This window comes from Telmatherina bonti, assembly GCF_933228915.1.
Source record: "Telmatherina bonti genome assembly, chromosome: 6".
In the NCBI taxonomy this organism is placed as follows: Eukaryota; Metazoa; Chordata; class Actinopteri; order Atheriniformes; family Telmatherinidae; genus Telmatherina; species Telmatherina bonti.
Genome location: NC_136624.1, coordinates 10,107,247 through 10,251,425, shown reverse-complemented (window position 1 = coordinate 10,251,425; position 144,179 = coordinate 10,107,247). Strand labels below are relative to the sequence as shown.

The following is a 144,179-nucleotide window of genomic DNA, read 5'->3' as shown; positions in this document are numbered from 1 at the left end:
GTGTGTGTGTGTGTGTGTGTGTGTGTGTGTGTGTGTGTGTGTGTGTGTGTGTGTGTGAGATCCCTGCAGATCCTCCACTGCAGGGATGAAAGGTTGACTCAGTGATCTAACATCAGATGCGGTATCCTGCATGGAATCATACGACGTTCCCTCCTGAACTGAACAATAAAGTTATGCAGTTATGTTTATTCCATCTGTTGCATCCTTGTAAGACTTAAAAGAAAACAAAATGATGTAAAACCGTCTTGTCACACAGAGATGTGGCCTTTTGTAGCTGAGCTGGACTACACTGTGTTTACACCACAATGCTGAGAGTGCAGAGTTCTGACCTCTCTTTGACATGATGGACAAAACTGGGTTCTGTTTAGAAAAGTGCAAAGATTTGACAACAGCCTCGGGTTCTGTCAGTGTAAACTGGAATAGGAATCTTTGCGTGACGGTGAGGTCTTTCACATTATCTTGCACATGCACACTGACACCCTGCTTAACTCGTGAAAAGCATAACAATGGCGGATGTCTGTGTCATGTTTGGGCTGATGCACCTGTTTAATTTGTTAGCTCTGCTGGAGCAAAACCTGCTATGGGCAGATAATTTATGCCATCAGCAAAGGCGTATAGGTTACTTGCGCCAGATAACCAGTGGTTGGCTAGTTTCTACCATTGTGTACGGTTTCCTGACCTTCAGAGGTTGCGGTGCACACCTGGGTGTGTCTTTACGAAATTTCACTGCCCACTATAGGCCTGGAAGGCACACCATATTTCTGGTCCTACTTGTGGTGTTCCTTGGATGCAGATGGTTGTAATTTTGCTGTTCTGTAAATGCTTTTGTGTGTGTGTGAGTGTGTGTAAACGTTGTAGTGCAAACAAGGCCTTGTTCTTTTAGTTTTCTGCATTTTTTTTGCAACAAAAGCTTACAGAAGTCCAGATCAGATAGATGGGGTGACGTGAATCTTCCAGGAAAAGTCCATTACTGTCACAATAAAAGCAATTTGTGAATTTGAGTTATTTTTGTTTTAACCCTGGCCTGTAGAAGCCCAACATTCACCTCCAGTCCATCCGTCATCTATACCTGCTTATTCTAATGCAGAGTCTATCCCAGCAGATACACAGGTCAAGAGGCAAACTGCCACTCACTCTCACTAGGGAGAATTTATGAACACGAAATCCACCCAGTAAGCATGTTCTGGAGTGTGGGATATCTGGAGCGATTCCACGCATACACAGGGAGAACATGGAAACTTCACTAGCAAAGGGTTTGAACCAAGCTGCGACCTCTGGCGGTTAAAAGTGAAGCCTATGAGGAAGTGCCAAAAAAGGCAGTCCATCCACTAGGGGCTGCAAAACAGAGTGAATCCCCATAGACTCCAATGTTAAAAAGACCAACTTCACAGCAGAAATAAACATGTTTACAGCCTGGTACAAAAGACAATTTGAGGTTTAATAGGTCAGGTTTACCTTCATGACAACTGTGTTTTTTTTTTTCTTCATGATTATTTGACATAATCCTTTTGATTGACAAGTACCTGAAGGTACAAGAAGGCAGAATGTAGCACAACTGCTCTTTTTTTAGCTGGTTAACAGTGTGACCTAGGTTTAGTCTGCTTACCTCCGTTAGCTAGTTAGCTCCCGTTAGCTCCAGGTTAGCTCATAGCTACTGTCAGGTGGAGTTTGATAGATGTTGACCCCCACACTCACAGCACCCCTCTCAACTCTATCTCTTTGCCCATTTTTGTATTTTTCAGGAGATGCGGCACACATAGTGCTGCCAAGATGGTGACGGTGGGAACCGCCTAGTGAGCTTCAGTTCAGAAACTTGTGGGTGACATCACAGAAGCTCCGTCAATCTTCTATATACAGTCTATGGTTTGAACTTGCAACGTTTTTCGCATAGACTCCATATGAAAAATGGACAGAACCTTCTTTCTAACTCGCCTCTTTAAAAGTAATTTAATCTTGAAGTTCATCATATTTAAAGGGCGTGTCCTTTTGATTGACAGGTACCCAATCTCCCGCTTCAAGTCAGAAGAACTTAGAACAACTGCGGTTTTCAGCTGGTTAACAACGAGACTTAGCATTAGCCCACTTACCTCCTGGAGAGCTGGTTAGCTCTCGTTATCTCCGGGTTAGCTCAGTTAGCTCTTAGCTACAGGCAGCTCAGAGTTCGCACGATGTCAATCATCCACCATGATGCTCACACCCCCCCTCTCAGCTCCAACCTCTCAGTTCCTACCATCGCCATCTTGGCAGAAGCAAGATGGTGATGGTAGAAACTGCCCACCGAGCTTCAATTCAGCTCTTCAGAAACCTATGGGTGACGTCACGGAGGCTACGTCCATCTATATATACACAGTCTATGGTTTTTCGCTGGGAAGCAACAGTGTTAACCATCACACCACTGCCAGCACATCTAATTGGCGAAGAACGAAGCAACGTCAATGCGTGTGTCCAACTCTGCGAGCGAAAAGTGGTGATTTTCAGACCTTGGAAGCATTTCAGTGCTAAGCCTCGTGGAGATGAGCACAAAGGAGCTAAATGTCAGTGAATGTTTCCAAAGTCAGGATGTCGAAGCTGCTTGTCTGCCACTAATCTAATCCTTTGCTGAAGCAAGAAGCTGCTGGTTGTTGGTCGAAAGTATCAAGCCATGGAGGAGGAGAAGATGATGTCTCCATCTCTCCAACTGAGATCCACATATTTGTAGTCAGTGGTGAGATCCTGATATGTTGACATCCACTTCCTAACCAGTTCATCTGTGTTCTTTGCTGCTTAAATCAGTTTCATACATGGAGTTCAACAGGTTTCTGTCCATATCAGGTCATCAGTTGTTGCAGTTGTTAGAGGACAGTGTGATAGTTGATGAAAGACATCATCCAGCAAGGAAACTCCTTAAGGTCTGATACCTAACATGGGACTCAAACCCATGACCCTGAGATTTCAAGCATCATGTTTTACCGACAGAGCTAGCTGGTCCAGGTTATCGGGAAGAAACATGACAAAGTTGAGCAGAATTTTCCCAGAACAGGAAGTTTATTAATTCTTAATATATTTACAAGTATTTTTCTTATTATGATACTTATTATACTTGACAGTAGGGCTGTGACGAAATGCTTTTGTCCTGATTCGATTTGATTCCGAATTTTTGGGTGCCGATTTGATTTAAATTGCGATTCTCACAATTCTTTGATATTGCGGATTTTTGTAGATTAAAAACAACAAAAAAAATGTATAAAAGGTTGTTTTTCTCGTCATTTTTCTTGATTTCAGTTTGGAAAAAACAACACAGTAGCCAGATCATCATTCTGCTGCCAAAATGCCCAAGAACACAAGTAAAAAGATCAATAAAAATGACAAATGATTTATACTGCATTATTTTTATTCATTTATGCATTATGTTTTGTGGACAGACTTACCACTGCAGGGAGTTCATACTGACATCAGGATGTTGCATTTTAGAGTTGACTTAAAGTTAGGCTCCAACGCAACAACAGCTGCTTGTGTTTCTGTTCTTAATGCACACAAACTGTCAGTGTCCACATTGAATGAAGGTACTGTTGCTCATCTACACCATGTCCACTGGCCTTGGCTATAAGCACTGATACGCCACAGTACACATACAAAACACACACAATGCACATTTACATGCAGAATGCAAACATACACAATGTCGACAGTCCTGTGTGTGTCAGGCTGGCGCCAACCACCAGGTTCAGAGTTCTTCCTGAACTTTACATTTTCAGACTTTATTGAATTGTCATTGAATTGTTATTCTTGTCATTTTTAATCATCTGTTGGCAGGGCCGGATTAAAAGTGCACAGGCCCCTGGGCCCAGAGTGTTCCAGGGCCCCGTTTCCCACCTCAACATGGTGAAAATTGTGAATGATACACTGTGAAACGACATTTCTAACATCTCTCAGCCAGTGGTACCAATAACAATACAGTAGACACTGTGGTGTAACTATCTGTGGCTTTTATGTACATTTTGTTTTATGTCCAAACTGCTGGTGTATACTGCGATGGACTGGCATCAGGGTGTACCCTGCCTGTCGCCCAAAGCCAGCTGGGATAGGCTCCAGCTTCCCCGCGACCCTGAATTGGAATAAGCGGTTCAGAAAATGAATGAATGAATGATGGTGTATACCCTACATGGGCCCTGAGAGGCTGTGGGCCCCTTGGCCTGTGCCCATAATGCCCACTGGATAATCCGGCCGTGTCTGTTGGTCAGAGAGCTTCTGAGAAGAAGAGAAGAGGTAGAAGCTGCTTGTTTTCTCTTGTCTCTGGCAGACATGTTGGAACAGCTTTTAAAGGGAAGAAGCTATTGACATGAGTGGAGTGGAGAATATAAGAAGGGGGCACTCAGACCCCAATAAGTTGTCCGCATTTAGAGAATAAACTCGAAAGCAAACCTTCTCTGAAGTTTCAGGTTTACTTTGGCTCATGCATCGAAGCACTCCACACTAAACTGGTTACCACTGAGCTTGATCACCGAATCTTTGAAATGGAATTTTGAGGAATTTTTGCCGGAAATGACGAAAAGCCATACTTCCAATTGGTAAACCTTGCGATTAGAAATGGCTGCACTCAGGACAAGGTATCATTATTAAAATATTGTATAAACCACACATATTGACAAGATTTTTCATGAACAAGCCTGCAGTAAAATCCTAATTATGGATGACAACTTACTGCTAGAAACTTAACAGACACAATATATATTCTGATCACTGTCACGAAATTGGCACGGTGCACATTTTAACAATGTGTTTGTGATTTTTACTTTTATAGGACATTTGCATATTCTCACAAACTGGCTATTTTAGAGGTGTACATTTTTCCCAAACTGGTGTTGGTGGGATGCTAATCACCTTGTAAGGATGCTACCTATTCTTAATAAATAATAATAACCAGTTTAAAACTTGATTAATTAAAATGTTTTTTAAACATAAAAAGGAAAAAAAAACCCTAAGAATTCTAGTTGCTTTTATCAATAAATTACAGTTGATATCTTCTATGTTATCTTCATATTTACCTAATTCAACTTGTGGGCGAGACTGGAACCTCTGGTTTTGACATCTGGGACGTATGTTTGACTCTTCTGGTCTCAGCTGTTTTCCTGATGGTTGATCTTCTGGTTGGAGGGTGTGTGTTGGGTGGTGTATCATAGAAGGGTTGTATAGATGGTGGGCATTTGTGTCCACTGACTTTCATAGCAGCTTTTTTTTGTTTAACCAGTCTTTGTGTAGAGACAGTAATTGAGTCGTAACCTAAAGAAGTTCAGGCTAAACTCAGATAATCTTTTCCATCTCAGAACAGATCTTAGCTGAACTTTCAACACCAACAGAACCAGAGCAACATGGATTTCTCCACACATGGGAGCACGTCTGGGCTTCACTCTCTCCTATGGAAGCTCCTGATTTCCTTTCTGCGGCTCAGCAGATGGGAAGCAGATCCCCTCCCTCGCTCTCTCTGTCACTCTATTTGGCTCGCCCCATAGGGAGAAGCCTTTTGATACCCATACTGCCCCTCCGATCTCCATCTCCTCCCATCACCTCAAGGCTCGCTCCTCATTGTTTCTATTGTTCTGGTTTAAAAGTGGGTTAAGAAAGACAGCGGTGTGGGACAGAAGGGACAGAGGGATGAGAGGGAAGGGGGGAAGAGAGGGAAGGGGGCAGTGATCTGGAGAAGCAGATAAAACAACCAGAATGGTGTGAAGAGGTGTTGGATTATATGAATCCACCACAGAGAGATGGTGGGGGCGATTAACACCAAACACTCTTGGTGAAGGATAAGCTGAGATTTTCCACATTTACATGGGAGTTTTAATCCCTCTTTAATTCTGAATAAAAGTTAATTCAGCTTTAAAATGATGAAAAATTACCATGTAAACACATAATTCCTAATGCAAAAGTCTGTTTGTAATTAAACTTAATGCGATGGTTTATTCGCATTTTAATACCGAGCTATTTAATTCCTCGGTCATGTAAACCTTCATTCCGCTCTAAGTTAATTCTGGTCGTTCTGAGCATGCTCGTTACCTTGTCCTGTCCCGATGACGCGCGTTGTTTTGCCTCCCGTGTTCGGTGGTCTATCTTTCTTCTCCTTCTCAGATGCTGCAGAAAGTGAAGTAGTATGCTCGTGTTGAGCTGCTACTTCACATTTAGAATAAAAATAGCGGCAAAACTGGTGCTTATTATGTAGTTTTTACAAGTTACAACTGAAAAAACGAGAAGCAGGGAGCTAACTTTGTTTATTTCCGGTATACGTCATACGTCACGTGCACCCTCTGTCCAATCAGAACCCTTCCCAACCCGCCGCTCTAAAGAGGAATTAAGTGAAGATGTGTTTTATGTAAATCTCCATTTGGAATTATTATTTCCTTGGAAAATTGTAGGAGAATACGTTAATTCTAAATTATTTAATTCCGAATTATTAATCCGAATAAAAAAACATCATGTATCTGTGGTTTTTGTGAAGAGTAGAAGAGGAAGAAGTGATTTGTTTAGACATCAGTGAAAAGACATCAGGAGGAGGTTTGTGTTGGCGGATGATCATGTCAGAGGAGCTAAAATGAAAGAATTTGGTCCTGATAGGAGGGATATGATTAATGTCACCATTTTTGGTTTCTTGGTAATGAGCTTCATTTATAATGGTTAATCTGTGGAACTAATACTTTATTTTCCTTGTGTCCTTGAGGGCCACTATCCTGCATGTTTTTGTTGTTTCCCTGCTTCAACACACCTGATTCATATCCAGTTGCTTCTTGTCAATGTTTTCACAATGACCTATGAATTCCAGTCAGGTGTATTGAAGCAGGCAAACAACAAACGTCCAGGATAGTGGACCTTGAGGACCGGAGTTTGACACATGGGATTTAGAAAACAGACACAGGATTTGAATGCCCATTTCATACATTAAACTTTTTTGTTTTGAATTTTGCTTGCAAGTTCAGCTGATCTGCTGTTGTGATTCAGACGTGATCTTTAATATGAAGTGAAGCTTTACGATTGATTAATCATAGCGCATACAACTGTTATTAATTGTGAAATTACATAATAATGCCATCCCTATCTGACACCATCTTGGAGAAAACTCCGATAACAGTTGGGATGATGATGCGAGCTTTGTGACGTGGTGCATGATCCTGCCGGAAGCCTACATCAGAACATTTGTCACACTGTGGTCATGAAGGGATGGACATGATCAGCAGCAATACTCAGGTAAAGTGGTGTTCAAACCATGCCATGTTGGTACCAAGGGGTCAAGAAAATATCCCCCACACCATTACACCAGCAGCAGTCTGAAGCATTGATCCAAGTCAGGATGGATCCATGTTTTCATGATGCTTCCAGCAGATTCTGATCCTACCATGTGAATGTGGAACTGAACTGGAGACTCATCAGACCAGTTTCTCCATCTTCTATTGTCCAGTTCTGGTGAGTCTGTGTGAATTGTAGCCTCAGTTTCCTGTTCTTAGCTGACAGGAGGGAACCCGGTGTGGTCTTCTGCTGCTGGAGACCATCTGCTTCCAGGCTGGACGTGTTGTGTGTTCAGAGATGATGTTCTGCATATCTTGGTTGGAACCAGTGCTTATTTAACTTCCAGTTGCCTTTCTATCATCTCCAACCAGTCTGTTCATTTTCCTCTGACACCAACCAGACATTCTGGTCCAGACAGCTGCTGCTTACTGGATATTTTCTCTTCTTCAGACCTTCTCTGGAAACTCTAGAGACCATGTTTATATGACTACGTGTGTCAAGTTGCTCTCATGTGTTCTGCTGATAAGATATTTGTGTTAACAGCAGATGCACAGGTGTTTCTGACAAAGTGAATGATTAGTGAACATCAGGGCTGCCAAGATTAGTCGATTAGTCATGATTATGTCGTCTATCAAAAAAGTCAGTAACTCATTGAGTAACTGATTTCATTGTTTATTTTTTTAAGCTTTGTTTTTCTCTCCAAACTGCTGCTGTATTTTCCACTGCCTTGTCTGCCTTTCTATACTTTACACACATTCACAGTTGTAGCTAGGTTGGTCATCTGTCCCCAAATCCCAGAATGCATCTGTGATGTGTTTGGAGTAAACCAATCAGAGCTCTTAGATCTAAAGACTCAGGTCAACTAGTCCAGATTAGAGTCTAGGCTAAACATGGAGAGGCAGTATTAGCTGTAATGCAGCAAATATGTGGAACAAACTGCCAGTGGAAATTAAACTCTCACCACACGTAGACACTTTAAATCCAGGTTAAAAACATTTATTTTCTCATAGAGCTTGGGCTGGGCGATATGATGATATATATCGTTTGGACAATAGAGAATGTCTATCATTTCATATGAGGCTCTCACAGTCCCGACAACAGACTCCGACACAACTAACTCATTTTATCACCTGCGCAGGAATCAGGACAAATAATACAGAATAAAGAATAGAATCAATGAGCAAAAGCTGCAAAAGCAGCGTCAAGTGGAGGCGAAAGTTCATAATAAACTCCAGACGTAAACGCTGGAACAGGCATTTACCCGTGAAACGTCATACGGCCATAGTTCCTGCAGATGGAAGGAGATCATTGCTGCCGTTGCCAAGCACATCTGACACTTAACTGATGACTGACACAACATTACACAAACAATTTTATATCATTATGTATATCGTTATGGGGATATAAAATGAGCTATATCAGGATATGAGGCTTTAGTCACATCGCTCAGCCCCACATAGACCATATGCATGAAATATGCGTGCTGACTTGTAACTGATCTTGTGTTTTAATATTTCAATTTAATTTATTATTTTATTGTGATTTTTGTCACATGTTGTTGTCTTTAATGCTTCTTTACACCATCTGTAATGCTTTAAATGTTTTATGTAAAGCTCTTTGAATTTTGTTCTGTTTTAGTCATTTTGCAGATGCTTTTATCCAAAGCGACTTACACATGATAAGTAATTAATTAACCATAGCAATTAACCTAACATGCATGTCTCGTGGGTTAGAGGAAGCTCGAGTATCCAGAGAGAACCCACGCATACATGGGAAGAAAACCCCTCGCCCCGCTGAGGCTCCAACTGGCAACCTTCTTGCTGTGAGGCCATAGTGCTAACCGTAGTGCTAACCACAACACCACTATGCTGTCTTGTCTTGTACATGAAAGGTGCTCCTAAAATAAACTTGCCTTGCCCATGATGTGTCCAGAAATGTTACGGCAAACAAAATCATGCTGAGGCAGAAGTCAAGCTTGAGCGTTTGGGAGCATTTAGTAGAAATTCAAGTGAAGTACATGTGCAATGCAAAAAACTGTAAGGTAGAACTTGCCTTCCATGCCGGTACAACAGCGATGCATTAGCAGCTTAAAAGTAAGCATGTTGCAGCTGATTCAATTTCTGATGAATAGGGAGATTTCTCTGTAAGTGTTGCACCCTTAGAATGAACAATAGTCCGGCACTTCGTCCTTTGTCTTTATTTTATTATTTTTTCACGTTTTCATGTCACAGATGTACACACACGTCGGTCCTCTATGAAAAACACAGTGTAGATTTTAAATTAAATTTGGATTAAGTTTTTTAGTGTGCAAAAGATTAAAAAGTGAAACACTTACACGTCTGGAAGCCTTAGCTGGCAACTACAGCCCAGCAATTCTCATCTGAGAACGCTGTGGGCCTCGTATTTAAAGAAAGCTAGGAAGTCGCACACGGGCTTACCCAGTGACTTCCGCTCGCTTCACAATAAAAGCAGCGCGTTCGATAAATTGCAATATATCTATATAATATGTACTGTGATCAGAGATATACATAGTAAAAAGCATAGGGGCTGACAACATAAGCTAACTGGCTAGTTAGCTGCTAACATGAATGTCAGCTGAGCTACTCATTTGTAACGTTATGTGATGGCGTATTCATTACCCCTGTGTTTGCTGTAATGTTATAACAGTGACGTCATGTTTGAATTGGAAATCTGACAATTCTGTAATGTTTCATAATGCTACCTTAGCGTTAAAAAAATGCATTCCTTTTCAAAGTACAGCTTTGTTACCAAGCCAACAACATGCACACAAATGAATGAATTATCAACTCTATTGTCTTTTTTTTCAATAAAATAGCACATAATACTTAGAGATACCACTTCAAGCGGGAAGCTAATGACGGTAATGTAAGAGCAGCGGTAAGCAACAATTTACATATGATCTGATTATTTGACTAATCGCTAAAATAATAGGTAAATTGTCAATTATAGAAATAAACATTTGTGACAGTCCTAGTGTATATATTAGTTATACATTTAATTATGGTTGCATTTGGTTCCAGAGAAGATGGGTCAGAAATCTGGTTCACACTCACCTACATCTTTGTACCAGATGTTAATTTATTTATAGGATGAGAAGTAAATTCTGTCCAGGTCACAGTAGCTTGGACAGCTGTAGGCACCAGATGCAGTTCATGCACATGTTAACATGTCAGAAGCTGGCCATGTAGGAGCATGAGTCAGATTTTCCACATGGTTCAGACATTTCTGGGACAAACATGTTGTATGCAGTACAACCTGGTCCCCACCTCTGCTTTCACTGTCACTATGATGCATATGAACCACTAACCCCACAGAGCTGAGTCCTCATTAACCCAGTTTGTTGTTGGCGCTGAATGCCTTTTTCACTACAAACATGGGTTTCTGGCCTTGATTCCCTTTAATTGGTATTCATGTGTGTATGAACAGCATGCAGACATGCAGACATTTCAGCCTGAAATGGCCCATAATTAGAGTCAGTGGGATTTCTGGTGAGAAACTGCAGTTCACTGATTGGTCCAATAGTCTGGTTAGCAGCTGCTCTCATTGATGTCTAGGTTTTACAGAAAAGGGATGTTCATAGTATAGCTAGAAAAAGCATATGGTGGTTCTGCATCGGTTGTAATGAAGAGTTTGGACCAGGTGGACTGTAAGAAGCTTCTCATTGGCATCACTTACAATTCTCTGATTGGAGGCCTGCAACAAAAATCAGACATTCATACAATTAGCATACGGCTGCACTGCTGATTAAGAGAAGTCTCTCCTAACACCTGTACTGCACATACATGCACTACATTCAAACCAGTAAACATGTGGCCATCTGTTTGCATGTAAGCCCTACAGAGCCTGTTCTGTCACTCCAACACACTTACCAATGATTCATTGTTGGTATTTTGCCCAAGGACACCACTAACCTTCTAATTACGGGACAACCTGCTCTACCTCCTGAGCCACAGCTGCCCTCATGTCCAAAATGAGCTTATTTATGCCTTCTGTGAGAAAACCTGGCAACAATGTTCTCATTTCACCTCACTCGTCTGGTGTTTGTATGAAATATGCTGCTATCCAACACCACAGCCTTCCTCCGACAAACAGAAGTGCCAAGACCTGCATGGAGGCCAAACAATAACTGAGGTCTTAATCTCACCCGAAGCTTCGTGTATAATCACTGAAGTGGTTGTTCAACAGCGTGAAGAAGCATTTGAGCTTGTTTGGAGAGGAGTTGAAGCTCTCAGCAGCTCATCTGATGACTAATCTGTTCGCATCGTCCATCAGTGGAGGGGCTTCATCAGTCACAGGGGACCCAAGTGTGTGTGTGTGTGCATGTGTGTGAGTACTCCTATGTGTGTTCATGGTGTCATTATCTATTCATATGTGCAGAGGGAGTGTATCAGTGCTGTGAGTGACAGACGCTGAGCCCAGCCCCAGGCAGTTAGCTGTCACAACAATCTGTCTGAATGGACTCCGGGTTACATGCTTAAAAATCTTCCTCCCTTCATTTTATCTTCTTCATTACAGGAAGTTCATTCACAGGTTTTCCCCTCAAAATCAGGGATCTCCTCATCCGGTCCTCGCAGGTCCTTCAGGTATTCAGTGTTTCCCCACTGCAACATGCCTGAGTAAAATAAAATAGATTTGCTACAGCTTGTTGTCAAGTTTTGCACAATTCTGTTGATAAATCAGGCGTGTTGCTGCAGGGACACATGCAGTACCTGCAGGACACCAACCTTTGAGGACCAGATCTGGAGATGCCTACACTGTGGAGGAAGAGAAAGAAAACTGTCTGATTTGTAACTTGCCACTGCTGTTTTTTTAAAATCTGACTTAAAACTTTAGTTTTCACATCTCATTACCTGCAGGGTTCTGGATGCCGTCAGAGTAAGTAAGTGGTTCCTGAGGACACATACCAGCTGTTTTTCATAAAAACTTCACAGATTATGTCTTAAAAAACACCAATGTCTAAATGTCCTGCTCCACAGATGGAGCTGCCATCATATATAGCAGGCTGAATTTAGATCAACCAGTTACAGAATGGACAACATTGAGGGTATATTCACGTCAGGATAGTCAGCAAGAGCATCCTGCAGCATTATTCTGCACTGAGACTGAAATGAATCAGACCTTTTTTTTTTTTTTTAAAAGAAAACTTGTTTTATACTCCATCAGAGAATATGCAGCACAGGGATGCTAGGACCACCAGGATGCATCCGATCCTAGTTGTCTGGTTGATCAGATTTCCATCAGAACCAGTGGTGTAGTCCAGGGTATACGCAGGTATACGGAGTATAGCCACTTCTTTTTCAGTCAGAGTTGAGTGTACCCACTTCTAAACCCCCTGTGATGCTGCTTTTACAATAAAAAACATCCCTACACATGTACCTACGTCGCCCAGCAGCTCAGATAAGGTTACCAGTATGCTACACTGGTACAGTTAGCCATTAGCTGCGTTAACGTCAGCCTAAACATAGACATAATACAGAGAAATATGTCTATGAGGCTGTCTCTCTCCAGTCTGTGTGACAGTACTGGTTTAGTTATTCCATAACTCTTCCTTCCTGAAACCAAAGAGCAGAAATGATGTGACGATGAGCAGATATACTGATGGGTTTATGTAGAGTAGTCCTACATGTCACGGTTTCTGAAACTACGTTTCCTGGGCTACTTTTATTCAATTTTTTTTATAAAGGGCAAAAAGTTTAGAGTACACCCACTTCTTGAGGGACCATTACACCACTGATACAAACTTTGACCAAATTCTTCCGTGAGCTATTTCTCCCGTCCAGAACTGTCTATTATCTGACATGTGTGTATGTTTTGATTGTGTCTACACACGTGGTGCGGGTAAAGATTGTGCCCTGAATCCACAATGCACTTCCTGCATTTGGTCCGCTTGAAGCAGAGCGAGAACTGCGTTTGTAGGAAGTGGACTTTCCGAGTACACAGACTGAGATTCAAATCTAAAAATGCTGATGTAAATGTGCCTTAAAACTCCACCTGGATTAAAACCAGCAACCTCCCTGCTGAGAAGAGACAGAGCAGACCACCACACCACCCTGCAGACCTTCAGGGATTTTACTTTCTTTGACTTGCATCATTTTCCAGAAGTCTTAAAATGGAATAAAGGAGAAAAAACAGAATTTATTGATCCAGTTTCACCGTATGTTAAATACCACTACCTGACTAAGATACCATTTCGTTCTTCTAATGTACTTACGCTAATGGAAAATGTGTGGAATGAATGGCAGAAAGAAGGGACTATAGAGGTGAGAAGAGGACACAAAGGAAATGAAAGAGTTATGCAGGACTAGAGGAAGAAGTTTCCCTTCTGTTCCTGAGCTTATCACACACCAATTATCCCCTGGACCTTGTTATCTTGATGCGCTGCATTAAGCTAGTCCAGACCATCCGCTACTTTAATTGGACAGTCTTTGGTGCATGGCGGATGAACGGTCAATCATCTAAAAGGTCGTACTCCTGAGCTAAATGGAAATATACAACTGTATCTGGTTGAGTGCTGATTGGGATGTTAAAAAACACAGACATGGATCCAAGACAAGCTGGGGAAAAGCATCCATGCAGAAAGGCTGTGGTAGTCAGCTGTAACCCTGCTGAAGTTCAGGGCCATCATGCTGAAGGTCAGTGGACCAGGAAACAAAGTGGCTCTGCGATAAAAAGGCTTGACTGTGTAATAACAGAGCAGCACTTTGCAGTAACGGATCTGTCTGCCGTGATTCTAACCTCTGAGAGGGCAGGTCTAATGGAGTGTTTCAAGTCTTATCGTCCACTCAGATATTAACCATCATAATTCACTTCAGTTCAGCTTTATTTGTATTTTATGTGTAGCGATGTCCTGTCAGCGCACTTTACAGACAAACCGAATCATAACAATAGACTAAATAAGGAAAACCAACAGACTGCCTTAGATAGATGGATAGCTATCTAGCTATCTAGCTAGCTATCTAGATAGCTAGCTAGCTATCTAGATAGCTAGCTAGATAGCTAGATAGCTAGCTAGCTAGATAGCTAGATAGATAGGTATTTATTTGTTTATTGATTTATTTATTTATTTCAGACAAAATAACACAATTTAATCAACAGGTTAAAAAAGTAGCAATTATTATAGCGTCCGAAAAGGAGCAGGCTGAAGCAATGCTTATGTATTCCTGCCCCCCTCTACAATTATAATCTTTTCTTCATTGCAGTTGTTTAAATAATCCCTTAAATAGTCAGTTTTCTTTTTCTCTTTTTTTATGGAAAAGAAATAAACAAATGCAAAAAAAGAAAATAAATAAATATAGACATGTACACATACATAGTCATGCACATCTGCATATATATATACATACATACATACATACACATATACATATGCACATACACTCACAGGCACAAAGCAATGACATATTTACCTTTATAAGTGATCATATACCTCTCTATATATTTATACTTTCTCAGAAATCTGAGAATTGAGTTTTGACTTCATGCTAATCCCCCATCCTGAGCTGCATGAGGCCACAGTAAAGAAAAACAAATCGAGTCTCCATTTCACCTCCACATTCAGACGGTAGTTTCAGAATTTGGTGGAAAAATCATCACAGCACAACATCACTGTAGAACCGTATAATTTGGAGTTCGAATACTATATTATTAACAACTTTAACCTTTTCTTGGTGTCCCTGACTGTTGGTGCGCAGTGTGATGCATGTGGTGATAGCATATCACGTTTTAGGTAAGTGTGAGAGACTGCACTGTTGTCTGACTCCTCCCTTGATGTTCTGTAAAAGGATTCATGACTAATGTCCTGGTGTCAAGCCGAGGGGTGACATGACAGTGTAATCTGAAGTCGGTGGAGTGTGACGGGTCAGACCTAAATGCCAACAGGAGTCAAGGATATTAAAGCATACAATTACTTCAACATGTGACCTTCAGTACACACACACACACACATGTCCAGGCCGTGGTGACAGGTTAACAGTGTGCGATGGATGACGTTAAGTCCTGACACAATGATCCTCCTCTCACTCGGCTCCTATCTGCTGTTCGTCTTCGTTCATTTGTGGAAACATGAAAATATTCCACAACAGAGACACGTTGTCTGAAACTGGTGCAGAAAAATCTCCATAATGCTCAGAGAATATTTCCACCAGGAGTTACATGATGGGACAAAATTACCTCCGCCTGGAGCTCACTTTTACTGGAAAGAAGATGAAACTGAGTGGACATGAAAGCTGTCTCTGAGCGTCGGGTCCTCACTGGTTCAGTTAACACGAGCAAATATAACCTGAGCTGAGGGTCTCCTGCATTCAGAAGGTCAGCTGATCCCCTCCACAGTATTATCACTGCCACTGTCTGTCCCTGAATGTCTCATCCTGTTTCTGATTGTCTCGTTCGGTCCCTGAATGTCTCATCCTGTTTCTGATTGTCTCGTTCTGTTCCTGAATGTCTCATTCTGTCCAAAATGTCTCATTCTGTCTCTGATTGTCTCGTTCTGTCCCTGAATGTCTCATTCTGTCCAAAATGTCTCATTCTGTCTCTGATTGTCTCGTTCTGTCCCTGAATGTCTCATTCTGTCCAAAATGTCTCATTCTGTCTCTGATTGTCTCTTTCTGTCCCTGAATGTGTCATCCTGTTTCTGATTGTCTCGTTCGGTCCCTGAATGTCTCATCCTGTTTCTGATTGTCTCGTTCTGTTCCTGAATGTCTCATTCTGTCCAAAATGTCTCATTCTGTCTCTGATTGTCTCGTTCTGTCCCTGAATGTCTCATTCTGTCCAAAATGTCTCATTCTGTCTCTGATTGTCTCGTTCTGTCCCTGAATGTCTCATTCTGTCCAAAATGTCTCATTCTGTCTCTGATTGTCTCTTTCTGTCCCTGAATGTGTCATCCTGTTTCTGATTGTCTCGTTCGGTCCCTGAATGTCTCATCCTGTTTCTGATTGTCTCGTTCTGTTCCTGAATGTCTCATTCTGTCCAAAATGTCTCATTCTGTCTCTGATTGTCTCGTTCTGTCCCTGAATGTCTCATTCTGTCCAAAATGTCTCATTCTGTCTCTGATTGTCTCGTTCTGTCCCTGAATGTCTCATTCTGTCCAAAATGTCTCATTCTGTCTCTGATTGTCTCGTTCTGTCCCTGAATGTCTCATTCTGTCCAAAATGTCTCATTCTGTCTCTGAATGTCTCGTTCTGTCCCTGAATGTCTCATTCTGTCCAGAATGCCACGTTCTGGCCATGAATGTCTCGTCCTGACTCTGATTGTCTCTTTCTGTCCCTGAATGTCTCATCCTGTTTCTGATTGTCTCGTTCTGTCCCTGAATGTTTCATTCCGTCCAAAATGTCTCATTCTGTCTCTGATAGTCTTATTCTGTCCAGAATAACTCATTCTGGCCATGAATGTCTCATCCTGTCCAGAATGCCTCATTTAGTCCCTGAATGTCTCATCCTGTTTCTGATTGTCTCGTTCTGTTCCTGAATGTCTCATCCTGTTTCTGATTGTCTCGTTCTGTTCCTGAATGTCTCATTCTGTCCAAAATGTCTCATTCTGTTTCTGATTGTCTCGTTCGGTCCCTGAATGTCTCATCCTGTCCAGAATGCCTCGTTCTGTCCCTGAATGTCTCATCCTGTTTCTGATTGTCTCGTTCTGTTCCTGAATGTTTCATTTCATCCAAAATGTCTCATTCTGTCTCTGATTGTCTCGTTCTGTTCCTGAATGTCTCATTCTGTCCAAAATGTCTCATTCTGTTTCTGATTGTCTCGTTCGGTCCCTGAATGTCTCATCCTGTCCAGAATGCCTCATTTAGTCTCTGAATGTCTCATCTTATCTCTCATTGTCTCGTTCTGTCCCTGAATGTCTCATCCTGTTTCTGATTGTCTCGTTCTGTTCCTGAATGTCTCATTCTGTCCAAAATGTCTCATTCTGTTTCTGATTGTCTCGTTCGGTCCCTGAATGTCTCATCCTGTCCAGAATGCCTCATTTAGTCTCTGAATGTCTCATCTTATCTCTCATTGTCTCGTTCTGTCCCTGAATGTCTCATCCTGTTTCTGATTGTCTCGTTCTGTTCCTGAATGTTTCATTTCGTCCAAAATGTCTCATTCTGTCTCTGATTGTCTCGTTCTGCCCCTGAATGTCTCATCCTGTCCAGAATGCCACGTTCTGGCCATGAATGTCTCGTCCTGACTCTGATTGTCTCTTTCTGTCCCTGTATGTCTTGTTATGTTTCAGAATGTCTCATTTAGTCCCTGAATGTCTCATTCAGTGTCTGATTGCCTTGTTATGTCCCTGAACATCTTGACTTGTACTTAAATGATTAGTTATGTCCCTAAATGTCTCATCCTGTCCTTAAATTATTTATGTCATGTCTCCTAATGTCTCATCCTGTCCTTGAATTTCTCTTTCTGTCCCTGAATGTTTCATTATGTCCTTGAATGTCGCGTTATGTCCCTAAATGCCTTGTTCTGTCCCTGAATATCTGGCCCTGAATGTCTCACTATATTCTTGAATGTCTCCTATCCCAGTTTGTCTTGTTATGTCCCATTTGACTTCTAATTAAACCAATTGAAGAACATACTGGATTAATTTCATTCAGCTGGACTGATGATCTGAGTTATTTCCCCCCAGACAACAAGTGCAGCGGAAACTCTGATTGGCCAGTAGTTTTAGGCATCTACCATCCTATTGGCTGCTGGACAGAAAAGTTCCTGTGGAGTCCTGGTATTGATCTGATGGATGTAAAACCGGATCACTGACCTGAGCTCCTCTCAATCAAACAGCATTACTGGCCAAACCCACAGAGAGAATATCTTGCTCTGTTTTCCTGAGTGAACATGGAGCTCCTCCACCCTAAATCCCACGCAGACTAAGAACATCCACATGTGCTGGTGTAACATGATGATCCTGGTGTATCGTGGTGGAAGTGGGAGCAGTTTGTAGATCTGCTGGATTCTGGCTGCTTTGTTTCCAGTCTAGAGCATACATGTCTGCAGACCTGCTGGATGTCCATCAACTGGGATCAGTGGGAAGGTTTCTGCATCACCAGCAGATGGATGTGTTCAGTGTGTGGCTGATGTTGTGTTTAAAGTTAAATTGGGGCTTTGAGGCGTTACTAACTGGAGAATGCCTGTCAGTAACGCCCTAACCCTAACCCTCACTGGGTTAGGGTTAGACTGACCTGATCTCAGCTCTTCTTGCTGGCATCAGACTGTTGACGTGCACATGAGAAGTATTTATAAATGATGTTAGACCAGGAGTCATGTGGAAGACAGTCAGGCTGTAGTAACCCTGGCAGATAAACACACTCTCCCACCATGTGGAGGACTCAAACCCGTCTCATGATAAATGTGTTGGTGGATGGAAGGAAACTTCACCGACTGTTTCGCCATCTCTTGCTCCGTTCAGTCTTGCTGGAGCAGATGATGAGTTTGTGAGGAGGTGTGTGTCTGTCCGCCTCAGGCATGTGTTTCACACAATAACAAGCATGGCTGGAGGTGTTTCCTGGTGTGGGGGAGGTGTGAGCTCGTAATTAAAATCTTGATATAAGTCGTCAAACATGCAGGTATCTCCACATTCATCACCAGTTGATTTTTCCTTTCATTCTTCATCTGTCCAACAAATATTTTGACCATTTTTCCTTCCAGAAGGAGTTTGTCTGAAGTCTTAGTTTGGACTTGTCCATCAGGCAAACGGGATCAAACTGTCGACCTTCTGCACGGTAAAACCTAACACTGGTTTTAATAGAGTATATTAACGTCTGCGTTTTCCTGCGTTTATCTGTCAGTTTACTCAAAACCTATTGGATGCATTTACATTGCTTTTTTTTTTTTTTTTAACCTACTAAAATGGAAATTAAAGTTTTAACTTTCTGATTTTGTGACATAAAAGGAATTTATTGCAAATAAAAAAAAAAACAGCACCTAAAGCTGGAAGTTTTATTTCACAATCTCCTCGACCAACATCATCCCTTTAGTAAAATACAATAAATAGTATCATGTTACAATAGTCAACTTTATTTCTGACTGATCGCTCCTCAAGCTGCTCCGTCTCTCTGGAGGAGAGACATTTCAGTTTTCATCTGGATTAAAACAGCAAACTTTCAGGCTAATTAATTATTTATGATAAAAACAACTCTTGACTCTTTAGTTTCATACATGTAACTTAGATGCAGGCTTAAGAAACGGGGTGTAAATCTCAACCTTAAAACATCACATTTCAGCTGAATTTAAACTTAATAAAATGGATTAATTTTCCATAAATGATCAGTGGTGCTTGGAGTGTATTGTGTGGGACTGTGTCACACATTGGTGTGTGAAATCTGTTGATTTCCTTATATAGGCTATTATGAATTGGCTTTTTTTTAATGTTTTTGTTTTCCTGTCTGTAAAGGATCTTAAGATGGCATTGCTGTGATTTTATGCTATATAAATGAAGTTGAATTGAATTGAATTGAATTGAAATCCTGGGTAAAAAACGCGAGGCAGAGGAATAAACTCATGTCACGCCCCTTACACAAACTAAAATGTCTCAAAATTTCTCTTTTTTACCTTTAATTATTAATTTGTTTGTTTATCTATTTATGTTTTTATTGTTTCTCTCTGTTATTATTTAATTAAGCTGAGATACTTGGGAGGAATAAAATGTAAAATGAATCCCATGTCTCCTTGCTGCTCTATGCCTCTAAATCTGCTGGTGCAAGGAAACCAGAAGGAAACCAGTTTACAGCTAAACAGACAGGGAAACCTGTTCTGGTCTCCATATTAACCTTGTATCAACAATAGTCCACCTGTCACCATGGTTTCACTGCTTTCCATTCACTGGTTTGCCCTGTGTGTAAAACCAGTTATCCAGGCAGGTGCAGTGTAAAAGAGCGGTTGTTGACATTATTTTAGCTAAAACCACATTAACACCAAGTTACTGCTGCAAAGCAACAACTATACTTCATCCCTTCCTGTAAGCAATGTGGACTAAAAACCATCATGTTGGTTGGAATTGCTTAAAAGACTGGATTTATCATCATCAGTTTGTTTAGACATGTCTTTAACCGTTTACTGGGCAAACAAGGTCAAATCTGTCTGGGCTTTATCCACCAATCAACAGACGTACATAAAACAGCATCTATAGAGCTTTGTACCAACCAAGGTAGTGGCAGTAGACTATTTTTTATCCCCCCTTGTTCCCCCTTTCCTCAGACAGAGATGCCTCAGAACAGCTTCCTTTCATCACACATGGTAAATTTCCAAGGAAAGTCCGCTTACTTGTGCTCGATCTCATTTCCACTGCAACAATGAATCTTTTTTTATCTAAACTGTCATTTCAGCATCGAATATCTGTTGCTTTTATACGGAGCTTCATCAGAGCAGCCTAATGGCTTCACCTCCTCAGTCTCTTCAGTGACTGTCTAGAATGAGGATGTTGATGAGACAAATGATGACAAACGGTGAGAATCTGAGAGCCGTCTCAGATCAGACTGACGTTATTTCCCAGCAGTCAGTTCATCCACCAGTCTGTCCTGCAGATCTTCTGATAAGCAGAGAGAAACAAGCCACAAGCCACTACTAACTTAGTCAAATACTAACTATTGACTGTTTTGAATACAATGGATTCATACTTATGTGGCGTTTCTATAAGGTCAGCTATGGTGTGGAGGCTTGACCCCTTCCAGACCCAACATGCACGCCTGCTTTCAACCCTGCAGCTCACACCATCTTTTGTTGCCATGGATACACATGTTAATGGCAGCAGAAAAAAGTAAAATGTAAAATGGAAACCAATTGAGTAGCACAGTCTACAAACCAGTGTGAAAATGGTTTTAAAAGTGAGCGGGATAATTGACTAAAACAACAGTCAGGCTACATAAATGAAGAGTCTCATCGGACCCGCTACGAACTGCCGCCACCTGACAGCTCCCCGTAAACACCTGGAGCTTAATGTTTGTTACGACACGGTCAGAAGAGATGTATAAATAAAGTTGATAAAAACATTGACAATATTTCAGTAAAGAGAAGATGAAACGCTCTCTTTCCATTGGTTTGAAGACGCTGCCTGACCTGGAAACCGAGCTGGAAAACATAAATATTCCCAGATATGATCCAATTTGATATCCTGGATGTTCCCTGAGAGGAAACCAATTATTCTAAAGGAATTCTTCATTTTCTTCTTGCAGACATCCATTTACTTTCATTTATAAGTTTCCAATAAAACAGCTACTTCTTCAGCCCCGAGCATCTGCAGCGCCACCTTCTGGCAGAACGATGAGCTCTGAACTGTTTCCTGCACAACCAGCCAATGGGAACAGTTCTTCTTCGAGGATTACCTTAAAAGGGGAGCGATTATGGTATTTGGAGTTTTCTGAGCTTTCTACTATTGTTACAGTGTTGAATCCTCATCAGACATGTGAACGACACTGTTTTTTTTATCACCTAAACGCATGTTTGAGTTTGAGTTTAAGTTCCAGCACGCTCTGCGTTCGGTTTCCATGGCGACAAAAAACGCGTTGTTTTAGAGTTTTTTCTACTTCGAAATCCTTGTGACGTTCCGGGGGGATAAGGCTCGGTGATTGGTTACCTTCTACTGGTTAACAAGGGCATGTACAGATACATCAGGCGGGTGGAAAACGTGGGATAAAGTTCTTTCCAACGATGGCTGGTGAGTTTACCAAAGAGAGACATCCTGCTGCATTCGTTGCTGTGGGTTGCTGTTTTCCACTTCGTTTTCAGGGTCTGATTCAGGTTCCAACATGTAGGGCTGTATGCTATGTGTTGGCATTGTATTTTGTTTTTTTATTGAGTTCATATGAGCCTAATCCTTCTGTTTATGAGATGTTACAATGACGGCGAAAGCAGCTGCGGTGCGCTCCCGATGTAGTGCAGTGGCGGGAGGCGGGGCTTAATGTGGAAGAGTCTCAATCCACTCGTTTTGCCTACAGGCTGATCTGACAGCCTACGGAAAGGGTCGGTCCGAAGTAAATAAAGCCATTTGTAACAATACCGACAGAAATAAAAATAAATTAGCCTGAAATGCACATAATAGTTCCACTTTAACACTTCTGATGAAGTTTTTTTTAAATTTCTTAAGGATGCAGTGAGTTTAAGAGCCGTCACCACTCTGGCTGTTTCAGCCAACATAGCTGACTTGACCAAAAGCAGAGGAAAACACAGATTGGTTGCTTAGCAACCGAAGCAGAGCGATAACACGCTGAGAGCGTGTGCAACTAACAGCAGCATGCGATGTGTTAGTTATCACAGGTTTCTTCTCCCTCTAATCCCAGAAACATTTACTAGTGTAACGGACCAGTAGCAGTCATTAACGCACGCTCAGGATGCATGGAGCATGTGTGAACTCGTGCATGCCTCCATGTGGAAGTGTGTGGGAGGGTGAGTGTGTTATTGATTGGAGCAGATGCTCCTCATGGCCTCTGTGTCACAGATGGCTGGACAAGTTGTCTTCTCTTGTTCTTGTGTAGTCTTGGCACATCATTAGACATGCAGGGGCTTGTACGTGTTGATTGTGCATGTTTGTGTGCATGGTTGTGTGTGTGTGTGTGTGTGTGTGTGAGACTCGTGTAGGTACTGCTGACCAGCTGCTTCTGGAAGCCATTGTTTCACCAGACGTCAGGGCTACATGTCTGTGTGTGCTCAAAGGGAAAGAAGCCTACAGCTGGGATAGTTTTGTAACTTGTATCTGCAGTTTTGTTACAATAACAGCAAGCGCAGGTACAAATCAAGCTTAGAAGTACACATTAAACGTAAAAAGCCAGAAAATAAGTCAGAAAGTACAAAAACATTTCACAAACTCTAAGCGTTTGTCCAACATATTTGTAATGTTGGACGAATATGTCTTTCCAAATGGGTCAAATTGACTTGTTTTCTGATTTCTACCTTCAGACTTAGTGTATTAATCTTATTTGTACTCAATTTGTTGCCATACTTGTATTGCCATAATCAAAAGAGAAAAAAAAACGGTCAAAAAATTTACTTTCCGATCTGAACTCCTATGTCAAGTTTTTCATGTCGTAGTCGTAGCTACTTTCATATAACTAGAAGTGAGTATTGTTACATCTGTGTGTATGTATATAATGGGGGGGGAGGGGTGTGTTTAAGTTCTGAATGCATGACCCATGCCTCCGCTTGGCCCTCGTGGCATCGCTAACTCATTAACTGTAGAGAAAGGAGAAGAGAGCTCACCTCCTGGTGCTTGACACAAAGACATGCGTCTGAAACGTGGGGGTGGGTCTGTGCATGCGAGACTGTGGGTCCAGCAGCTCTTCAACACTTGTTCCCTGCTTGTAAAGTCAGATGAAGGATGTTGCGCGCCAAGCTTATTGTCCAATCTCTAACCCCCCCCCCCCCCCCCGAAAGAATACTTATCTCTTTGTAGGCATGAGATCAGGATGTGTTGAAAACCTTTTAGAGCCTCAAATATTCTTACTACTAGTTATAATTAGTTATTATTTGAGTCTGACTTTATCAGAATAAACTTTTAGACATTTTGATTGTCAGAAGAAAGAGGAAACACTTCTGCATGATTATTGGGCCCATTATTGATCCAGATTATCAATTTGGTTGGAGGCATCAATGCAAATCGATGTTTTGTCAGTTTCTTTGCAGGCTGAATGTCCTAGTCGAAAGGCAGAAGTCCTATTTTATCTGTCATGCTTGCTCAGCTCCTCGTTGGTTTGACATGTTGGTTGAGGAAGAAGAACCTCGACATTAACTCTCTGTCACTCATTTGTACATCAACCTCCTGTCAGAGCACAGATCTGTATCTGTTGCTGCTACTGGGCTTCTGTGTGGAGATGTGCATGGGGGGAGAACAGCATTACTGTAGTCATAGCAACAGTTACTGATGTGTCTTGTTTACCTCCAGACAGCTGCTCCCTCACCACTCCCTGTCTCTCCACTGTCTCCTTTCACTCCAGCTTTGTTTCATTAGAGATGATCGTCATTACAAATTATTTGATAAAGTCATTTTAGTGTTACAGGGATGATTCTGGGAACACACCACACTTTACTACTGGCTTATAACAGGTTTACAACATGTCACTAGTCAATAAGACTAACGTTATTGTCCCAAAGGGAAATTTGTCTTGGACATCGGTACATCAGGTTGTAATCCTTTTTTAAAAGTACAGAAACAATAATGACAAATGTTAAACATGTTTGACGTTCACATAAGGGTTATAAACACTTGCTGTGTATGGAGACACAACAAACACAGGCGCTAGTTTAGCTCAAAGCTGCAACGGGTGTAGAAAACCATAGACTGTATATAAAAAGTATATAAAAAGATGGACGGTGCCTCCGTGATGTCATCCATAGATTTCTGAAGAGCTGAATTGAAGTGGGTGGTTCCTACCATCGCCATCTTGGCAGCGTCATGCATGTCGTCTCGGCCGGAAAATACAAATATGGGCAAAGAGGTGGAGCTGAGAGGGGGGCTGTGAGCGTCATGATGGATGATTGACATCGAGCGAACTCCGAGCTTTCTGTGGCTAAGAGCTAACCGAGCTAACCCGGAGCTAACAGGAGCTAACCAACTAATGGACGTAAGTCATGTTGCTAACCAGCTAAAAACCGCGTTTGTTCTACGTTCTTTTTACTTGAAGCAGGAGATCGGGTACCTGTCAATCAAAAGGACACGCCCCTAATTATGTTGAATTTCGAGATTAAATTACTTTTAAACGGGCGAGTTAGAAAAAATTCACTCCCCCCACAGTTGTCATGAAGGTAAACCTGACCTATTAAACCTAAAATTGATTTTTGTACCAGGTCGTAAACATGTTTATTTCTGCTGTAAAGTTGGTCTTTTTAACATGGGAGTCTATGGGGATTCGCTCTGTTTTGCAGCCCCTAGTGGATGAAGGGGGAACTGTAGTTTTATGCACTTCTGCGTAGGCTTCACTTTTTACCGCCGGAGGTTGCCGCTTGAATAAAACAAGGAAAAAACCAACAAACCAAAAATCAACTTGCAAATATAAGCTTAATTTAAATTAGGTGATAAAAAAACGAAAAAAAACAAAACAAAACAAAAATATTCACTGAACTTTAAAGGACTTTAGTTTTGTGAATATTATTATTCATTCATTTTCTGAACCACTTAGTCTGATTAAGGGTTGTGGGGAAGCTGGAGCCTTTCCCAGCAATCATTGGGCGAAAAGCGGGGTACACCTGGACAGGTCACCAGTCCATCAATGGACCAACACAGAGAGACAAACAACACTCACTCCTAGGGACAGTTTAGAGCAACCAATTAACATGTCTTTGGACGGTGGGAGGAAGCCAGAGTACCCAGAGAGATCCCACGCATACACGGGTAGAACATGCAACGGCCACTGTTCAAGCTCCCCCAACTGAGAATCAAATCAGTGACCTTCTTGAGGCCAGTGCTAACCACTACAACAAAACTCTAAGAGTTATGGATGGATTTTGATGAAATTTTCAGAAAATCTTAGAAATGGAATAAGTGATTTTATTTTTGGGGTGATCTGGATGCCTAGATCCAGGATTTTCTTTTTTTTTTTAAAAAAAAAGAAAAAAAAGAAAACGTCTACTACATTTACTATGTGGACAATTTCACCATTAAAGCTTCAAATGAAGAAATATGTGTCTCAATGACTTGGAGGTGAGGACCAAAGCACAGGAAAAAGAGCCAGGCATGCAGAATCAAGATGTTTTATTCCAGGAACTGAACTGAAGTGAAGAGAACTCAGGAGCCTAACGGAGGTAAACACAAGTTTACTACACACACAATGTACCAGCACTGGGAACGGAAACCAAGGGGTATAAATGCAGGGAAACAAAACAAGACAATTAAATAATGAGTTCAAGTGAATCTTATGAACAGGAACAAAGGCTAAACAAGAAACAAGACACAAGGGAACTGAACTGGGAAGACTACAAACTAGAACAGGAAACCATAGTGAAAGATACAAAACACATCATGAGAACATACCCACAATTATTGGCAAGTAAAAATAATACCGTGGCTTGGTGGTTAGTTAGTTAAAAAGTGTAATGGAAGAGAGCAGGAAGGACTGTTTCAAAAGTGTGTTTTATGACTAATATATCGTCTCCGAGAAGGTAGCAGTAAGAACTTCAGAGAAGAACGCAACATACGGTGCTCCATGTTTTTATTTGTTTTTTTTTTATGTGTTACAGCCTGTGGAGATATTTTAATAGCCAATCTGGTTTCCTTGCTCTGTGACTGATATGTACCATCCATCCATCCATCCATGGTAGCTGGAGTGTATCCCAGCAGCTACTAGGCTAGAGGCAGTTCGTGTGGATTCTTTTTCCTGAGTATTGTCACTCAGTCCTCTTTGTTTCTGTCTTGTAAATGTTTAAAGAGCAGAATCAGTGAGTTACCTGACACTAATGAAAGGCCTTATTCATGTATGATCATGCATCAGTGTGTGTTGGAGGTGGACAGCAGCCAGTGTAGTGTTTGTTTGTTTGTAGTGTGCTTGACTGAAGGGTGGAGATGTTTGTCTAAAACGCTGCGATGCAAGCATTTCAGCCGGCCTCCTCTTCCGTATTCTCCTGCTGTAAACCGGAGGTCAAAGATTGAGCTCTTTGTGATTAAAAATGGGCATTTTAGATGATTTTTGAAGTCAACTAGTCAGGCCTTTGAAAATCAATTCATCATGATGTCATGATGACATCATGAAATGAAAAATATTTTATATCCAAATGTAAAATGTAAAACATGTGTTATGTTACTTCTATGCGTTCCATACTTGTTTTGAACATTGTCTGGTTTTTATGCTGTTGTGTGGGATCTTGTGTCCTTTATTGTTTAGCAGGTAGATGTGAAAGTGGGTCAGGGAGATGTTGGGACCAAACTCGGACTGTCTGTTTATGGGATAGCTGCGATGCTAAGCAAAGTAAACACTTCACCCACTGAAGCGTTCAGAAACAACAAAACTAGATATTTTTCCTCAACTTTCCATCAGGTCTTTTTTCTCCTGAAGTGATTATTTAATAATCGTGCTGCTCTGTTCTGTTAGCTCCATGGTTGGTGAAAACTCTGACAGAAACAGGTGTTAAACTTTCCTGCTTCTGCCTCCGAACCTTGGAGGTAGATTCCTCTTGGTTAAAGCAGCAGCTAGCTACAGAGTTAACCCACTTCATCTTACCCAGCAGTGGTGGAGCAGCTTTTAGTAGAATATTTTAAGATTTTAAGGTTTTAGTCATCTACAAATGTCTTAATGGTCTTGAGCCTTCTTATTTATCTGACCTTGTTTAAGTTATGAGCCCTCGCAGACCCTGAGGTCTTCTGTTATCGGCCTTTTAAATATACCAAAAGTCAGAACCAAAACATACGGCGACACTGTGTTCCAGTTTAATGGTCCTCACCTTTGGAATAACCTTCCAAAGGACCTCAGTGCCGCAGAGACTGTAGATGTTTTTAAAAAGAGGCTCAAGACCCACTTTTTTGGTTTGGCTTTTACTTGATTTTTTCTTCTTTTCTTCTTTGTCTGTTTATTTATTTATTTTTCAACAAATACATTTATTTACGTATTTATTTTTTTTCATTCATTTTTAATCTTTTAGATATCATTGTCTGACCTAATTTTCTGACATATTTTATGTACTTTTTATTATTTTTTATTTTATTATTTATATTACTTAGGTTTAATCTGATTGTTCTGGTTATTGTTTTACAGAATTATTGATTTAGTTATTTTATATTGTGTGTCTTTGTTGTATCTTTTTAACCTTTTAGCTCCAGTATTTTTTTCTTCCTCATGGGGATCCTCTGTGTCGGGGACCTCACCTGTTTGACCGGCATGGCCGTTGTGGCGGGGGTCATCCTGCCGGGGTTGTTGGTAGGGGTTCTGCACTGCAGCCATATGGCTGTGGTGTGGACCCCGGCCTGGGCGCTACCTGTGGCTGCGTCTCTGTTGGTCACTCCTTAGTCAGCTCCTGACATGGATGGACTCCCCAGATGTCGTTTCCTCACAGCAGCGTCAAGCCAGATACAGATGACAGAATCCTAAAGTTATTAGTTTTTATTTTGGCATTAATGGTCAGGGGAAGGGTTGTGTGAGTGTGTGGGTAACGTGTGTGTGTGTGTGTGTGTGTTTAAATGTGAAACTGTTTTTAATTTTTTAATGTTAAGCACTTTGATATGCTTTTGAATGAAAAGTGCTATACAAATAAAGTTTGATTTGATTTGATTTGATTTGAACATTCACTGCTAAACATGCAGTTTTTCACGGTTAACTTCCTCCGCTCCAATGCCTGCCCTGACTGAGACCTGCGCGTGAGTCAAACAAGCTGATATTCTATTTGTCCCCCAAAAGCGCAACCTTAATAGGGGCACGCTGTTCTTTTAACACAGCAGTGTAAACAGTACCATGCCTTGCAATGAGATGTAACTCATTCATTATCGTAACTGCTTAGTCCGATGAAGAGTCGCGGGGAAGCTGGAGCCTATCCCAGCAGTCTTTGGGTGAAAGGCAGGGTACACCATGGACAGCTCGCCAGTCCATCGCAGGCCGCGCAAACAAAATCCCAACTTAAAAAGAACCCATCAAGACTCTAATGTTTTGTCAAATCAATGAGTCATGCACATCCCTGTTTCATACTGTTACAATGGCTCAAATATTATGTCATAATGACTAATAGTATGTGATAATAGCACAAATGTGATATTCAAATTGCTATAATATGATGTTATAATGGTACTGGTATGATGTAACAATGGCTTTAATATGATGTCAGCCAGGAATGGGATATAATATATAAATTAAATTTCAGTATTTGTCAGTTCTCCTTTGAAAATAATGTAATGAATGACTTCTCAAGACAAATAAGATTATGAACAGGTTTATTTACAAACAGGGTGTTGATGATGGTCTCACCAAGCTGATGGTGAAGCTGCTATAAAGAGGGGATCCAGAGGACAGGCATGAGTTTAAAACCAGAATGACAAGCCAAGGAGTCCACAAGACGAGGAAAGGTCAAAACCAGGAAGTCAAGCCACGGAGAATCCAGAGACAGGAAGGGGTCAAAATCAGGGAATCAATCCAAGAGCGATCTTTGGGGTTGGTGAGTGAGTCGGGGCCTGGGAAGGGACAGAAGGGAAATGGCTGCGAGCAGTTACGAGGTCCGACAATGAATGACTGGAGTAGCTGGAGGATTGAACGGATGACAGGTGAGACTGATCAGTAATCAGGCGACTGGCTGCGAGCGAAGCTGGCTGGAGCCGGTGTGTGTCAGATGCAGGTGTAACGAATATAAAGTTGTGATTCAGAAGCAAAGAACAAAATCTTTCCAATTAATTTTTTTTTTCAAGATTTTCTGCTGCTTTGTATCACAATTGACGCTGTGTGTGTGTGTGCGAGTGTGTGTGTGTGTGTGTGTGTGGATGTGCTTGTTGTTTGGCTCCATCCTCTTTTACGAGACAAAGACTTTTTGATAACAGCTCACAAACTGTTTCCGCTCAGCATAGATTGTCTGCTGACACTCTCTCTCTCTCTCACACACACACACACACACACACACACACACACACACACACACAGGCTGTATAATTGTGATTTTCCAACTACTGATTTGCAGTTACTGTGTGTGGTTTTTTTTTTAGTCTGTTTGTGTGTGTGTGTGTGTGTGTGTGTGTTTGATCTCTTTTTTTTTTTTTTGGTGTTTGATCAGAAAGTCTAACTCTCAGTGCCCTGGGTGATCTGCACCCCCTGCACACACACACACACGGTCCACTGACCACATGACATGGTTTGTGTGTAAGTGTGTGTGTGTGTGGAGGTCAACGAGTTAATTAATGCATGCCCCCCACCCCCACCTCCACCCCCACCCCTCACTCCTCTGGCATACAGTGTAATGAGTCCAGTTATTGTCTGGCTTTGAAGTTGTCCTCATTTCTTCTTTCTGTCTCCTTTGTTTCCTCCTTTTCTTTCCTCATCACGCTTTCATCTGATTCATCTTTCCTTTAGGTTCTACTATGAAACTTTGTATGATGGAGAAAAAAGTTCTTTAAGACTTTAAAGGGTCAATACTTTTTCCTGTTGAAAGACTTCTTAACAGACATATATTTCTGGGTCTTTATGACATAAACTGACCTCTGAACAGAGTTATTCTGATACCGAGGCCGAGGGATTGTAAGATCACTCTTTCCATTAACAGCAGAACAGCTTGACAAAATCTTTATTGTGCTCACAAATAATGAAAAATTACCAGACCAAGACCTTTTTGATACCAAACTGTTCGACACAAGACAGCACAGAACCTGTAATCATTACATCATCATGTTTTATTACTAAACTAAAAGTTTGATATTTCATGTTTGTCATTGCTTTTGTTGTTGAGAACCACACAAATGAGGAAAAGCCATAAAAGACAAATGTAATAAAAAAGAATTTTTTTTTTTAGCTCAACAGAAGCTGTTTGCCTCCTAATACCTGATTCCACCTTGGTACCTGGAAATGCTGGGTTCCTCTGGGCTCAGAAAAACTGTGCAGATGGAAACATGGAGGATGACCTTCCAGCTGAACAAGATATGTTGTTCGAAAATACAGAAATACGCAAACAAAATAATGTACATATGGTCAAGTTACGTTCTCCACAAGTTTCCATGACAACAGGTAACAAAGTTTTGTTATAATTTAATTCCTGATTCATTGAGATTGTGTAAACAATAAAAATATCTGGTTATTTGGGAAGTTTATTACAGTCCTGACGGAGGTATGACCTGGATGTGTGATTCCAGTAATGGTTTGTGTGTATAAGCTCATGATGCGACTGTCATCTGTTTGCTTGTCTGTCCTGGAGGTCAACTGACTGAAAACTGAGTCCATCTGGAGACCAAACGTCGTCTCTGCTTTTGTTTATGTGTGAACATCTTGGCACACGTCTTAAGGAAAAGCAGAAGGAGTCTCAGGTCATCCTATTGTTGTTCAGACGTGTTTTAATGAAATGCGAAGCTCATTTGCATATAGTGGCCGGCGGCAACGGGTCTGGGGGGGTATTGATTGTTTGGATGCACACAGAAGGGAGCTGAAAATACTGGCCAAGGTCAGCAGGTCAAGCCTAGACACACACACACACACACACACAGACCCACAACAGTGTTAACCACACAGGTAAAAATACTGAATCTCTCGTGATAATTGAGGTCTCAACAGGCTTCAAGTAAGTTTAAGGCAGCAGGTGTGTGTGTGGGTGTGTGGTTTCTTTAGGATACCCTGAAGGCCATGTTACTCTTTCACACTCCATCCTCCCACTCACCATCTCTCGTCTACTCAACTTTCATACCTTTATTATTTTTTAGATTTTCAGCTTGTTTATTTTGTTCATGGCAGACAGGACAGATTATTTAACCCTGACATGAATAACTTTAGGGTCACACCGAGGTCCTGCAGAAGTCCTGCTGTTTCTGCTCCCTTAGACCACTGTAAGTGACTCCAGAAATTAATGAATTTTCCCGAAAATCCACTAAAAATAAATTAAAATTGGAATTATGTGATGATTAAATGTATAAAATGTGAAAATCAATATTTCTGATTTAATTTTCAACTCTAATAATTTAATTTGATTTTTTTTTGTTTTACCTTTAATTTTCAGATTTCTTTGTTGATTTAATTATTTTCAGCTCCACCAAGGAGGTGGTGGTGGTGGTTATGTTTTTGTCGGTTTTCTTTTAGCAACTTTACACAAACTAGGATTTCATAAAAAATTTTTTTGTCTGAGAATGGGTCTTGGTTTAACTTAGAGTCCATTAAATGTTGGGAGTGATCCAGATCACCATCTGGATCCAAGATATTTTGAAAATGATTCTATCTAATTGCAAGATAGAGCAATTGTCATGGTTCATGGAGGTGTGGGGACACAACTGCAGGACATAAAGGCAGGAGGCAGACAAGATGCAGGAACAAGGTTTTAATCATCAAAACTTAACTGAAAACAGGACAAAAAGCTAACACAGGCAACTAAAGACAAACTAACATCATGAACTGGCAACTGAGAACATAAACCAGGGTGTATAAATACACAAAGGAAATAACAAGGAACAGGTGAACTGGATCAGACAATTCAAAACCAGGTGAGCTTATTAACGGGAAGTAAAATAGGAGACAATACACAGGGGAACAAAACTACAAAATAAAACAGGAAACCTGAACTAAAGAGACAACCCTAACATCATGTCATGACAGCCATCATCTGTAAATATGCTATTATTGCCACAAAAAAGTGGGTGAGTGCTTGGTCCAAACATACAGGAGAAGTTCCCAACAGGTTTCTAAAAGCTATTAAACATAAATCTGGATCCCAGCAAAATTCTGGATATTATGATCCAGAACAATTAAAAGGGATCTTTTTTTTTTTTATCACTGCAAGAGAATAAAGATAAGATATAAACATGCATCAAATGAATTAGGAGTGTAAAATATGCTGGAAATCACCAATGCAGTTTCCATAAAGAAAGTAAAGTTAATCCTGAGTTAAGGGAAACATTTCAGACTCCAGTGTGTCTTTGGTTTCCTCAAGATGACACATGCCCAGAGTGCCTCACAAGGGAAGTGTCCTGGAAACACCGTAACCAGATTCCCAAGCCACTTCATCCAGTTCCTCTGGATGGGGACAGATGATGATTCAACTTTGAGCCCTTCCTGGATGACCGAGCTTCTCACCCTATCTTGTAGGGAGAGCCAGGCTACCCTCCTAAAGAAACTCCTTTTAATTATCTGTATTCTTTTTCGTCTTTACTCACAGCTGGTGACTATATGCAAAAGATATAAATATCATTCCACTGGTAAATGAAGAGCTTCGCCTTTTGGCGCAACTCTTTTGTCACAGCAATAGACCAGTGGAGAGTCCACATCACTGCAGACACTGCACTGATCCACCTGTCGACCTCCCGTTCCATCCTTTCCATTTAGTGAACAAGACCCAGAGATATTTGAACCCCTCAGCTTGGGGCAGGATTTATTCCCGATCTGGTGAAGACACTACACCCTTTTCTAGGTGAGAATAATGATCTTGGATGTGGAAGTGTTGATTCTCATTACCAAACCGGATCCCCTTTAACCTTGACTGTGCCGAGGAATTCTGTCCAAACAAGTAATAAATGGAATCGCTGACAAGGACAGCCTTGGTTGAGTCAAACCTATACCGGAAACAAATCCAACTTATTGCTGGAAATGTGGACCAAGCTCTGGCACTGGTTGTACAGGGACTGGACAATTCGGACAAGGGAGTCCAGTGCTTCATAGCAACCCCCCACAGACTTCAGAAGGCAAACTTTCTCCAAGTCCACAAAGCACATGTAGACTGGTTAAGCAAACTCCCATACACCCTCCAAGATCCCAAGGAGCGTATAGAGCTGGTCTACTATTTCATGACCGGGACAAAATCCACACTACTCCTCCTCAGGCCTAGGTTGAACTATATGAAGGGGCCTCCTCTCCAGGACCCTTGAATAGACCTTGCCAGGGAGGCTGAGGAGTATCCTTTCCCTGTAGTCGGAGCACACCCTCCAGTTCCCCTTCTTGAAGGGGATGATAACCACCATAGTCTCCCAGTCCAGAGGCAAGGTCCCTGGTGTCCATGTGTTGCTGCAGAGGTGTGTCCCTCAAGACAGCCCCACAGCATCCACAGCCTGAAGGAAGTGGATCTCGTCCACACGTAGGGCCATGCCACTGAGGAGCTTTTTAACAACTTCATTAACCTCAGTCCTGTGATAGGAGAGCACACCCCCTCTGTCCACAGACTTTGCTTCCTCATTGGAAGAATTGGTGGGATTGAGGAGGTCTTTGAAGCAGTCCTTCCAAAAACCCACAATATACTGTGATCAGCGGCACTCCATCCATTGTACACACTGTTTATGATGCAGTGCTTTTCTTCCTGAGACACGGCACCTCGGAACCTCAAAGCCTATACCTATGCCTCCAGAGTCCCACCTGCCAAAAAGACCTGCTAGGACTCCTTCAGCTTGACAGCATCCCTCACTGCTGGCACTCACTAATGATTTCAAGGATCACTGTTTCTACATGCACCAACAACCTACCATCACCTAACACTTACAACAAAGTGTGGACCCTTAAACCCTATATTCCCTGCCTCATTCAACACATGCTACTCTTTTGGACTGAGCCTGACTGGGCCCCATGGGCAAAGGCCTGGCTATCAGGTGCTAGCCCCTGGTACCACCTCCAGTCTGGCTCCAGAAGGGGGTCCCAGTGACCTGTGTCTAGGAAAGAGAAATGAAGGTACAATTCTTTTCTTTTCCAAAAGGGTCTTCTGAGCTGTGTTTTGTCTGGTCCCTCTGCTTGAGATCTGTTTACCATGTCCCTACTAGGAGCATAAAGTTTTGGACGTCGTAGCTGCAACAATCTCCAACACGGTAAGGTGGTGGCTCAGGGAGGGGAACTGCTTTCAGAATCAAACTGTCATCCTTGATTTAGAGGGTGCATTTACTGTATTTTCTCTGGTTTCCCTTCACACACACTCACTTTCTCGTGGCTGCTCCTTCCAGCCCCATCTCATCCATGAGAAAACACAAGATTAGTCCCAGCTGAAGGGGGGCAGGGGGGTTCTTGCCAGTGTCGCATGCATGGACAGCTCTGTGTGTTTATGTGTGTGTGCTCTCCATTCATGCATGGTCGAACTTGTCTTCTTTGTGACCTGCATGTGTTTTGCGTGTGATTTGTGTTCATGCATGGATGGTGTGTGTGTTTGAGCATTTATGGGTTACATGTATATGAAAGAAGAAGAATGTGTACGTGGGGGAGGGGGCATTCAGTACCAAGAGTTTCCAAGAGCCAAAAAAGATTCTTATATATTTCATGGTTTCAGTGATGCTGGATGGGACAATCAGCTGATGATAGGGATCGCCACGGCATCCTCTTACAGTTAGCGCTGGGCTTTGCTCCCTGTTTTTGTTCTTATCTACATCACCTCTGTCAAACCACTGTTGTGTCCTCATTCTTCCTCAAGCTCAGTTGACCAACCTGTCTCTACTTGACTCATCGCAGTGAAAATTAATTAACAGGCATAAATTATAAGATGTGTTCCAGTTTAAGCATGAGATGACTAAGATGTGGAAGATGCTGATCAGAAATCAGCCAATCAGAAATGTTTGTCAGTGCAAGCTGCCTCTCTCAAACCACTGGGTTAAAAAAAAGGAAAACTTACCTTTTGACCTAGTTGAGTAATTTTTTTTTGCCTCTGGCTCAGTGGGGATGCAGGATGCAGGCTTTGTTGTTGAAGATAACAAGCTGTGTTTTAAATTATTATGAGATATTTGACATGATTTGAGCTCTGTGACAAGCTGCATTTTCCATCAGAAGATTCTACACAGAGGTCATAAAAGGGTGGACATGCTCAGCAGGTTGGTTAAACCACGATCACTGAATATTTTCTCTTCTTCAAATCTTTCTCTGTAAACTCTAGACATGGTTGTGTGTGAACATCTCAACCGTTTCTGAAATACTCCGACCAACAACATGCTATATTTAAAGTCATTTAAATCACCTTTCCCCCCTTCCTGATGCTCAGTCTGAACTTCAGTAAGTTTTCATCATGTGTACATGATTAAATACCAGCGACCTGTTCAGGCTGTACCCTGCTACTCCCCCAATGATTGCTGAGATGGGCTCCAGCTTCCCATGACCCTGAATTAGTTTAAGTGGTTAAGAGGATGGATGGATGGATGGATGGATGGATGGATGGATGGATGGATGGATGATTGGATGGATGGATGATTAGATTGATGATTAGATGGATGATTGGATGGATGGATGATGAGATGGATGGATGGATGGATGATGAGATGGATGGATGGATGATGAGATGGATGGCTGGATGGATGGATGATGAGATGGATGGCTGGATGGATGGATGGATGGATGGATGGGTGGATGATTAGATGGATGGATGGATGGCTGGATGGATGGATGGATGATGAGATGGATGGATGGATGGATGGATGGATGGATGGATGATGAGATGGATGATGGATGGATGGATGGATGATTAAATGGATGGATGATACATGACAAAATCACTTGAGTTGCTGCCATTTGATTGGCTGATTAGATATTTATGTTAACATACAGTTGAATAGGAGGAGCTGATAAAAAACCCTAACTGGGAGTGATTTGCCAGCATTTAGAATCAAATATGTTTTTGGGTGAAACTGTATCCTGGAATGACCACCACTCTCTGCCTGAACGCACTCTGTTGTTTCCTCACTGTGTTGTGTAGAAGACGTGAAGATTTGTCCGTCATGTTCAGCAGCTTGTGCAGCGTTCTTCTGTGGACAGTCATTTCCAGGAGCTTCAAATCTGTGTCTTTATTGGTGTTTAAACTCTGTGTGTTTGTGAGCATTGGAGGGTATTAGCCCTTGGTAGCATCAGTGTGTGTGTGTGTGTGTGTGTGTGTGCATGTGTGTGTGTCTGAGCTCAGACTCATTAATAATGTATGAGGTGGGAGGGGTGAAGCTGAGGAGGCGGTGACAGATGGAGAATCAGTGTGTGTGTGAGAGCAAGAGAGTAGGGGTTGAGAACCAGTGAGAGCTCAGAGAGAGAGAGAGAGAGAGAGGAACAGACAGTGAGGAAGAAGAAAAGATGAGCAGAGGGTAGATTTTTCCTGGTTTTTCCTGCTCTGGCTGACAGATGAACAGCCTTTGTGTCTCCTGCTCTTTGTCTTTATTTTTCCATTCCTGAATGCTGATGGATTGATGGAGATGGATGTACGTCATACCCAGCCAACCCTGCTGTACACTCAGAGATGCTGTGACTAAGGTACTGGCCTGTGTGTTTCTGTAGAGCATAAACCCACGTTCAGAGTCTAGAAATCATGTCAGGCAGCAATGAGAGCATTAGTACAAACTGATGTGTCCTCATGCTGCTGCTCCATCATTAAATCACCTGAATGACGGACCACGAAGTCTGCAGTAAACTCTGATTCTGCTGTTTGTTTGACTTTGTTTCATGCAGTTTTTTCTCTCATATTAATGTTATTGATTTATTTGAAGAGCATCTGTCATGAAATGAGTGATTCATCTTTAGATATCTCCACACTGGAGACATGTTCCCACATATTTACAGTTGCTTGCTGTCAGACTGTGCACGCTCATCTGCTGTATTCTTGTCGGCATGTTATAATTGGCTATAATTCCTTTCAAAGCTGCCAGGCCATCTGCATTTTTGGCTCTTTATATGTCTTTGTTCTTGACTTCCTGTGTGTGTTCATCCTGATCAGATTTAGATGTTGGCTGGCTCATGTTAGTGACTCTCAGTGCTTAGTTGTCTTGATTGATATGATTGATCTACTGGATGGAGTTGGATTCTGTATTTGCAGATAAACAGCCCCATTACTTAAATGCTTTACTAAATGACCATAATATGACCCAACAGATGATGTCTGGAGGTGAAAGCATTCTAAACACAACATGGTAATGTCATGCATGACATAATCTGGATGTATTTCACATATGTGCGGTATCAGTCCAGCTGTCAGCCAACAGAAAGCTGATTTCTGTGTATAAAGGTTGATTGATTTTACTTACAGATTTATCACTAAACCAGCTGTTAGTGCAGGTTTGACAAGTTCAGGAGAATCAGGGGTTGGTGAGTCTTGAGTTTACAAAACTGTTTCAGCTGTGTAAACTAGGCTGTATCATACTGGTTTAATGGGAATCACTTGTGTTAATTTTCATTTTCATGTTGTCTGTATGGATCGTAGCGGTGTTGGTTATCTCCATCCAGCTTTTCTATTTTCTGTCATAGTCAGTTCCTCTGGCAAAGCTGTCTACCAGCGGCATCAGACTGGAGTCTCCATCTTTTCCAGTTTAAGTTGAGGATGAAGAGGATGCAGCTACAGTTGTGCAGCAGATTGCCGGTGTTGACGACATTATGTGGACATTGTCTTCTATAACTGTGTATTTTAGTCCACCTGATGTCTCGCCTTATTAAACAAAAGTATCTCCAAACAACGGAGACGTCTTCATGTTCAGCTTCAGCGTCCGCTACAGATCCACTTTCTGAACTTCCTTGTCTATTTTCAGTTAAAATCCCCCCCACCCCCCCCCCAACCCCACCTCTACCCCCAAAACACACAGTTTCCTGCTTTTAAACAGCTGATTGTGCTGTAAAATAAATTTATGGAACAACAATAAAAACAGCTCTAAAGTAAATACACTTGAGTATGAACACTGGGACCAGTAGTCCTCGTGTTGACCTGTAATCCTCATGTAGACCTGTAGTCCTCATGTAGACCTGTAGTCCTAATGTAGACCAGTGATCCTAATGTAGACCAGTGTTCCTAATGTAGACCTGTAATCCTCATGGAAACCTGTAGTCCTAATGTAGACCTGTAATCCTCATGTAAACCTGTAGTCCTAATGTAGACCAGTGATCCTAATGTAGACCAGTGTTCCTAATGTAGACCAGTGTTCCTAATGTAGACCAGTGATCCTAATGTAGACCTGTAGTCCTAATGTAGACCTGTAATCCTCATGTAGACCTGTAATCCTCATGTAGACCTGTAGTCCTAATGTAGACCAGTGATCCTAATGTAGACCTGTAGTCCTCATGTAAACCTGTAGTCCTAATGTAGACCTGTAATCCTCATGTAGACCTGTAGTCCTAATGTAGACCAGTGATCCTAATGTAGACCAGTGTTCCTAATGTAGACCTGTAATCCTCATGTAAACCTGTAGTCCTAATGTAGACCTGTAATCCTCATGTAGACCTGTAGTCCTAATGTAGACCAGTGATCCTAATGTAGACCTGTAGTCCTAATGTAGACCTGTAATCCTCATGTAGACCTGTAGTCCTAATGTAGACCTGTAGTCCTAATGTAGACCTGTAATCCTCATGTAGACCTGTAGTCCTAATGTAGACCTGTAATCCTCATGTAGACCTGTAGTCCTAATGTAGACCAGTGATCCTAATGTAGACCTGTAGTCCTAATGTAGACCTGTAATCCTCATGTAGACCTGTAGTCCTAATGTAGACCTGTAATCCTAATGTAGACCAGTGTTCCTAATGTAGACCTGTAATCCTCATGTAAACCTGTAGTCCTAATGTAGACCTGTAATCCTCATGTAGACCTGTAGTCCTCATGTAGACCTGTAGTCCTAATGTAGACCAGTGATCCTAATGTAGACCAGTGTTCCTAATGTAGACCTGTAATCCTAATGTAGACCAGTGTTCCTAATGTAGACCTGTAATCCTCATGTAAACCTGTAGTCCTCATGTAGACCAGTGTTCCTAATGTAGACCTGTAATCCTCATGTAAACCTGTAGTCCTAATGTAGACCTGTAATCCTCATGTAGACCTGTAGTCCTAATGTAGACCAGTGATCCTAATGTAGACCAGTGTTCCTAATGTAGACCAGTGGTCTTCATGTAGACCAGTTGTCTTCATGTAAACCTGTAATCCTCATGTAGACCAGTAGTCTTCGTGTGGACCAGTAGTCCTCATGTAGACCAGCTGTCCTCATGTAGACCTGTAATCCTCATGTAGTCCAGTGGTCCTCATGTAGGCCTGTAGTCCTCATGTAGACCTGTAGTCTTCGTGTGGACCAGTAGTCCTCATGTAGACCTGTAATCCTCATGTTGACCAGTAGTCTTCGTGTGGACCAGTAGTCCTCATGTAGACCAGCTGTCCTCATGTAGACCTGTAATCCTCATGTTGACCAGTAGTCCTCATGTAGACCAGCTGTCCTCATGTAGACCTGTAGTCCTCATGTAGACCTGTAGTCTTCGTGTGGACCAGTAGTCCTCATGTAGACCTGTAATCCTCATGTTGACCAGTAGTCTTCGTGTGGACCAGTAGTCCTCATGTAGACCAGCTGTCCTCATGTAGACCTGTAATCCTCATGTTGACCAGTAGTCCTCATGTAGACCAGCTGTCCTCATGTAGACCTGTAGTCCTCATGTAGACCTGTAGTCTTCGTGTGGACCAGTAGTCCTCATGTAGACCTGTAATCCTCATGTTGACCAGTAGTCTTCGTGTGGACCAGTAGTCCTCATGTAGACCAGCTGTCCTCATGTAGACCTGTAATCCTCATGTTGACCAGTAGTCCTCATGTAGACCAGCTGTCCTCATGTTGACCAGTAGTCTTCGTGTGGACCAGTAGTCCTCATGTAGACCAGCTGTCCTCATGTAGACCTGTAATCCTCATGTTGACCAGTAGTCCTCATGTAGACCAGCTGTCCTCATGTAGACCTGTAATCCTCATGTAGACCAGCTGTCCTCATGTAGACCTGTAATCCTCATGTTGACCAGTAGTCCTCATGTAGACCAGCTGTCCTCATGTTGACCAGTAGTCTTCGTGTGGACCAGTAGTCCTCATGTAGACCAGCTGTCCTCATGTAGACCTGTAATCCTCATGTTGACCAGTAGTCCTCATGTAGACCAGCTGTCCTCATGTAGACCTGTAATCCTCATGTAGACCAGCTGTCCTCATGTAGACCTGTAATCCTCATGTCATCCAGTGGTCCTCATGTGGACCACTAGTCCTCATGTAGAGCAGTGGTCCTCTTGTAGACCAGCTGTCCTCATGTAGATCAGTGGTCCACATGTGGACCAGTGGTCCTCTTGTAGACCAGCTGTCCTCATGTAGATCAGTGGTCCACATGTGGACCAGTGGTACTCAAGTAGACCTGTAATCCTCATATAGACCAGTAGTCCTTATTTAGATCAGCAATGTCATGTAGACCATTAGACCCTAATTCAAACCAGTAGTCCTTATTTATACTTGGAGCCCATATGTAGACCAGTAGTCCTCATACACCAGTAGACCTCATGAAGGCCAGCAGTCCGTCATACAAATGGAATGGCGGATCTCATTAGTACCCAGCGCTAACAAGGGTCATGACCAGGATGTAGGTGGACTCTAGGTCTGAACTGGTTCTGGTTGTAGTTACAGGGTTTAGTTTCAAACAGTGAATGGAAATGAATGCAGTGGCCCGATAAGAGTGTGTGTGTTAGTGTGTGTGAGTGTGTGTGTAGGAGGTTTAAGTGGCTGTGATGACGCAGATCTGTCTAAACATGCGTGTTTTAGTCATGTAGGAGGATTTAGAACTCATTCCTCACACACACCCATCAGACTGATGTTTACTGTGTGTGTGTGTGTGTGTGTGTGTGGGTGGGTGGGTGTCTTGTGGGGATGCAGGACTGTGGACAGAAAACTGTATGTGCACACACACATGCGCACAGCCGGACAGATACAGTCCTTCTTTGTTTGGGAGCATTGTGAAGAAGAGGTTAATGCACCCAGAAAACAGAAAGCGAGAGGAACACTAATGGAAAACGACGGGCCTTTCACGACAAATATTTGGTGGAGAGAGGTCTCACACTAACCATCCCATCCCCCTTTCTCTCTCTTTTCCTCTCCACCCCCTCTCTGCATGGCCGAAGGGAAAGATCAGAACAAATTGTCACTGTGATCTGCTCAGGAAAGAGCATCGCTCTGGGCCGCGTGTGTGATGCTTCTGATGTGATGCAGACAAACGAAAGGAGTTTTATTTAAAGTTCTTCTGAATACACACATGATCGTATTCTTACTGGAAATAAAAGATCAAGCACATGCATGTGCGCTATAGCAAGTGAAGCTGTTTGATAGTATTACCTACATGTAGGTCAGAGAGGCTCAGAGTGTGGGTTCTTAACCAGGACCGGTCAGAACACGGTCCATTACAGCTGAGATCTTCAGTATCACATCATGTTTGCTTTTTTTATGGTGAATGTTGGAACTTGAAATCTGAAGTTCCTGTTCCAGCATGTGTACGAGGATCTGCTATGACCTGGCTTTGTCAGTAATGCTCAGTCTGCTCCTCATTTCTTCTTCTTTGGTTTTAACATATACAATTATGTAACTGTTGAGATTTATATGAGTTAATCTGGTGGTTCAGTGTGACACAGTGTGTGTGTCCTCCATACAAACATCAGATCAGCTCCCATAAGTAGAATATTTAAATAATAAAAGCAGCAGAAACCCAGTTCTTCTCATGAAATATTCTGTCTGAATGCATCTGAGCTGGCAGAGCTGAAGATTATGTTTCAGTAGAGTCCTACTACTACACTAAGAAAAAAAAAAAATCCAAATTATTTAGCCTTTCCCTTTTACTGCCATTATACATCTCATCCTCTCATCTTTCCTCCAGATGATAACATCACTGTCCTGATTTCTGTGCGTATTACTGTCAGAACATGGCTCTGAACATGATCCAATCACCTGGATCTCAGCTTGTCTATCTATCTATCTATCTATCTATCTATCTATCTATCTATCTATCTATCTATCTATCTATCTATCTATCTATCTATCTATCTATCTATCTATCTATCTATCTATCTATCTATCTATCTATCTATCTATCTATCTATCTATCTATCATATATATGATATAGAAAGAGAGAGAGAGAGAGAGAGAGAGAGAGATAGATACACAATACTATTCATAATCACTACTTTAGCAGTATTTTAGATGTAACTGCATCTCCTTGAAAATGAAAACAGTAATATCCTCATCCATCCATCCATCCATCCATCCATCCATCCATCCATCCATTCATCCATCCATCCATCCATCCATCCATCCATCCATCTCATCATCCATCCATCCAATCATCCATCTAATCATCAATCTAATCATCCATCCATCCAATCATCCATCTATCCATCCATCCATCCATTCATCCATCCATTCATCCATTCATCCATCCATCCAACCATCCATCCATCCATCCATCCATCCATTCATCCGTCCATCCATCCATCCATCCATCCATCCATCCATCCATCCATCCATCTATTTGCCTAATTGCTAGCAGCACATGGACGTGGCCTCCTCTTTATGAATGGAAACACAAAACCAGTGCCATACCCTCTGGGATCAATAAAGGATGATTTTTATTCTTCACAAGGACAGACAGGATTTTTGCTGATGTGAGGGATGCTCTGACTTTTTTTTTTTTGCTATGAATCCAAATCTTGTGAGGATGATTAATTATACAGTACAGGTGTATTATCCTTTTGGATTTGGCAGACTGGAAAAATTCAGATTAAACATGTTGCTGAACACATGAAAGATGAGAATGTGCAAGTTGCATGAACAGCAGTGTGTGTTCATGTTTTACCATGTTAACAGGGACGGACTGCACACTGACTCATGGGGATGGAGATTTGGTTTTTTATTAGTACAAAGTTCACATTGAGGCTTTAGACATGGATTTAGGACCAGCTTAGATTTAGGGCTCGGATTAGAGTTAAACTTTTCAGTTTAGTGATTAAAGTTTCGCTAAAGTGTGGATGGAGGTGTAAACATCTCTAATGCTGGCGATGTACACACATTCTCTGACTCTAAAACATCCCGAGAAGGACAGGGTGAGGAAAACTTAACCGATGTGTTCCTGCAGAGAAAAACTTGACAGCACTATTTATTTGTTTATTTAAAATTTAAATGGCAACGCCATGCAGTGGGGTTGGTCTGTTCTGAAACCACCTCCTCATCCAGCATCTTCAAGTTGCTGTCCCACCAGATTTCAGTTCAGAATCTTGACTTAGAGAGCAAAGTGAAGCAGAAAGCTCCGGTCATTACATCCTGAATGTACATTTTTTCCAAACTGCCTGAGGCTCTGTTCACCCTGACCCGACCTTCACATGCAGACCTTGTAGCATTGTTGTTGTTTGTTTGCTTTGTGGAGATTACCACCATTACTTCAGCTGAGGAAAATTAGACTCCATCACAGCAGCAAATACACAAAACAGTAAAAAGTTCCACAAGTTGCGTACACAGATATTCAGTTTTTTACCTTCAACCATGTAACCAGGATAAAATAAACAGATAAATCTACATACAAACTACTCATCACTTTTTAACTTCCCTTCCAGATGCAACGCATGGAAACATTTTAATGTAGATCACGTGAATCCAAACTATGAAAACATTCCTAGATGACATGTTTCCATGTGTGAACCCATCTATGGATCACATAAACATGTTCCTGAACCATGATGCGGATCACATGCTGGACCTAATGTAACAAACTACTTTTCTGCATCTTTATCATTTTATTTAATCAGAATAATTTTATTCATGGTTTTTTACTCAAACTTTACTCCATCACGTCAGACAGGTTGACGGAAATCCACAGCAGCAGCTGTGTCCTGTGTGGGTTTTTCCAACGTCTCCTCTGAAGCCGTCAGCTGCTGTTGGAAGCCAGGCGGAGCTGCTTAGCTGTCCTGCTCAGGGCCGCCGTGTTTGTTTTATTGATTGTTATGTGGAGTCCTGTTAGAGTTACAGTCACATACAGGTGGACAGAGTTGCTGCATATCTGGATGTGGTTCTTCTTGGTGTCCGCAGTAACAGCTGCTGGCCTCAGTCTGAAGGGGTTAGCCTGGGATGAACTCGCGTCAGACAGTTTTTCCTCTTGATTAGTTCAGAGTTCAGACTCGTCTTGCTGTGAGCAACCGACCATCCTGGCAGTCAGTCGTGAAATGAGTTGTTGACCAGCTGACTGATGCCACTGCTGCAGGATGTTTGAACTTCTTTTATTTAAATTTAATCTGAAGAAAATAAACGTCACAGTCATCAGGTGTCGCTTCATGATTGTACTGTTTAATCTTATCTAAGGGGGATATGAGTATGTCTGTATTTGTCCTGAATAACAGCTAGTTGAACATGAAAAGCATATTTACCCCGGCTAAGGAGGTTCTCTGACGTTTGTCTGTTTGTTAGCAGTTTTACATGAAAACTACTGAAGAGTTTTGTGATTTTTTTTTCTTTTCTTCTGAGAATGAGCGTTAAAATGAGGGTCAAATTTAGATTCCATTAGATGGTCGGATGTGGAGGAAACAGGATTTTATCTTATCTTATCTTTTATCTTTATCTTTATCTTATGTTTTAGGGTCCGAGACCTTACGAAGTATGGTAGGGCCCTATTGTTATTTTCTTTATATTTATCTTATTTTTATCTTAAGTTTATCTTTATCTTATTTTATTTTTATCTTTATCTTTATTTTATTTTTTTTTTTTATCTTAACTATCTTTATCATATTTTTTATCTTTATCTTTATTTTACATTTCTCCTCAGGGTGAAACAGCCGGACTCTGAGGCAGACTGGACTGTGCGAGTGTTTTCGTGGTTTCAGATCCGCGATAAGTCTCAAACACACTAAAACAACAAAAAAACCCAGTTTTTAAAAAAACACACTGAGTGAGACTCTCAGCATTGTCCCGTCTAATCCACACACACACTGTTTATCACACCTTTTAGCCTCTCCACCAGACCAGTAATCAGTAACACACACACTCACTGACATGTCAATCATCCTCCCATCACAGTATCAGAGGGAGGGGGCTGTGTGCGGGTGGGGATGGAGGGGGGTTCATGTGGTACTGAGAGGGTCTGAAACAAAGAGGACTCACGGTTCTCCATCATTTACAGGTTTACATTCTATATCATGGTCTCAGGTGATTACATAGGATGAGGAAATGAGACATCTGGGACATGTGAGACAGATTTCAGGACGTTTGAGTTTTTAAAAGGACAAGATGACGTAGCGATGAGCTGATAGATGAAATATCAACCTGCATGATGAATAAAGAGCAACCAGAGATGGAGAACAGGCGGTTTTCTGTTCACACACATGTGATAATTGAGCTAATGTGATTCTGTGGGCTGGACCTGCAGGAGAAGGTCCGGAGGGGAGGGAGAAAACTCAATTTGGTAATGGTGTAATTATGGTGGAGAAATTGGAAATGAAAACTGTGTGTGTGTGTTTGTAGGGCTACATGACACACCAACCAGCAGCAGTATGACAACTGAACAGGCAGATGAGACACACATGCACACGCTCGTGCACACGCACGCACACACAGGTGCAGCTCTGACAAATGGAGGACGATCATTTAAAAAGGTTATTTCAGTCCATTTCCTCATGATCATTTTTATAAATCTGTCTCCTCTCATGATCATCGGAAGAATTAATGAGATGCAACCCCAGGGGCCCAAACCAGGGTCCCTGTACTGGTCCCAAGCCCGTGTCCATGGAGAGGGTCGGCAGGAAGGGCGTCTGATGGAAAATTTATCCCAAACGAAATCTCTGGAACAGCTGAAGGAAGGTGATTGGCTGTGACAGAAGCATCAGCTCTGAAGCCAAGTCAGAACACCTGACTTGGCTCACAGATGGAAAACCTCCAGGGTCTCCGATCAACACCTGAAGGCGCGTTTAACATTCTGTAAGCAAACCAGATAAACATATTCAGACCACAATTTTCTCCTCACCTGAGCCGAGGAATTCTGGTTCAGGAAAAAGCTGCGATGAGAACCGGATCACACCACTAAGATGGAGATTTGCAGCTCTGCAACAGCAGGTTATCAAATAATTATTCTCCAGATGAAAGATGTGGTTGCCAGGAAGAGTATGACAGAGGATATCCTTACTTTCATAAAGGGTGACTTATTTCTTCCAGTCCAGGCAGGTTCTTGTATCAGAACCACAAAATGCCTTCTATAATCCACATCCAGGCCAGCAACCAACATCTGGTCCACTTCTGGCCCATACATCAGCTGCTGGTGCCAAAACTGAGCCGTAAGTGCCTGGAATATGCCCAGACATGTTGGTTCTCTCCTCTCTGCTGCTGCTCAGATTCTTCCAGATCATTCTACCAAGCTTTTGTCTGGACAGGGAGCTCTTCTTCAGGAATGCCTTTTTATCACTGGGAATCTCTGAAATGTTTATTTCATACCTGCTAGGATGTCAGACAGACATCATTTTGAACACTGCCAGGTCAGATACTGGAGACAACAGTGTTGCATGCTGGGATTGCTCTCACATTACTTCTGTTTGCATTGATACCTGGTTAGGATTGATTTAGTTTGGCTAAAAATAGTCACATCTAGTGGTGAAAGGAAGAGATGGAGATGGCAAAAGAAAAAATGGACTTAATCGCCTTAAACTGAGCTATAAAAGAATCAGCCTGAAATGTGACCCTCTGCAAAAGTCACCTTGTTCATTTCGTGAATTTATTAAAGTAAATAAATAATTCATTCATTCATTATCCTAACCGCTTAATCCAATGAAGGGTTGCAGGGAAGCTGGAGCCTATCCCAGCTGGCTTTGGGCGACAGGCGGGGTACACCCTGGACAGCTCGCCAGTCCATTACAGGGACACACAGAGACAAACAACCACTCACACTCACTCCGAGGGGCAATTTAGAGTAACCTATCAACTTAACATGCATGTCTTTGGTACGGTGGGAGGAAGTCGGAGTACCCAGAGAGAACCCACGCACACACGGGGAGAACATGCAAACTCCACACAGAAAGGCCCCAGCCAAGGATTGAAGCAGTGACCTTCTTGCTGTGAGGCCACTGTGCTAACCATTATGCCACGTGCAAATAAATAGTCATTCTTCCAAATACATTTAGAGAAGTTTGTTTCATGTGGACTAAATGAGTCTATTATTGATAATAAGACATGTTTTAATAATAAATTTAATGAAAACTGTTTTTTTCCATGAGATCCGGACTGAAATGTAACTTTAGAGATTTTAACACAGTGTCAGCAGATCATTTTGAATGATTTGATCAGGATCAATTTGTCTTCATGACTCATTATGGTGTAGAACTGAAGCATGTAGAAAGATTAGGATTGTAATCTGGACTGTGTTGGATTTGTTCTTGCAGTGTGAGATGAAACCTGGGAACCAGTGCCACAGTTCACGTGACCCCACGGTTCACCAAGAGGAAGAGCTGAGTCAGTCTTCAACTAAACAGCAACGCTGGACGCTCTGGGAATGAGAAGCTGAGGTTGGTGGGAATATTCTAATATCACAGTCAATCCAGACAATCAGATCCACCAAGAAAACAAATTCTTGTTTGATTTTTACCGGGTCTTTATTGTGTGGTAATTTGGCTGGTTATTGTATTTTGTAAAATATTATAATTTACACCAAACTTTATTAGAAAAAAATCCCTTTAATTAAATTAAATTAAATTAAATTAAATTAAATTAAATTAAATTAAATTTAATTTAATTTAATTTAATTTAATTTAATTTAATTTAACAAAGAACAGAATTTGATGGATTTGATGGATCCTGGACACCAAATCCAGTCAAATGTTATTTAATTTATGAAGCACATTTAAAACAACATAAAGTTCAATAAAAATAAAGATAAAAGGATCATGAAAGGAAAAAAAAATTAAATAAATCCATTTATTAGAAGACATGAAAAATAAGAGTACTAAAATTTATTTCAGTAAAGAATAAGACAATAAAATACTAAAAGTGTCAAATCCTGTTAAAAAGCCCAGAATAACAGATGCGTCTTCATTTGTGATTTTAAAACTATTAACAGAAATGTAGAATTTAATTTCATGGGAACGCTGACGTCTTTCATATCATCTGGCACTTGCATACTGAGACATGTTTGTGCTGACGTATCTTTTGTTATCCAGAAGCAAAAGAACATTTATGGCGTTATAAAATATGTTTACGTTCCATGCTCCAGGTAACTAGTAGTTGGCACACAACGTATCTGTCGTGTTGGGTTTCCCAGTCTCTGAATGCTGGTGTGCTGTTACAGATGTTCACTGCCCATTAGAGGCCTGTCATGCACACTGCATCGTTTCTGGTCCTATTTGTATTTCCCCTGCATGGAGATAGTTGTCATTTCACTGATTTGTAAATTATAAAATACATTTTTTTTACAAATATGCAAAGGACCAAATTTTGTGTTTTGTATTGAAACATTGTGGCGTAACAAGGGACTTTTGCAATTGTTCTGCAGTGTTTTATTTGGTTTATCTGTTATTGGATTTTAGTCTGGAGTCAACTATAACCTCCAAATTCCGGCTATGGGTCTAGGAATATAAAAAAGGCCAAAACTAGCCACCTTTTCTCACTTCCTGTTGTTAAACTGAAGACAGCTGTTGGCCTCCAGCGTCGTAGCCCCCTGGCAGGTTTGGATTGATGTGACTGGTGTGCAGTCGTTAAGATTTAAAGGCAGATAAATGAGTGTGTCATCTGCATAAAAGTGCAGTGTAGCAGTGAAATATGTAGCCCAGGGGGGAGCAGGGTGAAAATAAAAACTGACCTAAAATTGACGCAGAAGGAAACCTGCCATGACTCGGACTGCACAGGAAGTCAAATCTTAACATCAGTCCTGTTGGTCGTGTATGAGACGAACCTTTTTGTGATGTTTTTGATGAATGCTGGAGCTAAAAATAAGATGGGCTTGACGTGATTGTGTGAGGATAGCAAGTAAATAGTAGCATGAATAACTGTATGAAAACAGCTGGAGGAGAAAGTGTGAATAAGTGAACAGTTTCTGTTGAGTTTATCAATATTTCTTTTTCCTGAAAGCAAAGAGAATGATGTGCAGATGAGAAAACGTCTGGTCACTGTTGATCTGAGGGTTATTTTTTTACAAAGTACTCTCTCTTTTGTTGTTTTGATTGTCCTTTATGTTGACTGGGATTAGAAGGCTTGAGTTTATAAATGCAAATAATCATTTACAATAAATACACAACCATCAGACGGTTAGAAGATGAAGCATGGGATTCTTGCTGGCCTGATTCGGTTTTTTTGTGTGTTCAGATGAAGTGGAAGACGGGTGAAATTTAGCCAGATGTTGTGGAGGTTGCATTGTGGTGTTTCCAGCCAGCATCATGAATATTTACTCTCATATATAGTCTGACTGCTTGTGGCAATCACTTTGAAATAATGCCCTCTGGATCACATGGAGACTTGTGTGAATTCAGCTTTTTCTGCACTGACACACACACACACACACACACACAGACACACACACACCTCAGATGTGAGGCTTTGATAATGGCAAACAGCGCTCCAGCCTCACACTCCCGCTGGGTTTGGTCTCCCCATTTACCTCCTCCTCCTCTTCATCTTCATCCCTTCTTAAACCCTACCCCCTTTCTTTCCCACTGCCTTCACTCTTTCCCCCACCCGCTCCATCCATCCTTCGACTTGCGGGACCGTTGCTAAGGAGCCCTGGCGACCACAGAGTTTCTTGATTGGCCAAGATTTAAAAAGCGGAAACTAAAAAAGGAGGAGCAATGGAGGTGAGGCCATCAAGGCAAAAAGGGGGGGGGGGGGGGGGGGGTACAAAAGAGAAGGATGGTCGGAGGAGGAGGAGATCCAGATGTGCTAATGAGGTTATACAGACAAGTGATGAAGGGGGGGATGGGAGGAAAAGACAGAACTGATAAACTGATGAGCGGGAAGAAAAGGTGAGAAGAGATAACAGTGGAGGTGAAGAAGAGGGTGTGTGTGTGTGTGTGTGTGTGTGTGTGTGTGTGTGAGGGGGGGTTATATGAGGAATATAATTATATAAAAGGTGGAACAATAACAGGGTATGAGCAAGGAACAAAAGAGAGAAAGATGGTACAGTTGCATCCTTTCATTTATTGTATGGCACAAAGACATCACACACACACACACACACACACACACACACGCACACATAATAAACACATGGAGATAAATGTGTTGTAGTTATTTGGTCCTGTCTCACACGTTTAACCTTCAGCTGACGTCATAATTGCTGTTTCCGTCACCGTCATGACATCCAACAATTCTTTTTCCACTGAATGTGTGTGAGTGGTGAACACCGGGGGCCTGGAGGGATCACGTAATGGCCTCTTTGTATTTCATGAATACATTATGACCTGACAAAGGTGAGGGGAGGGGGGTCTTTAGTGCAATTTGCCTGTTAGCAGGGGGTCCTCAATATTTCAGCCGCCGACGGAGATGGAGGGCGTTTATCTGGTGTGGAAATACAAAGTAGAAGGACACTGGGAACAAAGTCCAGAGCAGGTGTGGTGGTCCAACAGGTCGTCCAGTTACTGCAAAGTTCATGTTGAAAGGCTGATCTGTCCCCATAATGTCCTTGCTGGATGAGACGGCAAGCTCCAAACACCTTACACACCACTTTTCTGTTGTGTAGCTTTTAGAAACCTTGTTATGGTTTAAAAAGATACCATGTTAGTACATTTCCTCGTTTTTATTTGGTAGTTTTTAAATAAAACTGAATCTTATCCTCATAAAGGACTCTTATGGGTTTGAAAAATGTCGCAGACAGACAGGTCATGCTTGTCTCTGTGGATTTTATCACGTTTGAGCAATTTTACATGAAAAAGTTGACAAATAGTTGAATGGGTCTCATATTCAAGGTTTGAGATTTCCTGAACAGAGTTAGAGACGTAGCACCTGAGAATAAACAAACAACGTGATGGTGAGCTGGTTGGAGATGCAACAAAACCTGTTCCAACAGGCTAGCGGTCGTCATGGTGATAGAGGAAGAGGTCTGAAGTCTTTCAAGTAAAGATTTATAGCTACATGTTGTGTAATTTCTGTATACAAAGGGGTTCATTTGGTGCATTTTTAATAGCAGTTGGAGGAATGTAAACAACAACAACAAACATACTGCATACACTACATACTGCTGGGTTGCTCTGACTGGTCCAGCTGGCTGCTGTCATGGTCTCAATGCGAATTTAATCCAGTCCCTGCACTAACTTTTCTGTAAATGCTCAGAAGCCTGAGTTGTGTAGTCCGGTGGGTTTGCTGGTCTGATTGTCACTCGTTTGTGGAGAAATAGGAACTTTTCTTTGTCCCAGATGCTGGACCCGAGCATTTACCTGATGTCCAGTTCAGCCACAGGCCCCCGTCACTGATCTGAACACGTTTCCTCATGTCATGTTGATAAACTATTGTCAAAAAGGAAGAAGGAATGATGGAAACAAATATTGTCCAAACAACAGCAGTGATCCTGCCTCCATCCTGTTTGTGCCAACAGTCTCAGGATTGTATCTGACAGATTTTATTCCTTCTACCAGATTCCATGCGTGTATTCCAGGATTACAAGGGATACAGGAATCACATCTTGAACAGAAATTTAAAAAGACACTATTTTCCTGTTTTGACTGCTGATTATCAGGGCTGATATGCTATTTATTGATGCCATTCGATTCCAATTTTTTGGGTGCCGATTCGATTTAAATTGAGATTCTCACAATTCTTTGATGTTGCTGATTTTTGTAGATTATAAACAATAAAATGTATAAAACTTCTTTTTTTTGCTCGTCATTTTTCTTGATTTCAATTAGGAAAAAACAACACAGTAGCCAGACCACCTCTCTGCAGCTATAGTGTCTAAGAAGACAAGTAAAAAGATGAATTAAAACAATAAAAATGACAATTTTAAAATGGATCATTTCTTTCTTTTTTTCTTTCTTTTTTTTTTAAATAGATTTTTTTGTTAAAAAAACCACGATATTCGATTTTTCGATTTGTTTTTCCCACCCCTGCTGATTATGGTATTGTGGCAAAAAATGAAGCAGAACAGAAAAACAATCTTTATTCCACAATCTAATGGCTTTAAACCAGCAGAGTGAAGAAATCCATCCATGTTTTCCATCTGTGAGATTTCCACATCTGTATCCAAATCGTGGTAGCGAGTTTAAAACAACAGGTATTACACAACGTCTGTTCTCTGGCAGACCTTCATCCATGTCTCGTAACACCGCGTTTCCTGTAAAGCTGTCGTCTGTTTCCAGAACCTCCCACTGAAACACAGTTAAGGCCTCAAACACTTCGTCCAACGTGGCAGCTCTCTTCTTTTTCCACTTTTACTAAGATTCCTCATTAAGACTTGTGATGTGTGTAAGTGTGTGTGTGTTTGCTTGCACTCAGCACACACCAGCTCTGGTTAAGAACAAACCGTATCAGTCTCTGTCCAGTCTTATTGGCCCATTAAGCTCAGGTCATCATTTATTAAGAAGCCTCAGAAAAGGAGCCATGTGGACACATCAGTCCAGGCACTGGGATTGATTTATCTGGGATCGAGCTGCAGGGCACTTCCCCTCAGGGCTAAACACACACACACACACACACACAATCCCCTATCTACAGTAAGTCAACAAGTCATTCAACGTTACGTCCTCTTTCCCTTTCACAGCCTCTCCTCTTTCCTCCTGCTGTCTTCTCATCCCTCTCTCCTTGGATGTTCATTTTCATTCATTTCCCTCTTCCTTTGTGCATCCCTCTCATCCTCTCCTGAGCTTTTTCCACTCTAAAATAAAACCAGCGAAATGTGTTTCTTTCAGCTGCATTTCCACATTTCTTTTCACCTTCTCCTTATATGTTCACTCCTACTCTCTCTTTCTCCTAAAACTAGGTCATTCTGCAACATCGAGCCACAGCTCCTGCCACGCGTGACATCCAAATACATGCTTGCATTGCCTGGCAACCACACATTCGCCCTCACACCCCCTCGCGCTCCATCCTGATTTCCTCCATGCTACCTTCCCTGGAGGTTGTGCTTGGTGCAGAGGGCTGCCTTTGAAACCCGACTCTGCTTTGTGTCGTCCCTGCTCTGCTTCCAGACGGCCTGAATTGTGCATTCACAAAAAAAAGGACAGGTTATTTCATCCATCAGCAGTACATCTTCCTACTTTCCCCTGGGATTACATTAAAGAGAAGCCTCTTCACTGTTCTGGAATAAACATTCATCTCTTGGATGATCTGTATCTGTCTTTCTTATGGTCTTCATGGATAAAACATAGAAATTCAGCCACTGGTGTGGACAGTCAGATTCACCTTTAACCTCTTCTTCACAAGGCATTTTTTCTGCCTCCTATCTGAAAGTGACAAACCCAGAATGAATAAAGTATATCACCATAACTACAAGGGCAGTATCTATCATATTGGTCTCAAAAGAAAGCTGAGACATATAAGATCCCTACAGAAGTGTCAGAATCCATATGTATACATGACTTATTGTGTCAGAGTAAACTCACCTAGAACAAGGAATGTTATCTCCTCCTAGAAGAAAGCCACAATATTTTCATTACTTTCATGCATCTGGCAATTATGAAAGCAGTTTTAGGAATGAGTAAAGCAGTCCTGGGAAGTCTGAGAGGTCAGGCTGTTCAGCAAACCTCAGTGAAGCTCAGCAAAGCCAGAAGAACTGAACTAAATGAAACAAACATGTTTCAGACTGATCTGTTTGGCAGAATTTCTAAAAAAAAACAACAAACAAACAAACTTTGTAACAAATATAGAAAATAAATGGAAAAATAAATTAATAATCCAGAATATCAAGGGAAGCATTATATATTATATATTATATATTGTAGATACAATGCTCCCCTTGGCGAAGTACATTTGCTCAGCAGAATACAGCATCCAGATAAAGAAGTTCTAGAAAATCTTAACAGAATTAGGACACTGTTGAGAAATCCTCACTGACATTGATCTAAATCCTATGTTTTATGTTTCCACTCTGCCATAACAACAGCTTTGTCCAAATCACAGTCTTCATCTGCAGAGGGCTTATCAGAAACTCCTCTAGCAGAACCAACAGAGAACTGAGTGTGTGTGTCATTAACTTCGAGGCCATACAGGGAGAGAATTGGGATTGATTTCTGCAACAGTTATCGGTGAATGTCTGAGTGCCCTTTTATAGATCACTGGAGAATAACAAGTGATAGACTGGACATGAGGGTCCCCATGCTAACACACACTCAGACACACATTAATACAAACATGCTGTCCCAGGACACTGCTGAAAGCTGCTCACACTGCTGTGTGTTTGTGTGTTCAGTGTGTCTGCTGCTGTGTTTGCAGAGTGTGAAAGTTTTGTTGCGCTGATGATGCACCGACCGTTTGGTAAAAGTAACCCCCAACTCTTTCATAAAGGGGGAGGAGCTTCGTTATGGTTGCTACATCGAGAACACATTATATTTAAATGTGATAAGTTACTTAATTTTTTAAAACAATTTTCTATCCATCCATCCATCCATCCATCATTCAATCATCCATCTGTCCGTCCATCCATCCTTCCAACGATCCATCTATCCATCCATCCATCCATCCAATTGTTCATCCATCCATCCATCCTTTATTCAATCATCCATCATCCAACCATCCATCCATCTGTCCATCCATTCATCTGTCCATCCATTCATCTGTCCATCCATTCATCCATCCATCATTCAACCATCCATCCATCCATCCATCCATCCTTCCATCCATCCATCATTCAACCATCCATCCATCTGTCCATCCATCCATCCATCCATCCATCCATGCGGTGTCTGGGAGATCAGATAAACTTATAGGTAAACATCTACACATGAAGCTAAATTCAGAGAAATATCTTGTTAATTTTTGCTTTGAGGGAGATCCTCCAGTCCTTGACTTGTAAAATAAAACTAAATTCATGTTTGAAATCCAGTCAGCAAATGCAAGAAACAGCGTTAGGAATTATAAATGTGAGCTTTGTTTTTCACATCTGTGTCATGTTCAATGTGCTTCTGCTGCCGCGCTCAAGTCTGTTAATGTTCAAAGAGAACGCTGCTGGCTGGACTTCAGCTCTGCAGAGATGAAGACGCTGCCAGTGAGGAAGATGATGAGGGTCTGTCTCACATGAGCAAGTAGGACATGCTGCTGCTGTGGCCAGTGGCAATGCACTTAACCCAGTTCAACTTTCCTCCCCAGATGTTTAATATGTGTCATACTGCAGTCAGGGGTGTAATGTATGTCTCAGGGGGTCAGCAGCTGAGTTCAGGCGTACATTTATCCTGGAAATTAGGTTCAGTAGAGCATCAGCTGCTTTGACACAAAAAACTTTAACAATATTAAACACTTTTTTAGTCAGAGAAGTTTCATGATAGCTGAGTTTATTAATATTTTTCTGACAGACGTTTGTTTCCTCCTCTGCTCTGGGAGCTGTTCAGATGATAAAACAACCTATCAATATGATTACTGACTTTCTATGTCCTGTAACATTATCAATCCAGACAGCAGACATGTTTGGGCTTAATCTGGGCCACTTTTGGCACTATTGTCTCAGTTACAGCAGTGGTAAGCATCTTGTGGGCCACATGTTAGTGGCTGGCTTGGATGTGAGTTACGGCAAGCCAGGTGTGGTCCAAACATGAGGAGCTGACCTGGATATAGATGTTATCAAGTTCCCTGTTGGCCACATGTTGTGGTCATGTGACTGAGAAGAAAGGCCAGAAGTCAAGGCCAAATATGGGCCGAAAAATTGCTTTCGGGGAAGGTTCTGAGAGGTTAAACAGTAAGAGACGGACAGAATTATCAGCCTAAAAACAGCTCGTTTGCATCCTGGCATGGTCCAAAAGGCAAACCGATGGATTGTGTGTCCTTGAAGAAGAACAATGTTGGGATAATGAACTCTTTATCACAACACAATGATCCAGAGTTTTCAAATTCAGACACAAACCTGAGCAACATCCAGGAGAAAACGATGCAGTAGCTGTCTGACGAAGGACAGGCTTTATTAGAAATATTCTCTGGTTTTTACCAAGCGGGAGGCTTCATGTGTGGGCGGGATTCGATGGTTTACTGGAATGTTCTGGAGACAATGTGTTTTTATATGTGTTTCATATTTCCATAGAGGCTTTTCCAAACTCCTCCGGGTAGACTCTGGTTTAGTGTGTTGTTGTCAGAGTGCATAAAGAAGGACTCAAAGGAAGAGGGAAAAGAGCATCTTGTGAACCTAAGGGCAGCAGCTGGCACACAGACAAGCGCTTTGAAAGTGCAAACACACAGTCGGAGTTAGCACACTGCTGCAGACAGTCCTGAGGCGTGTGTGTTGTCTGATCTACTGTAACTTCTTCTTACTCTCAGCAGACCAATGAAGACTAATGACTTACCTAGTCTCCTCAGACTTATTGTATTTCTGACCCCGTGCAACGTTTGAGATGACCACAGAGATCACAAACACATCAGATGTGAAGCTTTATGTTAAACTGATTTTCTTTCTTAAAAGGATCCACGATTTTGGATTTTATTTATTTATTTATTCTCTTTGTTGTTCCTCAGGTCTGCTGAGTTGTCACAACAGTGTGTGGAAAGACAGAACACAAGAGTCGACGACTGTGAACGTAAGTCATTTTTTTAAAAATCAGCAATATTCATAAGAACAGCATGTTTGCTGCGAGGAGACTGGAGTCTCCTTCTCATCCTTTACATGGCCATGCATTTCACCACAACAGCAACAAAAAGATTCAAATACACACCATTTGTCCACTTTATCAGACCCATCTGTTCAATTTCTTGTTAACACAAAAATTTATTCAGTCAGTCACAAAGCAGCAGGTCGGCACATTTAGCCAAGTTGACATGATGAAGGCAACTTGCTGAAGTTCAAACTGACCACCAGAATGAGGAAGAAAGGGGATATAGGGCACATTCACATCAGCCTTTTTGATCCTAGTCGGTTTGCTTGGAAAGTTTGCTTCGTTTTGGGAAATGTGAATGCACCAAACATATTCTGACCAAAGAAGCGGACTCGGTCTGCCTACAAACGCAGGTCTCAGTACGTTTAAAGTGGACCAAATACAGGAAATGGGCAACAAAATAAGTCCCTTCCTGCATTTGGTGTAGTATTGCATTGTGGGTAAATACATAGCGATGGCGTTACAGGTCCTCCGCCATCTGTTGTTCATACTGCGTCCATTTTTGGAGTGTGTTCTTAAGGTGGGAATGCACCCTTAAGTGACTTTGAATGTGACATGGGTTGATTATTTCATGTCTATTAATGCAAGAAAATGTCATGCGTCTACACAAAGTAGTTCTGTACAAATACTGAAAAAACTTAACAAACATTTACTGGTGAACAGACCACACACAAGTGCACCAGTAAATATGATACATCTTTTATTTTCATTTAAATTTGAACATTATAAGAAAAAGTAGATGTCACATTTAGTAGGTATGCCAGGGTGTCATCGGTACCACCAGGGTCTCCAGGACTGAGCCCTGGGGAACACCACCAATGGCTGCAGAAGGCTACGACTAAACATTATGGAGTCAAACAAAACCAATGCAAAGCAGGCATTTTTTTTACTGGTAATAACAGGCTGAGAAGAAACTGAGAAATGGTGTCAGAAGCAGCAGTCAGATCGAGGACACTGACTACGGACTGCAAACCATCCAGCAGCTGATGGAAACTTGGGTCTAATACGAGATCAGATGTTAGTCAACCATAACTGTCATCAGTCATGTTTGTCCATCCAGCAGGAAACAGGCTATTTTTTTTTAATGTAAAAATACTCAAACAATCTGGACCCTTTTCCTCCAAATAAGCCTCCAGCTGCTTGTATTTCTTGGATTTATTTACTGGTTTTATGTGGAAAACTTTCCAGTTGGTGTGTTAATGAAAGCATCTGTTGCGTCAGATAAACAACGTGCTGCATTAATTAATCCCAGTCTGATCGCTGTGTGGAGAAGATCACACACTGGAGGCTGCAGACATGTAGTCGTGCACATTGTTCTACTTTTATATTTTCACTATTTACTGACTGGTTGTACTTGTGTGTGTTTCTACAGTACTGTGGTGCTGAGGGTAATTGTGTGTGATGGCTGAGGGGCTATTCTGGGAGTGTTTTTGTGGTATGATATGGAGGTCAGAGGACCAGTTGAGAGGCCAGTTAATGTGGCAGTGAATGCCTCCAATGTAGCTGCTGCCTCGAGGAAATAAAAAGCAAAGAATAGATCCTTTAATAGAAACTGTGTTTGTATTGAGAAGAAGCTTCTGCTGCTGGAGGGAAACTTATTGAATTATTCAGTATCTTTGGCTGCCTCATGGTAAATCCTGGCACATAATCTAAGTCCAAATGAGCTCCAGTAAGGCAGCTGTATTGTTTATGTACTGCTGAAGAAGCAGAAATTCCACGACTCATTTATGCTCCAAATCTAAACCTGTTCAGTCCCACTGCAGCCCAGAGGAGCAACACCAGTTCCCTGATGGTCCAAATGAAGATGCCTGTTCTGGGGACAGGGGAATAAAGGAACAATAATTTAATCATGCTTTGCAGCATTATTGTGGCTCTTGTATTTCATAGTAAAAGCTGTACATGTTGAGGACAAAAGATGAAGAATTCATTCATCATTCATTCATCATTCATTCATCATTCATTCATCATTCATTCATCAAATAATTTCATATATATTTATCTTGTCAAGTGTGGCAAATATGTGTGTTTGCAAAATAACAAAACAAAATTTAGCTATACCCAGCGTTTACATGTCATGGAGAGTGTGTACTGACTGCATGTCATTTTCATACAGAAATAAATCATAGAATTTTAAGATAATACTTTTAATGAAACTCCAAAGTTCATGTGAGGATGTCTTTCTGCAGGGTCAGAAAGGAAATCATGGCTTGTGTTTATAAGGCGTGTGTGTGTTTATGTTTTAAATGTTATCAGTTTCCATACTCTTATTTCTTTTTATTATGTTTCATTATTTATTTAATATTTTATTTCATTTCATTTTAATCCACTGATTATGTTTTTTTTTTTTCCCCTGTTCTTATGTTGTTTTTTATATGTTTGTAAATGAATTCAGGCATTAGGTGGTTAATTTAAAGTGGTTATTTGAAGACCAGTTTTTGTTTAGAATTGATGTTATTTCTCATGTCAAACAGAACAGATAAGTAACATCCTTTCCTAAAGGGATGATAATAAACTGGTCCATCACTTCCACTGCTGGAATACCATGTCAAATGTCCAAACACCTTCTTTAAAATCCTCCTGTAGATCAAATATGGTTGTTATTGACTGGCGACCTGTCCATGGTGTCCCCCACCTCTCCTCCAGTGATTGCTGGGAAACGCTCCAGCTTCCCTGTGACCCTTAATTGGAACAGGCGGTTGAGAAAATTAATGAATAAATCAATGATTGATCCAAAAAGATGCTGCAGGAGCTCTGAGATTCCTCACTGTTCGCCTGTCTGTGGTTCCTTGTCAAATTTAGAAGGGAATTTAAAATGCTTTTGTTGAAATAAAATACATAAACACTTGCTGAAGGTGTTCATTTAAGCCTGTGTTGAAATGAACTGTGTTTCTGCAAATCTCGCGGGATCAGCAGAATAATCAGGCATACTTTAGTTTAGTAGATGAGCTGAAACCAGCAGAGCCTTCAGGAAGAACACAGGAAGTTACTGAGGAATGTGCAGAGATCAGAAAAGTGCTGAATGAGGAAACGCTGACAGAGGGACTTCCAGGACTGAAAGTCCACACACAAACCATGAGAGGAAAATGTCTTAGAACAGGTTCATCTCAGGATGATCGTCAGCTTTCTCCTCCACTCCTCACACCTTTCCATACCCTCAGTATCAACCTGCACCGCAGTCATGGATGCCAACACAACCTCACCAACATTTCCCCCGACATCAGGAGACCTGGTCTGCTAAAAGCTCCTGAACAAGATGGACTATTCTTCACATCCTCAACACAACACAGTGATTTTATATTTACAATTTTATACATGACGCATACGCGCAAGACTATATTCCATGATGTCATGTGACATTCACTAACCCCTGCCCTGGGTTTAGCCCAGCTGCCGTGCACGTGTGTCCGTGATGCTCTTCAGAGGAATACTGACCCATTTCAGGGCTTCACAACCCCCATTATCCTTTCTTTAATTCATAAAACAAATCTCTCTTTTCTCACATGTGACCACGTCTTAAGACCTTTTTCTCCTTTTCTCTGTCTTAGACCATGTTACAATGTTCTTATCACTGTGTTTGATATTCATGTGAAGAATTAACTTGGAGATGTTGTTTTAGTAAAATCAGTTTAGAAGAAGTTTTAATAGGTTTGTAAATATTTCTTTGATCTTAAAAGTCCTGCTATTTTTTTAATTGTGAAAATATGAAAAGTGGAGTGATGATAAAATCCTGGAGAATCTCTAATATCAGACTGATGAAATGATCAGTCCATTCTGCTCCTGTCTTACTGAGGAGGAGTCTGATCGCCTGGGTTTTACTTCAGCACGTTGCTTCTCCTTGTTTCCAGGCTACTTTCTCTGTCGGGAGGAACTCGGCTGTAAATGTAGGCCACATCGAACTGCCTAACATCTGTCTACGTCTTTCCTCCCAGCTCCTCTCCACAGCTGCCAGGAGAACATCTGACCCATCCAGACAGGTTAGGTTTAGGAGCGACCAGCTGGAGGCAGAGAAATGTCGGGGCAGGGCGGGCACGTGGCCCTGATCGTCATGGCGTCGGTGCTGCTGCTGTGGCGAGAGGCGGCGTCCATCGAAGTTCCTCTAGACCGTAAGTCCCAGAGCAAACTCTGCTCAGAGATGCTGGTTCAGAAAGTTCAGAGTGGGTTTATTCTGACCAGAACTGGATCACATCCCATCATGATGGATTTATTTGGAGCTCTGAGAGAGAAAATTCCTCCTTCCTACACAAACACTGGATGCCTGCTGCACTCACACAAAAAAAACTCTTAATAAGAGGAAGAATGTGTTCATTCATCCTGTTTTTAAGGGTTTTTTTTTGCTCTGAACTGCTGAATCTGATCCCCTTTCCTTTAATCTTTACTTCTGTTTGGGACTCCAGACATAAAATCATCAAATCAAACAGATTTTATGTGCAGAGTTTCACAAAATTTACAACAGAGAACCATGCCTGTGTTTGAGTCTGGATGTGCAGATCTGGGATTTATTTCTCACACGTGTCGTCAGCTAATTTTATTTTATCACCACTGATGTGTAATTTAGTCGGATGAACAAACTGCAGGTGGGCACTGCTTGCACTTCAGGTAAACTGAAAGATCCGGATGGGAATGATGGTGCGATGATGAGACGTCTCAGGTGGGTTTGGACCAGATTCTGGAAACTGGTTCTGTTTCCACTTATGCTGTAAAATGCTGCCGTAAAATCAAAATGTGTCTGTAAAGAATGTGAAGAAAGTCAATCAATTGGACGTCCATCATGTGTCTCTGCAAGGACTTGTTCCAAGTTTTTCATCTACATTTAGTTTGTCTGTATTGAAGGCGGCCAATCGGCTCCTGATCGCAGCTGATTTTACATCTTTGGAGGACAAAGTGATTGAAAGTTCTTGTTTCAGACAGAATCCATTTCGGATCTGTGGAAATGATCCCAATAATCAATATTTAATTATCATGACAATAGACTGCTTAATTATTCTGGGAGGACTTTTAAAAATGATTCCTCATTGATTCCAGAAAGCATATTTTAATATATTATATAGATTAACTCCCAGAAGACACACACACACACACACACACATATGTGCATACCTGTCCCTTTTTACAAGTAATGGGTGGTGTTGGGAATAAAGACACAAAGGAGAAATGTCTGACTCTGTTGACACCCCCTCTTTCTGTTTAACAATGAAAAACTATGTGACACTTCAGGACACCTGGCTCACACACACCCACACTGAGCAGGCAGCTGTCAGCTGCTCTGTCATCCAACCCCCACCCTCCTGTTTTATAAACCTGACCTTATAACCCTGAACTTATGATGCTCTATTGATCTGGCACACACACACACACACACACACACACACACACACACACACACACACACACACACACACACACACACACACACACACACACACACACACACACACACGTGCACATCCCTGACAAAGAACTTTTGGAAAGCACTGTGGCGACCCTCTGACCTCTCCTTTATGAATTCATCAATTAATTAAAATCCATTTTTATTTATACAGCAGTGGTTTCCAACTGAGTCGTCTCAAGTCACGTTTGCAGACTGGACTGTAGTCCAGTTAGAATCCAGTTCATCCCAGTTTGTAACAAACCAGTCCATAAAGTAATTTCCTCACTCAGGATTGCATCAAACCCTCTCCTTTATTCAACCCTCCATCCCGAGCCACACGAGGAGGAGGTGGACTGGAAAACCTCCATCAGAACCAGAACCAGGAAGGACGGCTATCTGTGGGGTGTGAACACACACACCTGATAACTGTTAGGAAAGAAGAAGAAGACGGAGACAAACACAAACCAATAAGAATAGTCATGCCAGATGTTTCTACATAAAGGGAGCAGAGAGGAGCCCAGTGCATCATGGGATATCCCCCAATGTTCTTTATTGGACCCGGCCCCTCTCTGACCTGTATTGATTAGGTCTCTGAACACATTCACACACAGACACAGTCCACAGATGATGCTTTACCGACTCATTATGAATGTGAGCACATTATGTAGGAAATAAATTTCTTCTTCATGTTTAGATGCGACATGAAGACCTGGAGCTTTAAAACAGTTCTGGTCACACTCTTCTGCTGAAATCCACAGTTTGATGGTTTGTTTCTTGTGTTTGATATGAGATTAATGTGTTTTGTGTCTCCTTTGGCTTCTGTTCATCCTGCTCTGACACGGGAACACCTTACAGGTGAGTCCTCACTCGTTTATTCTGAACAGCAGATTCAGTCTCCTTAACTTACGCTGAGGTCTAGCGGTGGATCTCACCTGGTCCAGATGTTTCGTCTGCTATAATCCTCAGCAGACGTACTGATGTTTTCAAACTGACCTAAAAGAAAAGAAAATATCTTGGAAAAAGAAGGAATCATTTGATCTGCAGTGTTGTGGGTGAAGTGGCTGTCAGGCAGAAGTTAAATGGTCACCAGTCAGAGAGGTTAAACTCATGGCTCAATACAACATAACTTATTTATAAACCAGTTTGCTGTTTGTGACCACTTTGGATTAAAGGGTTTATTTCAAATATAGAACATAAAATAAGTTTAAAAAAGAGAGAAATATGAAACAAATAAGATAATCCACATAAGACATGTAAATATTTGACAAGGAGTGAGACGTAAAACATGTAAACTCCCACGTTTCTCCTTCAATTATAAATAATAACGACAATAAAGTTGAGTTTCAGTGTGGATGAACATATTAAATGTAGTGACTGGACCAGCTGGAAACTACTGATGAATACACCCAGGTTGTACTGAGCACAGTAACCGTCTAACATTATTAACAACGTCATCACGATGTGTCCATCTTTCTCCCTGCTTTCCTTCTGTTGCACTCTGGACTGACAGCAAAGATCCAGCAAGACCGTAAGTCTTTCTTTTTAACATGTTTCTATCTCATTAACTCTTTCCTCGCCTCAGCTGGCAGCTGCAAATGTTTCAGGCTAATTTCACTGGAAGGAATCCAGTAAGCAGCTGCTGACCCTCACTAATGAAACCCTGAGTGTGGGTCAGGGACCTTCTTATGCAGGGTGTTTGTCATTGTCCCAATTCAACCGATCACCATCGTAAAAAAACAAAAAAAAAACCCCAAAAAAAACAAAAACAAAAAAAAAAACCAAACAAACAAAAAAAAACATATATATATATATATATATATATATATATATATATATATATATATATATATATATATATGTATATGTTTAATTTATACATATATATATATATGTGTATATGTGAGGGATGGATGTTCGATATTGGCTTTTTTTTCCCACTGATATCAAATATCCCAATTTTGTCAAAACCTTAATTTCTGATACTGATATCGAATGATATCTGAAAAACTATACATGGCATCTCTTATATTTGATCATTTTGAGTCAGAGCAGACACAGCTGAAGAGTTTGAGATATACAATACAAGCATGTTGTGTAAAAGTTGTGTCAAAAGTAAAAACTGATACCAATAATTTCTGATATTTTTCCTTTTATTGTTGATATCAGCCGATGATATTGGTAATTGGTAGGTTTAATCTAATATTTGTGGGTTGGACAGCTGTCTATGAAACACTGACGTGCGCCTGATGAAGAAATAATAATGTGGTTTCATGACTTTAAACCAGAAATCTCTGACATGATGAAGGCAGGACTGGATGTGACCTTGTCTGTCTCTCTGCTCCCTCTGCAGTGAAGCAGCCCCCCACTATCACCAAACAGTCGGTGAAGGACTACATTGTCGACCCCAGAGATAACATCATCATCGAGTGTGAGGCCAAGGGCAACCCAGTGCCAACGTAAGCACTCTGCACTCACACATAAAGGCCTGATCTCTACATGTATGAAAGGTCGGCACAGGCTCCCTTCGTCACCTCCACACAGATAAGCAGAGTTAAGGAGGACGACATACCTCTGCACCAGCTGACAGGATCCAGATGTGCACAGCTGGAGAACTTCCAGCAGATATCTCTTGCTTTTCCTCTACTTCAGGTTATTTTCGCTGGCAGCTGTTTTTAAATCATACTAATGATAATAACAGTACTTTATCATTTCCAACTTGGAAATTCATCTCCAGATTTCACTGGAGAACAGAAAACTGCTGTGTTTCAGTACTGGGGGAGAATTCTGTGGTCCCCTGGGACCCCCAGCCATAGACCACCTCTGTAACCCCCGGGTTACCACTCCCCTTAAGTTTAAAATGATGAATAAAGATTGTTGTGAGACAATTTGTTGAAATAGATAGTTTAAAGACAAAGTTAAACTAATTGGGGGATTATATAAAGATTATAATTATTATTAAAATCATTCATTCATTTTCTAAACCGCTCAGACAAACTCCGGGTTGCAGGAAGCAGGAGTCTGTTGCAGCAACCATCAGGCGAGAGGAAGATACACCCGGAGAGGTCACCAGTCCATCACAGGACCTGTTGTTGTTGTTATCAAAAAATATATTTCTTCGTAAGTTAAAACATTTTAATTTTAGTGATGTTAAACATAATTCTAAGATTGATCTGAAATAAAATAAAAATGTATTTAAATTCTAATTGAAATTATTTGAATTAGAATTAATTTGAAGATGATCATTAAGTTAAATCTATTTAGTGAATATGATTTTTTTTGTCCAATTTATATTTTCTTTCTTATTATTTAATTACTGCTTCCCCTTAAAGTACATTTTTGTTTCTCAAGGGGGGCTGTATTGCCCTCCAGGGGAGCTCAGAGACAGCATTATTCTTAAATTGGGGACAGTGAGGTGTTTTTTTGGGGGGGGGTGTTGGCAGTCATCTGGCAGTTATTTGATTTTGATTATTGATTCAGTATCGCCCAATCAGATTCAGGAGAAAGCAGGTCTAGTTGCCTGATTCAGCTGAAGCTTGTTACATCTGCTGAGAAGTGAGAACTTTGTTCTGGGACGTCTTTTTGTAATCGTCAGGCTTCAGGAGGCTGAAATGAATTTACCTGAGAGCTACCAGACCCCACTAGCTTTGTGATTCATGTGTCTCTGATTTCTACTGGATGCTTGTAGATAACACCTAATCTGACTCTCATCTGCTCAGCGTTGCTAATGACGCTGCAGGACTTTCATCATAAAGGTTAGAATCATCAGCTGTTTATATTCTGCAAAGACACTTACATTACATTCATAGTGCAGATTTATATCCCCCCCACCCTCTCCACAAACACACACACACACACACACACACACACACACACACACACACACACACACACACATGTTACCTTTTCTTTTTCTGTCTGAAGTGCACAAAGCAGATTTTTCTAAATCAGACCCAGTCTGCTGTCTGTGTTGTCCTGAATCACAGCTGATGCTTTAAAATGACTTCAGTCTGAATGATAATTGTCACATTTCATCTGAGACAGACGCCACAACCTGCGCCAGAGGAGGCGGGATGCGGTAACATGTAAACAATAGACTAATATTAAATCATAACTTTGTTGGCTCTGATTGTACAACAGCTTAAAAAAAAAAAAAAAAACACAGACGGAGACGAGTGTATTTATTTCTACCATCAGTGTGCCAAATGCTGCGCATGTGTGTCACTATCTGTAGACAAGGGGTGTCCAAAGTCGGTCCTCGAGGGCCGAGTCCTGCAGGTTTTCAATGCAACCCTGTTCCAACAAGCCTCACTAACATTACATGGATTTAACAGTTTTTGAAAATACGCAGGATTGTGGCCCTGGAGGACTGGAGCTGGACGCCCTGGTAGACTGTTCACACTGGGGTCTGAGGGTGAAGAGTTAGATTATAATGTGTGCAGCGTGAACGAATGGCTCTGCATTGTAATGGTGGGGTTGCAGTCAGGGACCCGGACTTTAGGGGGCCACTGGCTGAAAAGTGATAATTAAAGATGATTTCTTTCAGTCAGGATCAATTTAATTTAATTTAATTTAATTTAATTTAATTTAATTTAATTTAATTTAATTTAATTTAATTTAATTTAATTTAATTTGTTAAGCTGTGATGGGAAACAATTTCTAATTAAAACGAAACAGAAAAAAAGAGAAAAATCTGGCTGGTCATCAGAAAATACCCTGAATTTTCTGTCCCAATCAGATGCAGGCATCAGGAAACAGCAGCAGTCTGGGACAGGGATCCCCAATCCATGTCCTTGAAGTCCGGTGTCCTGCAGGTTTTTTAAGTGTCCCCGCTTTAACACACCTGATTCAAATCAGTGTGTGTTAAGCAGACGTGTGCAGAGCTTGCCTGAGTCTGAGTCTGGTGTGTTCCAGCAGGAACACCTGCAGGACACCGGTCCTCCAGGAGCAGGACTGGGGGATCCCTGGTCTGGGAGACCTGTACTTAGCTGATGGGGATTTAATCCCTCCCCTCCATCCTCACGCTCACCTGTTGGCCTTGGTGTTTGCTTCCCTCTGCTGTGTCTGCCAGGCCACCTCCCTTCTCCCTCTCTGACACTGATGACATGTGACATCTCCATCTATCTAACACACAGCAGCACATTTTCACCTCACCCAGCACTTTTCTCTTTGGTTGCCCTTCCTCCTCCATGTGAACGGGACCTGAGGGTTCTAACTGGGAGGGACACATGCCGCCCTCTGTCTCCAGCTGACAGCTGCAGCTTTTTGCTGCTGTTTCCTGCTGCATGTGCACATCTCTCTTCTTCTTCTTGCTGCAGCTGCATAAAACCTGAACCGCTCCCAAAGTTTCTCTGCAGCCCAGTTAAACCAGTGCCTCCATCCTAACAGCGGAGTTGTGTTGCTGCTCAGTTCTGGTGTTACAGTCACAAAACAAAGTTGCACACTGACACACACATGGTTACGTCACTGGGAGTATGACCGGTCAGGACAGTGGCACATTGTTTATCTGGAGACAGGCTGGCTTTATGTAAGCTAAACACTCACACTCACATAGATTCTTGTGAAAACACACACATACTCACACAATGAGGCATTTTCTGCACACAGACTTCTTCTGCTTTTCCCAGGAGAAGCTTTGTGCTCTGATAATGTACTCAGTTGACCATTCACACTCATGAAACATTCACGAAAAGTGATCGTTCACTCATTCACTCGCAGCCAGTCAGTCACCACACAACACACACCCTGATAATGCTCCCTCTGTCCAGGTTGCACTCTTCAAACGGGCCCAACTCATCTTCAGTGCATCATAAAAATGACAATAAAAAAAAAAAAATCCACTCTCTTCACTAAAAATAGGAACAACTTATGTAAGCGCTCTGTGTTTTTCCCTGATCAGAGGGCGCTCTGCTAACATGGAGCAGGATTAGCAGCAGCATTAGTGTGTGCACACGCAGAGCATGTGGCACGGAGGATTTCTGCCTGGATGTCATATGGCAGCGCAGTAATAGAAGATGATAAACAGATGACAGGTCAGGGATTTTTTCCGTTATCTGGCTGTTAAAACAATTAGATCTGCATGCTGACATTACGAACAACATGCCAACAAACCTTTTGTCGTCTCTTTTCATGCTGTTTCTTTCGAAGCTGCTGGTTGCCATTAAGAGAATGTGTTTCAGAGATGAGGTGTTGCAGGTATACCATGCTTCTATCTGGCAGTGAGACAGAAAAGCTCAGATGGAAATCCCAACAAGACGACAACAAAAAGAAAGTTAGCACAGTAAAATGAATGAAATACAGAATTTAAACAGGGCTGGCGCCCAGCGGGAGGGTTGAAAAAAGGTGCACGATGGGAACACACCCTGACCCCAGTCTGTCGTCTTTCAGCTAGTTCTGATTTAAAGTTCAGTTTCAGGCAGAAGGTGGTTCAATCCGCTGGATTAAAACTGGTCTGGAATATTTATATCCACTTAATTTGTGTTGAACATTTTTATGTTTTCACTTTAGGCTGGTATTTATTTGATAATATTTATGTTGTTTTATTCTATATTAATATTTTAATAAGTCATTCTTCATATTGCAATTTTGATTTTCAACACGTTCTTTCCTTATCTTACTTTTAAATTTAATTTTATTCAATAATATATGGATGGACTGCCGACCTGTCCAGGGTGTACCCTGCCTCTCGGCTCCACCTCCCCGGTGACCCTTCATCGGATTCGGCGGTGTCAGAAAATGACTGAATAAATATAGTTTCCTTTCCTATTTTCTAATTAGATTTTATTACATCTTTTAAATTCTATGTTTTATTTTATCCTGTATTTAATTAATTGATTTATTTTATCTTTGAATTTGAAATGACACAAAATCAGTCAAATCAAAATAATTACTATGCATATTAATTGGATTATTTCTTAATTTGATTTATAATATGATATTTGTATAAAATTTCAAAGTAATTATTCTTATTTTATGTAGGTTTTTGTCTAATTTTTTGTTTTATTCGGCATTAGATATAAAAATAAATTGTAATTTTAAATGTCAATTATTTTGAAATATTGTAATAAGTTTAATTCAACTGTATTAAAATGTTTTATTTTAGTTATTTATTCATTTTATTTTTTATTTATTATGAAGAATTTTTAAAAAAATGATTTTTATTTAATATTCAAACAAATGATCAGATTATTGATTGACAATTTGGATTTTTTTTTATCTTGTGTTTATGTTTTTATGAATATATTACATTTGTATTTTATAATGCATCAGTGTTTCATTTTATATCACATTATTTTTTATACAAATGTAAATATGGAAATAAATAAATTAATGTTTCATTTAATTAATAATTTTTATTGTCAAACTGTGACAAAGTTGGTTCGGTTCAACCCACCAGAAGGTTGTTTTATACACCCGGTTTCCATGGTTTCCTGGTTGCTTGATGCACATTTCATGTTCTGTGAAGGTTGCAGAGTTAATGCTGTGATTTATTCCAGGTTTTCATGGCGACGGAATGGGAAATTTTTCAACTTTGGAAAAAACCCGATGGTGACGATGCGGAAGCGTTCGGGAACGCTGGAGATCGGGTTCCGCAGTGGTGAACGGCCGGACGACTACGAAGGAGAGTACCAGTGCTTCGCCAGTAATGACTTTGGAGTGGCTCTGACCAACAAAATCCTGCTCCGGGTCTCCAGTAAGGACTCGCTAACTAACTATAACTACGCCTTCACAAACTATTCCAGCTTGTTTCAGGAGCAGTTTTCAGTCTCAGCAGCATGAAAAACAACTTTTTACAAAGTTTCTCTGCTGGTCTGCTGGAGAGAAAGTCTTCAGCTGCTTCCAGGAACGTAAATCATCTCAGATATCTGCTGAACAGTTCTGCTGCATCTTCAGAACTCCACTCATCTTCCTCACACAGGATTATAGACGAGAAATTAGATAAATTTCTTTCTCAGAGTAACACGATGCTCGTATAGAAGCAGGTTTTATAACCATTACAGTAGGAAATATATCCGCAATGTCCTCCACACGCAGCAGTAATTACCTTACAAGTAGAGCTGTTTGAGGAGAGACCTATTCCTGGTCTGCTCCCATATATGTGTTTTTTTAAAACTGATTTTTCAATTATATTAATTTGTTCTAATTATGTCACTTTTGTTCATATTATGTTTTAGTTTTATTTAAAATTATATGTCATAAGATTTTATAAAATAATTTTTCATTTTATTCAGTATCAATTTCATTAAACCATTAATTTTTTAATTTAAGGTTGTTTTTAATTTAATTATCAGTTTGCTTAGTCTGTACCATTTGTTATTTTCAATATATTTTTTCTTATACAAATGTTTAAATTATCATACAGTATATTGTATTTTTTTTAATTTTTATTTTAAAATGTTTGATTTTCTTTACGATTGATTTGATTTATTTATCAGTACTTATCAATGAACCATATTTATTTTTGAAGTTTTGCTGAGTAGCTTGAGACACACTCGTTGGAGGAAGTTGTGAAGTCTCCCTTATGTTCCAGAAGTTTTCTTTTTACTGGTGTTTTTCCAGCAATCAGGTTTTTTCTTTTTTAAGTTGATGAAATTCTAACATGTATTCATTTCTACCTCCTCCTCCTCCTCTTCCTCTTCATTCAGAGGCTCCGCTGTGGCCGAAGGAGGTTCTAGATCCGGTTTCCGTGACTGAGGGCTCCCCTCTGGTTCTACCGTGCAACCCCCCTCCGGGCCTTCCTCCTCCGTTCACCTTCTGGATGAACAGCGGTAAGAACCACTTCACGCTAACACATCATCCTACTTCATGTCTTCCTGATTCTTCTCTTATCAACACGTCCAACACTAGAATCCCTAACCAGTGATAGTTTTATGTACCAAGCACCTCTCTGGAGGATGCTGCAGAGCATGCTTTACATGGACGGGGGAGTCAGGTTGTAGATAGAAGCTTTATGGAGGAACGTGGATGTACTTACAGACCTGGTGTCTGAGTTTATGTAGCACAGCAACTGTTTTAGCTATTTTCATGTTCATATCATTAATATGTCATCTGGACATGTGAACTCAGATCAGCTTGTCATGAAGCCCAGACTCTTTGAGCGTCTGGGAATGATCAGGACGGCTGGCCTGGTCCCCATACGGCTTCATCTGACATCAACCAGACATTCTGGTCCAGACAACTGCTGCTCGCTGGATATTTTCTCTTCTTCATACCTTTTCTCTTGATTCTGTAAAGTCTGTAAACTCTAGAGTGTGTAAAATTCCAGTAGATAATCAGACCAACAACATGCCACGTTGACAGATATTTAAATCCGTTTTTCTTCTGGATATACGTGGATTAGTCTTTCATAATTATCAGAAAGTTTTATAAGCAGACAGTTTGGAACTGTTGTTCATTGATCGTGTAGAAGTGAAGCATGCTGATGTTGTGTCTGTTTGTCCTCTTCCTGTGTCCATCAGTTATGTTGCCCATCCGTCAGGATAACAGAGTGTCCATGGGTCTGAATGGAGACCTGTACTTCTCCAATGTTTTGGCTCGAGATGCTGAGACGGACTACAGCTGCAACGCTCGCTTCCCGTTTACACACACCATCCAGCAGAAGAACCCCTTCACGCTCAAAGTTCAAACAAGTAAGAATCCACAAGCTCAGAAAGTGGCAGGTTAACAGTTTTTATATGAAAACTAGTGCAGGCTGTTTCCTTGTGTTCATCCCAAGCGGCAACCTCCGCCGGTTAAAAGTGAAGCCTATGTGGAAGTGCATAAAACTACAGTTCCTCCTTCATCCACTAGGGGCTCCAAAACAGAGCAAATCCCCATAGACTCCCATGTTAAAAAGACCAACTTCACGGTAGATATAAACACATTTACAGCCTGGAAGGTGAGGTTTACCTTCATGACAACTGGGGGGGAGGGAATTTTTTTCCAACTTGCCTGTTTAAAAGTAATTTAATCTCGAAGTTCGGCATATTTAGGGGCGTGTCCTTTTGATTGACAGGTACAAAATCTCAAGTTAAGTCAGAAGAACGTAGAACAAACGCGGTTTTTAGCCGGTTAACAACGTGACTTAGCTTTGGCCCGCTTACCTCTGTTAGCTGGTTAGCTGCTGTTATCTCAGGGTTAGCTCGGTTAGCTCTTAGCTACAGAAAGCTTGGAGTTCGCTTGATGTCAATCATCCACCATGACGCTCACGGCTCCCCTCTCAGCTCCACCTCTTTGCCCATACTTGTATTTTCTGGGCGAGATGACGCACATGACGCTGCCAAGATGGCGATGGTAGGAACCGCCCACCAAACTTCAATTCAGCTCTTCAGAAATCTATGGGTGATGTCACGGAGGCTACGTCCATCTCTTTATATACAGTCTATGGTTCAGCCTCATGCTGCTGGTGGGCTTTAAAATGTTGCTTTAAAGCAGTGTACACCCACCAAAACAAGCTGGTTAAATCCCTCCAGAGGAAGCATCTTGACCCTCTCGCTGTATCCAGTAACTTGCACCAGTTTCCAGAGGACACGCCTGAAAGGCCCACAACATGGAAGCGTCACAGCTGTCTGAAATCATTGGAATGGTTTATGATTTGTGACTGAAGCTAAAATGTACGGAGCTTCCAGCACCTTCACAGGCAGGAGAAGTGATGTGTTCCTTCATATGAAACATCATGGCTGGGGACTTGAAATGGAAGTGAGCTGTGTCCACAGCATCTTCACTGGGAAATAGTTCCAGTATTTCTCCCCCTCAAAGCCCAACAAAACCAGAACTGATAATTACTTTTACCTCCCTTTACCACCCCATGTAAAAGCCCAGATGTTCCCATCCCATGTAAAAACCCAGATGTTCCCATCCCATGTAAAAACCCAGATGTTCCCATCCCATGTAAAAGCCCAGATGTTCCCATCCCATGTAAAAGCCCAGATGTTCCCATCCCATGTAAAAACCCTGCTGTTCCCATCTCGTATAAAAGCCCAGATGTTCCCATCCCATGTAAAAACCCAGAAGTTCCCATCCCATGTAAAAACCCAGAAGTTCCCATCCCATGTAAAAACCCAGAAGTTCCCATCCCATGTAAAAACCCAGAAGTTCCCATCCCATGTAAAAACCCAGAAGTTCCCATCCCATGTAAAAACCCAGAAGTTCCCATCCCATGTAAAAACCCAGATGTTCCCATCCCATGTAAAAGCCCAGATGTTCCCATCCCATGTAAAAGCCCAGATGTTCCCATCCCATGTAAAAGCCCAGATGTTCCCATCCCATGTAAAAACCGTGCTGTTCCCATCTCGTATAAAAGCCCAGATGTTCCCATCCCATGTAAAAACCGTGCTGTTCCCATCTCGTATAAAAGCCCAGATGTTCCCATCCCATGTAAAAGCCCAGATGTTCCCATCCCATGTAAAAGCCCAGATGTTCCCATCCCATGTAAAAACCGTGCTGTTCCCATCTCGTATAAAAGCCCAGATGTTCCCATCCCATGTAAAAACTCAGATGTTCCCATCCCATGTAAAAACCCAGAAGTTCCCATCCCATGTAAAAGCCCAGATGTTCCCATCCCATGTAAAAGTCCAGATGTTCCCATCCCATGTAAAAGCCCAGATGTTCCCATCCCATGTAAAAACCCAGATGTTCCCATCCCATGTAAAAACCCAGATGTTCCCATCCCATGTAAAAGTCCAGATGTTCCCATCCCATGTAAAAGTCCAGATGTTCCCATCCCATGTAAAAGCCCAGATGTTTTTGTAACGCAGGTTTGTAAAGGTTTTGGCTTCAGTCAGCGCTGCCTTGATATAAAATGTCCTGATGTCCTCTTTTTCTCAGATTTTCCACATGTTTTTAAGTCACTGAAGCAGTTTCTTTCAGCTATGTTCAGTGGTCATCACTGCTTCCATGGTTTCAAGATTTTTTTTCTGTCTGAGGACTGATCAGTCATTGTATATGCCTGTTGTTTCCAGACGAGCCGTATAATGAGACATCTTACAATGCCTCTGACCCCTACGGTGGTGAGTCTCTTCCTGTGCAGACAACTTCACTCCCCCTTTAATCTGTTTCCATGGTAACATAGCCAGCACACTAATCTGTTGGGTCAGAAAAGCTCAGTCTAACCTCTCTAACCCTGCCTAACTCTGTACTCTGGCTCTTCAAACAGCAGCTTTTACTCCCCGTTTAAAGCTTTTGATACAACTTTCAACACTTTTGTTACCTTAGTTGCTACATTCAGCAAGTATTCAGACACCCCAAGCGAGTCTTTTTTAAATGATCTGATGACTTTTTATGGTGTTGTTGGGGACTTTTGGAGACTGTTATCAAAAGCATGTGTTGGCTTTACTCTTCACAACGAGCAGCAGTGTAGGTGTGGAACCCTCCCTCGTCCTGAAGAGGCCTGGTGTTGTGCCGAAACAACTGCCGAAGGCCGTTTGCTGTTGTATTTATTTACCTCATCAGAAAAGGGTATATTTTTACTACAGTTAACAGTATTATATTATCAGAAAACAGATCAATAATACTAATAAACACTGTGCGAAGAAATGATGGTTGAACATTAACATCATTCTATCTATCTATCTATCTATCTATCTATCTATCTATCTATCTATCTATCTATCTATATGTATGTATTTATATATATATATATATATATACATATATATATATATATATACATATATATATATATATATATATATATATATATATATATATATATATATATATGTATATGTACAGTATGTATATAACATGTATGAATGAATGAATGAATGAAAAATAAATTAAATATACTATATTAATCCCCAAAGGGAAATTTAATGTATGTATGTGTGTGTATGGATGTGTGTATGATTCATTAAAAAAGATAAGTGAATTAACAAAAACCATACCTTACAGACCGCATGGTGTCTTTTGAGTCTTTTTTGGTGTTTTGGGGTCACTTTTGCTGATAAAAGAGGACTAAAATTATGACAGTTGGGGAAAAACCAATACAGTGGAAACAAGAACATTCTTTTATTGCTTTAAGCAAATTTAAGGTGTTTTTTTTTGTTACTTTTAGTCTATTCCTCAGTGTTAATTATCCTTTCTCCCACAGTGTTTATAATATATATATATATATATATATATATATATATATATATATATATATATATATATATATATATATATATATATATATATATATATATATATATATAAAAATTCATATACCCATTGGATATGGCAAATTAAATGATATGATAATTAGACAAGGAAAAAACACATAACTTGTCACTGAATAGTTTTCTCTGTTCCTCACAAAATGTTTGAAATTATTACAAAATGATTCAGACACAGTCAAAGAGGATTGAGTCCAACAGGACATCATAACCAAGTTAGTGGGAGAATAAGACTTCATCTCCATGCAAAGCCCATCTTCAAAGTCAGTCTTAATTGATCACATATGATGAATAAACATGCAGTTATCAACTTACAAATTAGCCTTAATTTGCAATGACACACACCTCCTGCACACGCTCATAGCTGCGGGAGCAGATCAGCCAAAGTGGCAGCATATGTGCAGTTGGCTGAGTTAGGGGAGCAGCAAAGCCCAGGGGAAGATGGGAGACGATGTTCCCAGTCAGAGACCAAGCTAGCGGCTTAGTGGAGGATTAGCTCCTATGATGAATATTCAATCTGGATTCACGCTGCTGTCATTAATAGTGATATATGTATGGAAATGAAGTCCCCTGGTGTTTGCATTGCTGTGTGGGAGTGGGAGAAATAGCAGGGAAGCTAACAGCTCACACATGCTAGCATCTTTGATATTACTAATGAACACACAACGAAAAGCAGCACAACAGTGTTTTTTTTGTGTGTAGGAGGTCTTCTCAGGCCGCTAACATCAGCTGACGCCTTTCCCCCCTCTAACCAGCTCATTTCTAACGCTGTTCTTCTCTCCGTCTCATCAACAACAGCAGATCCACCTCAACAAATCCAGATTAGCGCTACATCAGATCACATGCTAATGCTAATAAAACCACTACCCCTTTCAGCAGGACTTTAATCCAGTCTTCAGAACTTTCTGGCTCACATATTATGTTTGTAAAGGATTAGAGACCAAAAGTAGCTGCAGATAAAGATTATATCAGTTTATATTTGTTGGAAGGTTTTCTGATGTTGTAAAGTTTCATATATGAAGTGTACAACTGGCTCCATGGACTGAGTTTCTGTTCAGTTTAATTTTATCTGATCTTTTTTTGGGAATTGTTTGAGGTCATCTTAAACAATTTTAAGTCCACAAGCAGAATGAAAATGCACCTTTTAAACTGTTAAACATCAGCTAATTATAGCAAGGATTATATTTTCATCAGGGATGTGTGGTTTGGACCAGAGAACTGAGAAACTGTGTTTTATTTCTCAAGATTTACACCTAAATACAAATGTAAAACTGTGGATTTACTACTGCTGTAGAGCCAAATGAGCAGTCTGGATATATTTACAGACTTTTTCTAGATTATAAAAATCCTTCCAAGTCGAATATAGAGGAAAACACAGAGCTTATGGGTTGGAATGTACGACTATGGCTTTGTCCTGTTACCGAGCCCTGCGGGAAGGTCGAATGTCGTGCTGTAGACTAGTGTATCAAATATATGACCTTGAATATCTTCCTCTAATCTCAGCTCACGGAGAAACAATACGGATCTGCTTCTCTTTAAAGCTTTTAATGGCAGCCATTACCATCTGTGCTTCCTCTGTCTATACAAAGCAGGATCAATGACCCTGCTGTTGTTTCTGAAGGTCCTAATGTCTTCCTGTGAGAGAAGCCAGAGGCTCTTAGACTTTTTCATAGCCTGTTGTCGCCTCTGAGCTGACATCCAAGAGAGCCAAAGCCTTGTGCAGAGGGAAGGCCAGAGGCAAACTGTCGCAATAATAATGGTGGATTGGAGTCATTGAGAGAAGATGTTTAGCTGCTTGTAGGAAGTGAATCATGCATTAAGGCTCAGCAAATGTGTTTATGTGTGTATTAACCTGTCTTTCCTCATCTGCAGGCCGTAGAGTAGCCGAGACCACGCCGACCTTCCTCTCACCCACAGGAAGCGAGAGCTCCAAGATGGTGCTGCGAGATGAAAAGTTACAGCTGGAGTGTATTGCTGCAGGCCTGTGAGTACACACACACACACACACAGTCACTCAAAAAGCCTGAATGTTAGAAACAGCCCAGATTCAGCTGAAAGATGCAGATGTTTTTCTGCCGTAATAAATCTGACGAAGAAAATGGCTGAGATGTCACAGGCTAAAACACACATTCAGGCAGTTGAGACGTCTTTAACTTGAGTCAAAATGACCAGAGGGGTTGGCTTGTCAGCCCAAAACACATCACACCAAGAAACATGAGCACAATTAATCTCCAGAGGGTCAGAAAATGTCTTTTCACTTCACTGTGTTGTGTTTTAACATGAAGGAAAACAGTGAAGTGGAAACAGTAGTTTAACATGAAGCTGCACTTTTGGTTCAGTTTACGTTTAACTTCAGGTGGTTTTATTGTGTTTTTCAGGCTTATATGACAAAAAAGGAAATCGAATATGAAAAACTGTTCTTCAGTCTGGATAAAAGCTCATAATTTTAACCCTTAAAACTCTGCGAGATCCCTGGCTCCCTGAGTTCATCCCTGACATTATCAACAGTTTCTGAGGAGTGGTGGTGTGTAACGTGCGATGGATAGTTTACCTTTAAGGAGAGCTTTCCATCTCCACCATAGGGGATCTATGGAAGTTTTCCAGGCATTTATATCCTGTCCAGGAGGTTTACAATCCTGCCGTAAAATATAGTGTTTAATCCATGACAGCACCATAATCACATTTTCATAATAAAATAAGATCATTATCGAAATTATCCTGCCAAACCTTTTTACCACATCAGATAGCTTAAATCGGCAGTAATGTCCAATCAGACACAGCCAAAGATCAACAAGTGAGCAGGAAGTTCATAAAAGATTGTGTCCCTATATATATATATATATATATATATATATATATATATATATATATATATATATATATATATATATATATATATATATATATATATATATATTTATATATATATATATATATATATATATATATATATATATATATATATATATATATATATTTATATATATATATATATATATATATATATATTTATATATTTATATATATATATATATATATATATATATATATATATATATATATTTATATATATATATATATATATTTATATATATATATATATATATATATATATATTTATATATATATATATATATATATTTATATATATATATATGTATATATATACATATATATATATGTATATACATATATATATATATATATATGACTACATCTCTCTGCCTCTATATCTATCTATCTATCTATCTATCTATCTATCTATCTATCTATCTATCTATCTATCTATCTATCTATCTATCTATCTATCTATCTATCTATCTATCTATCTATCTATCTATCTATCTATCTATCTATCTATCTATGTGTGTGTATATGTGTGTGTGTGTATGTTTAAGTGAATCAACAAAAACCATTACAGACCGCATGGTGTCTTTGGTTTTTTTTGGTGTTTTGGGGTCACTTTTGCTGATAAAGGAGGACTAAAATTATGACTTGTTGATCTTTGAGTGTGTCTGATTGGACATTACTGCCGATTTAAGCTATCTGATGTGGTAAAAGTCTGGCAGGATAATTTCCATATTAAGAGAGACGCTATATTTTGCGATTACACGTATCTTCCCGTGTATGCGTGGATTCTTGCCATGTGTGGCGGCTTCTTGCCACCGTTCAAAGACACGAATGTTAGGTTAAGACTGTGGTTACTCTACAGTCTCCTTGCAGTGAGTGGGAGTGTTTATTTGTATCTGTGATGGACTGGCGACCTGTCCACAGTGTACCCTGCCTCTCGCCTAATAACTTCTGGGATAAGCTCCAGTTTCCCCAACTAGCTAAAAAATGTGTTGGAGTTTTAGGAGCTGAAGATCAGTAAATAAACAAACCACCCTGATATCATGCTCTTCTGCTTATTTTCAGAGGAAAATAATTCATATTAGCTGCACTGAGTTGCTGACTTCTTCTCTCGGCTGGGTCGGGCAGAGAGGACAGGAGGATGCTAATGGCATCCATACTTTTGTCTTGTTTTTCAGCCCGACTCCCACCATTAAGTGGTTTAAGAGGGGTGGGGACCTGTCTGGAAGGAAGGTGAAGCTTGAGAACCACAACAAGACGCTGAAGATCATCAGCGTGTCAGAAGAGGATGCTGGGGAGTACGTTTGCATGGCCAACAATCACTTAGGCAGCATACGACACTCCATCTTTGTTCAGGTCAAAGGTGAGGAGGTTACAGGTGAGCTGATCCTACAGGCAGAAACATTCATGCAAACATGCTAACCTCGTATCATGTGACCTCAGCGGCTCCCTATTGGCTGGATAAACCTTCAAACCTGGTGCTGGCTCCAGAGGAGAATGGACGCCTTGTGTGTCGGGCCAACGGAAACCCCAAACCAAACATTCAGTGGCTCATCAATGGACAACCTCTAGAAAGTAGGAACTCTGTTTGACTGCTGAATATCTGAAAATCCAGTTGCTGTGTCAGTACTTCAGCCTGATCCTCTAACATCCTCTGTTTGCTGTCTAAATAAAGAGTTTATTTACGTGATATGTCTTTATTTATCATGCATTATGAGTAAAATGAGTTGAAAAACAAGATGTTACTATTAAAAAAAACCTAATAAAGTGTCATTGAAGCTCATCCCTCCTCCTGCTCACCACAGCCGCCCCTCCAAACCCGAACAGACAAGTTCTGGGCGACACCATCATCTTCCGCTCGGTGCAGATTGGAAGCAGTGCCGTCTACCAGTGCAATGCCTCCAACCAGCACGGCTATCTGCTGGCCAACGCCTTTGTCAGTGTTCTCGGTGAGACGTTAAGCCCAAGCAGCTGGAACGCAGCAAATATAAATAATATTACAAGATTCCCATTGTGACTCTGATGGAAAACTGTGTCTCTCATTGCAGACATGCCACCTAGGATGCTGGGCCCCAAAAACCAGCTGATCAAAGTGACGAAGAACAACCGGACCTTCCTGGACTGTCCGTTCTTCGGCTCCCCTTTACCGGTGTTGCGCTGGTAAGAATCTAAAGTTTGTTAGTTTATCTTTTATTGTGTTTTTCATCCCCTGACAGACTCGTCATGTCGTGGAATACAGAATGAACTGATGTGTTTTGTGGTTGTAGGTTTAAGAATGGACAAGGCAGCGGGCTGGATGGTGGTCAGTATCGCGTTTACATCAACGGTACCCTGGCGATAAAACAGGCCCAAGCTGAGGACGAGGGCACCTACACCTGTGTGGCTAACAGCATCCTGGGCACAGCAGAAAACCAGGTCCGCCTGGAGGTCAAAGGTCAGACATGACTGCATGAAACCTGCAGAGTTTCTGGTGCTGAGATGAAGTGAGACTCCTGCAGGGCTCAGACTCACAGCTCGGTTTCATTTTTACATGTTTTTCCTTCCTGGTGCCAAACAGCCTCCTCTTTGGGATTATAGGATGTTTTTGTGCTTTTAAATGAAAATAACTCGTTTGTTTTTCCAGATTTAAACTATTTTAGACACAAAGCTTTGTTTGGGAACCATTTCTGAGGTAAAAACAAAACAAAGTGAAACCAGGTGAAGCCATCTGCTGGCTTGATGATGGAGTCAGTGTCTTCATCCCGAATAGATTCAGTCAGACTGGGCCGACCACGAGGAAGACTAGCAGCAGGGATGCGGATCAGAACTCGGCTGCGTTTCAGACCGCAGCATGAAAGCTGGCTCAAAGGTTGAAGCCGGATTTGATTCAACAAGACAGTTTCCTTAGAGAACTGTCTCAGAGACCGGGACAGACCTTATCAGGTTTCCTTTCAGTGTGATTCCATCAAAAATCTCCTGTTAAGTACAGATCACTGCTGCTCTACGAATACTAACACAGCTTTTAGGTCCTGAAATAATTATGATTTGGAAAACAGCTTCCAGCCAGAAGATTGACTGGAAATCTGGAGAGTTTGTTTCCAAGCAGCAGACTGAACAGCTTTGCCTCCTCTGTCTGACATCTGTCTGAGTCTTTGTCCTCCGTGTTGGAGGAACCCGGTGAACCCGTCTCCACTTTCAGCTTTATCTCTAGTATAGTTTTGTAAAAACATATCTAAAACACAATAAAGAAGACATCCTAACCGCGATGAGCTGATGGGACGAGTGAGGAGTTGTTTCCATACAGAAACTAAGATAATGAGTGGCTGTAAGCATTATAACACATTAGTAACACATTAGTATTTGTCTGAGTTTATTCTGTGTTATTCCCCAGTCTGTCAGAAAATGTTGCGTAACTTCTCCCACAGCCTTGGACCCCTTGTCCCCTTAAAAGTGAAAACATGTGTCTTGATCAGGAATAATGTGCCGTGACTTTTGCTGTTTAAAAGTCTGATGTTGGTTCTGCAAACCACAAAAAAAAACTTTTTTTCTCTTGAAATGAACAGACTTTGGAAGAACGAGCTGAAAATTCAGCCCACTCTGGATCTTCATAACCAAGGCGTACTTCCACTTAAAGATTTTATGCAAGATTTAAAATGGTTAGAACACTTAAAGCTTTTTCTGCCTGAAAGGAAATTTTGGTCTTTTTGAATAACATCGACAATCACACCTTAGATCGCATGATAACTCAAACAGCTCCCATCTACCTTCACTCCCTAATCCAGGCCTCCCTCTCCACAGCTACGTTCCACCAGTGAAAGACGCCTTGTGTTACCACCAATACGTGGGAGTAAATCACCAGCCAGACTCTTTTCCTCTGTGGTGCCACAATGGTGGAATGATCTCCCAAACTCAGTCCGCTCTGCAGAGTCCCTGTCTACTTATAAGAGCAAGCTGAAGACTCAGCTCTTCAAGGAGCACTTCAACACTTAGTACAGCTGTATTTATTGGAAAGTTGGAGAACTTAGCCCAGTTCTTTGCAACAAACATTATGGCATTAATTCTTTGTACTTTAACATCTGTGATATTATGGGGTGGGAAGGGTGAAAACAAAAAACAAACAAAAAAAAAAGCCTGTAGCACTTCGTGGAAGGACCTGCGTCAAACTGGACAATCCACCGGCACCTTCCTACGATGTCCTCTACTGTCTGATTTCCTGCTTGTGTTGTTCTCACTCATATGTAAGTCGCTTTGGATAAAAGCATCTGCTAAATGACTGTAGAATAGAATAGAATAGAATAGAATAGAATAGAATAGAATAGAATAGAATAGAATATGAAAAATTGTAAATCACCCCAAATCCACCGCACTGACATCATACACTGTAAATCTGGCCCTCAAAGCTGCAACTACTCCATCACACTGAAAATGTTTACAATAAAATATTCTCAAATGAATGAATGAATGAATTCTGTGATTTATGGAAATAAAAACAGACGTCTAAATAATTTATTGATTACATCTTAAAGCAAAAGGAGTAGAAATAAGAAAGCAAGCAAAAATTTGCAGAAAGAGACGTATTTATTCCAAGTGCAATAAAATAAAACTGGAAGTGATGTCAGTTTGACGTCTGAAACCAGAACAACGCTGGGACTCGTGTTAATCATGTTCTTATCGGTACATGTGCGTTTTGTCCAGATCAGTCCCGTTTCTTGTAAAATCCTGAACCCACTCATCCTTTCTGCATGAAATCTCATGTTTAGCACCTCACCTGTTCTCCCATCATGTTGTTCATCTAGCCGACAGTTTGTAAAAGCAGCCGTGTGTCCTTCTGCACACATGAAGCCTCATGCCGTCCTTTATCTCCAAACCGCGGTCAAGCAGAGAGAGTTTCTGCAGGAAGTCCACTGTTCTCTGGGACACTGCCTCCAGAGAAGGAAAATCTTCATTTAGAGCTGCAGCTGCAGCTGAAAACACAACTCAGAGATGAAAAATTTATAAAAAATAAACAAACAAAGGTTAAAAGAGACAAAATTAGGTTCTGAAGTGAACAGAGCTCTGATCTTCCCAACATGGACGATCCATCCCACAGTTCATGGTGTGATATCGGGCACATTCTCTCCTCTGAGCACGTTTTTATAGTTTTACAGCAGCAGTCGCTACCAGCCTTCCACAGATGAAACCTGACACCAGCAATCAGGAATAAGGCTGCAGAAACTTTATTCTTTACTCTGTTTCGAGTTTCTGATTCATGTGGAGATTTCTACAGAAACTCCGACCGTCCACTCAGGAAGATTTGATGCAGTTTAACAGAAACGAGTCGGCATGTATGAATCAGTGTTTTCCTGCTGGGAACCGTCTCTCAGACTGGGTTCCTCTGGTCGTCTCGGGAAGCTTCTGGATGTCTGACCTCATGTGGTTTGTGTCTGTTTGACCTCCTCTTCATTCTCACTCTGAACCAGAGCCGACTCGTATCGTTCGGGGCCCTGAGCACCAGTCGGTCGTCAGGGGCTCCACGGTTCGCTTAGCCTGTAAGGTGGCGTCAGATCCCAGCCTGCCCATCGTGGTGGTCTGGACCAAGGATGAAAAGCCTCTGAATCTGGGATGGAGGTAATGGTGCTCTTCATTAACACCTCCAGTTACTTTGACCTCATTTTAATGACTTTACTGTGTCAGCTCCGCTCCGGACAGAAACCTGCATTTTCTTCCACAGAAAACACTTAAATAAATACTTTCTAAATTCTGCAGCCATTCAAAGTTTCGCCCCTAAAACCCAGCTAGATCTCCGGCGCCCCCACCACTATCATTTAAATCAGAGGTACCAAAGTCCAGTCCTCAGTTCTACTATCCTGCAGCTTTTAGATGCAACCCTTCTTCTGAATCAGGTAAATGTTTGTGTCCGGGCCTCTTCAGAGCTGGATGACATGCAGAGGAAGGAATTCAGCCATTCAGGTGAGCTGGAGAAAGGTCTAAAAGTTGCAGGACAGTACATCATGAGGACTGGATTCCTGATTTAAATCAATGGTGCTCAAGCCCAGTCCTGGAAAGCTAAGAATGCTTATGGTTCATTTTGGAAGACCTTGTGGTGCTCTGTCACTTGCAGGTCTGCTTGTTATTGTGTTTCTCTGCCACATGGAGGCAGTGTTTAGAACACAAGAACAAGCTTTTGTTTGGTCTTTCCTGGTGTTGTTTTTTCATGATGAAGGGATTTAATTGGACAAAGACCCTGACTGACACTGGTGTCAGACATTCTGTGTCACAGAAACTTCTGTCCGTACTGCTTCTGATTTGTGAGATGGATATAAACATGGTGACATCAGTGTAACTTTATGGATTCTACGATTACAGCGAGGATCAAGCTTTTAAATCGGCCAAACAGAGAAAAATGTCATCATTTATCAGCTTTAATAGACAAGATTGTTTTTGCTTTTTTAAATTTTTCATCTACAGGCTGAAAAAGGATGAAGAGTCGCTGACCATCCCCAACGTCAACGAGGGTGATGAGGGAAAGTACACGTGCACTGTTAACTCTGAGATAGACCAGGATTCAGCCTCGGCCCGCCTCACTGTGATAGGTACACGGAGAACCCTGAGACCGTCTAACAGAGCTGGGCTGGATGTATTCATGGAGCCAGCCCAGGAATCCTAAACCCAACCAGTTGTAAAAGGAAATGAGTGTAAATGTTTAGATTGAGCAGTTTCTCTCAGTTCTGGTCCTCTGGACAGAAACTGTCCTGCATGTTTTAGATGATTTCCTTCTCAGCACATCTGATTCAGATTCACCATCCTCCATCAAGTTTTCTCCAAGCCAGTTAGTCCGTCATTCATTTCAGGCAGGTGTGTTAAAGTCTAGAAACATGTAAAACCTGCAGAAACACTGGGATACATCCCATCTTTCCACTTCAGTCAGAAGAGGAGAACACTTATAATCTAAAGAGTCTGAATTCTTCTTGCTGTGGAGGCAGAGAGGACCACCATCATGAAACATCACTTATTTTACTCCACCACGTAACAGCAGGTTGCTTTGCTGGTGGCTTTAAGAAATTCACTCAGAAATTCACACGAGAAATATAAAGAATGCATTTTGTTTATTATTATCATTAGTACATTTTTACTATGTCTGTCTCCTCACTGAGTTACAGATAAAGTAAAATAATCTGTTGCTCAGAGAAGCTAGAAGATCATGTTCACAACCCCACATGATGGATGGATGGATGGATAGACAGATAGATAGATGGATTGATACATAGATGGATGGATAGATAGACAGATGGATGGATGGATGGATAGATGGATAGACAGATGGATAGATAGATGGATAGACAGACAGACAGACAGACAGATGGACAGACAGATGAATGAAATAGAGATGGATAGATAGACAGATGGATGGATGGATGGATAGATGGATAGATAGATTGATGGATGGATGGATGGATGGATAGATAGACGGATAGATGGATAGATGGATAGATGGATAGATGGATAGACGGATAGACGGACAGACAGATAGACAGATAGACGGATAGATAGACAGATGAATGATATAGAGATGGATGGATACACAGATGGATGGATGGATGGATGGATGGATAGATCGATAGATTGATAGATAGATAGATAGATAGATAGATAGATAGATAGATAGATAGATGGACGGATGGACAGATAGACAGATGGATAGGTGGATAGATAGATGGATAGACAGACAGACAGACAGACAGATGGACAGACAGATGAATGAAATAGAGATGGATAGATAGACAGATGGATGGATGGATGGATAGATAGATAGATAGATAGATAGATAGATAGATAGATAGATAGATAGATAGATAGATAGATAGATAGATAGATAGATAGATAGATAGATAGATAGATGGACAGACAGACAGACAGACAGACAGACAGACAGGTGGACAGACAGATGAATGAAATAGAGATGGATAGATAGACAGATGGATGGATGGATGGATAGATAGATAGATAGATAGATAGATAGATAGATAGATAGATAGATAGATAGATAGATAGATAGATAGATAGATGGACGGATAGACAGACAGACAGACAGACAGACAAACAGGTGGACAGACAGATGAATGAAATAGAGATGGATAGATAGACAGATGGATGGATGGATGATAGATAGATAGATAGATAGATAGATAGATAGATAGATAGATAGATAGATAGATGGACGGATAGACAGACAGACAGACAGACAAACAGGTGGACAGACTTTCACAGCAGCTGTTTTTCACACATCTTCAGCTTCCTTCACGTTTTCCAGCTGTGCACCATCAGGATGAAATCACGCATGTGCCTCAGAGCTTTAACACAACTTTCTCTGTGTGGTTCACCAGCGAGCATGCTGTGCAGGACGATACTGTCGTCACACGCTGCTGTAAGATGGATGGGAACCAACTTGGTTCTGTATGATTGTTGCACTGATTGGTGAAGCCTTTCCTTCAGCAATGGAAACATGTGTAGATGATTTGAACAGCTGGAATCAGTGCAAACATCATCCCGTCTGCAGCGAGATGCAGCTAACTAATACATCTGTGTGTACTAAAGGAAGTGTTAACTGCTGTGTTGCCTTGATGTTGACTGGCTTGTAGACTAACCAGTAAACTCTAACCTTTATCCCCACCTCCTCTCCTTGGTCCCGCGCACAGAAGAAGCCCTCCTCCACCCCTCAGTCTCTAGTGCCTTGCCTCCAGGTAACACAGCTCAGCTGGACGTTCCTGTCTGTCTTTTCTTTTACAGTTTTGTCTTCTTACTATTTTTATTCCTGTTTATACCTTTATTCACTTTTGTTTTGATGTAATTGATAACATAACAGAAAATTTAAAAAAAACACGATGCATGTGTTTCGTCCTTTCTGTGAACTCAGACTGTCCAGGTATGTTTTATGGAAGACTGATGGTTGTCTTTGACATGTCTAACGCTAGACCATCCAATGCTTGTCTGCAGATCGTCCTGACCCCCCTGTGGATCTGGATCTGTCAGACCCAGCAGCCCGTAGCGTTCGCCTCACCTGGATCCCTGGAAATGACCACAGGAGTCCCATCACAGGTAACTGTACCTGTTTCCTGCCCGTTCTGTGGGTCATATCCCAAAATACTCCCCCAGTTTTTGGAATAATTTAAATGTTGGGTTTTGGTAGGAAGAAGTCTAATTAACCTACAGGGCTTTACTGGAGAACTCCAGAACTAATGACAAGCAATGTCCAATATTATTGGCACAATTTTATCAGCCATTATCGACATACAGATGCAATATCTGAAATGATCAGTATCGGTTTTTACTCTTTTAATAACACAACATTAAAGTGGAACTATTATGTGCATTTCAGGCTCATTTATTTTTATTTCTGAGACCAGAAGGGCTGGGATTGATCGAGTTATTGTCACAAATGGCTTTATTTACTTCAGACCGACCCTCTCCGTAGGCTGTCAGATCAGCCTGTGGGCAAAACGAGTGGATTGAGACTCTTCCACATTAAGCCCCGCCTACCGCCATCGGGAGCGCGCACCGCACCTGCTTTCGCCGTCATTGTAACATCTCATAAACAGAAGGATTAAGCTAATATGAACTCAATAAAAAAACAAAATACAGTGTCAACACATAGCATACAGCCCTACATGTTGGAACCTGAATCAGAGCCTGAAAACGAAGTGGAAAACAGCAACCCACAGCAACGAATGCAGCAGGATGTCTCTCTTTGGTAAACTCACCAGCCATCGTTGGAAATAACTTTATCCCACGTTTTCCACCCGCCTGATGTATTTGTACATGTCCTTGTTAACCAGTAGAAGGTAACCAATCACCGAACCTTACCCCCCGGGACGTCACAAGGATTTCCAAGTAGAAAAAACTCTCTAAAACGACGCGTTTTTCGTTGCCATGGAAACCGAACGGAGAGCGTGCTAGAACTCAAACTCAAACTCAAACATGCGTTTAGGTGATAAAAAACAGTGTCGGATAACATACACAGAGCAGATGACAGCTGTGAATCCGTGCACTGACGTTTGTAACCCGCAGTTACACAACAAACATACAACAACTTCTTTAATAATCTAATAATTCATTTGTTATAGTAAAGCACAATACATATCAATCAGTTATACTTCAGTTAATCAAATCAATCAAATCAAATCAAATATACTTTATTCATCTCCGAGGGGAAATTCAAAGTTCAAGCCAGCTTGTCCAAGGTCAGACATACTGACATGTAATATTAATGACAAAAGAGTAATACAGAACCAAGCTTAAGCTTAGGCCGTGCAACAGAGATACATTAGGATCATGGGGGGGGGGGGGGGGGGGGTTCGAGGAGAAAAAAAGGTCATGTAACTCCGGGCCATGCCAAAATGGCGGTCCGAAGATACAGAGAAGAAAAACCACATACACTGAAGCACAAATTAAAACAAGACACACAAAGTCCAGGGAGGCGGTGAGTCATGTGGGAGGGGGGGCAGAGCGTCTATGAACATGTCTTCTTCCGTTCTCAGGGGGGGTTGCACCGGCCCAAGGCCGCTGGGAAGCCGAATCCAGATAAGATTTTTGTTAGGGTTCCAGGCGAGGAAAACAATTTGCCCTCGGCCTTGAGTCCATAGCCGATCTCAGGCAGGCAGCTCCAGACAGCCAAATGGGGGGGGGTCAATTTCCACCGATCCTAGCAGAATCTTGTCGATTCTGAGGACATACATTGCGCACATTAATACATAATATTCTCTAGTCTATTCTAATTCATGTAATTAGTAAAGCTGTCCTCGTAAGAAGTAATGTTATTCTAGAAATAGCAAAGATAAGTTTACTTATTTATAGGATTAAATGAAGGGGTCTTAAGAAAAGCCGCCCCACCCTGATCATTTATTCCTCCCTGAAATGTAACAAAGATGGCTTTGAACTCTGTTTTGAGCATTTATTTATAAATACATTAAATTATTTCATGGATTATTTTTAGTTCTGACAAATGCGACTTACTTGATTCATCACATCTGCATTTATTTCAAAAATAGTTCTAAATGTCTGGAACTGAAAAGGAGACTTTTGGACTTCAAGTTGAATGTTCTTCCAAAGCCTTTCTGGAGATTTATAGATGTTAAAAACTCAGAATGACCAAACTGCAGATACCAGTCTAACTGGTCATGCGGGACCTGAGTCGACCCTTCCAGATCATCCCAGTACCGCAGTGGCATGTGTTTCCTCCTCTCATGTCAGCTGCTTTCCTGCAGAGTTTTTGGTCCAGTTTGAGGAAAACCACTGGGATCCGGGAAGATGGCAGAACCTGTCCACTTACCCCGGAGACCTGAACTCCGTCATTCTGCAGCTCAAACCCTTTGTCAACTACCAGTTCAGGGTCATCGCCATTAACTCGGTGGGTCAGAGTGAGCCGAGCCGATCCTCACCACGATACAAGACCAGCGGCGTGGGTGAGTAAGAAATCTGTTTTCATGTATAGCATGTCAACAAATATATTTCCTCTAAAAGCTTTAAAGCTTAGAAATGATAGAAAATAAATACTAGTTTATGGAGGGAGAATACAATTTGGAATGATTAACTTACATTAATTTATTACAATTGGATATAAACACACTGGATAAATAACTAACAGTTATTTAATACTTAAACCAGGTCAGTGAGAAGTCTAAAGCCAGCTAGCTGCATTATTTTTTATTCATACACACACATGTAGTTCGGCAAATTAAATCATTGTTATATCACACCTTTACAAGCGTCACCATAGCACCGTGTTATTCACAAACCGAGATCAGCTGGCTTTTGACTGACATAAAATAGTTCCTATACTTCAGCATATTTAGCAAGTTTTGTTACCAGAAATAAACTTTGTTATAAAATGTTTACTGTGTGGGACCATGGTACAAGCGGATTAAACAACTCAGAACCAGGCATTACACGGTCTTAATATAGCTTGTAGCTGCGCGTTGTGGCTTTCGAGACTCTGCACTGTGCATTAGAACCTGTAATACACGGCTCCTTGTTTAATTCTCATTTATATAATTATTTAAATGTGTTATTAAGAAATATTGGAAATGAACATGTAGGATGAAGAAGAATTTGATATAAATAAGAAACAAATTAATAAATTGTTATCAATTTGATGTAAGAAATTATATCATTTTCCTATTTAATTGTTTAATGTTTGGCTGCCCAACAGATTGGATGGATAAGGCTGACAGATGAAATTATTCAGTTAAATAATTAAATGCTGGAACGAGTGCATATCTTTTATACAAAATAAAACTGTGTTTTAATTAATTAATTCCTTTTCCGAACCACTTCGTCCGATTAAGGTCGCGGGGAAGCTGGAGCCTATCCCAGCAGTCTTTGGGCGAAAGGCAGGGTACATCCTGGACAGCTCGCCAGTCCATCGCAGGGTGTTTTAATTTAATTTGGTATATATGGAATCATTTATTCATGCTTTAATGTTATATATTAAACTGGACGGATTGAATAAGTTATTTAGTGGTGTATTTATGCATTTTTTGTTGCACTTTTCTTCCTACAGACAGGTTTCCTAAAAGTATGATTACTGCTCTGACTTTTTGAACAGGTGGCTTTAAATAAATCTGATCTGCTGCAAAGTTTAACCCTTTAAGGCCTGACTCAAGAAATACTGGGCAGAAAATGTATTTTCTAATTTCTTTGACCCCTTAACAAAATGTGAAAAAAAGGAAGAATGAACTAAACTAGTTTGCATGGATGTGCTGTACATGATCACAATGTGGCAGATTCATTGCAGTACAGAAGGTGTCCAGCAGGTGGCAGAAGACAACAGAGTTTGGAATATAGTTTTAAAGATGAAGTGAACTAATAGATCTCTGAAACTGTAATTATCAAATATGATACGCATGGACTGAACTGTCCACTGTTCTGTTTTCTAAAACAAGCCCCCGATGCCATTCCCAGAGATTTACGAGGATGGGGCTCCAAAAAGGACAATATGGAGATCACCTGGGAGGTAAGACACACTCACAGGACAGGACAGGACAGGGCAGGACTGGCCTAGACTGGACAAGACTGCACTGTCCAGCTAGATTTCCATCCCTGCCCCTGATCTTTAGGATAAGGATGTGTGTTCCCACTGGACCACCTCAGCCTTCCTTTTCAGGCGTGACTCAGGCTTAGCCAACATTTTACAACTATCAAATGAGCATTGTTATCTCCCCAAACAGAAAAGCTGTCATGCTGGTCACTACGTTCCCAGCTGGGTGTTTATGTTCTGGGTTTGTGTTGTGTTTCCTCAGCCGCTGCCTGACCTGGACAGAAATGGCCCGAACCTACGCTACTCTGTGTGGTGGAGACGGAGAGATTCTGGGGAGGACTGGAACCACGTGACCACCTTCCAACCAATCCATGTTGTCCACAACACAGAAACTTATGTGCCTTATGAAATCAAAATCCAAGCCAGGAATGATTTTGGATCAGGACCAGAGTCCAACGTGGTCATTGGATATTCCGGAGAGGACCGTAAGTAAAGATGTAAACCCAGTGAAAGAGTTTTAAATACTGTCTGAGTTCTCACTTGTATATCCCGTTCCTGTCTGCGCTTAGAACCCACTGAAGCACCCACGGACCTGCGGGTGTCAAAGGTCGACAGCAGCTCAGCCAGCATCCACTGGAAGCCCGTGAACCTGAGCTCTGTCCGCGGCGAATTCAAGGAGTACAGGGTGAGCCTGGCCGCGGTTCCTGTGATTGTCCCTCCAGCAGTCAATCCTTTTTTACCTCCTCCAGTCTCACCAGTTCTCTCCTCTCCAACTGTCCAGCTCTACTACTGGCGGGACGCCAGTCAGGTTCCAGGTCTGGTGGTCAACAAGGAAAAGATGACCAAGGGTTTCTACACCACAGTGGCAGCACCTTCTGGCATGCTCAGCGACTTGACACCTTACTCCAGATACAAGATGTTTATGGTTGTGGCCAACAACCGCTTTGAGAGTCAACCCAGCAACGAGGTGGAGTTCACCACCAAGGAGGGAGGTGAGGACACAGTGCACCCAGATTACTCTGGTCCAGAGGTTCAGTGATGTCTGTTAAATGTGGCTTTCTCAGTTATTACATCTGAGGCCATTAGCGGTTGTTTTACTTTACCTTTATTTTCTGCTGGCAAGGAAGAAACAAAAAAAACGTAAAACATAAATAAAACAAGTTTTCCTGCATTGTCTTCTTAACTTTTTCACTCTGCCTTTGTTTCTGTCTTCTGTTTGGATCGTTGTAGTTCCTGATGCTCCAAGCTTCTTCAGGATCAACCGCAGAGGTCTGGATACCATCTACCTGGAATGGGACAAACCTCTGGAGCCCAACGGCATTCTGATTGGATACCTGCTCAAATACCAAACAGGTGAGCTTCTTTGGATTGTCCAACTCACAACATACACAGCTGAATGCAAAATGTCAAGCCAACAAGTCACATGACCGAGGAGGCTTCTCCTGTACCAAGACTAAATAATTTAATTTAATTTAATTTAATTTTAAAAAAGAAGAATGTGGGATAAGTTCAAAGATCTGTAATGAAAAGAAAAAGAATAAAGAATAAATAAATAAGAATAAATAAATAAATAAAAAAACCAAACAAAATAAAGGCTGGGAGGTTTTGAAATCAGCTGCTTGACCCTAAAAATGAGTGATTAGCTTCTGATTGACTGAAAAACTTTCCCAGAGTTTGGAGATTAACGTTTATTAAACTACTGTTGATCCAAATCTTTGGTGCAAATCTTCAGTTTTTGTCTTTTACATAATGTAATGGGAAGGTAATTGTAATGTAAAGACAAAAGAAAGTTTACAGTATCTCCCAAGGCCGGCTCTAGGAATACATACAGGAAGAGGGCAACTTTCAACACATCATGCTTCAGCCCATTTTTTGCTGTTGTTGTCGAGTGTTTTCTCGATGGGACTGGGTTTTTAGTAGAGTCAAATTCCCAAGCAATGGATTGCTGTTTGTCAGGCTTCTACCTGAAGACCTGTCCAGCTTTGGTGTCCCACCTGAAACCAAAACTCCTGCTGGTATAGTTCTTAGATCAGGAGTCAGCAACTAGATATGGTTTCTGACAAGCAGAATGGTGAGCCAAAATGACCTCTTCATAGCTAAAACCTGTTTTTTCCTGCTAATTTCAATTATATTTAATTGTTTTTATAAACGTATATATATAATTTTATATTATATATTATGTCATATTAACTCAAAAATGAAAGTGTAAAACATGTTATTTACTGCTATTACCTGAGTCACATCACAAAACTTTCCCACATCAGAATCGTTTTTCTCTGTGTGTTTAGTCAACGGCTCCAGGTTTGGTCACACCAAGCGCGAGACTTTATTTCCTAATGTGACAGAGTTCACCCTCCGCCCGGTGAGCCGATCCACGCGGTACAAGTTCTCTCTGTCAGCGCTCACCCAGGTGGGAGCGGGGGAGGAATATGCTGAGGAGTCTCCACACTTCGCCAATGAAGGTGAGTCTTCCTCCTTGTTTCACAGCCAAAACATCAGATGTGAAAACATCCCATAAGCTGCATGCTGCAAAGTAAAAGTTCATCAGTTATTCGGTTTCGCAAAGATTTCCAAGACGTCAGATGACTGATTGGTTTCCATGAGGTAGAAACGTCCTCACCAGTAAGACATGATTTCATAAACAGACAAATTCATGTTGAAGAGCTCAAAAAACTACACAGAACCAAAGCAATGAAATAACAACAAATTCTTGTCAGGCAGAAGTATTTATACGTATGTCGTCACTGGCGTCTCAACATATGTTCAACCTGTCAGTGAAATTGACTGAAAATTTAAAAAATTGTGATTTGGTTGCAGAGATTTATGTCTTTAAGGAGTGCAGGACAGACGCTGTGACGTTTGCTGACCAACAGAAAGTCTAGCGCTCTTTCTGGCTTTTCTCTTACTCTGTGTGTGTGTGTGTGTGTGTGTGTGTGTGGTAATTTTTCTTCATTTATTTCCAACAATGGGATCTTTTTTTTAGTAAAAACATGACAGTTTAATTTCTAATGAATGAAATGGACACTGTGTGTCTTCCTACACAGCAGCAGTGGTGAGTGTGAGCTGTTGGGCTGTCCAGCTGTTTTTGTTCCCCCCCTCCCCCCCTCTGTCTCTCTTACAGTTGTTTCTGTCTCCTGTCTCCCCTCTTCTTTCCATCGGCAGATAACTTTACTGATGCTACAGGTCTAGGTAATGGGGGAAACACAGTGTGTTTGTCCATCCTCTTCTGTCACTCCCATCCTCCATCTATGTTTATCTAAACACCAACAGCAGTTCAGTCCACTTGCTAGTCTGTAGTTAAACTCCTCCTGGCACTGGGTTTAGAAGGTCAGCTGCTCAGATTGCACCACCGAAAAGAAGTTTTACTGATCGGGTGGTAAAACGTGTTTTTTGTTCACTTTTTAAAACTTTTTTTACTTGCTAAGTAAAAACTGTGTCATTTTTCTGCTTACAGCTGAAGAGGTTCAGGTCGGTGTGGCTTAGGTTTCCCACACTGCTCCTCTTTAACAGTTATCCATCCTCCTACCTGACAGGGGGTCAAACTCCAGTCCTTGAGGGTCGGTATCCGGCAGGTTTTTGTTGTTTTCCTTCTACCAACTCACCAGATTCAAATCAAGTGAATCCAGCAGCTTCTTGTCAACCTATTTATGTATTTCAGTCAGGTGTGTTCAAGGATGGAGACAACTAAAACTTGCTGGATACCGGCCCTCGAGAACGGGAGTTTGACACCTGTGCTCTACCACTAGGCAGCAGTTTAAGCAGAGACTCCTTCTCTTCTCTTTCCCAGTCCACGTCTTGCATGTCTGGGAGCATTCCCGAGGTGTTCCCAGTCAACCAAGGGAGATAGTGCTCTGTCCTGGGCCTCCTCCCCTATAGTATGTCCCCAGACCACTTCCCCAGGATGCTTGAGTCTCTTGTTTTTCAGACGTTGTACTGTGTTGTTTCGTCATAATCGTTGTTTTTCTGGTTCAAACATGTTTGAAAAGATTCTGTGTCATTCTTATGAGGACTCTTCCCCCCAGAGAAATATTTTCCTCATTCTAAAATAAATTAAAATTTCTAGATTTATTGGAGGTGCAAAGCTAAAAATAGGTATACCTAAGACTGGGAATGAAATGAGTAGAAATGGCCATGCCAGGTCTACTTTAAATGTGTCTGTACTGAGAGGCTTGTCAGGTTATTTCAAGCAGGAGTTAAAAACATGACAACAATCAAGAGGAGGAGCGTCATCAGAGGATTATGTTGAACATACTCTTCATCAATAGGAACTGAACTGCTGTATGGTGTTTGTCTGTTGCTCCGTATCCCATCATCCTTCTGTTGCTGTGTTTTCTCAATGTCCCATCACCTGCGCTCTCTGTTTAACATTTCAGACACATTACACACCTAACAGTCCCAGATTCTCCCATATGTGCTCATCAGCCCAGCTGCTGTGGTGCAAGCAAGCTGCACTAATATACACCAGTTTCTGAACCAGTAGATCTGCAAACTTATCACTGATTTCTTCTGTCTGCTGTCAGATTAACCTGTTCTGTTCCACTTGTGCAGCAGATATTTCATCTAGTAATGCTGATAATGCTGTTTGGGGTATGGGAGGAAATGCATGTCCCTGCATCTGATGTCAAGATGGTGAGACATCTTGGTAAATTATGCAGAATGAAGTCAGTGCGGTGGAGGGCAAAACAACTCCATCAGCTGCTGATTTCCCCACTTATTCACTGGCTGGATTGTCTGCTTTTTATGATTTTTCATCATTTGTCATGCTATCGTGCCATCTTCTTCTATCACATGGATATTCTGGATCTGACGGAACATTATTACTGATGTGGATAGAACATTATTACTGGTTTGGATAGAACATTATTACTGGGTCAGATTGAACATTGTTACTGGGTCAGATTGAACATTGTTACTGGGTCAGATTGAACATTGTTACTGGGTCAGATTGAACATTGTTACTGGGTTGGTGGAACATTATTACTGGATTGGTAGAACAATATTATTGGCTTGGATAGAATATTATTACTGGGTCAGAGAGAACGTTATTACTGGGTTTGGATAGAACATTATTACTGGGTCAGATTGAACATTATTACTGGGTCAGATTGAATATTATTACTGGGTCAGATTGAACATTGTTACTGGGTCAGATTGAACATTGTTACTGGGTTGGTGGAACATTATTACTGGATTGGTAGAACAATATTATTGGCTTGGATAGAATATTATTACTGGGTCAGATTGAACGTTATTACTGGGTTTGGATAGAACATTATCACTGGATTGGTAGAACAATAATATTGGCTCGGATAGAATATCAATACTGGGTTTGGATAGAACATTATTACTGGGTTGGTGGAACAATATTACTGGATTGGTAGAACAATATTATTGGCTCGGATAGAATATTATTACTGGGTTGGATAGAACATTATTACTGGGTTGGTGGAACAATATTACTGGATTGGTAGAACAGTATTATTGGATTGGATAGAATATTATTACTGGGTCAGATAGAACATTATTACTGGGTCGGATAGAACATTATTAATAAGTTGATATATAACATTATTACTGAGTTGATGGAACATTATTACTAGGTCGGATAGAACATTATTAATAAGTTGATATAACATTATTACTGAGTTGATGGAACATTATTACTAGGTCGGATAGAACATTATTAATAAGTTGATATAACATTATTACTGAGTTGATGGAACATTATTACTAGGTCGGATAGAACATTATTAATAAGTTGATATAACATTATTACTGAGTTGATGGAACATTATTACTAGGTCGGATAGAACATTATTAATAAGTTGATATAACATTATTACTGAGTTGATGGAACATTATTACTAGGTCGGATAGAACATTATTAATAAGTTGATATAACATTATTACTGAGTTGATGGAACATTATTACTAGGTCGGATAGAACATTAATACTGGGTCAGCAAGAAACATTATTACTTGGTCATATAGAACATTATTACTGGTGGATAGAACATTATTACTGTTTGATAGAATATTATTACTGGGTTGAAGGAGCAATATTACTGGCTTGGATAGAACAATATTACTTGGTCATCTTGAACATTATTACTGTTTGAAAGAACATTTCTCACTGGGTCATATAGAACATTATTCCTGGTTGATAGAACATTATTACTGGTTGTTGGAACATTTTTACTGGTTGACAGAACATTATTGCTGGGTTGATGGAGCAATATTACTGGATTGGATAGAACATTTTTACTTGGTCATCTTGAACATTATTACTGTTTGAAAGAACATTTTTCACTGGGTCATATAGAACATTATTACTGGTTGATAGAACATTATTACTGGTTGATAGAACATTATTACTGGTTGATAGAACATTATTACTGGTTGACAGAACATTATCACTGGTTGATGGATCAATATTATTGGCTTGGATAGAACATTATTATTGGGTCATATAGGGTATTACTAAGTCTGACAGAACATTATTACTGGATGGGATAGAATATCATATGATTGGAGAGAAGGTGGTGTTATGCTGCATGGTCCGAACTCACTACGCTCAACGTTCACCGAACATGCAGATGTTTCACTCATTTGGGGGCTTGAGAACATGCTTGGAAACGTATGCAAGCATGCTAACTGAGGTCTGGGGCTGTTGAATGGGGATGTTTGTGGGGGGAGGACATCTGCTTCTGGACCTCCCCTGACTGGAAATGATATCTACTTCAAGGTACAGTAATAGTGGATGTCATTTCAAGTGGGATTCTGTGTGAACTGCTTTCCAGCCCAACATGAGGGTGGTCCCCACAAGGGGGCATCACAGTGTTTTACAATCTGTTATTTTAACAACAGACTGACATCAGTTTCTATTCATTTATTTCGAATTTAATTGTGATTAAAATGGAAACAGTTTGTGTTCATGCCACCATTTTTCCACACCGACCTATTCTCTGGTTATTGGACTTAATAAAGCAGTCACTTTCACTGATCCCTGCAGATGTTCAAATAAAATTTAGTTTATTATGTTTGTGGTCGAGATGGCCTGCTGTAATGTCAGCATTTGTCCTCTTGATGGCAGTGACATTAAAGTGACCACATGGGATGAAGCGAGGGTTGATCTCTGAGAAGCAGGAGTGTCAAACAAATCCAAAACTGTCCCAGTCTGGCCAGACTAGTGAATTGGGTAACTGTGAATATAACATGGAAGATATAACCTGTAATCTTTTAAGTCATCTAACAGTAATTCCTAATCGTACATGTATGTATGTATAAAACATCTTAGATCTTGAAAAAATATCCTGATTATGATGTGAAATACTTTAGTTTTCACTTCCATATACCTTGAATTAAATGCTTTTTTATTTTGACAATCTGGAAGTTGTAATGCACGTACAAATGTGCAGATAAAAATATAAAATAAAAAACAATATATATAGATATTAATGGATAATAAAATATAAAATAGTTTTAATATATGATGCTTAAAAAATGTATAAAAATTTTATACAAAGCTAAATCACTACATACAAAACAATACATTTAAATATTTGATAAATTTTGGAAATTTATTGAATAATCTTATATATTTTATATAATAAAAAAACATATATATATATATATATATATATATATATATATATATATATATATATATATATATATATATATTTGTATATATATATATGTGTGTGTGTGTATATATATATATATTTGTATATATATATATATATATATGTGTGTATATATATATATATATATATATATATATATATATATATATGTGTGTGTGTGTATATATATATATATATATATATATATATATATATCTATATATATATATACTTACTTATATATACTTTCTGTTATTTCTCCAGATATTTTGGGCTGTTATGTTTTGTTGAATGATAGTTCATAATATGTATTTATTATGATAATGTACTTTTACCTTTTGGTTATAAAGTACAGGGCAAAATGTCGCATTTTAATTATCTACAAGTCATTATTTTGTTATTTTACTGGTCTAACCCGCTGGAGATCAGATTCCATTGAATGTGGGACTGGAACTAAAAATGAGTTTGACACCCCTTCTGCAGAGAGAAAACACTTCGTACTCAGGGTGTGTGAGTGGGAAGATTGTGAGAGTGGGTGTGTGTGAGTGGGAACGCCATGAAAATGACTGTGAGTGGGAAGACCCCGCTGATGTTTCTGGACTTCCTGCTGTGAGTGTGAATGTGTGATCATGCGTGACGTTCCTGCCACCATGTCTTTAACCCTCTGCTCTCTCCGTCCTCCTCCTTTGTAGTTGATCTTACCGACGCCACAGTGTCGCCTGCTCCCACCCCTACTCCCCTTCCTCCTCTTCCTCCCACTACAATTGCTACTACAACAAGTAGTACCTCAACTACGACCACTCCTACAAGTCCGACTACCAGTACAACCACTGAGGCCACCACCACCACCACCATGCCTCCGGTGCTGGTCACCACCAAGCGTGCCGATCAGAACGTGTTGGGTACATGCTGTTGTTCCATTGTACTTCTTCCTGCTATTTATAGAAAATTGGTTGTTTTCCCACACCTGACAGAGCAGGAAACTACAACCGAGCTGCACCCTGATAAACTGTGTTGTAGCGGCTGTCCAGACAGCAGAGGATTACAGCAGATTATTGGGATGTAGCCAACAACACTTCTCCTGGTCAGGAAGTGAGAATCTAAACTGAATGATTTACATATTTGACTTCTTTTCTTGTACTTTCTCTCCCATTTTTATTTTAGTAATGTCAGCATTTTCTTTCTTTTAAAAAAAAAAGGCAAAAAAAAAATAGTAGATTATTTGAAGTCAGATTTAGCATCAATCAGAAGTCTAAGCACAGTCCTGTATGTGTTTTTTTTTTTTTTAACTGTGACCTTTCTGCTTCTTGCCTCTGACACCACCCTCCACCCCCTACCCACTTTGTGTAGTGGCTCCTGGGCTGGGGATCTGGAATCTGACAGTGGAGCCGAACAGTAAAAAGGTTAACGTCAGCTGGAAACACAACTTCCCGACCAGCAGCAGCAGCGAGTTTTGCCTGGAGTTTATACTGGAGAGTAAGAACCAGACGAAGCCCACAATGAGTCACTGAACACTAGAACTAGTTCTGAAACTTAAGCTTGTTACGTCCTCCACCAGAAGCAAAAACTTTTTTCTTATTCTTGCTTCTCTTGGAGGATGTAACAAGATTTAGATTAGAGAAGAAACCAACCAAAGTATCAGGCAGAGGAGGGGAGGGAGCCTCAGAGGAGGTGGATAACAGAAACTGGAAATCCATCCTCAACTCCAGTTTTGGCCCAGATGATAAGATTTATGATTTATTCTTCTATCTCTTAAATTCTGTAATCGTCATTTTTATAACACATGGAAAAGCTTTGCAGCAAATTTATTATGTAGTTGTAAAATACATTTTAACCCTTTCATGCATGAAAGTTTAGAACAGTACCGCCTACTGACAGGGACTCAGAGCCAGATAAGGGAATAAGGAGCTATCGTCTTTGGGTGCTCAACCAGTTGAGCTGCAACTGTACACAAAAGTTATACAGTTGTGCTCATATTTATTCATACCCTTTCATTAAAGAAGGAAAAAAACAGCTGCTTGTAAAATAAGCTGAAATTGACAAAAGTAATAATAAATAAAAAATTTATGAAAATCATTACATTATTTTCTAATTCTGGTTCAACGAAAATGTCTTTTTTTAAAAAGAAAACAAATAAGATAATTTATTACATATTCCATCACTCATAAACTAATATTTAGTTGAACAATCCTTTAATGTTTCTGCTCCAGTCAGGTGTTTTCTGTTCCTCTCAGTCAGACTTCTGCACCTGTTGACAGGTATTTTGTCCCACTGTTCAACAGAAAAGTGCTGTAATCTGTCCAGGACTAATTTGTTTTTGTTTTTTTCTCTTTCTTCAACTCAATTAAATGGAAAAAAAAAACAGTATCTTATATTACTAAATTATATTTTTTGCAAATTTTTAGTTATTGTTCCTTTTTTAAGTCTCCAGTTATTTGAGTAACTGTTGTAAATTCAGCCTTTTCTTTAATGAAAGGGGGTGAATACATATGAGCACAACTGTAAAATAAACAAAAAACAGGTCGTGTAAAGTGGTCTATGGACAAAAAAGGTGAAATGAGTCAGTGTGAATGTTATTACTCTGAATCCAGAGGCGAATACATCAACATGATCTGCAAGATGAGGTGAAAAATAACAATAATAATCATCATAATATTAGCAAAGAATTGTATTTTTATTTGTAATAATAACAATAATTGAAAAAAGACAAGATTTATAAGTAATAAATCCTATGTTTAGACAGACAGACAGTGTTTTACCTCTGCACTTAGACGGCGATGCATCTTCTATAAATGTTCATCATATTTTACTTTTAATTCATTACTGTTATAAACTAAAAACACTTGAACATGACATATATAATCATACTTTTACAATATAAATATATTATGAAAATACTGCTGCTGTATCATATTAATTGTAAATAATAAATATACCATATTTATTTGTGGGCATACTAGATAAGATAGTTTTTAAATAGGTGTACATGTAAGTGGACACTGTGCATAAAAGGGTTAATAAACACCATTATGACCCCAGTTTTTTTATGAAGGATGTGGTTGGTTGATGCAAACACTCCTAAAGAAGCAGACCATGTGTGTGAGTGTATGTGTAAGACCATCTCTGTGCTTAAGTGATGTAAAACCTTCTTGCTGTTTTTTTTCGCTGCCTGGCTTTGAACGACATTGGTTGGAGCGGCATCGTGACCAGGCTGTTCTGCTTGCTTCTGAGTTGATCACTTTTCAGTTCCATTCCCTCATTATCGCTTGCTTTTGCTCTTGATTCACACTTTTCTAAAATACATAAAATACATCATCCCTCCTTTTGTGGATAATGGGCTTAGGTTGGAAATATTTGGACCAACATTTTTCATGTCTACGTCTTGATCTTTAATCGAAGGTGGAAAGGAGGGAGAATGTATTTTTCATGTACTTGGGCTGTAGTTTTAATTCTTAATGATGTCTGAATTTAAAATGAGAAGGAAAGGAAGAGAGCTATGAAAGAAGGGTAATGAAATAGATTTGTTGGTGTTCACCACTCCCACCTGCTCTATAAGGTCAAGCCTGAAAGCTTTGACTCTTTAGGGGGATTGCCTTACCTTCCCTCCTGCTCTTCATCGACATCCAGTCGTCCTCCTTCTCTTCCTGATGTTTCTGTCAAGGAAGTGTTTGCTAAACGATGAAAAAGAAAATGTAACTCAAAATTATCCATCAAGTGTCTGTTAACTTAATTAACCCTTAAGAGATCCCTGGGGCATTTTTTTTCCCATTTTAATTTTTACTTTCTATGGTTTGAATGTAGCCAAAAGTTTCCAGAGGATAATCTTTTAAATAATTTTATTGTTTTATGTTAGTTCCTTAAATTATCCCAAAATAACTAAGTTACACAAATATGAATGATCTTAAGAACCATTATAAATGTCATTTTGATGTCACATTTATCTTAAACACAAAAACTCGATTCAGGTTTTGTGTTTTACTTATAGCCTTTTATCTTTTGATTTAGTATTGTCTATGACATTTACTCCACTTTTTCATGTTCAGCATAGACAGCATTTTATGGGATCCTTTTTCATAAAAAAAACAAAGAAAAACCAAAACAAAATTGGAATTTTGTAAACAAACTGTCTTTCAAAGAGATAAAAACAAGCAAACGAAAAAAAAAAAAAAACTAACACTAATTGTGGTTTGATATGTGTGTTTAGGCTGAAGTTCTTTTGAAAGACTGACTCATTTAAAATGGAAACCATAATAATCCATGATGCAATGCTTAAAGCCAGTGGAGAGTTTAGATCTGGAAATTTGTCTGACGCCTTTAGCTGGCGTAGATGTTGTAAATAATTGTCTAGACACTGCCGGCAAAATGCTGATTTATTTACAAGTCGTAACTTTTCCAATCCATACAGGAAACAAACGGCCCGCTGCATACTAACGACGTTTTCTGATGAACAGGTCAATATTAATTTCCCTTTCTGACCTAACACACACCCAAACATACATAATTTCCTGCTTTATATAATATTATGCCAATCAACTCCTACAGGATCTCTTAAGGGGTTAAAATGCTCAGTAGATTTAAAAAACCCAGAAAACAGCAATAATTCTTCACATCCACATCCTTCCATGTCTATCACCATTGCTGTTTTGTTGATGTGACCAATGCACATAAGCTGTTGGAGACATGGGAAGTTGTCAGCAGTAGGTCTGATGGTCCTTAGCTAACAGTTCTGTAATGGATCCTTTGCGTTAAAATGGTAGCAGAACAACAGGAGTAGTAAACAGTGTTTCTGTGGTAACTTGGGAGATAACTTGCCCTTCAGAAATTCTAACAGCTGGTTTACCAAACAACTGTGGAAGTTCCTCCTCTTCCTCTTCAAACCAACGCTTTGCAAGCGTAGCTTTTCCTGTGAATTTGTAAAACAATGGCATGCTGTGTGCTTCAAGCATATTACACTAAACCAGTCACCATCTGGATGTCAGAGAGGAGATCTGACTCTGAAAATATTCAGGATGTGGATAATGAACAGCTGGTAGAGGTGATAGGAGAAGGACCGGCATGGAAAACGTAGATTTCAGTGTGGCGCTAGAGGACATCTGGATCCTAAATGTAGCTGGAGGCTACATTGCTCGGTCTTGGCTGCTCTTTTACTGATTACCACTTGGAAATGACTTGCATGTGCTCTGTTCTCTGGTCGATTTGCAGACGGGTGTGAACAGCATGGCTTGGAAATTATCCTGCTGGATGAAATGGCCTCTTGTAAACAGCTGACAGCATGGTGCATGATGTCACTACCTCACCTCGCCCTCTACTTCCACTGCCACCTCAGAGTCATGCTCATATAGCTCAGCCATGTCAGGACTGGCACGTCTTTCCCACAGAAAGATGCAGATGATGTTGCCACTTGTCTTTTAAACCTAATGAGAACAAAATCCCTGTGAACAACTGAGATCAACAACGCTTTGCCCTTTGAGCCCTTCATTACTCCAGAAGAGGAAAGCTTTGTGATCCCGCCTGAAAACTGGATGGGATTGCAGTTTTGTCTGAAAAGCAACTGCTAACAAACCTTTTCCAGTTGATTTTTTTCCCCCACAGAATTTGGCCCTTTAGTCACAATGAGGACTCAGATCTACTAAAAAGAAACCGTGTTTATGGATCTATATTATGGCGATGGGCACTGCATTGTTATCTGTTTCAGTTGACTCCGGGAACCAGTTGTAACTGTGAGATAATAGCTGCATCCCCCTCCAGTGAGATTGGCCCCTTTCTTGTGTCTCCAAGGCGACAAATCGATGAAAACTGTTAAAGTGAAACAACAGCCCCCCATATCTGTGGCGGATCTGACTGCTGGAGCCAAGTACAGTCTGAGGGTTTACTCCCTTGAGCCCCACAACGTCAGCAGCGAAAATGTCACCTTTGAGACCAAAGCAGGTGAGACCACACCTGGGCAGGTGGAACCTGAGATCCAGCTAGGTGGGCTGGTCTGAGTACAGATGTGTCATTTACAATGTGAACAGCAGGGTGAGTCTTCGTGGCCTGTTTTACTACCTTGCATGGTTTTTTTTAAAAACGCTGACTCCAGTCAGACACCAGACTACAGGTCAGAGCTATGTTGTTATTTCACTTTGTTTGTCTTTTGGAAATGAAATGAAATGAAATCTTGTGACTTTTTCTGCACTCCTTTTCTAAACAGTAATATAAAAGGTCTAAGAGTAGCATAGAATTAAAAACCAGTAAAACAACAACAATATCAAGCGAAATCTTATCTAGAACAGAATTTACATTGTTAACTAGTATCAGTTATTATCAGGCTATTTGATAAAAGGAAACAGTAATAATAGCAATTAGGGTACATTCACATCAGGATAGTCCACTAGACTTGGCCCAATTGGGGACTCGGCTCAGTTGTAGGGGGGTGTATCCATTCAGACCGAGATCGCATTCATGCCACACTTTGGTCAAACGCGCCATACCTTTACAGTAATATATTCCCATTCTCACCAAAGGTGGCGCTGCACTAGTATTTAGTAAAAGAGAGAACAAGACTTGCGTGAAGAAGAAAACTGTTGCGAGTTAAACATGGAGACGAATCTGTCACTGTTTTGGTTTTTTTTTTATTGTGTCTTATGCAAGCATACTGCAGAAATACACTGCAACAATGGACGCAGTGTGAACAACAGACGACGCAGATGACTCTTAACGCCATTACCATGTATTTACCCAATTGGACCGAGTCCGCTTCTTTGGTCTTAATTCGAATTTGTTTGGTGCATTCACATTTCCCCAAATGAAGCGGACTTTCTGAGCAAACGGACTCGGATTCAGATCAAAAAGGCTAATGTGGATGTGCCCTTTGACAGCAGATCATCCACAACAGAATCTGTATTATATCCATCATCAATACCAAACTTCCTCTGATAAAGAAAGATTTATGGAGGACTTAAATCTATCAGAGGTCTTAAGGGTCCATTGGGTGTCAGTTCTGATGAAAAATTCCAGCAGTTTTGTTGCTTAAATCTGATTGAAAAGACTACAAAACAATTGAACTGATGGAATTAGGGGACCAAACAGAAAAACAAAGTCATTTAACTCTAGTAGATTTTGGTCTAACGAGGATTTTTTTGGCAGAAAGACAAACTGGAAGACTCATAACGTTTATCACTATTCACAGTTGAGGATCATCAGCATAGAAATGATCGTTTACCTTAAAGTCCTGAATAAGCTGCTGAGAAATAGCATGTAAACAGAGAACAGGAGGGGACTAAAGACTGTGCCCTGTGGTACACCACGAGGTGAAATGTAAAACTTAGAATGCACTACAGAACTTATGCAGATCTTTTCAGGAACAAATCCCCTACTGGCAGCTAACTGGGAATCCATCTTGAATCCTACCTGTACTTGGATCACTCTGGTCTTGTCTTTACTCTTGTCTTATCTCTTGCTCTGTCCCCATCCCTCTTTCTTTTCCTCTCTTCCTCCAATAACATCTTCATACTGTTGTTGAACCAGCCACCTTAACATTAAGAGCAATGAGTGTGTTTACATCCACTTGCTAGTATGTGACTCGGTGCGTAAAGCAAAACTTGGCTGCAACGTGACACGACGAGTTCAGTAAAAGCTTTAGTCCGCTTCTAATCAGGCATCTGAGCTCAGTCCAGGTCCTCAGGGGCTTTTGTCCTGCAGGTTTTAGAAGTTTCCCTGCTGGAACACACCTGATTAAGGCTTGTGCAGAGCTTGATGTCAAGAAATCAACCGGTAATGATGACGATCCACTGCTGATGTGACTCTGAGTCAGCGAGGAAGGCCGTAACAGAGGATAAACAGGCTGTGTGCTTCATGAAGCTTGCACGCTCTGATGTAGCGTTGATCTACCTGGTTATCTGTGAATTAACAAGCACTGAAACATCCTCACCTGCTGGCTCAGGACCAGATCAGTGGTTTGGTTTTATTAAACTAAAAAAAAGGCTTGATTGTCTCCTTGTCTCCTGTAGGAGATTATATTCAGAGTTGTTGGAAATGATGACAATACAACAGTTATTCAGTATTGTTTCTGTGTGAAATGTAAATAAATTAGATGTCAATGATTTGCAGATCTCATCAACTCACATTTTATTCCCAGCATAGAGACATTGTATTTCCTGAAAAATATTGGCTAACTTTGAATTCGAACCACAAATTGTGTTTGGAGCACTTTGTCCTGTGTGTTATACTGATTAGAACGTCTTGACTGTGCAGTCATGAATGAGAATCAGCACCACAAGATTGTCACCCGCCATGATGTGTTTCCTAAGACGGCAGGAACCGTTTCTGTCCCACATGATGGGAATGTGGCAGTACTCTGGCCACAGGTGTGGCTGGGAATGTGACTATCCCACTGGGACTGCGGTGGGTTCAGTCAGCAGTGGTCGAGTTTGACAACAAGAAGTGGAATTCAGCTGTTGAGTCCACTCAACTCTCCGGTCGTCTAATTCATGAATATCCAGAGAAGCACTCATCGTTTCCTTTCCTCTCTCTCCTCTCCTTCGCTCTCTGTGTGTTACAGCTTACATAGACCAAGTCGACATAGCCACTCAGGGATGGTTCATCGGTTTGATGTGCGCCATTGCCCTCATCATCCTCATCCTCCTCATCGTCTGCTTCATCAAGAGGAGTCGTGGGGGTAAATACCCGGGTAAGACCACAGAGCAGAAAATGGTTTGGATTTGAATTTTTTTAGTGAGTTTAATTTTTTATGTTTTATTTTAATTCACAAACATGTCTATAAGCCAGATGCATACTTTTTTATAGATAATTTCGCAGCCTGAAAGCAGCATAGACACACACACACACAGCACTTAGTAACAACCAGCGGATCATTATGCATGCAACGAATATGTCATAGTTTTTAATGAAACACATGAATTTATCTTAAGTATTATTTTTAAATAACTTCTTCTTGATGAGGCCTGTTTTTCTGTCTCCTGTCTAAACTGGCATAAACAAAGTAAAAGAAGTGTATCTCCACAGCTACAAGGGGTTTATGCAGGCTCTCAAAAGAAAGCTGAGACACAGGAGATTATTACAGTAGTTTCAGAGTAAATTCACCTGAAACACAGCAGAATATATCTCCTCCTAAAACAAATACACATTACTTTTTCTTTTACTTTAAACCAGAAGACAGTAGCTCAATTAATAAAGTAGGGAGTCTCAGGAAAGTACTGTGTGGTTTTCTAGATGTTTTAATAGATTATATTAAAAAACTATTAAATAAATAACACCTCTATTAAATAGAGGTGTTATGCAGCTAAAAATCTCAGGAAGCCAGCGGCTGATGTTGATGACACTTCTATCAGTCAGGAGAATCAGGGATAGGCCCCAAAATCACAGTGGAAACATCACGAGGATCCAGAAAGATGGGAACGTCTCATGTTATCTAAACACAGAAAACAGTCTGAAAGCAGCATTGCTCTGATCTGCAGTGTGTGGTGATGTTTGCCGCAGAGAGAAAATAGACTTTTGGTAATGTTTTACAGTTTTTATGATGTCTAGGTGCTGGCTACGTGACTGCTCTCGCAAAACGTCTCGGTAGGTGCAGCAGTGTGACGAAGCTTTCTGAACTAACTGAAAGTCAGATTAACATTTAACAGAAAGATTCACACCAGCTTGTGTTCCCAGTACTGACATGCCAGCAAACCAGTCCCACATTTCCAAACCTACTACTAAACCAGCCTGGTGCTCCAGTCAAGCTGGAGAAAGTCTACTGTGCTCCACATGCATACTGCAGTACACACCTTTATTGCTGAGGAAGGAACATAGACCATATATGAAAGATGGATGGCGCCCTGGCGGTTAAAAGTGAAGCTTATGCAGAAGTGCATAAAACCGCAGTTCCACCCTTCATCCACTTGGGGCTACAAAAGCGCTAATTCCCATAGACTCTGATGTTAAAAAAGGCCAATTTCACAGCAGAAATAAACATGTTTACTGCCTGGTTCAAAAATCCATTTTAGGTTTAATAAGTCAGGTTTACCTTCATGACAACTGTGGGGGGAGTGAATTCTTTTTGTAACTCGCCCTTTTAAAAGTAATTTAATCTCAAAATTCAGCATTTTCAGGGGGATGTCCTTTTGATTGACAGGTACCCGATCTCCCGCTTTAAGTAAGAAGAATGTAGAACAACCACGGTTTTTAGCCGGTTAACAACATGACTTAGCTTTAGCCCGCTTACCTCCGTTAGCTGGTTAGCTCCTGTTATCTCCGGGTTAGCTTGGTTAGCTCTTAGCTACAGAAAGCTCAGAGTTCGCTCGATGTCAATCATCCACCATGACGCTCACAGCCCCCCTTCTCAGCTCCACCTCTTTGCCCATACTTGTATTTTCCGGGCGAGACGACACGCATGCCCCTGCCAAGATGGTAATGGTAGGAACTGCCTACCGAGCTTCAATTCAGCTCTTCAGAAACCGATGGGTGACGTCACAGAGGCTCCGTCCATCTTTTTATATACAGTCTATGGACAGGAACCAAAAAACATCCTTTGCTTTTGATCTTCAGCAGTTAAAATTGGCCAATCAGCACCTTGCACTATGCAGGGATGCTGGCAGGGAGGAACTATGGAATCTGGACACAGTGACAGTCTAATCAGTGAAACTTGAGTGAGGACTAAATGGTTTTGCCAGTTTTCAAACTAACCTCGGAAAACTTTTGTGAATCAGATTTCCCCATCACATCAGTGCTTGAAACACTCCTTCTGTCTTTCTCCTGTTAGTGCGCGATAAAAAAGACCTCCCGTTGGACCCGGTGGATCAGAAGGACCAGGATGGATCCTTTGATTATCAGTAAGTATAAAGAAACAGATTTCTCTCCGCATGGTTTCAGCCGACATGCACTTATGTACTGTTTTTACACCGAGATCATTTTAAGTAGCTGAAGGAGCAGCGGAAAGCCTTACTGTTAAAACTAAGTGATAAGCAGTTAGGATGAACTGACATTACGTGACAATAAGCAGACAAATCAGAGCAGAGAAGCCCGTATTCATGAGGAGATCATTGATAAAGTCCAGAAAGCTGCAGCCTGTCAGTAAGTGATGTGTTTCTTTGCTCCTTCCAGGTCCCACTGATCTCTCTGGCCTCTCTCTCTTTATCTCCACTCCTTCCAATACAAACCTGTTCAATTTAACCTGCTTTGTTAATCTAAGATGTGTCAAACTCAGCTGAGTATGAGTGTTGCTGGCAGCTTACCGTTAACCGTTTATCCTGTAGAAGATCCTGAGTGGGATGTTTCTGACTGTCATCAGAGGACAAGCCTCTCCTGGTATTCAGACTCTCATTCAGAACTAACTCAGATTTTACTGCCATATAGTGGACCTCTGTTTTCGTGTGGAACAAAAACAAAAAAACCCAAAATTCATTAACTTGGAAACAACATTAAATCAGTTTGTTTTATAATATGATTGTCATTTATAAACACTTTAATAATGCGTTGTGCTTCATGCTGTCTAATTCATTCCATTTTATTGACTATAATCGCAACATTAATCCCTTGCAGTGATTCTCTCTCAGACTTTTGCTACTCCCTGCAGTCAACTCAGCTCTGTGTGTCTTTGTGTGTGTGTGTGTGTGTGTGTTTATGGAGCTTGTCTTGTATCGTCTGCACTTCCTCTCTCTCTCTTACCGTCCTCCATGTTTCCTCACATCTCGTCCTTCTTTTTCCCAAATGCTGAAATGGGTCATCTGTTCCTGACAGGAACGAAAACGAAAACAGGTACTTGGGTGTCTGCACGGCTTGCGCATGTCGGGGGGCGCACACGCTTCCTGTGGGGTGGGAATGAATGAGGGGTGGGGTCTGGGGATCCCTTGGTAAATAGTTAATAGTTCTTAATCACAACGTTAGCGATATGAATCCTGCTCTATGATTGGAGAAATGTCACACAGCTGATGACAGCTAGCTCTGAATCCACTACATGATATGTTCAATATTTACCGTAGCAAACCTTCTCCAACTGTCTCCAACCTTCTCCAACTATCTCTAACTGTCTCCACCTGTCTCCAACCGTCTCCAACGGTCTCCAACCATCTAAAACTGTCTCCAACTGTCTCCAACTGTCTCTAAACATCTCCAACTGTCTTCAACTGTCTTCAACTGTCTTCAACTGTCACCAACTGTCTCCAATGATCTCCAACTGTCTCCAACTATCTCCAACTGTCTCCAACTGTCTCCAATTATCTCCGACTGTCTCCAACTGTCTCAAAATGTCTCCAATAGTCTCCAACTATCTCCAACTGTCTCAAACTGTCTCCAACTGTCTCCAACTGTCTCCAATGATCTCCTACTATCTCCAACTGTTTCAAACTGTCTCCAACTGTCTTCAACTGTCTCCAACTATCTCCAACTATCTCCAACTGTCTCTAAACATCTCCAACTGTCTCCAACTGTCTCCAACTATCTTCAACTGTCTCCAACCCTCTCAAACTGTCTCCAACTATCTCCAACTGTCTCTAAACATCTCCAACTGTCTCCAACTGTCTTCAACTATCTTCAACTGTCTCCAACCCTCTCAAACTGTCTCCAACTATCTCCAACTGTCTCTAAACATCTCCAACTGTCTCCAACTGTCTTCAACTATCTTCAACTGTCTCCAACCCTCTCAAACTGTCTCCAACTATCTCCAACTGTCTCCTACTATCTCCAACTGTCTCAAACTGTCTCCAACTGTCTCCAACTATCTCCAACTGTCTCCAACTATCTCCAACTGTCTCTAAACATCTCCAACTGTCTCCAACTGTCTTCAACTATCTTCAACTGTCTCCAACCCTCTCAAACTGTCTCCAACTATCTCCAACTGTCTCCAACTGTCTTCAACTATCTTCAACTGTCTCCAACCCTCTCAAACTGTCTCCAACTATCTCCAACTGTCTCTAAACATCTCCAACTGTCTCCAACTGTCTTCAACTATCTTCAACTGTCTCCAACCCTCTCAAACTGTCTCCAACTATCTCCAACTGTCTCCTACTATCTCCAACTGTCTCAAACTGTCTCCAACTGTCTCCAACTATCTCAAACTGTCTCCAACTATCTCCAACTGTCTCCAACTATCTCCAACTGTCTCCAACTGTCTCCAACTGTCTTCAACTATCTCCAACTGTCTCCAACTATCTCCAACTGTCTCTAAACATCTCCAACTGTCTCCAACTGTCTTCAACTATCTTCAACTGTATCCAACGCTCTCAAACTGTCTCCAACTATCTCCAACAATCTCAAACTGTCTCCAACTGTCTCCAACTATCTCCAACTGTCTCCAACTGTCTCCAACTGTCTCTAAACATCTCCAACTGTCTCCAACTGTCTTCAACTGTCTTCAACTGTCTCCAACTATCTCCAACTGTCTTCAACTGTCTCCAACTGTCTCCAACTATCTCAAACTGTCTTCAACTGTCTCCAACTATCTCCAACTGTCTCCAACTATCTCCAACTGTCTCTAAACATCTCCAACTGTCTCCAACTGTCTTCAACTGTCTTCAACTGTCTCCAACAATCTCCAGCTATCTCCAACTGTCTTCAACTGTCTCCAACTGTCTCCAACTATCTCCAACTGTCTTCAACTGTCTCCAACTATCTCCAACTGTCTCCAACTATCTCCAACTGTCTCTAAACATCTCCAACTGTCTCCAACTGTCTTCAACTATCTTCAACCCTCTCAAACTGTCTCCAACAAATATCCAACCGTCTTCAACTATCTCATCCTGTCTCCACTAACTATCTGCAGTTATCTCCAGCTATCTCCAACTATGTCACCCTGTCTCCATTGGTCTCTAACTATCTGCAGTTATCTACAACTCTCTCCATCTGTCTTCATGTCCACAGTAACAGTAAGCTCAGTGAAGCTGAAATGTAAAGTACCAACTGAAATAGACTTTGCCAAACCTTTTTTCAAAGCAAAGTCATTAATCTTACAATACCATAACCCCCACATTGATTACCACTCAGATTTTATGCACATAGAAAAATCAGCATTATGTAATAGCTGACAGTAATCAAGGTGACTCATTAATTGACACTTTTCATTTGTTTACAGTCTGTTGACAGTAATGAAGAAAGACCAGATCAGCTTCCAGACTAGACATAAATCAGACCATGGAAGAATGACCTTAATGTTGCAACCTTGGTGTAATATTACACTAATGGATCTGTCATTAACAAAGACCCCCTGCCAGTGCAGAGATCATCCATTCTCATCACTGCTTCAGGCTCTTCGTGCATCAGCTGTCGCAACAGTAAAAGGTCAACTAAGAAAAACCTGGAGCATTTGGACTGATCCAGAAATGACCAAATAATGACTGAGAGTGTCAGCATTAACCAGGGAATTTATAAAACATTTAGTAACAACAAAAACAAATCTTGTACAAGGTAGGTCACCCACTGGTCTCAGAACCAGATTGGACAGTGTGGGAGGTCTTCATGCTTGGAGGGAATATCAAAGATTTTTTTCTCTTCTTAAGGTAAACTGAGTTAGCTTTCATTCAGTTGCTTCCATAAAGACATCACCATCAGGTTTCATGCAAAAGATGATGAGAGGGATTGGCTTTTGTCAGGAAAGCAGGACAGTGTCTAAGCGTTCAGACACTGTGCAGTACAAGCACACAGTTGTACAGTCTAATTAAAGGCTTAAAGCAGAACATGATAACCTGAGTAAGATTAGCTTAATTTGTCACTTTAAACTGAGGAGAGCATCTGAAATGTGGTTTGTCTTTCTGTTCCTCATTACCAGCCTCACAGAAGGCAATGAGGCTTGTGAACATGATAACCTCCTTAGCAACAAGAGGTTTTGGAGGAAGAGATGGAGGGAAGCTGCAAATTGAATTTGTTCAAGCTTAAAATAAACATCCACCGCCCACTTTATCAGGTCCACCTTGCTAGTACTGGACTGAACCCCCTTCTTCCTTCAATACTGCCCTAATTCTTTTCATTTATTTTTATTTGTCGTAGATGATGAACAAAAAAACCATTATTTTCTAGAGATAAAAGAAGCATTTTACTAGATTTAGCTGCTGGCTGATTCCCATCTAAGTTCCCAGGGGAGATAAACAAACAGTACAGTCAAATTAATACAATAAAACGAGCAACAACCACTGCAGTACAACTCCCAACAACCTATAAAACTAACTGAATAACTTACTTGCCTATTAAATTTTCCATCCCACAGATTTAATGACAACTATCAAAATCCAGCGATTAATAGTAATAAAAACAACCATATATATATATATATATATATATATATATATATATATATATATATATATATATATATATATATATATATATATATATATATATACAACTGCTGCTCACTGGATATTTTCTCTGTTTTAGACCAGTTTCCATAAACCCTATGGTCACATGTGAAAATCCCAGTAGATCAGCATTTTCTGAACTGTTCAGACCAGCCATGCCGTGTTTTTTATCAGTAAAATCTCCACACAGTGAGTGCAAGTCTAACTTCTTCCCAAAGTTCACCATTGTCTGTTTTTATATATTCCTGCATTGCAGAAAAACACAAACAGGCAAACAGATAAAAACATAACCTCCTTGGTGGAGGTAAGAAAAAAACATTGGATCACACAAGGAGCAAAACCAGAAGGGGAGGAGCCAAGACAGGGCGCTACTTTCACATCTTGCTAGCTCCCCAACATTACCAGCCTTAAGGTTCCTTCTTCGCCACACTTTCTCCAAAGTTTTTGCAAAGGAGCAGACCTGCTAAGCTCACCTCCCAACACACCCAACTGGTTAATGGTTTACAGCAGGAGTGTCCAAAGTTGGCCTTCAAGGGTCGTTGTCCTGCAGGTTTTTGATGTATCTCTTTTCCAACTCACCTGGTTCACATTAAATGGATCCAGCAGTCTATGCAGTTCTTCAGAGTGACTTATTGAGTCAGATGTGTTGGAGCAGGGATACATTGAAAGCCTGCAGAATTAGGGCCCTGAAGGACCAGCGCTGCGCATGCCTGGTTTACAGGTCCTTGGACCATCATCCTACCCCTAACCCTACTCAAACTGAGACGGTTCATACCTGTCACATTCACAGTTACAGGATGACCAGAACAAGTTAAACTGGTGGCTTGTTTCTAAACCAGTCACACCACCACTGTTTGCATGGTGTTGTCTTCAGATGCATAGTAATCAGAGTACCAGGATGTCACAACATGGCTTTCCTAAATATCCTCACTTCTGTGTTCTCATATTCTCAGTAACTTAAAAATGAAGCTCAAAACCAGTTATAATGCACTGGAATCAGCATCACCTACCACACACACAGAGAGAGATGCAGATGTTAGTTTTCTAGAAAGTCCAGATTCATGTTCATGTAGAGGCGGGCTGCCCATGTTTGGTGCTCAAGATCGGCTGTCCTGCAGCACACCTGAATCGGATGAATGGCTTGTTGTCAGGCCTCTGCAGAGCCGGATGACATGCCGATGAGGAAAGCCAGCCCTTTGATTCAGATGTGTTGAAGAAGGGATGCAGGAGAGCAGATCTCGAGGACCAGACTTGGGCACTCCTGATGTAGTGTGTGTGGTTGTTCCATCTGTTTCATGACTGTCTTTGTCTCCTATCATCTCACGTCTGTGTCACCTGTTGGATTTATTTTGACACAAAGATCACTGGAAAGGTATGAAAGGAGATGAGTATTTGTGCATCGCCTTGGATTTCTTCCTCCTCCATGAAAAACTTGCCATTGCTTCTTCCAGTATTGTTTCACCGAGCATTTCAATCTCCTAGCAGCCGAGCGGGTTTCATCCATCAGATGAAACATTTCAGGGCATGTTTTAGTTCATGTTTGCTCTTCAACACATTTCAGTCATCAAAGTTATTTTTTCCACCTCTGCTGCTCAGAAAAGTGATCAGAGAGGTGAATTTTTCTACATTGTGTACTGAAAAAGTGTTGAATAATGAACATGTAGAACGCTTGGCTAATGTGACCTGAGCAGGCGTTGTGAAGAAGCTCTGCCTCTTCATCACACCTCTCTCTTCCTCTGCAGGACAGAGCCTCTCGTTTGTTTTACATACTACCTGTTATATATAACATTACAGTCCAGTAGAACCAACCTAAAGACGCCATTTAGACTTCAGACTTTAGGTTGGTTCCAGATGAGCGTCTTATTTAGTGTTGAAAGGGGTTTATCACCAGAACTCATATTAAAAGTTATTTTAACTCTGATGCTGCTTCAGTTGTCTGAATGCTGTTTACTTGATTTAAAATATTAACAATCCCTATGTTTATATTAGTTTTTTCAGCACAACCTCACGGCTGCACAAAAACCATCTAATCTGAACTAAAAAAAAGTACTATTCATTAGAATAAATCACCACAAACATAATTTGTTTCTTCGTAGCGAAATAATGAAATTAGTATATTGTCCAATGAAAACCATAAAACATGAATAAATCATAACCAGCCTGATTGCAGGATCAGAGTAGGGCTGTGACGATATGCTTTTGTCCCGATTTGATTTGATTCCCATTTTTTGGGTGTCGATTCAATTTAAATTGTGATTCTCAAAATTCTTCAATAATGATGATTTTTGTAGATTAAAAACAATTTTTTTTTATACTAAACTTCTTTTTGCTAGTATTTTTTTTTATTTATTTCAGTTCGGAAAAAAAACAACACAGTAGCCAGAACCATCATTCTGCTGTTATAATGCCCAAGAAGACAAGTAAAAAGATCAATAAAAACAGAAAAAATTCCCAAAATTTTATAGTGGATTAATTTTATTTAATTAAAAAAAATATGAGAAAAAAACAAATCGATTTTAAAATTGTGAAACAAAAAATCCCGATTTTCGATTTTTTGCTTCAAATTTCCCACCCCTGGATCAGAGCTGTTCTTTGTTTTTTTAATTCGGAATCGTTGGGACATGATTTAGCGTGTCAATCGGCTCTGAACGAGTTCACATCATATCTGTCATTGTCTGGACTTTGATAAGCTGTAATGCCACAAGATTCATCACCATCGAGTGCTGCATTAATTTTTCACCAATATCTTATAATGATAAAGGGAGAGTCAGACCAATGCACACAACATTTACCATCAACTACCCAAGATTCTCAATGTGCTTCAGGTTTGGACTCCAATCCATGTGTTAAAATGTCTCCTGTTCCCTGAACCACTCTTACACCATTTAAACCCGACAAACATTGACATTATCATCTTGGATTATGGCCTGGGAAGAAAAAAAATCCGTTGATGGAATAACCTGTCATTCAGTGTATTCAGGGAGTCAGCTGACCTCATCCTTTGGGATTGTAATGATGCTGAACCCGACCAGCTACTTCTTATGGTTGCACAAATGATCAGTCCCAATCCCTTGTGTTCCTTTTGCATTTTGCATATGGAAATTTTCTTACTATCTGTATTAAACATAGCTCTGAGCTCTACTGTTGTTTTTCATTGATTTGATTTCACCAAACATTTAAATGATCACCCATCACAATCATTCAGGACTTTTTACGAGCATATTTCTTCCTGATGGTTCCTCCTCTGAGCAGCTACTCATTGCATCATTTGGGGTTAAATTACTTGTTACCAGTAAAAGATAATCGCCCATGCAGTAATTATCCAATAGGAGAGTCAAACTTATTTACATTGTGTTTTTGGTCAGGCAGTGTCCTATAATGTCAGCAGAGGAACTTCCTATGAAGACCCAATTATGAACCACAGTTCAAACATTTTGGGGTTGAAAAGGTCTGGACAGATGGGACTTAAATGTGGTTGATACCTCCAGGTTCAGCTGCTGGCTTTTGCAACTTAGGATTTCTGCGGCCTAAATGTGTTACTCACCTGTCACTCAAAGAGATTCCACCTATAAAAGCATGCATATTAATCATTTAATCATCTGGTGTGTAATTCTGCTGAATGAATGTTATCTAATACTCCGTAACGGTATTATTAAAGATAATCTTGTTTTCGGTAGAGTACCTCTCACCCTGTGAGATGTTGTTTTAGTGTGTTACCACTACCAACCCGACATAAACAGAATAAACACTCACTCTAAAATAGGGTGGTGGGGGGCGGGGGTTGCATTTTGAGATCAAATTGTACTCTGTAATTTGATCTCAAGTATCTGCCTGGTAAATAAAGGTTAAATAAACATTCGACACAATGGACTTTAAATATGTGAACTTGAACATGTGAACTGTTATCAGAATAATCTCAAGAAACAACGTTCTTTAAGTTTCCACTGGAAAAACTCCCAGCAGTTCCCAACATCTGGAGGCGGCAACTTCTCAGCCCCAAAAGCAACTAGAAGTTGCTGCTGTCTGTTTGCATTCCTAATCATTAACTTGAATGATTCTATTTTATGTATTAAATGCTATTTCTTGTCATTTCTAAAGTCTGCTGGCATGGAGAATGACAATTCTGAGAAGCTACTGATCATGTTCTGTCAGAATGCAGCTGGAGACACGATGTCTGAAGACTCCCAGACATCCGGAAAGAAAGGAAACCGTGTGAATAATAATAATATCACATGTGCATCCTTCAAACCATGCTGTTGCCATGCTGCTGGCCTGTTGGATATAAGAAAGCTGATGCTGATCTCAGGCTTTTTCTTCCTGTGCATGAAGAACCACTGATCAGATGCACTAGAAGACATGCAGCCATGCTATGATCAGAGATCAGACGCAGTAGTCTGTATGTTTAGCCTACATTTAGCATGTGTATGCAAATGATGGCCGTATTCATTTCTCCCATCAGTCCCGTCTTCTGTAAAATGCTTCCAGTTTGTTTAATCCAGTATGTTATGTAGGGATCCTTTCTGGTTGCTGGTGTTGTATTTTCCAGCCCAGTAAGTGTGGAACGTAATACATTTGGAGAATGATCACGGTAGTATCATTCATAGAACAACTGAACGGTCCGACATGCAGGTGAACCGTTTATGGATCAGCAGGTTAATTCAGGTGGAGCTGCATGTCTACAAACTTACGAGTTCTGCGTGAGCATTTTCAGGAGACGGGGCTGTTTTTAGAGAGATGGATACCGTACAGAATAAATGAACTTAGCTGTTTTTTAAGGACAGATTTGGATTTTCTCTGTCAGTACTCACATGCCCACCGAGAGAGCTGGTTTTCCCTCCCATCTGTTGACTTCCAGTCCCACTGAGGTTCTTTTAGGTTTTTTTTTAAACTTTAGGGCTACATGGTGTCCCAGTGGTTAGGACCATGGCCTCACCGTGAGGTTCGAATGGTGGCCTTTCTGAGTGGAGTTTGCATGTTCTCCCTGTGTATGTGTGGGTTCTCTCCGGGTTCTCCGGCTTCCTCCCACCATCTAAACACATGCTTGTTAGGATGACTGGTTACTCTAAATTGTCCCTAGGAGTAAGTTGGAGCATGGATGGTGTTTTTGTCTCTCTGTTTTGGTCCTGCATGACTGGTTACCTCTCCATGGTGTACCTGCCTCTCAGTCGATGATTGCTGGGATAGACTCAAGCTTCCCATGACCCTTAGGTGGATTTTAAAAAACCCCCAAAAAACTAATAACTAGTTTATTTCCTCCATGCTCTACAGTAAAATGACCCAAATGTTCTTCCTGGTCTCAATGGGTGGATTTGTGCTGCTGTGGCGTTTAAAACTGTCAGAGTCAGTCCTCTTTGTCCTGATTCAGCCACACATTCACAAAGTCTGTTAGATCTGGTACAAAGGCTGTTGACTAAGACAGTTAGCGTCACTTCCTGGACTTGTATTGACTGAAATAATTAAACAATGATATTAAAACAAACTCTTTGGAAACAGGATTTGTTTTGGTCAGTGGTTCCCATCCTGAGGACTCTACCTCTTAATAGGGACGCCAAAAAAAAAAAACAGGACTGTCTGGAGATGTTGAACATGGAGATTATATTTATAATCAAAGATTTTCTGAATCAAACATCAAACTGCAAAGCAGAGAAAATGTCTGTGGACCCACAGCAATTTTCAGATATGCTTCAGGCATACCCCGGAGTCCCAGCCCACCATGGAGACTTGGTGAGCTGTCATCAAGACGAACCTAGATCATTGGAACATAAATGATCAGTTCTTATTATTTATCCTGTTTGCAGTTTACAGCAATAACCTAAAACTTTTTCATGAGACCAGAAGAGCTGTGATCAGTTTCCAGGTCTCCTGGAAAGTCTGGTGCCAGTTTGTTGGGTCCTGTGGGATCTGTGGCGGTGGTGTCGCATCACATCAGAATGGATTCTGGGGAGTCTGAGGACCTCAGACACGGCTGGCTGTCGTCTGTGGTTTTCACATTTCTTTCTTTGAGTCTCTCTCTGGAAATCTTGAAGGTTCTACCCTGCAACCAGGCGAGGAATTCTGTAGCCAGCACGTTCCTATAACCAGTTCCACCAGTTTACCAGCAGCCTACAGAGCAGTCTGTTAGAAAAGAGGAACACTTTCGGTGCTGAAGGATGTTCAGCCTTCAGAGAAGCTGATCGAGCTGCTCTTGGTTGGAACTTCTGCTGGATTCGTTCAGACTGCTGATGGATCCATTCCTCTGCACCAGCTGGATCCTCAGTGGCGGGGAGTTAATGGTCCCAGCTGGTACCAGTTTAGTCCAGTCTACAGGCTACCTGCTGTGTGAGAAAAGACACAGCAAAGTTAGCTGTGACGACTGGTGACCTGTGATGAAACGTTGGCTCCATGGAGATGTACTTTGGACGTGACCTTGGTGGGATAAATCTTTTATTGATGTGACTGGAATACTTCCTCATTTGGAATAATTAGTGGTGGGAAGGGCAAATCAGCCAATCATCAGCCAGCATGTGAGTACTGTTAGATCAGAAAACCAATCAAGCCTGTTCTTTAGGAAAATTCCAAATGAAGGGAATCACATGTACTGTAACAGCGGTCTAACTTCAGACTTCTCCTTCTAACCTGAACCAGTGACAGTTCCTCCATCCCCTGCTGACGCTAACACCCCCCCACTGCTCAGATTTAAACCATTAAACTTCTTCTCCATGTCCATCTGCAGCAGCGACGAAGACAACAAGCCTCTGCAGGGCAGTCAGACCTCTCTGGATGGCAACGTGAAGGAAAGCGACGACAGCCTGGTGGACTACGGGGAGGGCGGCGACGGCCAGTTCAACGAGGACGGCTCGTTCATCGGCCAGTACACAGTGAAGAAGGACAAAGACGAGACGGAGGGGAACGAGAGCTCCGAAGCCACCTCGCCCGTCAACGCCATCTACTCGCTAGCATAACGAAGCAGCAGTGCATGGGGGAACTTGGTTAGCACCTTTCTGAATTTAGGACGTTTAGATCATCCACAGCACCGTTACACGAGGCACATAGGAGGGATTGTTTAAATAAATGAAGCACGTTGTACACAGATGGAGGCAGCAGGGCCTGCCTGGAGACTGCAGGCTGTCCTCTGCAGACCACCTGGACGAACACAGAGGTGGACTCAGACCACAAGTCCTTAATTTCTGTTTTCAGCTCTACGGCTGCTTCAGAGATCCTGGAGGTGATATTCAGACAAAGAAGTGCTTGTTTTACCGTCTCTCCTTTCACACAGACTGAAAGTGTGCCTTCAGAGCAGACGTCAACAATCGCTCTGTAGAGATTTTTTCCTTTTCCTCCTCTTGTGTCTTCATGCCGTCCTTCCCGATGTCCTCCTCGTACCTCTTCGTGGTCGTCCATTAAAACAAACAGAGGTTAAACACACACTCACAGACATATCAGCCTCACACCGCTCACCTGGTCAGGATACACATCTGTTTATCTCATCAACATTCACACAGTGGAAGATGTTGGTTTTTCCACAAACACTTGCTGAATCCTAAAGAATGCTGTCCCGACACCCGAAACTATGCACTCCCACCTCCTGCTTTGGCTTCAGTCAGGTCAGTAAAAACACCTCGCTTTGCTGCTGCGCACATGCAGCTCATTTCACGTTGCCTTCGCTGGGATGGTCGATGTTCCTCTGACCTCCAAACTAGCGTCGAAATGCAGGTGTTTCTTCATTTCCAGATGATTCCACTGAAAGTATTGATCCGAAGTTTGGTGGGAAAACGAGTTTGAGAGAACTTGGAAGACAGCGGAAAGGGAAACCCAGAGATTTCGCTCTGCTGGAAGCCAGCAGATGCTGCCTTCAGGGCAAATGGGAAATATGGAAATGAAATGAGAAATGATTTATCGTTACACTTTTATTTCAGACGTTTCGCATCCAAACTTTCGTTCAGTACTCGGCTCATTAAACATAGCATGATGTTGGGAGGAAACGTCTCCATCTTCTTCCATGATCCTGCAACGTTTTCCTTCCAGTTTTTCATAAATTTCAGCTCTGGGTTGTTTTTACAGTCCTCAAACATCCAGATGTTCCCATTCCTGACAAACGTTGCATTATGTTTAAATGTTTAATTGAAACGTTCGAGCTGAACGTGTCGCTGTTCGTTTATTCTGAGCTCCGCTTCACGTCTCGATCCACACGCCCCCCCCCCCCATTCCTGCATTTTCTAGAAACATGACCAGACATTTTTAGAATACTTGAAATGAAAATGACATTTATAGCATGAAACTATCTTGAATGACTTCACGGCCACCTCTGATGTTTTTTTGTTTTTCACTCTTTGTTTACTTCCCCCTCTCACTGTAGCCGCCTCAGCAGCGGTACTATTATTAAATACTCCAATGCAAATTAAAATAGCTCTAGGACGTTTAGCTTTGCTTTGTATTTAAAAATTTATTTTATATTTCTATTTATTACATGATGTGGATAGTATTAATATATTAGTTGTTAATTTAAAGACTTATTTTATACACATTTTGACTAACTTATTTTATCGTTGCGTACAGGAAATAGCCAAAACAAAGATGTTTTCACAATCTATTTGTTTATCAACAAACACGAGAATAACTTTAGAATATTTTTGTCACCGTAAACGAAACAACACAAACAAACAGCCGCTTGTCAACGAAGAAGCTCATGTTGTCTGTCCGTTGTGCTGCTCTTCTTGTGCGCGTCGTGTGTTGCTGTGTTGTTATCCAGATTTATGGAACGTAACCTCTCTACAGCACAGAAAGTTCATATTTATTCTTTGTCATTTACTCTGTACATGTAAGATTTCTTATCTTTGTAAATATTTCAAACTTGATTTCCTCCCCAGAAATGCTTTATCTGACCAGTCACGCATCTGTGTCCACCAACGAAACGCAGCGGTGCATCTTTATCCTGCCGTGCACCTTCGTAATGTAGCTTTGACTAACATTTGCACTCTGAAAGAAGTATCCTCCTCCACTCTGTGTTTCCTTTGCTTTGACGTTGAGTCCTGGTACTGACTGTGGCCAGTCTGTCTGATGATAGACGTGGAAGAAGAGATTGGGTCCTCTGTGATGTAAATAAGAAGCAAGCAGTGTATCCTCTGTAGCATTTGATGCCCCTCAAACAACCGATAGGCCTGAAAGCCGGCGCTGCTCTGGAGCTGGAACTTATCCCTCTCCTCTGTCGTCTGGATGTGGCACCTGTCCGACGCTGTGTTCACCAAACATGCCTGTTTGCTGCACAGCTGTGTCCCACTTCACCCGGAGGGCTTCCATCAACTCCAGCTCCTGCAGCCCCTCTCTTCACACTATTTCAACCCCCATGTTGCATTCAGGTGGACCTTGGCAACTTGTGATATTACCAGCATGCTTGACTCTGATGAAAGTGTGTGCATGCATTTCTGTGTCATTATTTATTGGCTCAGGTTCTGGTCGGTGTCGAGGTGTTGGATGTATTTTGGCATCCTTTCATTTATTCGGAGCAGCCAGACTTTCTTCCAGGATCTCGCCTGCAGGCCAGAGCCTGGTGGAAACAAAGCACTGGCACCAACCAGTATGAGATGTGCTGTTAGCTGTGGGACAACACAAACAGCTCTTCACCTCCATGTTTTTATTTATTCTGTTCTTTCTTTCAATTCCCTGTGTTTTATGAATGAAAGCTGCTTGTCAGAGGAGTAAACAGATGATGCTTCATTCTGCAGTTTGTTGACTAGTAGCAGCGTATTAATTAGCTAAGTCGTCCATCAACAGCTAGAAATGAGACATGACATGTAAACAATGCAGCATCACAACCCTCTTGAGTCATTAAGGGAAAAAAAATCAATTAATTTTTGGATTAATTTATTTTCTGTTTCTGTTTTTTTATGCAGGAATCTCTGAAACAATTATAGTAATGAACAAACCAAAAAGAAAAAATCAGAAATTTAATAATAATTACTGGGTTTTTAACCCTTTAAATGCCAGTTTACTACATGATTTTCTTTATGAACATGATAAAAAAGTAAAGGAGTAATATTCCATATAAGAAATATTGAGAAGTTGGGTGTTACACTGCAAAAAATCAGCCTTAAAAAACAACAAAAAATATACAAAAATGAGGTAAATGTTGCTTAAAATAAGATAAATTTTCTGCCAACAGAACAAGAAAATTTGGCTTGTCGAGACTTCCCAAAACAAGTAAAAATACTCTTAAAACAAGATGAATTCTCTGGCACAAAAACTAAGAATTATCTTACCTGTAAAAAAATAAGCATATGTGTACTCAATTTAAGATTTTTAATCTTACTTAGATTTCAGTTTTTGCAGTGTAGTGTTTTAATGAATCTTGGATTGGCCAGAATATTGCCTCTGGTGCGTTATTAGCTTTTGTGTAGCATTTCATTTAAAATTTACTACCCTCTTAAGATATTTGAGGATAAAAATTTCTCATCAGCCCTCATGCAAACCACAAATGAGTTTCTTCTTTTTTTGTTTTGTCCAGCATTCAAGCAAGCAGAAAGATGATCTGCTGTGTTCTGTTGAGCAAATTCACTTTTCCAAGGGAAGCATTATAGATATTTGAGTTTAATAGCTACAACAAAATCTAATCTTGCATAAGATCTGTGCGTGAACACCAGGAAAAGTGGACAAAAAGGTCCATAATGACGCATGAACAGCATTAGCTATTTAAGGCTTATGATCACTGTCCTGTTCTCATTCTCAGAAATCCTCATTTTCACACTGCAGGGTCTTTACGCATCGATCTGATACGATTACAAGTTGACAAGGATCACCTTTATGCGTAGTTGAACAGCTGTTGCATGATCACCTGGAGAAAAGTGTCCTGCGTCTGATTTTCCAAACCCCACCAGTCACTTCTGTCCCCATCAGAACCTCGTGTTCCCGTCTGCAGAACCTCAAAGCAATACCTCCCCCCCCCCCCCCCCCCCCCCTGACGTTTAACTCTCTGATGACAGTGTTTTTGCAGTGTGTTAGTTTGAGCACAGATAGGTTTAAAACAGGAAGCTGGTGCTGAAGCAGAAAAAAAGCAAGAAGAAGAATTCCTGATGGATAAAAACACAAGGTGAAAACCTCAGTAGGAACTTTCCAATCAGAGTCTGAAAACCTGCACCTTCCTCTCCCCTCAACCCACATGGCCTTTCTCTGCACCTCTCCGATGACCCGGGGGGGGGATGCAGGATGTAAACTGGCTACCTAACAGAGAAAAAAGATGTATGCATATTTGCTGATAGTTAGTGCTTTATTTCTTGTCCATCTGTCCGTGCACGTTGGTTGGATGTGCACACAGAGGCGAGTGTCTCTTTACTATCTCCATCGTCTCGCTCAGTTTTCATGAGAAAGAAAATGTCGGCTTGTGTTTTCCTTCCTTTCAAAATGCTGCAAAGTCTAGAATTTTACTGGTGCACATCTGCAACTGGACTTTTTAAGCGACTGATCTTATGCTGGTTTCGTCTCGCCTTTGTGTTTTTTAACGAACTGTCATATTTTGCATCTTTTTGTTTTTCCGTGCACCAGAGCAGCTTGTTAAGGTCTTGCCTCAACATGCAAAGCAGCAGCTTTTGTAAGGTGCATCTACTTGAGAAAATGTATAATCACCTTGTATGCGTGTATGAGATGTTGCAACTTATGCTAGCGACGCCTTCTTTATAGTAAAGCTATCTCCTTTTCTCTACCTCCTGACTTCTGGTCTCTGTGTTTCTTCTCAGATCATTTCATGCAGGATTTGTTTCAGGTTTCTGCAAGGTTTGGAAGTTAATGTGGAGATCTTCATCAGTGGACATCTGACAGTGATGTTTCTGTTCTGCACGAAACCAGCGTGAAGAACAGTAAATAGGACTTTTTTTTTTAATGACATTTAGTTCAAAATTTATATCAGGTTCTATAAAAATCTGGATTTTTCTTTTTTACAAAAACTTCCAATGATGAAAACATCCCTCTAAAATCCAGAGTTCCAGATTATTCTGCAGAAAGGTGTCCAAACATTAGCCTCTTAATATCCATTTTTTTCTAAGTAATCCTCACCAATTTTGAGTATCCAACTCTGGGGTTGAATTGTGGCGACTTTACGCTTTCTTACCATGTAGAACATCCATCTGTCCACAGTGGCAAACATTTAACTTGTTCTTTCTACGCACACTACTGTGTAGATTGGAAAAACGTGTAAAAGATCGCCGGCGACCAGACGGGTTGTAAAAGGTTAAACAGTTTGTTTAGAACTAAAAATGCTCACCTGTATGTTTCATTATGCAGGAAATCCTTTTTCTAAAAACAAATAAAATCCCGTCTTCAGATCCAGTCCCACGTTGACATGAACATGAACATGCTTCTGTTCCCACCCCCCCACCACCTTCATACATCTTCCTTTTATACAGTGGGAAGAAATGCTCCGTCAGAAACTGAACAGATTTACCAGAGGCCACTCTAAAGGCTCCCACCATCTCACTCCCCATTATCCCAGCCCATCCCTCCACCTCCACCTCGCTGACCCGGCAGCCTTGTTGGGACGTGGTCTCCATCCAGACCTCCATCATTCATCAGAGAATAAAATTGTCTCAAAATTTGTGTGTGTGTGTGTGTGTGTGTGTGTGAGCATTAACAACGGAGGCTCAGGTGCAGCTTTATGTACGACTGTAGCCTCTGGAGGATCCTGATGGAGATGTTCTTCAGCAGCTTCTGATACCTGCTGCTGCTCATCAATGGCTTTTAAACATCTGATCTCTGAATACGAAGCATTTTCCTGATGGAGACTTTCCTTCACCTGATTTATTTGAACCAACATGTTCACACACTCCTTTAACAGCACCAGGATCTCACTAACGTTTTCCTTAAATGTCCAGCCTTTTATTTCCCTCTTTTCCTCTGCAGAAAGATCCTCCTTTTCCCCCCAGACTGCATGGAAACTGCGAAACAACCTCCTCCAGTAGTTTCCCTTTAACGAAGCTCACATGGAAACTAAAGATGAAACCTGTCTGAGATCTAAACAGGCAGAGAAACAACACATAAATCTGATGAAGAAAACTAAAACCTCAGTGTTTCTGGAATCTTGTAGAAATAAAGATAATTCCAGTTTGACCTGCACCACCAGTCCCCGAGCACCAGATCTGGATGATGGTGACCCCTTTTCTTTGTCGGATTCAGGATCTAGTTGTTTAATTCCTCTGTATGTCTGAAAGCCTGCATTATGAAACTTTGATAGCTGCAGACCTCCTGCTTAAAAGCTTTTAGACTGTTGGATGTGACATGCATCATATTTACAGCTAAAAACGAATCGAGCCAGAACTTTATAGCTTATTGATTGATGCAGTGTAACCTGGGATAAAATGGATTACACCGTTCCTATTAAACTCCACGATGGATGGAATCATTTTACACAAGTAACCTGCTGCAAGATGAATAAACACACCCTTTCTGTAGATGTGGATGTGGAGGAGAGAGCACGGGGAGTGGTTAATGTGGCGGTGACATGTTTTATTAAAGCTGGCCTGATCCATTCTACCTTGACCTCCTGCATGTAGGTAAATATTAATGTGCGGTCTCGTCGTCCTGTTGTACACCAGCGGGTAAAAAGCATCTTGGCAGGGTTTCATCACCAGTGGATCCCTTTCTGGTTTTTCTTTCTGTCTTTGAAGGCACTGGGATGTATAAGTTCCTGCTCATTGTTCTCTTCTGATGCAGTTCTGAAAAAAAAAAATCCAGCAACTTATGTTTTTTAAAGATGGACATTGTTGTTTGAAATTTTTATGGTTTTTAGGTTTGGTTAGGCTTGGTATGATAAATTCACAATGAATGAACCATAATAACACCATTATTTATCACATGTTCATCATAAATACCCAAAAATTTGTTTCCACCAATCAGAGAGCTTAAATTGATGGTAATGTCCAGTCAGGAACCACCACAGATCAACAAGTAAACAGAAAGTTTTATGTGTGTCTAAAAATGGTTTGAACTGATGGTTAATGGTTTAATGATTGGTTTTATGACGGTAGCGTGCAAATCTTAAAAAAAAAAAAAAAAAAAAGCTTTCTCCCGAAAGCCAAGACTTGAGAGAATGACATGAAGATGAGACGAACTTTGGTCGCTGTGGATCTGTGTGTTATTATGTCTACAAAGTACTGTTAGTAATTAATTCTGTTTTTTATTTGTCTTTATGGTATTAAATATATTGATACATTTTTTTTTTTTTTTTACATCATTTTAGCCTCATAATGTGAGACTGTCCAGAAGAGATAATGTCTGGATGTTGAGTGGGATTAAAGGGATTGAGGTTACATGCAGTTTTACATTAAAAGAAAAAGCAAAAAAATGGCCGGTTTGGGGAGTGATATTGTCCATTAACAGTCACCTGTTTGAATCATTTTAAAATACAATGAATTATTTAACAAAGTCTTTCTGTGTTGTTGCCACAGGGATCATCGTGTTGCTACAGAGCTAGCGGTTGAATTGATCAGGAAAGACTGACGGGGCATTGAAAGTGGAGGTTTTTAGAGACCTAATACTGGTTGTATTGACGGTGCATTTATGAAAAAATGAGAAATCAGAATTTCTAACTTCAAATAGGAAAATATTTAAAAACATGAAAACACATCAGATTTCCTACGTTAAAGCTGGGGAAGGAAATGTTGGGGAGCTAGCAGGGTGTGAAAATGGCACCCTGTCTTGGCTCCTCCCCCTGTCTTGGCCCCTCCCCCTCTGGTTCTGCTCCTTACGTGATTAAAGGCTTTTCTATTCGCAGCTTTTTCCACCAACGATTTTCTCCTCCTTGGCTGTTTAAACCGAGCCGGGTCGGGAAATCCTTCCTGCATTTTCTCAGCCATGTTTGCCTTCAGAGTTTCTTCTTCACTACTTTGTATTTTCATCCTAACACGCTGTTTATATGCAGGGTGTGGCTATCAGGTATGCACTGCTGGAGGGGGAGGAGGGGAGCCGGGAGAAGAAGCTACGAAATATAAAAAATGAACAACTTCATTTTGGTCCAAACGTTTTGATTGGTCAGAGATTTGACAGATTTACAGTAAACTGAGGGGTCTAACTTTATTTCTTATTGTTCATGATTACAAAATGTACAGACTACTATCAGGATGAGGAACCACTTCACCCAGAGTAAAGAAAAATGTCTCCGACCGCAGCTTTAATATTCCGTCCTACAACACGGCATGACTGTCGATGAGAATTTGTTGCTATGAGGAAGACGTCTGCGCCCCTTTTTCATTAATGGATTCAGAGTTTTTGATGTTAAGGCAGTAAATGGCATCAAGTGATCCAGACACTTACTCATGCGGATCAGCTGCCATCCTGACACACACTCACACACACACAACCTGTGATTTAATCAGGTGAAGTGCTGTGGTCGACGCCCCTTTTACCCAAATGAATCTTTTTAAGACAGAATCTCATTTATGTCATTGAGTTTAGAAGCAATGTCATTGCCAAAAAAATCCCCACCACTTCTTGTCCCCAAGGTCTTATTTACGATCTGTTCTGCTATCTGCTGTTGTGTTGGCAACGTTTGCATCCCGTGCAGAAGATGATATTGAGAATCAAAGGAGACGCTGTCAATGAATGGATTGGACTTGTGACTTATTCACTGATGGTAATCATGTCTTTTCTTTCACTGGAGGTTATTTCTTTGAAACAAATGGCTTCCCTCATATCACCCCCTAAAATGTCTGAAAACGTCTCCATAACCTCGTCTGGGAGGTTGGAGGGGCGGCACCTTTCCTAGCTGCAATCAGGTGGGATGCACGGCGTACCCTTGACAATAGCTTTCTGACTTTACAGATCCGACTTCAGTTTTCATCATGAGGTGAATCCGTCCAAGCAGTCAGGATTACACACATGGAAACCGTTTAAAATAACTTCTAGAGAAGTCACTCTGATCATTGTGTGAACTTCTGAATTTTTCTGTTCCAGAAACAGAAGATTAAATGTTTCATGGGTCATTCTGCCCCAGATGTTTTTAATTCAAGTGTGAAATATATTCAAGATATAAATATATCAAATAAATAAAATACAAACACATCCAAAACATTAATACAAATGAAAAACATTTTCCATAGATTTATTCATTCATTTTCTATATTGCTCGTTCCAGTTAAGGGTCACGGACAGTGGGGTGCCTCAAGACAAGCATATGCTCTCAGTTTTTTGCCTTTGTTCTAAAAACAAAGAAAAATCAGCTAAAAAAAAAAAACAGTTTCAGAAAAAATGACATGTAAGACTTTATTTAGTTAAACCCAAAAATCCATCAGTATATTTTCTCATTGTCACATAATTCCTGCTCTTCGGTTTCAGGGAGGAGGGTTGTGAAATGACTAAACCAGTACTGGCACACAGACTGGTCAGAGACAGGCTCACAGACATATATACATCTATCTTCATTATGTCTATGTTCAGGTTAAAGGTAACTCAGCTGATGGCTAACTGCACCAGTGTAGCATCGGTAACCTTAGCTAAACTGCTGGGCGACGTGGGTACATGTGTAGGGACGTTTGTTATTGTAAAAGCAGCGTCACAGGGGTTTACAAGTGGGTATACTCAAGGCTGACTGAAAAAGAAGAGGCTATACTCTGTATACCTGCCTATACCCTGGACTACACCAGGTCCTGGAGAAGCTGGAGCCTATCACAGCAATCATCAGGTGAGAGCATGCTACACCCTGAACAGGTCGCTAATGCATCGCAGGGCCAGCACAGAGAGACAGACAACCATTCACGCACCGCTAGAGAGTGAAGTTACGGTGATCAACGATCCGAAGATGCATGTCTTTAGACGGTGAGAGGAAGCCGATGTACCCAGAGAGAACCCATGCATACTGAAGGTAATATTGCTTTCATTCAGTCAGATGAGACCAGACTGAAAATGAATTTCCAAACATGCTTTGTGTTATCATCGTGCCAGATCCTGATTTCAGAATTCAGGTTAATAAAAACAGTCGGGTTATAAAAGCTGTTTTCCTTCTTCTCCTCTGTATGCTCCACTATCATTCCATTTATGCAACACTTTTATTAATTCCAGTTCTCACTCTGGATCATTCGTCTTTGCTTTTTCCTCATTAGCCAGTTAGCTGTCTTATGTCATCCATTAAGGTAAATACCCTGAAATGCTGTCCACTGTGGTCCGTGGAGACACCTCATCTAATCCTGCGAAACCTGATTAGTTGGACTGGAGCTGCTTTCTGGTTATGAATCCATCCGCCCACCATTTAACAATCAGTCTGTGTTATCTGTCATGTGTTGCTCATCAGTCACCTGAAGCAGATGACGCTGTCCAGCAGCATTGTGTAATGACATTAATGAGAACGGCTTTAAGGTGGAGGAGCAGCATCTCAGGAGCGTTTTAAAGCCACAACAAGCGCAGCCTGTCACGACTAAATCATTAATGTTGTTGATGATGTCGGCTTGTACACAGAGGGGTGTCTGAGTTGAGCCAGACTGGAAAACTTATGATAAATGTCTGCTGACATTACATTAGGAAAGATTGGGTGTGTTTGTTTAAGCATTATGGGAAAAAAAAAAATCAAACTTTTTAAAATCTCTGTTAAATAACTTCTCCTTTAAGTCCAGATGTGGCTTTCCAGACAAGTTGCAGCTTCCATATAAACCCAGAGATGAGAGGATGAGTTTGGTTTGGATGTTTGGATGTGTTGTTGCAGAGACACTGAGGTCAAGGCTGTTCCAACACTGAAAACACACACGCCTGACCCCCAGGCTGTCAGAGAGACTAGTTACATTTACATGGAACCAAATATGCAGATTGTAAGTTCTATCAGAATGAAAATGATCTATGTGTACACCTCAGTCTGAACGAAAAGTGTTAAACAGGAGTAGGATGGTCCTTTTCCCAAACCGATCATGGTATCATGTGAACACTGGCTGCGTCAGAATGTCCGCACTAGTCCCGGACCCCTCCTGTACGACAATGGGCTGCATCATTCTGTTGGCGATTCAGACATGAAGCCGACTATTTTCTCCTCATCGCAGATCACGTTTCTGTGACCACGGCAACCAGAACATGTTGTTTCAAATCCAAACCAAAGTCATGTGAAAATATTTTGTTTCCTTATAATGTGTTTTTTTTTTTTTTTTCATATCTGTGCAATAAATGAGAATACAAATGAATGATCTTTGGTTTATTTTTTTCTTTAACCTTTTTTGATGTTCGTGTCACTTGCTCCTGCCTACAACGCATTCGGGTCTATAATGAGTCGTCTACTGACCATCAATAATCACTTCTTTTCAAGATGCATTGTGGGTCATTTTGAGTAGCCTGGCAAGCCAGACTCTCTCGCTGTACCAGCGTAGAGTCGCATCAACAGATTTCTAGCATGGGACAAACAAGCGCAGAGTAAACCAATCAGAAAAATGGCAGACGTGACTTCAGTAAAGCGGCAGCCTACAATGTCATAAATGACTTCTGTTGTTGTTGCTGTAAAAACTTGAGGCTACACGGCGTTGTTGGCAACTGGTAATTTAAAACAGCATTTATGGCTAAAAGAAACGGACGTCCGTGTGCCATCTTGAATGTTTTGAAGAATATGTAGCGACACAAGGCAAGAGACAAGAGTCTCATCAGATCAACCAATCAGAGTGGCCGGTTTGTTTAAGACCGATGCAAATGTGAATGGGAGGGACTCCAGACTGAGTCGCTCTGTATTGAACATATAGGGCACTCCAGTCTGGTGTGCCAGCCTATATGTTGAGTGCTCTACGTTTTTCTCTCTGGATATCCGGACACCTCTAGAAAATGGCGTGACCACTATTTGGACACAGCCATGCAATGAAAAAATTGTCAGGTCAGCAAAAACAGGCACAATTAGTAATGTTTGCTCACTAAAGATACAGAGAGGTGTATGATCACCTATAAATGTAACTATGTCATTGCTTTGTGCCTGTGAGTGTATGTGCATATGTTATGTGTATGTATGTATGTATATGTGCAGATGTGTACGAGTATGTATGTGTACATCTATCTATATCTATATTTATTTACCAGTATTTTTTTTTTTTGTGCATTTAGTTATTTTTTTCCATAAAAAAAGAAGAAAAAAAACCTGATTATTTAAGGGATTATTTTAACAACTGCAAGGAAGAAAAGATTATAATTGTAAAAGGGGACAGGAATACATAAGCATTGCTTCATCCTGCTCCTCGGACGCTATAATAATTGCTACTTTTTTGACCTGTTGATTAAATTGTGTTATTTTGTCTGAAATAAAAAAATATATCTATCTATCTATCTATCTATCTATCTATCTATCTATCTATCTATCTATCTATCTATCTATCTATCTATCTATCTATCTATCTATCTTGGGAAGATGGTGCGGATCAAACAAATTACCTGGGCAGCAGAAAGTGTTTTTTTAAAAATTTTCTTTTATTCAAACTCTTTTCCTCTTCGTTGTTTGCAGTAGCAGTGAATGAGTATCAAGCTGCTGCTTGAAAGTACTGCAAAAACAACTGTGACAATCCATTTTTAGACCTCTCCATCTTCAACAAATCTTGTTATTATCTTTTTGTGGAATGCCAGACAGGACCATTCTGCCTAAATATTAGCACATGTACACACCAGATTAGATTAGTTCCCATTGAAACATGTGCCCTGAAATCTGGATGGGATAAAGGTTTCCATGTAAACATTCCATAAGTGAACATATTTCAGTCTACATGTGGTTTGTGTCAACACAGCAGGTCCAAGTTACATCCCCTAAAATGAACCCCGACAACATGTCCAGAATTAATTCTATTAGCTACACAACTTTTAGAGGAAAAGTCGTCATCCTGCTCTCTGGACATTCTCTTTAAATCTTCTTCTTTAAAAGGATTTTCAGCTGCTTAAAGTCAACAGCTCTCTCATGGCAGGCTGTTTCCCACAAACTCTGAAAACTTCAGTGATCATGCCACTGCTGAAAAGTGAACATTTGAACATCAAAATAATAAATAATTACAGGTCCATCTCTAATCTCCATTTTAAGGAAAATGATGAACAGATTCTTGGTCCTGAATTGTTTTGATGACTTTGAGTCAGGGTTTGGTCCATCTCTCTGAAACTTTCCTTGTTAAAGTCTTCGGACACATTGACATCAGCCTTTTTGGTTCAAATCCGTCTGTTCGCTCTGTTGGACTGCAGAGCTGCTTTTGACACAGTTGATTGTAACCTCTAGTTAGACTGACTGGAAAACTGGGTGGGAATCTCAGGTCCAACTCTGAACTGGCTTCAATTCTATTTAAAAATCAGGAACTATTTCTTATCAGGTGGTAACTATGGATCTAGTCAAACAAAAATGCCGTGGAGTTCCCCAAGGCTCCATTTTAGGGTCCCCATTGTTCAGCGTTTAAATGCTCCCAGTAGCTCAGATCATGGAAACAAACCAAATATCTGACAATGATATGGAGCTGATGACACCCAGCTCTTTATGACTATCTCACCCATGGACTCTGGTCCCAGACAAGCTTTAGATTGTGTCCCAGTAAAATCTCCCAGTACTTGGATATTCCAGAATTTTCCTCAGCTAATTACAGATAAAATGACGAAGATGCGTCCAAAGATTAGTGTCCAGTTTCAGTTAGAAATTTTAAAACCAACAAATCAAACTAGAAATTTTGGTGTCATTTTGGACTCTGAGGTAAATTTTCACAGCAATTTTAGAGTGAGAACAAATCAACCTTTTATCACCTGGAGAATATGGTCCTCCACTCAAAGGTAAAACTTTGTATTTATTGTCCAGATAAAGTTTTTATGTTGGTATAAAACATTTGCTGCTCTGAAATATGAACCATTTTATCTGCCTTTCACCAGCTCCCTCTTAACCTCTTCTTGCTTTCCTTTAGCCTCTCTGGGAGCGTTACACATAAGAGGCCAAATTAACACGTAGTTTGGCAGAAGGTTTCTAGCTCTCCCATCCATCATCTGCAGCTTAACCTCACCTCATTCATCTCCCTTTCGGCACCCAGTTTGCTCTCAGAGCATCACCATCGCTTTGGCCTCGACAATGACGTCCTCACATACAAAGAGGTTTTTCTGTTTATCTTTCTGTTGCTTCGGTGTTGCATTTCTCTTCATCCCTCTCTTTCCTGTCCTTTAATCACATCTGGTTACGTTAGTCCATACTAGCTGTTTGGTTGATAATGCTCAATTTGACCTAAGGATATCAAACTCTGAACTATTTTTGTTCAAGTTACCACAAACATGTTCCTCTGTGCTCTGAATTACCCTAAACTAGCTACTGGGCTGCTGACAGGAGGTTATGGGGTGCAGATCATCCAGAGCAGCTCTCCATCGTCATTCATCTGGGCTGGCCAGCACTCACAGAGGATTCCTGCCCCTACAGACCAGCCATAGCGGAGTGGTGTGACTGAATATTGTGATAGTCGTTGTGGGTAACTGTTGTGCTGGTATCAGAATAAATCAGTGTCAGGGACAGAAAACCTCCTCCACGTCTCACGTTTACCATCTGTTCACCTCTTCCACATCACAAAGACACAGTGGGCTGTGTCTTTTTAATGGCTTACCACCTGAATTTATTTATAACAAAAAAAAAAAAGAAAGAAAGAAATGATATCACAAAGGGCTGCACGGTGGCGCAGTGGTTAGCACTGTGGCCTCACAGCAAGAAGGTTGCTGGTTCGATCCTTGGCTGGTTTGGTCAGTGGCCTTTCTGTGTGGAGTTTGCATGTTCTCCCCGTGTATGCGTGGGTTCTCTCCGGGTACTCCGGCTTCCTCCCACCTTCCAAAACACATGCATGATAGGTGAATTGGTCACTCTAAATTTCCCGTAGGAGTGAGTGTGAGCATGAGTGGTTGTTCGTCTCTCTGTGTGTGGTCCTGCAATGGACTGGCAAGCTGTCCAGGGTGTACCCTGCCTGTCGCCCAAAGCCAGCTGGGATAGGCTCCAGCTTCCCCACAACCCTGAATTGGAATAAGCAGTTCGGAAAATGAATGAATGAATATCACAAAGAAATAAATCATTGTCAGAAATAATCAGTGTACATGGTTGTAGAAGTAAAATAGTGTGCAGATGTTTTTAATAATTTGTATATCTGAGAGTTAATTATGCTAAAATGAATAATCTATAATAATAATAAAATAATAATAATAACAAAAATATCCAAATAAAAACACAAAACAAAACAAAACAAAACAAAAAAAATGAAACAAACCAAAAAAAAAAAAAAACCCCAAAAACCCTGAAATGAGTTAAAACGAAAGAAGCCTGTTTGGAGAAGACATCAAGGGTTAACGCCTCATCAGGGTGACACCTCATCCAACATTAACACCCCCACCCTGTATATCCTCCCCATCTTTCCTCCTTCCTCCATCTACATCTCCTCCCTGTCTCTGTCTTTGTCTCGTGGGGTTTCCACGGTGACTTCATAATAAGCTGAATGTATGCACATCAGCCAGATGCCAGCAGACAGCCATTAGCTCAAGCACAGGGAGTGTCTGAGACCACCCCCCCCCCCCCATAAAAACTACACCACTGACCTTCTTTCTCTATCCCTCCCAGCTAATTGTCTCCTGCAGTGTGTGGAACCAGTTGATCTCCCCAGTAGACACTAAGGTAACTAAAATTAAAAAAAAAACAAAAAACATTTCATACAAATCAACAGTTCAGTGTTTGAAATGAAATTTATTTTCTATTAAAACTCAGTAAGACATCAAGTGACCCCTGGTTCCCTCTAGACCGCTGGAGGCAGCTCCATCAATCTGATAAATAAGTAAATAAATTATTAATAAATTATGAAGTAGCTTAACTCAAAGAAAAATGGGCCACATTTTCCACTATGAAGGACTTCATGTGCTTCTCAAAGCTCTCTGTTGTAAAATTAAGACTCAATTATTGGGAAAATGTAGGGAAACACTACCAACACTAAACCTGGTGCATTTAATCACACTTTTTTGGCAGGTAACTATATATTTATGAAAATCAGATACACTACAAGTAAATTATTATGAAAATAAGATGAGAGCTTCTCCACGGTAACAGAAAGTAACGGAAAATAATGTGAAGAAGAACAATTGATGATGAGAACAATTTAATTTGAAAATATATAGTTAAATAATAGGGGTACAGATATAGACAAGCTGAGATTATATTATGCAAATGAGGAAGGGAGAAAATACATCCAGACTCACTTATAGCACAAAAAAAATACTTTTGCTACAAATTTGTTGAAAACCAACAGTCTACATGTTGGACCCCAGTAAAGGTGATAAAAGAAAAAAAAAAGTCACAAGAGAGACTAGATTTTGTTTCCTAATAAGGGAATTTATTTGATTGAAACAAGAAAGAAACTGCATTAAAAATGTCAGGTTTGCAGTAATGGGATACACTGGTACATTCCCAGTGACATCAGCACGGTCTATGAAACAGTCCGGATATGATTAACACACAACACACCTTTTTGCTATTAAAACATTTATAAAACTAATTAAATCATAACTTAAACAATGCACAAATAAATGTAAGAAATGTTGCATTTTTACAAGGGGCGGGACTTTGAGGCAATAATTACAAAGAATTTATTACAGAAAAATTAACTCTTTGTTAATTAAACGTATGCATTTAATCACAGAACATTTGTCAGTGAACAATTTCCCGATATTACACTGATGCATGCTGTAGATTTGTGCTAAAAAACGTAGCATTTTGGCACAATATTTAGCAATTTCAGACCCCTCTTGAAACTCCAATTAAAGAAAAAGCAACTACCGAGAAGTCTAGCAACTTTTTCTGATTTTATTGATAAGTTTTTGTGAGTAACGTGAAAGACAGTATTGTTTTGTCTTCTCTGCGTAAGCTCCTCCCCCATCCCGAAGAACACACAGTGTTCACACAGCATCCAGCTTCAAGATGCAGTGAGAGCAACAGGTTATCATCTCTGTTGCATGACCAGACTGAGGCCTCAACCTTGTCTGGTTTACTATCAGATATGAATGTACATTAATGAATAGTGTGGATGAAAACATTTAAAAAATAAAAAGTACAACATGCTCTGGACTGAGATATTAGTTATGGTACTTAAATAGACATTTTCAGGTTAAGTCTGTTCAGGGATATTTTCTATTTTTTCCTACTGTTTTGTATAGAAATAAAATTAAATTTATTTGACAGACAATATTAAAGCTTGAATTCACAAGGTTAAAGACCCACTCCGCAACCTATGGACTTTTCAGAAGCTTATGACCTGTTTTGATGGCGCACCAAAATTTATTAAGCGCATTTCTGGAGCTGTCACTGGCGTCTGGCTGCTGTAAAACCGCACTATACAACTATACGACGGGTCAGGGAGGATGCAAGATAGATGCTGAAATAGCTGTTGATAGGGGGCGTGAAAATGGCGAAAGTCTTTAATATCCGTGTCTATTATTTGATTTCGTCATCCACCAAAATCCATTTAGATTTTAATAAATGTTGCTTTTTGGGACATATATTAAGAGTTTAAAATGCAATTAATCAAGATTAATTAATTACAAAGTGTGAAATTAATTAGATTTGCTCTTTTAATCGAGTCCCACCCCTCATTTTAACACAGCAGTGAAGCCCAAATCTATTCTTTTCAAGAGCTTTGTTAAAAAAACAATATGAACCGAGTTGCAAGCAGTTTGTTTGAGATCCGCTCATTTTCATAAAATTGCCCACACTGTCTTCATGTCACACGTGTGCCACGATGGAAGTCTGATGTCCAACCAAGCGGCAACCTCCGTCAGTTAACAGAAGCCTACACAGAAACGCCAAAAACGTTTCTGTGTAGGTGGAGGAACCTCCTGTAGAGGTGCAGCACAGGGTGGAGGAACCTCCTGTAGGGGTGCAACACAGGGTGGAGGAACCTCCTGTAGGGGTGCAACACAGGGTGGAGGAACCTCCTGTAGGGGTGCAACACAGGGTGGAGGAACCTCCTGTAGAGGTGCAGCACAGGGTGGAGGAACCTCCTGTAGGGGTGCAACACAGGGTGGAGGAACCTCCTGTAGAGGTGCAGCACAGGGTGGAGGAACCTCCTGTAGGGGTGCAGCACAGGGAGGAGGAACCTCCTGTAGGGGTGCAGCACAGGGTGGAGGAACCTCCTGTAGGGGTGCAACACAGGGTGGAGGAACCTCCTGTAGAGGTGCAGCACAGGGAGGAGGAACCTCCTGTAGGGGTGCAGCACAGGGTGGAGGAACCTCCTGTAGGGGTGCAACACAGGGTGGAGGAACCTCCTGTAGGTGTGCAACACAGGGTGGAGGAACCTCCTGTAGGGGTGCACCACAGGGTGGAGGAACCTCCTGTAGGGGTGCAACACAGGGTGGAGGAACCTCCTGTAGAGGTGCAGCACAGGGAGGAGGAACCTCCTGTAGGGGTGCAGCACAGGGTGGAGGAACCTCCTGTAGGGGTGCAACACAGGGTGGAGGAACCTCCTGTAGAGGTGCAGCACAGGGTGGAGGAACCTCCTGTAGGGGTGCAGCACAGGGTGGAGGAACCTCCTGTAGGGGTGCAGCACAGGGTGGAGGAACCTCCTGTAGGGGTGCACCACAGGGTGGAGGAACCTCCTGTAGGGGTGCAACACAGGGAGGAGGAACCTCCTGTAGGGGTGCAGCACAGGGTGGAGGAACCTCCTGTAGAGGTGCAGCACAGGGAGGAGGAACCTCCTGTAGGGGTGCAGCACAGGGTGGAGGAACCTCCTGTAGAGGTGCAGCACAGGGAGGAGGAACCTCCTGTAGGGGTGCAGCACAGGGTGGAGGAACCTCCTGTAGGGGTGCAGCACAGGGTGGAGGAACCTCCTGTAGAAAGCTCTTAAGTTCTGCTTTGATGTCAGACTCATTAAGTGATATTGTACTCTCCAAAGAGAAAAAAATCTACATCTAAATAGGAAACATAACTCAAATAATAGGCAAGTATGTGTGTAATTATGCCGGCTACAATCTATTTATAATGGAAAACATTTAAGGTAAGTTTAGTTTACATTCATTCACTTGATGAGGAAGGACAGCTTTGAATTCAATGAGTCTGGGCCTGACTTCTTCACTAGGAGGACACTGATGAGGCAGAAGGTGACGGGATAAGGGTTCAAGATGGAGATGTCTTTCTCAACAGACAAAGCCATGATGGCACGTCTAAGTGCTGACAGCACAGGCTGTTTCTCCTTCATCATTTACCAGTTCTCCTCCTTTAACTTCAGAATCCTGGCATCCTGGAACTGGGTTTCGGTTCAGTCCAACAGAGCTGCAGCAACAGTCCGTCACTGCTCCACCAGTTGATCCAACATCACACAGAGTTTGCACGACTGGACATGGCTGTGATTCGCGAGGCTCATTGGCTCCTGTTTCCTTTGTTGTGCTGTGGTTGAAGTGGTTAACAAGTTCCCTAGCTGCTGATGTTCCCTGACATAGGTGCAGTGAAAATCGATCATTTATAGCCAACTAGTGTGTGTACGCAAAGCAGGCAATTCTGCTGGGATTGTTGTCTGTTGACAATCTTGGCCTTGTTGTCATGAACCTATGCAATAACTCCTCCAAGTCCCCATTGCTCAACAGCAAACATTTTCTCAGCGAGGTGATCAGCTGTATGCCGGCCTGGAGGGCTTTCTGCGAGTAGGACTGCTGAGTTCATTTGCCAGTAATCGCTGATGCAGTGGCAGGTGATGCTGATGCTGTTGAAAAGGTCCAACAACGCTCTCAGCTCCTGCTTCTATTCTTCGTAACATGGTTCTACCAGTCTGCTGATGGAACATCATGGTGGAATATGATAATGCGGTTCCCGTAAGTTTATCAGTTGTCAAAAGCCTTTTCTTTCAATGTAAGGGCAGCATATCCAGCATATCCGGATTAAAAGTACAGGCCCCTGGGCCCAGAGTGTTCCATGTGCCCCCTTCCCCATCACAACATTGGGAAAATTGTGAATGTTACACTGTGAAACGACATTTCTAACATCTCTCAGCCAGTGGTACCAATAGCAATACACTAGACACTGTGGTGTAACTATCTGGCTTTTATGTACATTTTGTTTCATGTCCAAACTGCTGGTGTTTGCCCCATGGGGGAGCCAAATGGGTGTCGGCCCGTGTCCATAATGCCCATTGGATAATCTGGCCTTGAGCATATGTATCTCATTGAACTTGCAGATCCCCTCGGGTAAATTTCTCTGCTCGTTGTGCATCGCATCTCCGCCGTGCTAACACCGAGTTGATGGTAGGTTGAGACTGAAAACAGGATTTACTGCCACTAACCAGTGCCTTGTTGAGGTGGTTGATCATTTGCGTTGTGGAAGAGTTTTACTTAGACACCACTTTGCCGTGTTGGAAGTGAACAGAGTTGTTTTATCAATCAAAGTCGTCCCATGTTACACCTCACACTTCATTACCTTAATATGATTAGGCTACTTTTGTAAGACACGGAAACTTGCAGGCAACTGAGTAGGCCTGCAGTGTTTTGTTTAAACACTGTCCTCGTATGAGAAAGTGTCTAATTACTGACTGTGATGGATCGAGCTGTGAAGAACAGTCACGCCTGGGTTCAAAGTTCAAAAGTAGGGTTTTTATTATGACCTGTAAAAAAAGAAAAAGTTATTTTAACATAGATAAATAAGTCATGCCCATAAAAGGTCAACTTGACAAAACTATAATCAAAGAACTTGTAACAGAAGTAACTCAAGCAACAAAATGAAATCAACTGACCGAATAAATGACACAAGGGTGTGTGTGTGGTTATGCACAGTGTATGACTGGAGTTGTTTGCATTGTTACTTTTATTGCATTTTTCGATGAATTTGCACTGTACTGTCCACACTTTTAATATCAAAAGCTGCTACCTGTATCTTAATCGTAATCTTCCTGTTTCAGTTTCTAAGTGTCATCAAAGGGTGGGAAAAAAGATGAAAGGCTACTTCCAAATTTCCATGGATAGTATGGAAGTTGTTTCAGTGTGTTCCCGCACTTGTCCGTACGCCATGGCAGGGATGGTAGTTCCACCACAGGTCATGATTTTGATTCGTAACATTCCAAGTGAAAGACAGAAATTTTTTCATCCTGTCATTTTCACATTCTTTGTTTGTCATGATCAATAATAAGAAAGGATCCCTTGCCTGGGGTTCATGGTACAACCACAAAACTGTGTAGTACCACCAATGTCTTATGTCTTCCTGTTTTCCTTTTTTTTCCTTTTGTATATTCAGTTCAATTCAACTTTACCTAGGGGCCTTGCGCTCTGTCTGCCTTCGGGGGACCGATGTCCAGCTGCCGTCCCTGGCCTTCTGGGGCCTGAGCTTCACGGCACTCTCGCTGGGGTTTTCTGCCATCTGGGTGGATACGTGGTCACCCCTGTGGTGGGTTCGCCTGGATTCATGCTTTGGGGTGGCCACTGGTCTCCCGGGTCCCATGGGTCCACTGGTCTGCTTCTGATCTTTGTGCGGTCCGGTCACTGATCACTTTTCATTCCTGATATTTGCTCCACATTTACTAGTGTGCATGCTGATCCAGCTGTTGTGTGGTTCTGTGGGTTTAATCACCAACTAGATATTTTCAGGTTTTCTGCTTTGTGTGCATGTTGTTGTTGTGATTCATGACTTTTCCCAGCTTGTCTGTCTTTTTATAAGTTCTCCTGACTTCTCAGTTTTGCTTTCTTGTAGATGTTTCAGGGAGTTTACAGCTTCCGTACTGGTATAGCATCTGGTTGTCTGGTTTTCCCTGTTTGCATTGAACAGCTCATACTGTTGGTGTCTGTCTGATGTATTCTTGTCTCTTTTTTCTCTCTTCTCTTCACTTTCTTTTTCTCTTCTGCTTACTTTCAACTCTGACCTTCTTGTAAGGTCCAGCATTAATTCAGCAGTTGTCAAAGCAAGTTTGTTGTTGGTAAAGCAAATTGGTTCAGCACAATACATCTACCAGAGCACCATTCTGCTTGCTATGGTGGTGCACAGGACAAGCAAGAAAAAGACCAGCTTATTAAAAAAGCAGGCCATATTTCTCCTTTACGCTGGTGCTGAAACAAAACATCCATCCATCATGACAGATAAAGGAAAGTCTGGTATTCAAATTAAAAAGAAAGTCTTGAAACTTGGAACCTCACCAAATCTCCAATCACTTGGAGTGATTGTGTCTTTATGTGGAAATGAAAATAACTATGAATAAGAAACTGAACTTTAAACTTTTAGTCAATGAAATGACTTTTGTTCTCAGTGATTGAAACCATTGCAGAAGTGAACTCAAACATTTGAAGAATCCTCATGAGCATCCCACCCTCTTCTTCCCCATACTGTCAGCGCATCAGAAAATGAAACATAAAACATGAATGATGAATAAGGATCACTTAAAGTCTGCCCCAATTAATAAATGATGCGCTTGTTTTAACCTCTACCCCCCACTGCACTGCATTCTCCTTCAGTCCCTCCACCAGCTCCCATCTTGACAGCCAGTATACGAAGAAATTCCCAGCTGGGAGTGAATGTTTGGGCTAGGTGTCTGCTTCGTGAGGCTCTGCCAGCCATGCGGCACCAACAAGGCTGACAGGGTGGCTGATGACATGGTGGGTGAGGTGGGGGGTGATGGATATAATAAAAGGAATGGGAGGAGGGGGAAAGGGTGTCTGATGTCAGTGTCTGATACTGTTTACCACAAAGAGGATCAACCTCACATCATATAATGGAAAATATTCGTCATAAATCAACATGTATACAAAACAAATAATTAAAATATGGTTTTTATGGTTCAATTAAACAAAAGGTTTTTGAAT

General features: G+C 41.0%; 1 protein-coding gene across 7 annotated transcripts; it reads left to right on the top strand.

Annotated features, from left to right (window-relative positions):
• Positions 1 to 36,821: 36,821 nt before the first annotated feature.
• Positions 36,822 to 126,148, top strand: nfasca (neurofascin homolog (chicken) a). Of its 7 annotated transcripts, XR_013771361.1 has the most exons (33): positions 36,822 to 37,015; positions 47,920 to 48,042; positions 57,110 to 57,171; positions 61,176 to 61,349; positions 64,965 to 65,070; positions 70,108 to 70,304; positions 71,257 to 71,379; positions 72,070 to 72,240; positions 74,551 to 74,598; positions 77,617 to 77,728; positions 79,773 to 79,957; positions 80,038 to 80,169; positions 80,400 to 80,543; positions 80,643 to 80,754; positions 80,862 to 81,028; positions 84,033 to 84,180; positions 85,021 to 85,145; positions 87,547 to 87,648; positions 89,814 to 90,011; positions 91,491 to 91,561; positions 91,848 to 92,070; positions 92,155 to 92,270; positions 92,367 to 92,577; positions 92,816 to 92,938; positions 93,874 to 94,047; positions 99,903 to 100,112; positions 100,561 to 100,686; positions 104,989 to 105,138; positions 107,750 to 107,878; positions 108,736 to 108,771; positions 109,952 to 110,021; positions 110,293 to 110,946; positions 121,189 to 121,315. XR_013771361.1 is itself a non-coding variant. In XM_079242945.1 (32 exons), exons 4-32 carry the CDS (start codon positions 61,256 to 61,258, stop codon positions 121,415 to 121,417), a joined length of 4,032 nt encoding a protein of 1,343 aa, XP_079099071.1. In that variant the 5' UTR covers positions 36,822 to 37,015; positions 47,920 to 48,042; positions 57,110 to 57,171; positions 61,176 to 61,255; the 3' UTR covers positions 121,418 to 126,148. The 7 variants fall into 7 exon arrangements, 5 of the variants coding, with proteins under 5 accessions (XP_079099071.1, XP_079099072.1, XP_079099073.1 ...); XR_013771360.1 differs by lacking the exon at positions 108,736 to 108,771; XM_079242945.1 differs by lacking the exon at positions 110,293 to 110,946 and having other exon boundaries at positions 121,189 to 126,148.
• Positions 126,149 to 144,179: the final 18,031 nt, after the last annotated feature.

Coding starts and splice junctions, on each gene's coding strand:
- nfasca (XM_079242946.1), top strand. CDS start 61,256: ATGTCGGGGCAGGGCGGGCACGTGGCCCTGATCGTCATGGCGTCGGTG. Junction 84,181..85,020: donor CCTCTGAATCTGGGATGGAG/GTAATGGTGCTC, acceptor TTTCATCTACAG/GCTGAAAAAGGATGAAGAGT. Junction 107,879..108,735: donor TCGTGGGGGTAAATACCCGG/GTAAGACCACAG, acceptor TATGATGTCTAG/GTGCTGGCTACGTGACTGCT.